The sequence below is a fragment of the Pollachius pollachius genome, assembly GCF_949987615.1.
Source record: "Pollachius pollachius genome assembly, chromosome: 10".
NCBI lineage: Eukaryota > Metazoa > Chordata > Actinopteri > Gadiformes > Gadidae > Pollachius > Pollachius pollachius.
Genome location: NC_136943.1, coordinates 6,949,957 through 7,083,919, shown reverse-complemented (window position 1 = coordinate 7,083,919; position 133,963 = coordinate 6,949,957). Strand labels below are relative to the sequence as shown.

Below are 133,963 nucleotides of genomic sequence, written 5' to 3'. Positions count from 1 at the left end.
GTCTGTCATCCCACTAATTATGGGTCTGCCACTCTTGTACCATGTACCAGCCTGGCATGCTTTGAGACTACAGTGAAGATAAGTCCTGCCCTGGTATATAAAACAGACCCATGATAATATTATGAAAAACACTTGAGTCTGTCCTACGATGACGCCTCTGTAAAAAGGTTATATTAGTTCATCACCTCAGCTGCTTTGAGGAACTTCTGTAAAGTTTACACTTGAAGACGGCCGTTTATGATCACATCTATGTCAATGTCTATTTATGAGATATTTGAGCATTATGGGCATGCTGCCTGAATGCTAGTACTATTCATGATACAATATAGTATAGCACTTGTACACATAGCCTCCTTGATGAAATGTGATCCTTTACAGGCCTACATTGTTATGGCAAAAACACAGACAACCTCAAGAAAAAAGGTTATCATCATTGCCTTTAATATGAATCTTAATCTGAGGCAGGTGCAAATTTATATGTTATATGTATCTATAATTTTATTTTTATTACACAATGAACACAATTATAACCTTAAACTCAAGGCATGGTGAACTAACTATTGTAATGCATCCCCTTAATGCATTAATAGTTTGATGTCATACCATTGAAATAAGGCCAATTGGCTTTGTTTTTATATGCGTCAGTGTGCCATGTGTAAATCAGATCAGATCAATAGTAAAATAAAACAATGAGCAGGGTCTTGGCACATTATCCTCCCCCATGATGTCATACTGCGCATGTTGACTTGTTTTTCTCAACCTCCCGCTGCACTGCTCCGACAGAGACACTAGATGGGTATCTGGTGCAATAGCATCAAGGCAGTTAAAGAGATACTTGCTTAAAAACTATTTTTGTTATCAAATGTGTGAATTCTTACATGTATTTTCACTTATTTGATCACAGTTCATAACTTTTTGTTATGTTTATCCTACCCTTTTTATTTGGGGATGACTCCGGCTCTGTCAACTGTAGAAAAGTGGCTAAAGCTAAAGTTAAACCAGGAAGACCACATTCTCTTTCTATTTCTCATCGATCTATGCCTAGGTTCTTAATTTCCACGCTGCATTGCTGGCCACTCCCTAACATCATCTCAGCCAATCAGGACCTCATGCATTTAGCAGGAGTACAATAGAACGCCAATGCAAAGTGCATATATACATCTCTCATTCATGCTTGGCGTTGTTGTTTCATCTATCTTGTTTCTACGGCGACCAGTCGCACCCTTCCTTCATCCCTTCACCTCCGGGACTAGGCGGGATTTAACCACCACCACCACCACCGTTTAGACACCAGGGGGGGTATCCATCTCCCGACAGAGTTCATGGACCCATCGTCGCCATGAAGTACAATTTGATGATGTCTAATCGATAAATGAGTTTGTACATAAATGTTGCCGTTAACTTTAATCACTAGTCTCTGGGTTTCAGATGGAAGTGAAACAGTAACTGGTCAGATACCTCAGAGGTTTATAAAAGGGGATTGATCCATGGTAAATTAAAGCGTCTCCCTGTTTATGTTTGTTATATAATGCTATATAACATTTAGTTTAATGTCTGGGTAAGTTGTTATGTTAGAGCCTTTAATTAATTAATAAATTATTGATTGTTCCATTATTTAATGTATTGCTACTGTACTGAATACATGAAACCAGATATAAAGTTATGGTTTTTGTCTTATTTTATTTGCATTATTCTGGTAGACATGTGCATAAACTCAAATTCCAAATTCAGAGAAACAAAATACAACAAAATACAAATACATAAATATTCCATTCTTCCTGTCATAGATCTTTCTTGAAGTAAACACATTTACACAAGTAAATAGTTGTGTAACACCGAAATGTGCACTAATTATTAATTGATAGACATTCAGATCCACCATTCACTAACTTAAGCTAATAACACATTGTATAAAAGGGTGGCTCCCATATCAAAAGGACTAAACATAAAATAGTCACATATGCATTCATTATTCCAAAGTTAGGCAGTGCATTATAATATAAGCAGCAAAGAGAATGACAAACAAATAACACTTGCTGTGTGAAAACCTGATTAGATTACAGGCTATGATTAGGCAGCCATCCATTATGCACGGTGTATTTAAATCCCAACAGGCTCCAGGGAGGCGGCCTCTAACCTCTATTTCAGGACCTCTTCCCCCCTGCCCCGGAGTGGGGGCCGGGGGAATGTTTGTGGTAGAAGTCTGGCGGGGGGGGATTGGGACTTGCATTCATACCGGTAGGGACATAATACATGCCCTCTAGATAGCCCTGGTCAAGTGGTTGATGGGTCTGGGGGTCCATCTTGGACCCCTGACCGGGGGTACCTCCGTAGACAACCCCTGCCCCGTTCTGGTGCAGGGCTGTGGCGGCGGAGCTGTCAGGGTAGCGGGGGGGAGGTGGAGGCTGAGTCTGGGGATGGGGTGGCGCTGGCGCCACATAGGGCTGCATATACTGCGGGGCGGGGGCATACATGTTAGGGTTGTGCATGGATGGGTATGGGGCCGCGGTGGGCGGATACATGCCCGAATGCGACATGGACTGCTGCGGGATCAGCACCTCCACATACTGGCCGGTCTCCGGGTCGAACAGCATCTTCCTCAACGGCTGCGCAGGGACCTCGATGTAGAAATACTTCCCCGTCTCCGGGTCCATCAGCATCCTTCGAGGCGTCTGCCCGAAGCTACCTTCAGAGTACATGCTGGAGCCGTCGCCCTCGTACTCGGAGCCATAGGAGGGCCCCATGCCCTGAGGGCCACACATGTACTGAGAATCCAGATGTGCCAGGCCAGGGGAGTGTCCGTGGCCCTGGTCGCCATAGGGAGCCACGCTCATCCCAGGCTGCTGCTGTTGTTGCTGCTGAGAAGAGCGCTGTAATGAGGGCCGTCTGGGCTCCATGTGCTGGTGTGGCTGCAGTGGGCGTTCCGGGGCACAGGGTTGCATGAGAGAGGGGTGGGGAGGGTAGGAAGGAGGCTGGTTGAGGGGGTGGTACATGGTCGGAGGCGGGCCGGGACCCAGGGGACTCGATTTAGGAGAGCCGGGCTGGAAGCACATAGGTGGAGGTTCAGCTCTGCACTGGTGGGGTCGGAGGGGAGGTGGTGCTATGGGGTAAGGGTGAGGGTGGCCTGGGGAGTGAGCGGACGCCGGAGGGGTGTGGTTGTGGGGGCTGTGGTGACGGTGTGGAGGAGTGAGACCAGTGTGGGAGGGACATCCAGAGGTGCAAGAGCATGGGGGAGGGCGGGGGGCGGCAAAGTAGCGGCTTGGCTTCTTTGGGGTCAAACCTTGCAGCATAAGTGGACTGAAGCTCTCCCTTTCGTCGTAGCTCGGCGGGTCATCTGAACAATAGAAACGCAGGTCGTCTGCTCTCTGGGATTGCTCACTAGATAAGGACCTGTGGAAAGGCCTCTGTTCGTGAGCATATTGTGGCACTCGTGTTGTGGATACCACAGTGGGTTGTTTCTCATAGTTAGAGGTCACAGTCCTTGCTTGATCATGAGCTAATGTGCTTCTGGAAAACTGTGGTTGACTATTCAGGTCCACAACAGCTGACTGCCCTGACCCACTGGCAACAGTCGTGGAAGATCCAGAGATTTGGCTTACATTTGGACCGTGAATCAGACCCGGGTCTGAGTTTGTTGCTGGGTTTGTGGCTGATACTGAAGCAGGGGCCAAAGCTGTGGAACTTTGTGCATCACTGGTGCTTTGGGGTGAGGCCTGGGGATGATGAGCTCTGTTGTTGGGCTGATCTTTATCAGATAATGCTGATGAGTTGGACTGACTCAAAACAGTTGTTGTCATTTTGTTCTGCGGCGGTCTGCAGCTAGAGACAGCAGACACAGCTAGTTTTCTTGTATAGTTGGAAGCTGATGTGCTGTCACTGGAGAGTTTTCTATAGATGGTTGGTGAGGAGACTACTATTGTTTGAGATCTCTCAGCTTGAGTTTTAGAATCGTTTGGCAGTGGGCCTGAATCAGGTGGTTTGAATTTGTAGTTAGGCTTTGGTGGCACCGCTGGTTTTGTTTGATTGTTTGATATAGATTTGACCTCTATTGATTGAGATTTTTTGTTTGTGGATGTATTTTGTTCTTTTGACAGAGACTTCACTTCGATTTGCTGAGGTTTATATCTCAGAGCAGGGGATCTTGGTGGAAAAGTCGGATCTTGTCTTTTCAAAGAATCAAAATCTTTGATTGGTGGTGTTACTGTTTGCCTCCCTGTATTTCTCAAAGGAGTTTCAATATTTTGCTGTGCAGAGTCTCTCACACTCTCCTCCACTCCCATTATTGGTGGAGTTTCTGTCGTGGGGGTGGACTTGGCAGAGGAAGTGGAGAAGGTCCTTTCTCTTCGCGACTCTGACACGCCACCTTCTGAAGTTGAGCAGATCTGCAAAGGAATCTCCAGTCGGTTCACATGCTTATGAGGCATCCCCTTACCTCCAACTGTGTTTGGTTCTCCCTCATTCAATACTGCTCCGATCTCGGCTTGGTAGCCCTTCTCCTTGAGCAACATGGACACCGCATGGCCGCTGCTCTCGCTGTTTGAGGCTGTGGCTGGCATGGGTCTCTCATCCTGAACAGTCTTGTGTTTACTGAACCCATCTCTTATCACAACTACAGCGGTGGAAACCTCTCGTTCCTTACTCGGTAATTTAGGGAGACTTCCCAGCAAGGGAGGTTTCTTGTATCTTCTGGCTGTCTCAGGTTTAGCCTCAACCGTTGTTGCGTTATTTCTTGCTTCAAGGCTATCTTCTTTCGGCTCTTTGTTAGCATCAGACTCACATGGCTTTGATGTTGTTGTCTGCTCAGTCATGTGACTCTCTGGGCCTCCATATAAATAACCTTCTGGCTTTGAGGCCTCTGCAACAGACAGCTGTGCAGGGGCCTGCCGTTGCTCTCTACGTTTGCCTTCTTCCATTCTGCTGGGTGTCTTTTTTTCCTTGTCCTCCTTCAAACACACTGCTTTACACTCTATCTGCATTGGCTGTGAGTGGTAGCGAGACCTTCCCTTTTGTTCCGTTGGAGTGGCTGTTGATGTCGGGTGATCTGCATCTCTTCCCTCCACCTTCGGCTTCTCCACCCTGTCCTCTCTCAGCTCCCCTCTCTGTTTTTCTGTCATTACTTTTTTGCTTACTTGTGTTATCTCCTTCCTCCTGTCCTCTTGCCCTGCTTCCAATATACCATTTTTAGTCACCTTTCTTTCCTCAGTTATTTCCTCCCTCCTGTCCTGATGTATCTCCTCGTTTTCTACATTTTCTTCCATTTTAGGTGAAGGTGTCGTAGCACTGCTTGCCTTGAATGACAGGTTATATGTGTTTTTTACCAGCCTTCGCACATCTCTTACTTTGTGCATTGGCACTTTGACTTTGTTGTTTCCATTTACATCTCCCTCCTCTGTCTTCATATCTATTGGGGACTCTCCCTTATCCTCATTCTCCTTGAACGATGGCTTTGGTGATGATTCTGGGGATGGAACTTCACAGTGCAAATCTGGTTTAATATCCAATTCTGGTGTAAGGGAGACATTTAGAGAAGACTTCTTTTTGTCAAGACCATCTTTGATCTCTGTGCTAGGGATTCTGTATTCCTGTTCCTGCCTGGCTTCCATGTGGCTGTTCGATCCAGAAGCAAAATGAACTCCTTTATTCCCGACAGTGGTACTTGCTGACTTGCTTGCTGCTCTTTCTTCCTCTCTTTCAAAGCCATCTGCTTGTCTTCTGAATGGAACCATGAGTTCCGACCTCATTCCAGTCCTCTCAGTTGGACTTGACCTTTTACCGGCAAAGTGTTGATCGGAAGCCATTGTGTTTGATTCTGTTCCTTCAGCAGGATCGGCAGATAAAAGGCTGCATTGTGACTTGAGGCTGGAACTCAGATTCAGTGTATCCTTTTCGGTTGACTTTTCCAGTGTGTCCTCCACTTGAACAGATGATGATGGTTTTTCCTCATGGGAAGAATCAACGCCTTGCATCTTCTTAGACAGCACACTCTTGATAAGGCAAGTGGCCATCTTGGTTTTAGGATGTGTCTCATCAAGTGAAGTTGACTTCTGAAGTTTATATGTTTTGTTGTTGTATTCTTGTATGTCTGTGCTCGGTTCACAGGGGTAGGGCTCATGCATTGTCACTGGTGTGCTGTGCTGTCTCAGCAAAGTCTCTTTGAGGGATCCCCGGAATGAGGGACTGTCAGCCATCCTTGGAACAACAGGGCTGCCATTCTCACTGCTCTCATCTTGCCTTGATTCAAGCGTGTTCTTTCTCTTCAACTGGATCTGTCTTTTGGGAACTCCTCTCCTAGCCTTCTTAGGTTCCTCTCTTTCCACTGCAACATCCACACACTCAAAGCTGCCCATTTCATAGCGCTTAGCTGGGTCTAGGCCATCTGAGTTATACGTAGTAGGTTGGAATGGAAAGTCTTCGTTGTCCAGTCTTTGTCCGGACCCCCTGAAGTCAGCATAGGCTAGCAAAGACGCACTAGCTCCCGCTGGGCTTTCCTGGGTAGATGGTTGGGAAATATTGGTGGAGGATCGGTGACTAGAGTTGTACATATCCAGGTAGTCAATCTCAGGGCTTGACAGACTGTGGAAAGCACCATCGGTAAACCACTTCACCTCACTGTCTGTCTCGTCCTGCTCGCTTCCCATGCTGGAGCTAGAACTCTGGCGGGGCCTGTTTTGAGAAACACGTCCAGTAGCAACGTTCATATTCTGGGGCACAGAAGGCTGTAGCCTCCGGGCGGGACCTCCTCTTCTCTGTTGTTGCTGTGGCTGTCTCGTGGCAGGCAACCTCTCTGAATAGGAGTGGGCTGTTAGCATTCCCTTACTGGTCTGTTTGCATGTGGACGCTGCACTGTGACTCTCAGGCCCTTTTCTATTTCTGGCACTGAATGACAGCTCAACCTGTTGCCCCTTGTAGCTGGCATGTGCCTTCGTCCCCTCCTTCTTTTCCTGCAGTTGCTCCTCCCTCTTCCTCTCACTCTCCATCTCCTTCCTGGTACACTTGTGTTGTTCTCTCCCAGGATCTGTCCCCCCTTTGCGCTCCCCCTCCAAAGGAATTTCCCCCGCCATCCCCATCTGCCTATTCTGCCCAAGCCAATCGTCTTGGTTATTGCTGTTTCTACGCGTTACACCGGGGCTTCCCCATTTTGCCATCTGATTCTTGAAATTGTCAGTTAGTGTCGGTGCTGCAGCTTGTGGGGGGCTCCGACACCTATTCTGCCACAGTCTGTAGGGTTTCTCTGGGGCTATAATGTGAACAGGGGTGAACCGTGTAATCGGGGGTGAGGGAGTTCTCCTTTTGCCCCCACGACGGGCCGTGTCCTCTGCTGGCTCCTCTCTGCTTAGAATTACAACTTTGGTGGTTGGCTGTTTTCTTGGGTAGTCAGGCTTGCGAGATGTTTCAGAATTCTTATTTTCTATATTTTTATCAGATCTTCTGGAGTTAATTGGAAATTTAGGCTTTGGATGTTTCCCTTGATTGACAGGTGAGATACCCGCAGTCTGGTGGGCAAGTAAGATGTCTGGCTGTCCGTCAACAGTAGAGACTGGTAGACTGTGAAAAGGGCTCTGTATTTCAATCAAGGGATTCCAATGGTGGTCTTCCTTCTGATTAAAATAATTGCTTTGTACACTTTGAGGGTATGTTTGCTTTGGTGTGATTTGGCTCGGTTCACAGTGTTGTTCTGGTGTTCTACTAGATTCTCTCTCTCCAGGTGGCTTGACAACACTATTTGTTTCAAGTGGTGCTGATTTGTGATCTACTGCTGTTTGGCTGTAGTTTGATATATCTGAAAGGGAAGATTCTCCCATTTCGGGTGTGTCTTGAGCGAAAAGAGAGAGTTCTGGGGTAGAGAAAGGATCAACGTTGTGTAAGGGGGATCCCGTAGGGGATGGTTGTCCAATTCTGTATTCAGGTGACTTACTCAAAGCATTTGAGTCGGTTATCTGAGGGCTCTGGTGCCTTGAACTAGGTGGATGAGAAATGTGTCTTGGCTGAGGTGAAGGAGTCAGTTGCTCTGCTACAGGGACAGGAGAGGGAAGACTTGACTTGTGTGATGATACGAGATCTCTTGGTGAAGGAGTGTGGTATCTCGTGTCAGGTGAGAGATTCCGATAACTTATATCCGGTAAGGACTGGTTAATTCTTGACTCAGGAGAAACAGTTGGACGTGGTGGATCAGGCGATGTAATATGATGTCTTGATGCAGGGGATATAGATTGATATCTCCGTTCAGGTGAGAGATTGCGAAAGGTTGGTTCAGGTGATGGAACAAGGAGGCTTGACACAGGTGAGGAAGGGTTATGTATAAGGCCAGGCGATTGAGTTTGCCCTTTCTCCTCGGGTGAGAAAACAGTGTGCTTTGGTTCACACATGGGTGAATATTGTCTGTCTAATGGTGATGGAGCAAAAGGTATTGGTTCAGGTGAGGGGGTGTAATGTATGTTCACAGGCGATGGAGTAGGATACCTCGGTTCAGGTGAGGGAGTTAACTGACTTTTCTCAGGGACCAAAGTATTATCCCTCGGTTGAAGTGAGGGATTAAACAGACTTTTCTCAGGTGATTGAGTAGGGTCCCTCGGTTGAGGTGAGGGAGTAAGTTCTCTTTTCTCAGTTGATGAAGTAAGATCCCTTTGTTGAGGTGATGGGGTAAGATGTCTTTTCTCAGGTGATGGAGTGAGGTTCCTTGGTTGAGGTGAGGGAGTTTTTTGTCTTTTCTCAGGTGATGGAGTTAGATCCCTTGGTTTAGGTGATGGAGGAATTTGTATTTTTTCAGGTGAGGGATGGAGGTTCCTTTGATGAGGTGATGAAGTAAGTTGTCTTTTCTCAGGTGATGGAGGAAGGTTCCTTAGTTCAGGTGAGGGAGTTAGTTGTCTTCTCTCAGTTGACAGAATATCACTTGGTTCGGGTGAGTAATTATACAGTTCAACTTTTTGACTCCTTGACTCAGGTGAGGGGGAAGGTTGTGTCTCAAAATGTATTGGTTCAGGTGAGCGAGTGTAATGTATTTTCCCAGGTGAGGGAGCAAGAAACCTCGGTTCAGGTGAGGGAGTATCTTCTCTTTTCTCAGGTACTGGAAAGAGATTCCTTTGTTCAGGTAAGGGACTGTAAGGTCTGGTCTCAGGTGAAGGACCTTGATTCCTTAGCTCAGGTGAGGGTGTGTAACTCTGGGGCTCAGGGGACAAAGACCTTTCCCTTGGTTGAGGTAACTCAGTTGTGTCCGTGTTATCAGCCTCTGGGTCACTGTATTTATAATATTGGTCAGGTGTAACTATTGTAACTGTTGACTCTTCTTGGGCGGTCCTGGGATCTATCTGCCTGACTAGGCTCTTGCACTGGGGTTCAGGTGACTGAGGATTCCTGCAAATGGGCTCTAAAGTTGAAAGGTGAGCTATTTCGGTGTATGTTGCTGTGTCGCCGTCTTCGGGCTGGACGACAGAGTAACAGGGCCCTGTAATGTGAGGGGAGCACGTGGTGGCTCTGGAGCACTGGCTGGGATCTGCAGAGTTCAATGCTAAATCCTCCTCAAGGGACTTCTCTCTCCTCACCTCTGGCGAAGATGCCGTAACTCTTATTTCTGGAGAGGAACTAGTATAGTCTGACTCTTTTGGACAACAGTCACTACTTCGTTTACGTGATGGGAGTGAATATGGTACAGGTGAGTGAGCCTGGGATAGGGAATCAGGGGTGGGAGCAGTGTCTGGTACTCCGAGTGACAGCGCAGGTGAGGGGGTAAACCTGACTGCAGGCGAGACGCTGGGTCCTCTACACTCAGGAGTGCGGGGTATCGAACTGACAGGGCTTGGCGGTGTGTATCTAGGAAGAGGTGTGGACGCAGCTCTCTTGGCCTCAGCAGACAGCTTGCTGCCTCGGTTTTCGGGTGTGTCTCCTCCAGCTAACGAAGTGCACGAAATAAGCTCTGGTGTGCAGGGAGAGTCGTCTATGTCAGGTGTTGATGTGCAGGGAGAGTCGTCTATGTCAGGGGTTGAGCTTCTGCTGAAGAGGTCATGTACAGAGACCCTCCCTCTTAGCTCTGAGAAAGGCGAGGAGTCCTGGGTATCAGGGGAGTAGGAATAATCTCTAGATTCAGGAGTGGTTGATCTTTCGCCTGACTGTCGATGGATGCCCACGCTGCTGCGTGAAGTTGAATTAGAAGAGAAGACGACCCTGGGTTCAAATGTGGGTGGGATCAATCCCCTTAGATGATCGGATGATTGTGGTTGCTGCTCCAATGAGGGACTACTTTTGCGAGATCCACTTGATGAGCTACTACCCTTGTGAGATCCCCTGGATTCAAGCAAAGATGGTGTGAGTTGTGACTCTATAGAAGATGAGCTGGCCCTTACGTCACTAGGCTGTGGGGAGCGACTTGGACTTGATGTCCTATTTAAGGATAATGAAGAGGATGGAGATGAGGCTATCCCTCTATCTCCTGTACTCTCCAGTGTCTCTGAGCTGTTAGGTCGAGGGGATGGGGTCCTAGAAGTGGAAACACTATTTAGGACCTCAAGTGATGCACCCTCTGTACTTAACAGTGGTAGCGGTGGTGAAGCCGCTGATTCTAATTTGGGGATCTCCTCAGAAAGACCTGAATGCTCAGAGGCCTGGTTGTGGCCTTCTGAATCTTGGCCTTCAGAGTTCCCTGTTGGCAACAGTGGGCTGCGCAGTCTCTCTTTAGGGTCCTCAAAGCCCTCCTCTCCTTCACTGGAGCCGTTGGCTGTGTGGTAGGAACCCGAGGAGTCGTCCACCAGGGGGGAGGCGGCTGCTCCCCGGGCCAGCTCCCCGGAAGGGGGAACGAAAGCCCCAGACGCAGGACTGCCCGGGAGGGAGGGGGAGTCACGATCGTCCCCGAAGATGTCACACAGACAGGTCGTCTCGGAGATGGCAGAGCGGGGGCTCGGTATGCCGGTGATGTCGAAGATCTCCACGTGGTTCGGGGTGCCTTCTCGGTTGCGGAGGGAGATGGTGCGAGGCGCGCTGCGCAGGAAGGAGTAGCTGTCCCCCTTAAGAGTCCAGCTGTCCATCGCTAGACCACAGGCACCAGGTCTCCACTGGCACCAGGTCTTCACTGGCAACAGGTCTTCACTGGCACCAGGTCTCCACTGGCACCAGGTCTTCACAGGCACCAGGTCTTCACTGGCACCAGGTCTTCACTGGCACCAGGTCTTCACTGGCACCAGGTCTTCACTGGCACCAGGTCTTCACTGGCACCAGGTCTTCACAGGGGCCAGGCCAGTCTTTTCCCCTGGGGTTCTCAAAACTGTCCCGTACCTGAAATGGGGTAACGACATTGAATTAGTCATAAAGTCAAAAATTCAAGTCATTTGTCAGAGAGGCAAGCTTATATAATGATTACTATTTTTAAAGTGGCTTCATCTATTCCATTTGTAAAAAATAAATAAATAGAACACCATTGTTTGGATGTCACGTTTACTTTTTTGTTTTCCAAGCTATCTCTTCAATAAACTTCAAGAATCAAAACCATATAAATCATCAAGTTAGTAAAAAGAGACAAGAAACAAGCACAAGGAAATTGCATGTTCGTCTTGCACATGTTAAATGACCTGGACATGGTCTGATACAAGACATTTTATTGAAGTGAATTATGCCTCGTACATACCCATCAACTAGCGCTCCAAAAAGGAGAGCATGTGTCTGATTGAAAAAGAAAGAGAGGATGTTTGCTCGCTTACCTTCAGCCCAAAACAGGGTAGTTCAGGCATTGAGTTTCAGTGTTTCAAATGCCACCCTTCATCCAATCAACGGCCTCTTAAATCCACAGCATATAGCGCCACAGCAGCAACAACAGTCCTAACTTCTAACTAGACCTAGTATCTGTAGAACAGAGTAAAACAGTCCAAGGCCATGTTTGTAGGACGCGATCTCCACACATCCAACAGTTTTCACCATGACTTTACAAGAAGCAGAGAGGGGAATCACACTCATGTTCTTGTTTCTGACTATCTCCCCTCTCTCTGTCCCTCCATTCTGCCCCTCCCATTCAAGCAAGCCCCAGGGAAGGGCTTACTGTGTCCAACCTGGTTCCCCTCTCTAGGTTGCGAATAGGTTTTGGCATAGGTTACCCTGTCTGAGCTCGGCCGGGTGAGGTTTATAGTTAGCAGCAGGTGCTGATCCAGCCAGGGTGGATGCAGGGCCCTGGAATCTGACACTAAGACCCAGTTCAGCGGCAGGACCCCCGCTAAATATAGCGCCACACTATCAGGCCCAGATTGTCAGAGGTTTAGCTGCCTGGGAACACATATGTGAAGGCAGAGAGGGGTAGAGATATGGCACAGCACAGCCACTCACACTTGAAGCACCTGATAGATACTTCAGTGGTTACGCTTTATTGTCATGGGTGTACATTAGGGGTGTGTGTGTGTGTGTGTGTGTGTGTGTGTGTGTGTGTGTGTGTGTGTGTGTGTGCGTGTTTATGTGTGTGTGTGTGTGTGTGTGTGTGTGCGTGTGAGTAGAGGAGGATCAACGCTAGACACTCTTTCATATTGGCAGCATTTTGACGGATCAGAGACCCCCAGCTTTGAGAGAGCTCAGAACCCATGCATAACTCAGTATAGTGTCCCAGTATAGGTTCCCCCTGAAAGACAATAATTGTGTGTGTGTTTGTGTGTGTGTGTGTGTGTGTGTGTGTGTGTGTGTGTGTGTGTGTGTGTGTGTGTGTAATAAAGTCTATTTATTTTGAATGTGTCAGGTTGTAATAAATGAGCCCCTATTTATGTGGCTGTGCATTATATGTAAATATAATGCAATACCACTTTGCTATAATGACAAAATGGGTATTGCCATAGTCAGTATAAAACTCCTAACAGTAAAATGTCCTGCAATTTAAATACACAAGAAGCCAGCTATCACAAATAGATTTCAGTCATCGTACTGTGGGTGTGAGAGGGCAGAATATTTTATGTATGACGCTCTTACAGTGTTTGTGTGTGTGTGTGTGTGTGTGTGTGTGTGTGTGTGTGTGTGTGTGTGTGTGTGTGTGTGTGTGTGTGTGTTTGTTGATCATGTGCATGAATTTGAGCCCACATGTGGCACATAGTACTGGAGGAGTCACGGAGAAGGAATGATAAGCACCTCTGTAATGGCGGGCTTTTGTCTGGATTACTGTTAGATGAGTAACATAAGGCCTACTCATTCTGCAATGCAACACACCACATCATCTTTCCATCATAAGCTTTGACGCCATGCAAGTGTGATCAGGCTTTCTGTCTTATTATGGACAGACATGGACATGTTGAGAGAATAAATACTGTGTGCGGTGCAGTATCGTACATCAGTTTTGTCAGTGTAGGCCCTGTGTATGCTTTTTTCAATCAACATCTATTGGTCACACATATTCCCCCGGCACAATTATTAATGAAACTTTCAAGCAATTTTCCACTCCCTTTTAAAAGAGCAGCTATAGGCTGCTGCTCAACTACAAGTTTTCTGCTTTTTCCCTTTTTCTTCCTGCACTGCCTCCTCCACTATTTCCTATAGTGCCTCCTCCACTGTCTTTCTCACTACCTCCTCCACTGCCTCCTCCACTATTTCCTATAGTGCCTCCTCCACTGTCTTTCTCACTACCTCCTCCAATGCCTCCTCCACTATTTCCTATAGTGCCTCCTCCACTGTCTTTCTCACTACCTCCTCCACTGCCTCCTCCACTATTTCTTCCACTGTCTTCTCTACTGCCTCCTCCACTGTTTTCTTGACTTTTTCCTCCACCACCTCCTCCACTGTTTCCTCTGACCTGGCATTGGCAACTCTTTTGGAAGGGGGCTTTCCCTTCACTGCCGAGAATGAAAACTGATTTCTCTGCTTCTCTCGTGACTTGTTTGAAGCAGACAAAATGCAGTGTTTGTATATTAATTGAACCATGAAATTAACAATGAGACTTTATTCAAGAAATTTGGCAAAACGAAAAAAGGTTCAGGATTTTGCGCATGGCTGTACCACGGGTGCCAATTATTTCAAATGTATGTTATTTCAAATGTATAGAGGTTGAGTGCACTTTTGAGATACTTCCCACATAGACACAACTCTTTGTACAGGCTTTGATTTTGCGCCCTTTTTATATTGCTCAGTTGTCTGAAGCGTTGCATATATGATTGGTGTGTTTTACCTCTATGGCTATTTTTAGAGAATGAATGGTGCTGGATTTCTGGATGTTTGGCTCTGTAAAATAGGTAAATACGTGTCGTGATGGCCTAAAAGTGATTCATTCAGATACATTTGAAGCTACTATTAATGTCTGTTGCAGCAGATCATTTAATATAGGTTGGTGATATTATTGATGTCCCCTACAGAAAATAACGTTGAAAGATATTCCATGTTTGTGGTTGTGCTCGTGTATGTTCAGTTACATAAGTTATAATATAAGTTCTAAAAAAATAAATAATGAATTAAATATAAAGCTAAAAAGTTTACATTTGATGTTAACCTGTTTTCTTCAATACAGTATAGGAATATATGAATGTCTAACTAACAGGTAAAAATATGTTTCTAGTCCGGAACTAATGTTCTCTCTAAAGCGTGTTTGCAAGAAATTATGGGCACATTCTTATGGAAAATATAACACATTAATGTATCAGATTTGACAGATATTAGAAGACCATCTGCTGTGACAGAAGATATAATTCCCTCTTCTAGCACATCCTTTTTTCCAAAAGCTCACAAATGTCAGTTTGACAACTCGAGCCATTATAATTAACTCATTGTATACTTATAATTCATCAATGATTGGGATTTATTAGGGATTTCTGCACACATCAGCTCTGGGGTACATGCTGGCAGGACCCAAATACATGTTGGTACATGTTTGGACTAGGCTACAGAGAGGCTTTACAACTAGAATAGTTGTAAAGCTTCTCTGTAGCCTGTCTGCAGTCCTGTCTGGACGACCTACCTAGGTCATCTAGATACTAGATGTATTCAACTTTTAAAATACTCTTCTCTTAACTTCAGATAAAGTATGATGTATAGAAAGTAAGATGTATTCAAGTATACGTTATTTTACATAGAACAGGTTGTCAAACATCAAAACGTACACGCTCAACAACAACTCTTACTCTGAAATCCCGAGGCAGGCGAAGTTCGACACCGGAAGTTCCGCCCCGAGATCGACTGGTGGTAAATTGTTGTCATAACAAGCAAGTGGCTAACGCTAACGCTTGCTAACAAGCTATCAAAATAGGTACGTGTTTGTTTAAATGTATCTGTCCTGAGATTGCGGTAAATATCGATGTATATTCCGACCGTGGGTAAAACCTAAAACGTGACATCCGTGAGGGTTGTCATTGTGCCCTGGATAGATCCAGGCCTTGTCACACAGCAGCCGGGTAACATTCACTGCTCAGCCTGGAGGAGGAGGATGATGTCAAGCTTTGTGGGACCGAGAGCCACTAAAGCCCGTTTGTTTACGTTGGCCGCACGGCCATTTAATTCAAGGATTTTTTTATGTCTTCGTTAAAATGTGGCCCTTTAAACTGAACTGACATACAGGGTAGCTCGGTTGCAGTGCAAAGACGTGTCGTTAGATGTAGTCTGTACGACCGAAGTCGAGCTACTGCAGCTAGCTAGTGAGACATGTTCTAGTAAGGGTAATCTGTCAGTGGTCATTTGGGCTCCTGACTTCGGGATTACTTAAATTCTTTATTGTATATCTTGTGTTGATCGTCTAAAAGGGTTTTATGCGTTCCGCTACGTTGTACTTTGACATCAGAGAATGGGGTAAAGCCCTTTATAGGTAGCCTTGTTGTGAAGTCTGTGGGGTATTTTACCAGGCTAAGGCCTAAGGGGGCGATTAGGATCTACTGCAAACTTTCTGACCCAAGTCAGAAAGTATGTTGTTTCACAGGACAAAAACGGCTCTATAAGAGTAGCATAGCACAGTACAAAATACATGTTATTTTGGGTTTATAATCATAATACTCACAATTAGTGATTATTAATCACTCAATAGTTTGTTAAATATGTGATGTATCCTAAGAACATCCCTCCCACAAACAGGTTTGGGGTGTATGCGTGTCCCAGTCTGAGAGGATGGAGCAGTGTGCCTGTGTGGAGCGTGAGCTGGAGAAGGTTCTCCATCGCTTTGTCATGTACGGTCACCAATCGGAGGAGAGGCTGGACGAGCTCTTGAGGAGCGTCTGTGAGATACGGGGACAGCTCGTTGCGTTCGGTAAGATGAGTACAGTGTATGTTAAAGATGATGAAGTTTGAAGTCTGTTGTGCTTTGTTTTTTGTTGCTTGTATGACAAAAAAACACTTTTTATATTGTCTTTTAGGGGTACAAGATGGAGACCTATCGGTATTGTCCCAAACAATGGCACAGTGTTGTAAGAATATCAAAGAAACAGTCCAAATGCTTGCATCTCGGCATAAGGACATCCATGGCAGCGTTTCAAAAGTAGGGAAGGCAATCGACAGGGTAAGGACTAAAACACAGCTATCCAATATGTTCCTACTGCATGTGGATTACCATTGTCTTGTGCCAATTCAAATTTTGTTTTTGTACTTTACTTTTAGAATTTCGATGCAGAGGTAAGCGCTGTGGTGGCAGAGACGGTTTGGGACTCTCCGGAGAGACAGAAGTACCTAAGCGAGACCATTGTAGAGCACCTATACAGGCAAGGGATGCTCAACGTAGCAGAGGATCTCTGCCAGGTAAGTCACATGACTTGAATCTCTCCACCTTTTGTCAGGAGAAAACTCATCTGTTGGGGTCTTTGTATGTCATTCTCCACTGCTGTGTGTTCTGTGCTGTAGGAGTCTGGAGTAGTCATAGATATGAGCATGAAGCAGCCTTTCTTGGAGCTCAACCGGATCCTGGAGGCCCTGAGAATGCAGGACCTCAGACCAGCACTGGAGTATGCTATTATTTATATTTGAAAAAAAAGAGTAAAATAATGATTGTCCAGTCATCATTTATCAGATATTAATAGGTAGAATTTGATGTCCAGCCAATATTTTTATTGAAGCTATAAAGTAGAATTTATTACACAAATGGAGAAATTTAAAATTGGATTCCATTTATCACACTGTAAAACCACACTTAGACTTTGGCTAAGGAGTGATACCTTAATCCTACTGTCTCACACAGAATGAACAACCTACAGGCAGATCACCCTGTTCCAATGCCTCTCAGCCCATGTCATGCCCCCTTTTTTGTTGGGGACTACAGCTGCTCCTTGTACTGTACAGCTAATCGAAGGGGACTGTCGACGATACTATAAACAAACAAACTAAACTAAACTTCCCTAGGTGGGCCGTGACAAACCGCCAGCGCCTCCTGGACTTGAACAGCAGTCTGGAGTTCAAGCTGCACCGCCTGTACTTCATCAGCCTGCTCAACGGGGGCATCGGCAACCAGCTGGAGGCGCTGCAGTACGCCAGGCACTTCCAGCCCTTCGCCTCCCAGCACCAGAGAGGTGAGCTGAGCCCAAGCCCCAGCCCATCCCAGCCCTCACTGGCTGACCCCGGTAGCACAGGGCTAGGTCAGTCTAACGTCCAGGACAAGGAGATAACAGTCTGTAGTCCAGCACTAGCACATCAAGTTCTCCCCATTCTGCCTCTGTCTCCACTGGATACACCCCTGCGACCTGCGTTCAGGGATGATAACTCGTACCCTCCCGTTTTGTCGGTACACGTCGTCATCTGTTGTAACTGCAGACATCCAGATCCTGATGGGCAGCCTGGTGTACCTGCGCCACGGCATCGAGAACTCCCCCTACCGCACCCTGCTGGAGACCAACCAGTGGGCGGAGATCTGCAACATATTCACCCGGGACGCCTGCGCTCTGCTGGGCCTCTCGGTGGAGTCGCCCCTCAGCGTGAGGTAGGACTCCCAGGGTGCCCAAGGCTCACTACGGCTCTGTTCAAACAGGGAAGTGTGTGTATTGAATCTCAATCTTGACAACATTAGAAAACAATTGATTTAGAAAACGACCGTCGATGAATTTACATTGTATCGAGGCGTTTCTCTTGTGTCAACAGGGCCATGGTGAGCCTAGTTCACCATGGCCCTGTTCAGGCATGAACAACTTCTGGATTCTACAACCGTTTTTGAAATTTATTTACAAGGAAATATGAATCTGTTTGCACCAATGGCACAAGACGCTCAAAACAGGTTGCCTGTTTGCACATAGTGGCAGTTTATGAGTGATCCCCACTTGATATGCGCACGCACAAACAGGTTTGTAACACAATCACGTTTTCACATGTACCGGTTAATGTTGCTTTGGATAATGCAGCAAATCATGTTTAATAATTGAAATGCATGGTTTAGATATTGTAGGAAAAGTAGACGCAGCACGGCAATATACATTAATTAGCTGAGGGATGGTGTCTAGATAACAAACTATCGTGAGTCAATCTAGACGGAATGTATTGTTAAAACGGTTTGACAACGGTTGTCGTACAACCGCTTCTGCCTCTTCGGACATGGATAATGTCTCTCTTTGCATCGCAATCCCACATTTACTTCTTCAGGATTTGAAAAGAGATTCACACAGTCATGGAAACAAGGCATATGTAAGTCATTTCCAAGGATCTTCACGTGTGTGTGTGTTGTAGCTTTGCGTCAGGATGCATGGCCTTGCCAGTGCTGATGAACATCAAGCAGGTGATCGAGCAGAGACAGTGCAGTGGAGTGTGGACACACAAGGATGAGCTGCCTGTAAGTCCCTTGCTTTTAACATTCTCCCTTCCCAGCATTTTTATTAAAATGGCTTTACCCCATTTTTTTCACTTTTTTAATAAATGGACTTTTGCTTAGCAGTAATAAATGGTTAATAATTTATTATCTTGTTGTCGTGTATATTATACATCTAACCTTATTATCTCTGTTGTAATTCATTCAACTTTTTAAGTCATAACTTGTCATGTACGTCTAAACGTATATTTTATTTAAAGAATCATTATTGTACCCTAAAACACTGTACCATAATCACGCAATATTTCAACATCAGGTCCATTCGATACATCTCAAAGACCTAATCTCGCACCTTGCCTCCCCATCTATTTTGGCCTAGATTGAAATCGACCTGGGTAAGAAGTGCTGGTACCACTCTGTGTTCGCGTGCCCCATCCTCCGCCAGCAGACGTCCGAGAGCAACCCGCCCATGAAGCTTATATGTGGGCACGTCATCTCCAGGGATGCCCTCAACAAACTCACCAACGCTGGGAAGTAAGTCTGAGCTTCTGAGGTTGGGCGTGAAAAGGCCAAACAAGTGTATCGCGTGCTTCGGGACTTTCAATTTGTCAAGTCGCATCGCATGTATAGTTTTGACACGGTGAACGGTAAACGACAGAAACCCATGCTGCCGCTCAACCTTCTGCCCGTCCTCCCCTCCTCTCCAGATTGAAGTGCCCCTACTGCCCGATGGAGCAGAACCCGTCAGACGCCAAGCAGATCTACTTTTGATCCCGCTGACTCTTTTGTCACAAGTAAGAACGAAGCTCCTCCCGGAGCCTCCACAGGACCTTCTGCTCACCTCCCAGCCCCCCTGCTCCTGTGGTCCCAGGCAGTCCCTGGATGCCTGTTACTAAACACACCAAGGTTGCGTTCCAGTGCACCAGTCCCCCCCCCCCCCCCCCTTTCCTTGGACAGGTTTGGCTCATGGGCAGCCGCCATGTCCGTGTTATTGGACCCCACCCACATTGGCTTCACAACAACTTGTACAGAGACGGGTTGGGGAGGTCCATGTCTGCAGCCCGTACCGGAGGAGTCTGCCGGCGTTACTAAGTGGGAGCCTCGCAGGAGGGATCCTCAGAGATAGCTAAAAGATCATTCATTGAAAGTCATTTGTAAATGCCTGCAAACCTATTTTTTTTTTTCTTCATTTTTAAAAGTATGTAAGAGTTAAAAAAAATTCCCTCTCTTGGTTTAATAAACTGAGTTGGCTTATGGGTGAATTTTTCCTCTTTGCGTTTCCCTATTTTCTTTTTCTTTTGGAGAATGGACTGCTCACAGGTGTTATGTTGTAGAGAGGGTACTGTATGTATGGTATTGTTTAAAGGAGGTATGATTTCAGCATAGTATTTATCTTCTATTGTAACCAAGAAAGGACACAGAATGCTCTGTGAAAGTATATTAATTTGAGTGAGGAAGGGGCTTGAGCCTAGTGGAGTGGTCGCAGGAGTTCCGGGCGTAGCGGAACACTGATTGTGAAATGTGACCCATGTTTGCTCCGTTCCGTTAAAATAAAAGTCTTGCATAGATTACATTTACTGTTGGCTCATGTGATGCTAATGAAAGTGATGGAAATGATCAGGAGGATCTCGTCAACAGTTGAACTGCTTTTATTTTCCTAACTTTTTTTGTTTCCTGTGACTGCACACCAGCAAAAAATGTCTCATTTACAGAAGCCCTATGTGTTGTACCATAAACGTATGTAACAAAAACCCATTACATGCTACTGAAATGTGCTTTGTTTCCAAAAGGGGTGTGTGTGTGTGTGTGTGTGTGTGTGTGCGCGCGCGTGCGTGTGTGTGTTATAAATTGATCAGCGATGCTTGAAACAGCGATGACGACTTTCTCATATTAAGCTATAGAACTAATGATTCAGGCCAGGACTGGTCTGTAGCCCCTAAGGCTTGCACCATGATTAGTTTTGGACATCTTTCGTGGTGGGTTAGCTGTACTGTTCAACCTGCAACTACTTTACCAGGGCACTTGGCGCAGCTTTATTCATTTATTGTCGAACAGGAGGTCCTCTTGATTAACTGGCTGTTTTTTTAATATACACGTATATTAAATGCATCTGCTGCGTATGTATGGCTTTAATGTCATGTTGAGGTAAGGGTCAGATCATTGGGATGTACACATATTAACCATTTTCCTCAGGGGTCATACTTTTTCCTCTTAATAAAATAAAATTGGTTTAAGATATGTTCATTGAAATGCTACTAAAAAACAATTGAATGTCAGGGCAGCACACTTGGTCAATGGTTGTTGTATTGAAAAGATTCCTCATTTATTTTAGCTATTTGTAATCGATGGGATTGTCTCAGCGTTTATGGAGTGGGGGTCAGTGATACTCCTTGCCGCCACTAGGAGGGTGTAAAGTGGATGATCTATATACCACTGATCGGATCGATATGCTCTTTCACCGGTATGGCACTATGTTCCACACCATCACTGGAGCAGAGAATTAATTGATAAAAAAAACAAAAACATATTTCAGCTTTCCATTTCTGTTAATCATTCTGACCTAGGCGGATGTTTTGACCACATTTAAATAGACTGTTTCCTTTCTTGGTTAACAATCATGCATTGCTTCTTTGGGGATTGTGCGGGCAGATTGATAGCGTTCTGTCATCACCTTTTGTTGTATGTATGCTTTTTTCCTGCTTTTGAGTGTTGCGCTAAGTTTTATTGTAAATATTTATCCTCTAACATGTTTCATATAATTGCATCTGGATATAAAAATAAAAACTTTATACTCCAAGTAACTTTTCAAAATGAATATATAAATCTTGCCTTCGAGAAGTCGTTTCTGGGATTTGAAATTGTATATAAGGCAAAAACATCCTGTTGTACCCATCTTTACCATGTGGTGGCGCCGGGACACTATTATCCCACTCAAATAAGTGTCAATCGCAAATCAAAACACTCAGGGCTTCCATTTGAAAAAGGATAAATTATACAATTATTTTGGTCTTCAATGTATTTTGCCTAGCCTCGCACAACCCTGAGGTAAGCTCGCGAGGTTTAGGCTGGCCTCTCAAGGCCACCTTTTTTATGTTCGGCATAAGAAACTGGGAAGATGCCAATCAGTGTTTATTAAACATCCTGGCACAGTAGCCTTCTATGGACAATGGGCCCTATTCACAGCAGGGAAAACACAGGTGTAGCTCCTAACTCTCATAATAGGGTCGAGTTAGGAATGGCAGTGCACCAGTGTAGACATAACTAGTCAAGTAAATATATGTGGAACTTGCTGGTGCTACGACCACCAAAAATATAACAGACCTTATATTAAAATGACAAGAACAGGAGGTATCTTTACCCTATTATTGACGACCGGGGAAAAATGGTCCATTCCACTGCAGTCTAATGTGTCTTATATCAGAAACCACGTGAGCCCTGGAGTTAAAATAAGCCCAGGTTTAAATAATGTAATAAATGCAAGGGTAACAACCTGGTGAGTCAGCCCCATCTCGTAACTATTCAGGTTTTGACCCGCTGTGGAAAACAAGGCAGCATGGATTCATTTCCTCACTCTCCAGAACGGCATGTGCATAGGCATTTGCATACATTTTGCAAATGATTCACACCAGCAAACGCATACAGTTAAAAGCGTTTCGGATGGCACTTGAATGATTCTGTTCCTGACGTACTCATCTCCCTAGAAACTTCCAAATCTTTCCATTTTTTCTGTGGAACACTTTTTTTTTTCTACGGAAACACAAATTCCTGGAACAAAGACTCCACCTGTTTCATCCAAGCTGATCTTCCACCCTCGGTTATATATACCGAGAAGGTATTTAGGGTTGGCCTTGGAGTTTTGGTGTAGTGATGGGGGTGGAATAGATATAATCCAATGAAAGACGGTTTCTAAACCCCAAAGGCCTCCTCTACAATGTGGGCAATGGGGTTCCAAAGCTCATGCCCCATGGTTTGTATTGGTGAATAAAATAGTTCTGAAAACAGGTGTAGGTCATACGGACTGGAAGGAGGCCTTTAGCCAATCAGGACCCATCTTGAGCAAAACTCTTCGATTTAGTATGCCACTGTTGATATATGTTTATTATTCAGTCCGAGCAAACATTATATACATTTTGTACAGTTATTCCAGTAAAAGAACACAAGTCACAGTATATCATCGCTTTTTTTCTTTGAAAACAGTTGCATTAAACATGGGGCTGATCAAGTAAGGTCTTCTCAGCTAGTCACTGAGCTGGGCCATCTTTTTTGAATATCATTTTTGTAGAACTCTGAAGAAAGTGAAACGATGCACTTATTATACAGTAAGTATACCCTTTTGTATGGTAAAATAAAAATCAGTTGGAGTCATCTACAAACCCTTTGACCTGCTGAGGTGAGCTTGCATCCCAGTGCAGGAGACACAGGTAGAACTCGGAGAAGGACCATAGGGTCTGGCTCCTGGCTAGTCCTAATCCTCCATACTCCACTTCCACTTTTCCAGGCTCCAGGTTGTGCCCTTTATGCACAGACGTTATGTGCAACAGGTGCTTGGCAACAAATCCCTTTGAATCCCTTTGAATTTGGATTAAAGATGGTTCAGTCATTCCAAATATGCATACAAAGATAACCAAACAATGGAACAGGTTACAAAACAAGTCGATTTCATTAACTTAAATACACAGAGGATTCTTCATGAGGAAGTCTGGAGGCTTGCTTGGCCATTCCCAAAGGTTTACTTAAGGACTACTTGGGGGTAGTGTTCAGTGCAGCTAGCGTCAGCAGCAGTGTTTTCTCTGAGGGAGGTGTGGATGGGATCATGGGAGGGGAGCTCAAATCAACAAGGCGAGAGAAGGTTGACGGAGGGACAAATCCTGAAGCTTAGTCATCAAGGAGTTACTACGTTCGTCGACCTGAGTCATCAGATCTCCGACGACTCGATCCTCTCTATCCACGGCAGGCCAGAGGAACGGCTGTCCTCTTCCGCCCTTCCGGCCTCGGACGGAAACCCGTCCCGCTCTAGCGTCCCGCTACCGCTGTTGCCGGCGGCAACGTCACCGCCACCTCTTCCCTCTCCTCCTCCTCCTCCTCCCCCCGCCTTCTCCCAGCCCTCCGGCCCCGCCCTAGCCAGGTGTAGCTCCGCCTCCAGGGCCTCGCTGCGGTGGTACATGTCCAGGTAGCTGGCCTGCAGCTCCTTCTGGTAGCGGATCACCTTGTCCTTCTCCACCTGCCACGTGCGCCTCTCCTCCTCGAAGGCATCGGCCTGCGCCTCGCTCTGCCGGCGCTCCAGGAGCAGCTCTGCCCGCAGGCGGTCCTCCACCGGGGCCACGCCCCCACCTGGAGGAGGAGACAGAGGAGATGTTAAGAGCAGACGGGAGGAGATGTTAGGAGGAGACGGAGGAGATGTTAGGAGGAGACGGGAGGAGATGTGAGGAGGAAAAGACAGGAGAGGGGAGGAGATGATACGAGGAAAGGAGAGGAGGAGACCAGGGGAGATGTTAGGAGGAGACCAGAGGAGATGTTAGGAGGAGACCAGAGGAGATGTGAGGAGGAGACCAGAGGAGATGTTAGGAGGAGACCAGAGGAGAGGTTAGGAGCAGACCAGAGGAGATGTTAGGAGGAGACCAGAGGAGATGTTAGGAGGAGACCAGAGGAGATGTGAGGAGGAGACCAGAGGAGGTGTTAGGAGGAAAAGACAGGAGAGGGGAGGAGATGATATGAGGAAAGGAGAGGAGGAGACCAGAAGAGATGTTAGGAGGAGACGGGAGGAGATGTGAGGAGGAGACCGGAGGAGATGTTAGGAGGAGACAAGAGAAGATTAGAGGAGGAAAAGACAGGAGAGGGGAGGAGATGATAGCAGGAAAGAAGAGGAGGAGACCAGAGGAGATGTTAGGAGGAGACGGGAGGAGATTAGAGGGGGAAAAGACAGGAGAGGGGAGGAGACGAGAGGTGATATTAGGTGGAAATGTGAGGAGATGTACGGGGAGAGATGGCAGGAGACAGTAGGAGGAGACGATAGGAGATGAGAGGAGGAGAAGATAGGAGATGAGAGCATGGAATGACAGGACACGAGAGAGGGCGGGAGGAGAGGAGCGGAAGACACGGGAGGAGACAAGAGGACACGTTAGGAGGAGGAGACGATAGAAAATTTGAGTAGACGTGGGAGGATGTTAGAAGACGACGACAGAGGAAGATGTTAGCAGGAGATGAGAATGTTTCGCATCTCTAATTCTTTTCATTATTTTTTACAATGTTAATGAACTCACAGAATTACCAAACAATTATGTATTGCATAACAATTTGCTTTCAATCAAGCCGATGAACGTCCCAACACTGTATCACTGCGACATGAAAGACAAAGCGAGACCGCTTGTTGTCTACTGACATGAGGCGCGTGAGAGAGAGCGTGACCGTACCCGTGGCTCCGCCCGCAGCGGCGTCCTCCTCGTGCGATTGGCTGAGGCAGGTGTAGCGGCGCTGCAGCGTGTCCAGCTGGCCCCCGCGGCTCCGCAGCCCGCCGCGCGTCTCCCGCAGCTGGGTCTTCAGCTGGAAGATCTCGCTCAGCTTCTGGGTCACCTCCGCCTGGGAGTCGCGCAGCTGCTGCTTCAGCAGGGAGATCTCCCCCGACTTCTGGCACACCTTGGGTGGGGAGGGGAGGGGGGGGGGGAGAGGAGAGCAGGGCGAGAGGGGAGGACATGTAAGCCAAAAACCAAGATGCTTACGTGGAAAAAAAACCAAGCCTTCTCAAGTGCATGTCTTTGGTGTGTTTTGGCTCTTTGAGGCTTTTAAATAAATAAATACATATGTTCCACTTGCTGATGGAAGGGACGACTTTAGCCATTGTTTCTTACACTATAATATTCACAACCCTGATCCCTGGCGGTGTTAGTGCCATGGTCGGGTCAGGTCAGCTGCACAGGCCCACAGCTGAGCTAAACGGTTGAACCATCAACCACCACCTGTGTCTCATTCAGATGAATAAATGTGATGGTACCTCAGAAAGCGCATTCATGTTCACGTCCATGAACGATCACTACCCCACTATATCCTTGTGTCGATCGGGTGGCTTAATCATCTCTGCTAACGGTGTGACCTAGCACTCGTTACCCTTAATGCTCAACAAACACTGTGCTCCACCCCAACCACATACCTGCCAGCGGGTCTCCTCCAGGGTGGGGCTGACTGCGCCCACCTCCTCCTCCTGACCCTTGACCCTGCGGAGGGTGTCCAGCTCCTCCTGGGCGCGGCCCTTCTCCTGCTGGGCCCGGAGCAGCTGCAGCTGGAGGCTGTGCTGGGAGCGCTGGGCGTGCTGGGAGACCTGCCTCAGCTTGGCGGCGTACAGGCCCTTGAGCTCGTCCACCTCCTTCTCCCACAGCCGCTGCTTCCCCTCGAACACCTGGACACACCCGGGGGGGGGGGGGGGGGGGGGGGGGGGGGGGGGGGGGGGGGGGGGGGGGGGGGGTGAATGAATACTTTAGATTTGATCAAATCCAATTTGACTTAAAGTCGTTTTTCAATTTATCGAACAGCTGCAGTGGAAGAGCCTGTGGTATCTGTTACTATAGTAACGGGCATCCTAAAATATTAGTGCAACACATACCTTGCTGTTGGTAGGTGTTAGTGTCTATTCCGGTGGTGGAGCATCATGTCTCCCAGAAAACACATTACGCAATACGCAGACGCTCGCCCTCAACCGAAGTTTGAGAACAGGAAGGGGCGTCCACCCACCTGAGCGATGGCGCCTTCGCTCTCGTCCAGGTTCCTCCTCATCTGCTTCAGCTCGTACTCCTTCTCCACCAGGCGCTCCTCTAGATCCCGGACCTGTGGCCCAGGAACAGAGAGGTAGCCGCTCATACGGTTGCTTTAAAAGGGGTTGCATCACGAAGACGGATTCTGCTCTGTGCTCCACCGCGCACTCACCACGTCCTCCATGGACAGGGAAAGGGGGAGCTCGTAAGGGGGCGGGGCCTCCCCCGGACAGGGCGTCAGATGGCTCAGGGTGGCCATGCTCCGACAGGTCACCGCCACGTCGCCCCCCATCCCGGCCCCGCCCGGGCCCACGCCCCGGGGACCCATGCAGGAGCGGTCCAGGGAGCCGATGGTGTTGATGTGGCCCGTGGACGCGCTGCGGGGAACCCACAGTCGGATTAGAACCGTCTCAATGCGCAGCGCCGATCACCGACCGTACTTTCCGAGTAAGAGCACAGCCATGTCTCCTAGAGCTACTCTGCAACTCTGTGCAGCTGTTCTTTAAACCTGGGTAGTGCAGCACTCAAGAATTTGAATGTTCTCACTGCCTCCCCGACACTGTCACTCGCTTTGTATAAAAGCACTTACGGGATGACTGAACGTGAATGTAAAACACCATCGGTTGCTGAAGTTCTAACATATAAGTCATAGAGCAGCAGTGTCATATGATAAGGAAGCAGTGGTCTACCTGATTTGAGACAGGTGTGGGCGGAAGGGCGGGCGGTACGGAGGCAGGCTGTTCATGGAGTTGTGTCCCGAGTCGGACATGTTGTCATCCTCTTGACTGGCGCCGCGCAAGCAAGCCAAGGCCTGGACAGGAGAGGAAACGTCATGCTTCAGTACCCGTCAGTCATAACAAAAACAACAGTGCGCGTGATTCATTGACTTTGACTCCTCTCGAGATCACAGAGATGAGGTGCGTTTGTTTTGTTTAAAGAGGTGCTTCAGATAATAACGAGACAAGAGTCATGCAGGCTCAAGTATCGGTGATAATAATAATCATTTATACTGTTTATATTGTTTGTCCTGTTTGTCCTTTTTGTCCTTACTTAAGCTTTTACTTTAGCATATATTTTTCTTTTCCTTAGCACTACTTTATACTTTTATTGTGTTGCATTATTTCCTGTGGCTACCACTGCAGCTGTGCTGTAACACAGGAATTAAGCTAATAAAGTTTATCTCTCTCTCTCTCTCTCTCTCTCTCTCTCTCTCTCTCTCTCTATCTATCTATAACTATATCTATATCTATATTTATATCTACATAACATATCATTAATTCTACCTCCGGGTATAAATAAAGTTATCTATCTATGTAACATAGAAGCCATGATGGCTGATGACTCAATGAGGCGAGGGGACACCTTGTGGCCCGCGCTGGACGTTGTTGTTATCGTTGTGGTGTTGCTGGCCCTCCCATGGCGGGAAGGCGAGGAAGAGGAGGAGGAGGAAGAGACGGCCGGGGGCGGGTGGCCGTAAGCCCGGGGCATCCCGCTGTTCCTGTAGTCCAGGTCCTCCACCGGGGACGTGGGGTACAGGTTCTGCATGGAGCTGAAGTTTTTCGGAGCGACTCGCTTGAAGGCAGAAGGCCTGAAATGAGTCTGCAGGGGGGAGGGGGGGAGACAACGGGAGGGTGGAACGGCTTAGAAATACTTCAAATGCTGCTTACGTTATTTCTAGCTATCTTAAGTAACTTTTCTTATACATAAAAACATAATCCCTAATTATTAACTGCAGACTAGACGAAATCCTCCTACACATTTTTTATCAGTCATTAAAATACATGAGTAATACGGTGGCTTTTGAGGTGCGGCAAACTCACAAACTCTGTCTAGTGTGCTAGACTGTGTCTAGCTGTGTCTGTGTTCATAATCCATCGACACGGTTGAGGTCTCTGCTCTTAAACTGCCTTGGTATTCTATTCAATGTAGTGATAGAGATTAGGTTGTCTGAAGAAGTTGATAATGAGGAGGTGGTTAATAACTTTATCTTGGTTTAATTAACGGTTATGAGTCACAATTTACTCATAAACTGCTTTTTTATAACATATAGTCGGCTAAATTAAACTAATTTTTAAACAAATAGAATGTACTAAGACACTTTCTTTCTCTTAATGTTGAAACACTAGCTACAGCACTTTGCTGCTGTACTGCCGGTGTATTGTCTATAAATCTAAAAAGCCATTTATAGTAATACAAACTACTGTTTGAGGTCAAAAATATTGGGGATCTTTTCCAGGTTCAAATTACTCGATTGAATCATTGTTTATTAACGGTATTTACACTTATCTACTTAACACTAAACCATTTAAAGCCATTTCGCTGTTTCACTGTTGAGGCAGATACTGCGGTTTGCCTTTGTAGGGCAGTATATTATACTGAATGATTCATGACTGCAACGGTCAATTGATTTTATCGAGATTGGCAGGTTTTATTTACTTTTTTTACTTTATCTATACATCAATCTCAGCCTGACCAATTTAAACCATCCAATCTGGCCGATGGCCAACAGTCATAAATCATTTAGAAGGCAGACAAAGGCCACTCTAACTGAAGTATGTCACCTGCTTTAGCCACAAAGATTATCCTTTTACTAGGGGTGTGCATCTCTCCTTTATAGGACGATCCCAAACGTATCTAGATACATGCGCTGATTGGTCGAAGAATTTATTTATTTCTAACACTCTGATTGGTTGAAAATTTGAATTTATTTCGAGACACTTTGAAAGGCCTCATACCAACAAGATCATAAAATCTGTGGTTCAGCCAAAAGATAAACACCAACCGGGATTAAAAATTATGATTGGCTTACGTTAAATATTACCCAACTGATACTGCCAGAATGTAAACACATTCGTTATCTTTATATTCCCCTGATAAAAATCGAAATACCTGAACCATTGCTTGCCATTTTAAGTACTTCCCACGCATTGTTTCAAAAAACAGTTTGGGAAGTAGCTGCAAAATGCCGAAATAGCTTTCCCATCTCAACAACACAACAGCAGCAGTTACCTTTCCATATTTCCCTCCGATCGGCAATGAGTTTTTCCCCACGTCTATTTCAGTTCCGTCTTTATTATAGACCTTGGTGTAGAGGCTTTCATCCTCGAGCCCGTTGAGAGAAGTGCAGCCAGAGATAACTTCCGTTTTATTCCTACTTCCTGGATTTGTTCTTGGCTCCTTCCTGTTTTAAAGAAAAATCCCCCATTGAGTGTTAGCTGCCAACGAAATGTGCATGCTGAGTGGACTTAAGCTGGCTTCACTGCAGCGCACCCACCTGCTGATGTTGAGGTAGTTGAGCAGGTCTCTCTGGGTGAAGCCCTTCTTCAGGAGCCCGTTGCTCTGCCGGGGCCTCACCTGGGGCATGGCACGACTGTTCTTGGTCGGGGACACATCTGGCCTCTCCACCAGACTGCCTACACTTCCCATGGTGCAGTTGGAGGAGAGAGGTGGGGCCGAGCGGAAGGTCTTGCTGGAGGAGTTTCGCGTTCGAGGGAGGGTCTGCACCGAGGCAGCCATTGGTTACCAATGAGGCCGGCACTGGGAAAAAAACAAATTGAAAAAATTACCAACACAGTGAGAACTGTAAATGGTACTTGCATGTGTACTTGTGAGTAACCACGGCACAATGACTTCTTAACCACAGTGATTCAGAATACATTTGAAGATGTCTATCATCATAGCTGGTGTCACAATGACAAACAGCTCCTCCTCTTTCACTAAAGATGCCTATCGTGCACTCAGCACACACACGCAAAAACCTGAGATAGCACAGATGTGTCTTGGACTGCGTTTCGCAATCCAGACAGCTGTTTCTGGGAACATAAAGACCAACACGGTTGACCACACGGTGAGTGCAGACTGCAGCATAGTGCTCTAATTTCATAATGACACCCTCCATATCACACAGACATGCAAACTGTATCTATTTTCATTTTCCATATGGGAAATCTTTGCAATGAAGCCTCCCAAAAAACATAGAGACTGTTGCAACAAGGCACAGTGAAAGGGATGTTTGTATGTTGGACTAAATTAATTACAGGAATAATCAACTAAGATTGAACAATGTTAACATTACCATCCTGTTATCGTCATCATAACATTTCAACCGTCGATTCAGTTTCCAACAGTGAGAGAATGGAAGATCTTCTCAAGGATCATAAAACCTCACAAGTCTCTTACATAACTTCATAAACCATGATGCTGCATCCGGACTCATTCCCCTTCAAACCAGAGTCAACACGAGTATTTTGGGAAACACCCATTCCATGGAAAAACTGTAAAAATGAGGGTGCCTAAGTTTGTTGCCGTACTTCATCCATTAACATAATCATGTGCATGCAATTTATAGAGCATATGATGTGCAATTATAGGCATAGCCTCTGTGTGTGTGTCAACAAACCCAAACCCAAACAAAACTGCAATTACTTGTCTGTTTATGATTATATTCCAACGTAGAAAGCAATATAAACTGCATATTTTTATCTTTGAGTCTCTAAGTTAAGACCGCATTGAGGAATTTTTATTGGAGTACAATGGAACCACTAACACAAACAACCCTTATATTAGACTGTGATATACGTTTATATTCCATGCAAACACACAACTTGGCACATCTTTCTGGATCATTCCACGGAAATGTCTACGCCCTCCATGTTTTATGATCCACATGAATCTAAAAGGATTCTGATTGGCCGGTCTGCGTTGGGCTACAGCAGCAGACGAGAGTAAGGTGTATTCCAAGGGCATAGATGGGGATTAAGAAGAGTACCAGAACCACCATCCCAGTTGGCACTACTGTCTCATATCCTTCTTGAGTCCAGCCTCTCATCATTACTGTCACTCCCTCCTCCACCACCCTCGACACCAACCAGCACCACAGCTCTCCTTTTCTTCTTTACCACTCCCTCTGTTCCTTGTGCTCAGACCGCCTCATTAAAGGCCTTTATATTGATCTCACCCCATTGACCTCGCTCTCCTTCCCAGCATAAACATCCCCGCCAGCAGCAAGGAGACATTCTCCAGGCTGTAAAACACACACGAACGCGCCTCGGCCGCCCTTATCCTACCTGGGACTCGCATAGAGATGAGGGGGAGGAGTATACAGACTGCAGATGTTCAATGGTGTCATTCATTACAGACGTAGTCTATTGCCTCTGTTGCCTTAGGGTGGAGCGCTGTTGTGCTGGCGTGTGCTGTGAGTGTAAAGTATGTTCATGATGGTTTTCCTTTCTAGACAATAGTTTTACAATAGGGTTACATCCGCAATGCTGTCCACTCTCCCTGTTTTTAAAGAGTTGGTTTGAATGCAAGTGGAGACGGAGATTTCTATATGGAAACACGTCACAATGCCATAAATGCAATACCATTAAAAGCAAATAGATTTTCTTTCTTTTTTGTTCCACACAGATAATCATAAGGCAAGTGCAAATTGATATAAGAGAAGGGAAATTCCTTTGTGGAAAATGTTAACAGATGGGTAGCCTACAATTTTATTCTAATAACTTCTTATGAATCATGTCAGAACTATTTATTAAAAATAACAGATCAGAGTAGTACTCGGCAGTGGACGATCCTCAAACGTTGAGGGACTGGAAACCAATATATCGTCAGTGACAAAGTCACTGAAATCGCCCAGTATGCATATTTGTAATATTTTCAAGGCCCGGTATAAGCCAACAAAAACTTAGAGGCGATAGTGGCAGGCAGACTTCAGCATGATAGAGAAGTGGGGTTGGGATTGATGTGACGGCATCTCATTTTTGTAGTCTTCATTACTATCTCTGCGGCCCAGTGGCAAATGGCTCACTGGCCGAAACCGGTCCGCGGCCCAGTGGTTGAGAACCCCTGCTCTAGCTCACACAGGCATAGTCAGATTCCCAGAGCCATTATTAAATCCTCTCTAAAAAACAGCATGAATGCACTATTCTTCAAGAGAGGTGGACCCTCACTGCCCCCCTCTCCCCCCCTTCCTGCCGTTGACATCGATTACTCAGATGGTTAAAATAGCATAGCAGCTAGCGGGCGGTAAATGGGAGAGGTATTCATGAGGCTTCCAAACAACAAAACATTCTGTGTACACATCTGGCTTCATGCATGCACTGACGCACGACTAGTTAGTCACGCCTAACCGCTGATGGGATACCGGTAACATAATTTAACATTAACAATGCATTTTGTTAGTGGTGTGGTCAGGAGAAAACCTAATTGTTTATGTGGTTTTACGGGCAGGGATGGTGTGTGACGCGTCAATACAGAAGTCAATATCGTCATCATTTAAGTGAAGGGATGCATCAATATATTGGTTAGAATATAATGTTTTTTGAGCTGTTTCCTTTTTTGTCTGCCAAGAAAGGTCTTATCAGCGAGTAATTTCGATGCTTACTTTTTTAACAAGGCAGCCTGACATTAAAATGTATCTTATACAGAACCCCATGACCTCTTACACAGGGGTTTAGGCCCCCAGTAGGCGGTACAGTATGTACTTCCTGTAGATGAAAAGCAATCAATGTTGGGCACAGAGCCGAAAAGAGAACAATACCGTAGAAATATCGGAAGAGTCACTTTGTTAAAAATCAATACACCAAATTAAGATCCCTATGGCTGGCGAATCGGTGTGAATCGGTGTGGAGAAGTGCTAGAGAAAGAGAGAGTGAGTGAGCAAAACACAGCTTGGGGAAGATGGATATGAGCAGAAAATCCTTTTAGGCAGGGAGCACAAATCCGTCAGGCATTAGGAAATCTTGCGTCCAGTTGTTCTCGGTAATCGCCCAAAGGTTTATGGGCCAGGAGTACAGGAGTACAGGGAGGCCCTGCAAGGTTTACAACTCAGCCCCCAAACATAAGGGACCGGCACTTCACACTTTGTGTGAATGCGCACGTGTGTGTGTGTGCGCGTGTGGGCGCTCATGTGTGTGTGTGTGTGTGTGTGTGTGACTTGGTAAAGGGTGGAGGCCCGGAGCCTTTGATAGTATGTGGATTGCTTTGCTTTTGATTTATGCTGCGGCGCTACAAAAAAGCTCTCATGTGCTTTTGTTCAAAAGGAGTTTTTTCTTGAAGGAAAACTTAAAAAGAAGGCCAACATCAACTACTGGTGGTGTTAAGTGACAGCAGGTGGAGCATACCAGCTTCATAAGACTCTCACATCCTGACTTGCATCTGCTGGACTGCCAGCCGCAGGGTTTTATTCTCTGCTAGAAACCCCAAATCTTTGGATAGTGAATAATATGAACTATGATTTGATATTTGACATGAAGTACAATTCACTCTAGCTCAATATATTAGATGATCAAACAAGCCTTTGTTTCACAGAGGTCGGATTACTTCTGACAGCCACTTAATACTGAATCAGCTGAAATTATATTGTTCACCAAACTCATCTTATCCCACTTGCTATAAATAAAATACAATAGAAAAACAATGGCGGCAATAGATTGGATCATCACAAATAATGTGTCTTCATTCAATGCCTTGACTCTATCATATGTTTTGTTCTGAACCTTTAGGCGTAGTGTTCTAGCTAGAACGTACTATGCAAGTCAGTTCAGTTGGATGCAAAATGTTGAGTCACCCAAAACAGTGTGACGTGTATTTGACTCCCAGCTGGACAGTTCTGGGTTCGCAACTCAATGTCCTCGGTCTAGGCGTCCTTCAGCGACGCGCCTGACCCCTACCTGCTCATTAACGTATCTGACTTCCCCGTGCGTCGCCGTGGGAAAAAAAGGTGTTAAACAGTAAGTTAAACGGCTTCCGGAGGGGCACTCTCTGAGCCAGTGCACCAGTCAGGGGGCCAACGGAAAAACACAAAGTAACTCATGGAAATAAACCCAGAGCGTGCCGTGGGGACACTCGGGCTGGGGGCCGGTCACCTCCGCGTGGAGAATCACACAGAGAGCCACAGAAAAGACACATTCCAAAGACGCTTGTGTACTTCACAACACAAGCTCAGGCTCGTCCGCGGCTTTTGATGTGCCATCGGCGCACTCTCCCTCAAACGCACACACACACTTCAATGTGTGTGTGCTTCACCTCGCTCAATAGATCACTGGCTGACGCACCGAAAGGTGTGAGCAGCTATCTGCCAAACGCTACAAAAAAAAGACGTTGGTACTCCGCCCCTGTGCCAACCTTTCTCTCATCAGTCTCTCTCACGCACCCTGCTTCTCTCTCCTGTCCCATGATCAAAGTTTGTTGACGCGAGTGTTGGATACAGTATGGGTCCTGTTCAGACTCCCACACCAGCACACTTGCAGATGACACATTCCGTCCTCACTGTAGAAGGAGCTGTGCTCACAAGCCTACGAGCTGCTTGGCTAAACACAGCCTGATACTTATATGGCCGTATTATGCAGCGGCGTATCTCGGTAGCCTGGGCTATTTGAAGAGCATTTTGAAATAATCCTGGGAATATATATAACGATATATTTATTATTTAATTGTTGAATGAAAATGTTAAACTAAAATGTGTTAATAGGCTAATTCATAATAAAAGGCAACTATAATATTTCCAGACCCAAAGAATTTCAGGGTGATCGTCAATTGTAAAAACTGCTGATGACAATATAATAATTGCGTAAAAATAATGTTTGCGGACTGTCAAATGGGGTTGTAACTCTGCTCCCCTTCCACTGCTCGGTAATGGATGACTGCTGTGTTGTGTTTTACTGCAGAGGTTTGACTCAGCAGGACGGGGCTGGCGGTCTCAGGAAGCTTCTGCCAGCGGAGCTTTCTATGGGCCAGACTGACTGTATACTGCAGTGACGGGCAATTAACACATTAGTGAGGTTGCCAGCGCTACGAGAGGGAGGGCACAAAGAGGATTCATCTGGGCACACGGGGAGAGCGTTGCATCTGAACTGAGCGTAACCTCCAGGGGGATTTGAACCGTTCGGTGGGCCGCTGTTGTCTTACAATAGGAAGAATGCTTACATTAGTAGCATGGGTGGCCACAGTGGGCAGCTAACCCCTAACCCTGGGGCTGTAACAGTCAGTTGTGCCATGCTCGACCAGTTGAGCAAGGCATGCGTGACCCCTGTCAAAGAAATTGCTCATGCATTAAAACAGCATAAAACATTAAAAAGCCTTAACAGTGCTAAAAAGTGAGTATTTTCTCTTTAGTGTTGTGACATGTGGAGTGATTGAACATCTGGGGGCCCAAGGTGCTCAGGGCCAGGCAGAGGGCTGGGAGGAGGGCAGTGGGGCTGCACATATTGGCCCTTAACAGGCCAGACTGTAATGAGTTAGCTCCGGGGCCCATGGGCATCGCAAAGCAGCAGCACTCTATAATTATCAGGAGTTTATTCATTATGGGATGGGGAGAAAAAGACAGGCAGACAGGCAGACAGAAGAAGACAGGCAGACCGACAGACTAACAGAAAGACAGAGGCTATTTCATGGAGCCTTGAAGTCAAGTCAGGAGAAACACATTGCTTCTCTGGCAGAGATCTATGCAGCGCTAGGTGCTGGGTTGAGTATACAGACATGTACACACATGTTAAAAATAAGCATTTGGTGGTGAACTGACCCAAGGCCCACATGAAAACTGTGTGTTCAGCCCTTCTCACCACATGCTATGAGATATGAAGAAGTGGTGGCCCGCTACTTCTTCATGTAAAAAGATGCGCAAGAACTTTTTGCACAACAAGACAGGGTATACCAACCAATAAACTCACAGTAGACAGAAACCCAGTGCACCTGGTAAAAATACAAATACTATACAAATTTTAAAAATGTAGTTAAATATAAAGATGGATAGAGATTCAGGTCAATTACAGTAAAAATTTACTAAGAAAGAAAAAAACATGTCAAGATATTTATACCTTATGATGATTAACAGTTTGCTAGACAGATAACTATGTGACTTCCCCAGACACTACTGTGTCTGGGGAAACATAAGATATTTTCCACTGGTGGTCAGTGACATGATTGCCGTGCTATTTTGACTCACACGCCTTCCATTGATGGCAACTGCTTGAGACTTGTCAGGGGCCAAAAGGTCAACGTTTGACGTAAAAGACCCCATTGAGACCAAACTGATCTAGCCAGACAATGTCGGCCATGGAAAAAAGTACTGGACACTACTGGCTTTATCCTACAAGCTTCGACGCGTCAATCAGGGATAAAGCTGGAGGCCACGATCCAACCCAAATATGGTTTGCGTGATCAAAATACTAATCCCAGATTTCCCATTTAAATCTGGCGCTTGCCTGATACTTTCTTTTGGAACATGTTCATCTCTTTGAACATGTTCCTCTTCGATAACCGATAAAACCTTTGTATTGCACTGATGACCTTTGTGTTACGTATTGAACCTGCTCTAGCTAGGCTAATTCCTCTGACCAATTCAGCCCATCACCATCAATTACCATCATCCTGGCCGATAAGCTTCGGCCCCCTTACTGTCAAATCGGACTGCAATGAATTGTATTTGTGGAGCAATTTAAATCAAACAACCTGCTACACGGCCTCAGTATGGCTGTTGGACTTATCAGGGACGCCTGTCTGGGGTCCATTGGCCTTTTGTCAGACCCCATTGATCCGGGCCTTACCAGTGCTATGATGGATGGCTGTACGGACACGAGAGCTGCGAGGACAGCAGTACACTGGGGAGCACCATGGGAAGAGGTCGATGTAGTCTGATGTTGATCTAGAGTCCCAGGACTGTACAGTCGATACTGTACTCTGCTCATGTCAGCATTGAAGAATATCTAGTTCACATCCTGATTTTATACAGGGCACAACCTGAAAAGGATATGTGTACTATATTTATGGTAAAATATAGACTGTAGTATCGTGGAGTTGTATCAAGTAATTGTTTCGACAGTGTCTATTTGCGGCACCTGGCACCGTTCATGGGCTAGGTACTGTGTACAAGAAAAGGACTTTATGCACTTGTAATGACATAACGCCCGTGTGGTTCTATATAACAGAGGGGAGAACAAGACCGATATCAAAGGCACTACAAGGTAAAGTGCTACGTAGGCAGCAGCACTGTGTGAATCACAAAGAGCAAACAACATACACACACACAACGATTTCGTTTTTTTTGTTGCTGATCCTGATCCAGTCCAACTTCTCTGTTTGGCCTCCTCTCACCGGGTGAGGTCAGACAGAGTTGTTTGCTGAAAGATATTGACGAAAGTGTGTTAAGCGCAGAGCAGCGGGCCTTGTTTGCAGTGGATGATGGGGAAGCGTTGGAAGGGAACCGAGGGACATTCCGTACATTTCTAACTAGCTAATTATTAATGGGTCTCCCTCTGGTAAATGGTGCATAAGCACTGATGGTAAGGCTGTGGGGCTGTGGCCATTAGCACAGGGCTAATGGATTTCTGTCCCAGGCAGACAGAGGCGGCTATTCCTGGGTTTACAATTCAGGAGACTGAGAGTTAAAGGTGCACTGTAGTGGAACGGACGAGGCAGAAATGGAATATCATTGTCGTTATTTCATCCCTTTTATTTGTGTATAATCCCATGAAAATAAGAAAGATGGTTGTTTTTTTTTGTTATCTTAAAACAAGCCCTTTATATCTACATAGGGAGTGGGTCCTCCTCCACAGAGCCCACCATGATGCACCACAATGTTTCCACAGTAGCCCAGAACAGACATAAAGCTTTTAATCCTAATCACTATCTTACTCATAAACTATGACCTACAGTTTGACAGACTGTAGGTCTACTTAATAATATATCAACAAACCTCATCACTTGGTGGTGGGTGTGGTAATCAGTTGGTTGCAATCTGCAACCTCACACTAGATGCCACTAAATCCTACAGCACCTTTAAAAAATTCACAATTTCCTGTCACTCCTAGGAAACATTAAACCCCACTCCCCAATAACAGGCCCACCGTTGAATAGAAAGAGGAGAGGTAGCCAGGAGTAATAGCTCTAAATTAAGCTTATAAAAGGCAAACGTATGTGAACGTGAACCTTCCACAAAAGGTCCTCTATCTGCCGCTACAAAACAGAAAAGGCTCCATTGTTTGCCCCTGTTAAGGGTTCATGTAGGAGCCACCGCACTGTGATTACAGCGATGCATTTAGAGTGACTCCCACCCAGTACATCAACTCACACCTGAACCACTTTCACTAAACAGCAGGTGTGTGAGAGAGAGCGCACCAGCCCACACAAACACAGTTTAGAAGAATGACCTCAAACATTACTTGTGTATACTATGATGTCCATTGTAATTATCCTCAGCAGTGAGACACCCATTGTGCTATAACTGTCCTGAGTCCCACTCTCTCAGTCTTCTTATTATGTGACTGTGACATCGACTGAATCGCAATGGAGAGAAAGAAATATCTGAAACTGTTGTATGCCTCGCTCCTCTGTTTTGTGTTCAGCCGGCCACAAGTAGACAGAAAATGAACCGGGTGAGATAAGTGCAGCGTGGGTAAACACTGATGCTGATGCCACATTTTTTCGGCATTACCCAAAGTTTCTGTGTAAATAAGGTTAGCGTTTGGTGTTAGCGAGTGCTGAGTAGAAGAAAATAATCTGTGGGAAACACCGGTTTTAAAATCCCTCCATCGTGGCCACTATTAACACGATGGGCCGGTTGGCAAGAGCAGACTACACTACAAAGACCCAACAATAAACTCAAAGGCTACGCTATAACACAATTAAAAGTAAGTTAAATATAGTGATGTATGCCATTCGCTTGTGAGGCCTTTCAAGTCGCAAGGCCACGATAATTAAGATACCACAATAAAAAGAAACGATCAAATTTTGAAAACAAAGCTAAGACTTCCTGAAACATTGTTCTTGTATGTACAGGGTGCAATCATTTTGAGTGCCTGTCTTTGGGGATTTCCGAGGAAAGGATTAGTGGATCAGACCAGTGGATTCAAATATCACCTCCTTGGAAGGTGGAAAATGTGGGTGGTTCTACATCACAAACATCAGAACTTCCTCACTAACCGTAGAAGGATCGCAGCCTACACCTCTCCCATCTCTGCTTCAAATAAATATGGATATGTTCATATTGACTCATATGGATGTGAAAAATATATATTCATAACTGGTGGGTCTTCTGCTTTTCCTGGAATATTGTGGGTGTTTATACTGTGTAAAGCATGTTCCCATGCAGTAACTTTACAGTCCATAGCATTTTTTCAACAGAAATGATTACAATGTGTAGACTTGCACTGACAGGTTATACAAGGTTCACTTTTGTTCCTGATTTACAATAATAACTGATGATTACAATAGCCAGCTGTGTGAGGAACTGCTAGCATAGAAAATGATTATACAAAAGTTTACTAAACTTAACAAAATCCACATTGACAAAAGCTATTTAAACAGATGTGTAGCAGTGATGTAAAGAATGGAGGTTTAAAATCAAAAAAAGGTTCATGTAACAGATAACCTACCTGCTACTTCAGTTCAGCTCTGTGATCCTAATCCCATGCTGTGTCAAACGCTCTCTCTCTGTCTCGCTCTATATCATGCCCCAGCCAGTGTCACTCAACACAACTTTGTGTGTTGCCATAGAAGTTAAACTGCGAGGGGAGGTGGAGATGGGAGGAGGCTGAACTCTAATGCAGTCTCACTGTCTTAACCTCCTCCCTTTTTCTGCAGAGCCATAAAGGAGAATGTCCCACCTCACCTCAGGGTTTTAGGTTAGTTTTTTCTGAGCTGTGTCAAAAGAGAACCCTTGTCCCAAAGTATAAAATCACAGTGGTGATCCATCATGGTTTATTATATGGTACTATGGTACTATAGTATATGGTAAATACTATGGTATGTTCAGGTACAACAGCATCCTATAACTCTATAACACTCTCACACTAAATCGGAACTCTTCGAGATCAGCCAACATCCGAGTCTCCTGTGAAGGAAAACCCAAACATACCGCCCCCCCCCCCCCCCCCCCCCCCCCCCCCCCCCCCCCCCCCCCCCCCCCATCCACACATACCCCCCCACATCACCCTCATTCTCTCTCTTTTTGTGTGGATAATTCACACAGAGATTCCTCTTTTTGGACCCAGTGCGGTCAAACCTGTTCTCCCGGTTCACAGACAAAGGACCAGGATGTGAGATGGTTCACGCCAAGCGGTCCGGCCAGCCCTGCTGTTGACACGGGGCAGACACGGCCCAACCGGACGACTACTCAGGCTGCATATAATGCACGGGTATGTTTGTGGAAAGTTAAACGCACAATAGAGTTGGGGGGGGGGGGAGATGGAGGGGGTCAGACTGGTCTACAGAGAATGACAGAACAGGAAGATGGAGGGGGGATGATCGGAGGAGGTGAGTAAACGACGGCAGGGAGAGAATGAGTCCAGGATGTAAGGACGATGAGGAGAAGGAAGTGGATAGGTACGTCTTTGTGTGGACTGGCGAGATAATGAGTTACCCCCCCCCCCCAACCCCATTCCTTCCTAGGAGGCTTGGTCACAGCGTAGGTTCCGATGCCCTATCGTTTTACACAGAGAGAGAGGGAGAGAGAGGGAGAGAGAGAGAGAGAGAGAGAGACAGAGAGAGAGAGAGAGAGAGAGAGAGAGAGAGAGAGAGACAGAGAGAGAGAGAGAGAGAGAGAGAGAGCACATTGTTTGCCTCCTCCCTGAGAGAAGAGCTCTCTCTGGTCTCTCTCTGGTCTCCCTCGGGACGAGGTGGGCCCCGGGGCTGGGGGGGGCTGATTTGACAAGATGTTTGGGAAGCGCCAGGGAAGTGAGTGAACCGATGGATTGTACAGACCCGATGAGAAGTCTTGGTGGAGGTCCAAATAATAAAGTGCCCTGCCCCGCAGATATGCAGAACACCCTGGCAGACAATCAAAGCCATTCCCATAAAAGTGAACATGGAATGCTTTTTTTTTTTTATCCGGTGCCTCGAAAGCCGCTGACTAGACCACATGAAGTATAAATTATGAATACAGACATGATGAATGAAAGGGCAATAGCCCCCAAATGAAGCAGTGCTCGGTAACTCTTTATTATCCTTAACGAGCGCACCGTCCTTGTCATTACTGGTGAGCCTTGCAGCCATGCTTCAGACCAGATTCCACAGATGATAGCGTTGTTGATGTGAGATTATTAACTGTCTCTCTTCATTCTCACACAGCGGAGGTAGCTGAGGGACGCACCTGCAGGTTTTGCTTGAGTGTTTGGCAGGCTGAAGGGAAGTGCAGCAGTAAAAGAACAAAGGAAACAGTACAGAAAACGAGCAGGCAGGAAATGTGAAGAAGGATAAACAGACACATAGATGTGATTGGTACTGGAGATAGGCACAAAGGCAACTCATAAAAAGGGCAGGTATTAAGGGTCTGCTAACAACCTCATCTACCTGTCTGACTGTAAGGTATGAGGAGACCTTTTTGGACCAGACTCATTTCCTCCTAGGATCCTGCAGTGATCCTCCATAACAAGACGGAAACCAGCTTTGGGAACTATGCAGGCTAAGGGAAACCTGCCAAGTCTGTCAACCTCTGCATACATAGCATCAGCAGTGATTAATATAGCTGCTTTGTGACTCACGACCAAAATGATTTTTCTCAATTTTTTTCCTTTATTTTGCTATACAATACTTTGTTAAGGGAAATGCCAATATATATACAGGCTTTTGTAACCAGTATTGAGTTGGTCCAGTGGATCAGGCTTTGTTCCAAATCACTGTCAGGTTGGATCCCTAGTGGTATAGACAAAAGCTAGGCTAAGGATTCGATCAAATAGCGTAAAACAGCAAGAATGTCAAGAAAGACACAAGGATTTGGACTGTAACTGCCAAACAATTGCCATAAAAAGGCATAGTACTATACCGGGCTTTACTAACAAAGTACACGTCAGTATCTATCAATGGTGGTGGAGGGTGTGGTGATACATCGGGGGAGATAAGCCTACGCAATGAAAACATTAAGAAATAATCTGAACAAGCTTATGACGAAACTCACACCAGACCTTGTCCGAGCAGCCGGATGCCGGCAGGCTAAGATGTGAAGGGGGGCTATTTATAACCACCATCGGAGCGAGGAACATTCAGAGACAAAGACCCCGGCTAGGGGTCTTTTTTTAACCCTCCCATGCGTTGACCTTTCTTCCGCTGAAGGTCATTGAGGTCCCGGCATTCCTGGCAACTACACAATAGATTTAGAGGAACCATTGGATTCACGTGAATGTTTAGTATTAGTATTGCATAACATCCGTTTGCTTCTACCAGCATTTTCTTTTTTAAGTTATGCAAGCAAGTTGTTACTATTATTCTGGTTTAGAAAGCAAGGATTTATGGATCTGTGATTGCATCTGAAGTGCTGAGGCCCCTTGGGCTGGGCTGACACCATGTACAAACACTTCAGCCACACTCAAACCTTACAGGTGGAGAGTGTTGCTACACTCTAAACTATACAATGGCATTTAGACATTTGACCTCCTGCCAGGTATCCAATCTCTTACGATGTTGACAAAGACCAAATACCTCTGTGCCAAACTGCTTTTTACTTCTATTTACATGTGTAACCAGGAATTGGCTTCCACTGATGACGCGAGAAACAAGAAAGTATTCCAAACTCCCTTGTATTGGCTCGCCAAACAAACCTAAGCTCAGTATGGTATGCATGTTCAAATATAAGGACTGAAAGAGAAACAAACACAAGCCAAACTATTCCTGTTATGATTTACCACCTACACACACACAGGCGCTGCAAAGAATCTTCCAAACTCAAACCATCCAAACGGCGTAATATTAGCTGATATCAAGCAACATTAAACATTATAGCACTTTATCGACTGATAAAGTTCTGCTTGAACTGATACAACTGAAGCTAATCAAATTGGTGCAATGCGAGACTCTCACAGCACAACCAAGCCTCTACTTTGTAATAGAAAGTATTTGAGTCGCTCCACATCTGTCACAGTCAAGTAGCTTAGAAAGGAATTAACATAGCCTTACATTGAAGGAAAAAGCAGGCGCTAGCCATTCCAATCACAGCAACATGGTGGGTCATAGATTATGTGCGTGTGAATAGCTAGATTTACGACGGCAAAGCCTAGTGCTGTGGATGGAGTGCAGCTCCGTCTGGTCTAGAGGGCTAAAGGGCTTCACGTCTTAGGGAGGAACAGTTCCAACAGTTCCAAACAGTCTTTCAGCCGGTCGGTCAGACCGAGCAAACCTGGTCCAAGGCCCCAAAGTGATTGCCTTCGGCGCGGCCATGCTTTAATCACTTCGACAGACGGTCCCTCAAGAGAGAGAGGATGAGTACACAGCGACTGCCAGGGCGTGAGAGCACTGTGTTTAATCCCAGCTGGGCACAACACTTTCCCCTCAGAGCATTCCAGCACGCCCCATACTGACCGTCAATAAGCAGTCTATCGGATGAGGAGGGAAGAAGCGTAGAGTTAACAGGATGAAGGATTGACAGCAGCTGGTCAGAAAAGGTAGGAAGGGAGGAACTAATGAGGGAGGGAAGACCCGGTGGAAGTGTAAAAGGAGGGGAAAAGGTGATTATCGGATGATTAGCTGGTTGGCTGGCCTGAGGGTCGGAAAGGTCTGTCCACTAAAACAGAAGCAGTGTTGTGTGTCGGCTGGCCTGGGGTATATTGCCTGGCAACTTTGCACCAACTGACATTCTTTGCACGGGTCAACAAGACCAGTCAAGCCACAACAACGCTAGTTACTCATAAACACTAGACACGCAAGCAATGACATTATTTGGGAGGTTAAAAAACAACTTTATTTGTTGTCTATGCAGAGCCTTGGATAAGCAAGCACTGAGGAATCTTGTCTGACGGGAGGGTTGTTGATGTTGAAAAGCACTCCTCATCAACGTTATTACAAAAAAGGAGGCAGAGAATATTTCACTCTGCATCTCTTCTTTCATTTCTTTTGCTCTGCCGGGCTAAGCAGCCGGCCGGCAGACATCCAACGGTCAGCAGAATCCCTGTTACATCAGCTGCCAGCGCTTTTAAGAACTCTCTCTCTCTCTCTCTCTCTCTCTCTCTCTCTCTCACACACACACACTATAAACAAATGCGTTCACACACCCACAGTTCAGCTGTTTCACCCAAGAAAGAAAAGAGATGCCCCCCCGCTCGAGTTACAGGGTCTCTCCTTAAGTTACGGGGCCGGTTGGCCCCGCAGGACCTGTGATAAGGACTGATCTTAACAGCTCACCTTGTATCTAGTCTACAATCTGTCTTATTTTTCTTTAACTGACAGAGATAACAATTAATATCCTGTTCTTTAGGGATCGAGGACCCAGGCTTAAAGACACATCTTTGTGGGTCGAGGATAACCACAACGCAACGTTTAATCGTCGGCAATTATGATGTTAGCCGTAGACATTCTCATTGAGACCGTTTCTGAATGTCCACTGACTCTGTAATGTAAGAGAATTTCCCCCAGCTTTTGGCTTTTAGTTTTTTTCAGGATGTGTCTACAGTTCAAAGCCATTCCAGATACACAACTGTACCATTAATCATGTCAGCACACTATCAGTCTGCTTTTATTTTTGTTTGAAGAAAGTTTAGAGCACTTGTTAAACTTCAGCCCGTTTCTTCCCAGGACTAAAGAAGCACGCAACCAGAGCTTGACCATCCTCTGGTGAATGAACTATGATTGGGCAGAGGTCAGAGGTCACCTGTGGCCTCTGGTCTCCACGACAACAGCCTTGCAATCTTTAAGACTGACCGACTCCCTCCCCCGCCACTCAAACACTCTTTCATACGGCCTCTCTCACAGCGACACACACACACACACACACACACACACACACACACACACACACACACACACACACACACACACACACACACACACACACACACACACACACACACACACACACACACACACACACACACACACACACACACACACACACACACACACCCTTTTGTCCCCAAACTTCAGGGCATCAAAGAGACGTAGGAGTTCGTTCTTCCACCCAAACATTTACAGGCCAAACACATTACTATCCACGGCAGTCCCCTTATTTTACCCCTCGCCAAGGGACCACAAGATGACAAGATAGATTGTGCTTCTCCTCTCAATCTCTGTCACCTCCACGGACACTTTGAAAACGGCAAATAAGTAACATGAGATGAACAAGACTATTGCAATTCAGTTGAACAAGTTGAAGAAACATGGAGAAAGATCGAGCAACCATCATGAGCAATGCAGCAACAACGTTGTCAATTTAACCTGCAGATAGAACATGCATTAAGCTATAACAGTAGTATAAGCATGTTAATGAGCCCTTGGTTAATGCGACAACTCTTATCCCAAAATGATTGCAAAATCGGTGCTCACCATATTTCGGACCGACGTATTTCATACGTCGGACATTCCTTGAATCTAGTTAAAACGATCCCAGTGCGGAGTTTGACTCGTTATAAGTGTATAGGCCTATGAGTTTGAATTATGGCGTGTATATATGGATCCGAAGATGGGTTGATCCACGTCTATGAGCAGGACGTTCCGCTGGGTCGGCTGTGTAGAGAGAAGCAGACAAAGTGCTGGGACGTTTCCCTCCGCCAGATTTGAATAGCAGAGGGGCAAGCAGGGAGAAGAGTGTTGGTGAACATGTGCTGCTCGTCCCCCCTGTGGAAGTACAGGCAAACCTGAGCCTTCACTGAGTTACAGCGCCCTCTAGTGTCCCTATCAAAAAGTGGGGATTTTGAGGCCAAATCGGAGTTACCATATGCAAAATAAGAAACAGCCAGCAGAAGAAAACACAAGAAGCATTTTTCAAGAAAAGAGTTTAACACAAAAAACAGGCATGTGCTATATAAAATGGTTTTCATTCAATGGACCACTTTGCTTTTTGCAAGCTAAATATGTATCAGAGCATACTTGTTGCTATATAATAAAGGTATCTCTTTAGGTGAATATAGCCAGTGCAGTTTACTATAAAATGATCGTCGCTCTCATTCCCTCCTATATAAACATCTCACTCTCCTCCCCTCCCTCTCTGTTTCTCTTCATTCCTATCGGCCGTCCTTAGCCTCCAGGGTACATCACTGAGGTTTCTTCTTGAGTTTAGCTTTGGCCGCCACCTGAACCGTGGTGGAGGTGGACTTGGCCCCCTGTAGGTTCTCCGCCGTGCAGGTGTACGTCCCGTGGTCCACCTCCCTCACCTCGTCCACCAGAAGCACGGACTGGATCCTCTGCCTGCCCCCTGGACCCCCTGCCACAGGGGTCCTGATCTCCTGGGTGTACAACGGCCTGCCGATCTGCCGAAACACCACAAGGAACCCAGGTCAGGAGATACAGGGACGGATCATGGATCCAGCTCCTGAGACAAAGACCGCTTGTGATGTTCTTAAAGGGGACATATTGTAACACCAGGTGTGAGTGTGATTAGCCATTACAAGCCGTTTTCAAAATGTGCAACATTGTGACATCACAGGTGGGCGTGTCCACCTAGATGTGTGACGGATAGATGAGCAGTGTTTGCTAGTCTACTGGCTAGTCTACTGCACATTTTCAAACCTGCTTGTAATGGCTAATCACACTCACACCTGGTGGTATGATATGTCCCGTTTAAAGGTGACATATTGTACCACCAGGTGTGAGTGTGATTAGCCGCTCCAAGCCATTTGAAAAGACGTCTCTTCTGACATCACTAGTGGGCGTGTCCGTCTAGATGTGTGCTAGATAGATCAGTCTACCCGCCTACCCAGGGGACTGTAGCAAACTGTAGCGGCTTGTAACGGCTAATCACACTCCTATATTATACCACACCTGGTGGTATAATATGTAACCTTTAAGTTGTGCTGTACTGCCCACCATGACTCATTCAAAACTCTTGCTGTTTTATGTTTGTGTTTGCTCTAGTAGAGTAGTAAACATCTTCATGTGGAGATTAATTCGCTTTTGAATTCGTTCAACAGTAGGCCGTAGAATGTTACATATGTCCCCGGAAAGTGGTAGGGATTTCAGTTCCTATGTCTGACCTGTTGTCCGGGGTACTCCCAGGTGAAGTCAATGGCCACCTCGGTCTCTCCCTCCACGGTGCAGCTGACCCTCAGGTTGTCCCCCGCCGTCAGGGAGCTGCTCGAGGCCTCGATCGTAGGGGACGGCACCGCCATGGGGTCTAAGGAGGGGAGAGATACAGGGTTTGGGTTTACGCAGGCCCGCCGCTCCCTATACGCAGAGTACGCAGAGTGCGTAGGGCACCAAGTACCTGGGGGGGGGGGGGGGGGCACCAAAAATGATGGTTTGTAAAAAAAATAAAAAAATAAAAATAATTGTTACATTATTGAATTAAAAAAATATATAAATTAGTTATGAAGAGGCCCACCGTTTGTTAGGGTTTGGTTTTAGGGTGAGGGTTTTGGTGTTGTCTTTCTGGGTTAGGACCGACTGATTTATTATTACAATACAATTATTATATTATATTATATTATTAATACAATATCGGAGCAGCTTAGCGCTATCACCTCCCAGGACGGGGCCCACAGTCCCAGGATGGGGTCCAGAATCCCAGGATGTGTTTGTGTGTGTGTCAGTGCTTATGGGTTCTAAGGCTCCAGCCAAATAGGTTTTTGGTTAGGGTTAGGACAATTGTCTGAGGTCTGCCTCTTTATATGCTCAAGTGCAATGCCTTGGTCTATCCTCAATAATGACAAGAATGTCTGTGCATTTGTATTTATGTATTAATATTAATGTTATTTATTTCTTATCATAGAAATTATATAAATAGAACATTGTTTAAAACAATAACATGACAATGATATACAAACGTTAATAGTGACTTTAGGTTGCTGTGCATCAATTAGTTAAAAAAGATAATTAAATAGATAGCCTACATAAAATAATACATATGTTATGCGTCACAATACGTCAATAGTTCTATAACTAAAATTTCTGACGTTCACGGCGATGTGGTGGGCGGAGGAACTCACAGTTGACGTAGATCAGCATGTACCTGGTGGAGCCCTGCCTGAGGTTCCCCAAGCTGGCCACGCAGTACAGAGAGCCGGCGTGATGGGGCCGCGGCCGGTGGATGGTGAAGCCCCCCCTGGTGCTGAAAGTGATCTCTGCCCCGTCCACCGGCACCTCGCCCGGGGGGAACTCCCGGTGCAGGGACACCGCGGCCCCGGGTGACGTCACCTGGCAGGGCAGCCGCGTGGGCCAGTTGGTGCGGAGCTGGATCACCTCGTAGTAGTTGGACGACGGCACAAACAACTCCTGTGGATCTGCGGAAGAAAAAATAAAAAATAAGAAAATAGAATATTTTTATTGAAATAGTAGTTTTTAAAATAAAATACAAAATGGTAGGGAAGAGGCACGATAATTATTTATATCACGGACAGCTCGATATATATAACAAGAAACTAAATATAGATAAATATAAATAAAGGAAATAAAATTTAGTAGAGATTTAATGAAATGAATATCCCCCCCTTGCCCCGACCCCACCTTCTCTCATTGGTGTCCTCGTTAGTTAATTACACTCCACCTGTGTTCATTACTGATTAGGTTCACCTTTGCACTCCTCAATTTAAGGTATGCCCATTTCTGCTTGTTTGTTCCAGTTCTATATTTTGTGTCTTTATGTTCTCCTCAAACCCTGTTATTCGATTAACATTGGACAATGAAGTGAATTTATTCGCTGAAATGGAATCATCGGTACAATTGAACCATGGTGTGATGTTAGCCCCAAACAATGGCCACAGAGTATCCGTTTTGTCATATACCAGCGAAGAAGACAAAGACTTTGACGGCCTTGTCGTACTCCTTCCTACAGTCAGTCTCCTCGCAGTACATGGGGTAGCAGGTGTACTCCCCTGTATCGGCCCCCGTGCTGTTGACCAGAGACAGCGTCCCGTATCTCTGGTGTTGGACCGTTCTGTTGAACCACAACAAAACACAGCCATCAGGCCCCACCTGCTGAATCTTCCAGGAGACTATGGCAGCTGAGTCATCCCTCGTTTGAGATTCAGGTACATCTTATCTTATCTTTAAAGACCCATCATCTTTAAATCTTATCCAGATTTAAAGTTTATCACTGGTTACACAAAGATAAAGGCTAGATGGGTTTACTTAAGATTATCAGAAACATTGATACTCATTTAAACTATTCAGTGCAGATGTATAGATATTAAAGGCAGGAGGGTAGTGTATATTGGATACAGGCTATGGAGTGTCCACAGCCTTACAGCTACTGTAGGCATCCTTGAGCAAGATGCCTAGCCCATATCTGCTCCATAATGACATGAATCTGGAACTCAGTGGCTTTTGATAAAAGCCAAATGGCTGGTCATAGTAAAGGGGTACCTTAGCCGCCCCTCATTATCCTCCTCCAGGTAAGGGGGTACGCTCCACTGGACAGGAGTGCCTTTACACCTGAGCTCCAGAGCATCTCCGGCCCGCACAGTGATGGTATCCCCCACCCGCTGGAACCGGCCCTTCTTCAGCACCTGACCAGGGTCGTGACACCCCCCCCAGGTAAGAGTCAACATAAGCCGGAACCCTAGTGTGTGGGTTGAGGTGGGACACGTGTCGCTTCTATGGAAATATTTTAAGGATAATAATGACCTCAATAAAACATTGTTCGTGGACTTTAACATTTGTTATAAGCTCCCATAAATGATTTGATAAGATAACACCTTTTTCAATTCCAGAAGGGTAATTGAGGTGTCACAGTAGCGAAGGAACAGTCCAATTCAAACAAGAGAAGATCTAATTAAAATGAAGCAGGAAATCTGCAGTAAAACAAAAAATGTAATAGTTAACAATTATTCGCCGAGGGCGAAGTGAATAGTGGGGAATAGCCTAATTGTGGGGGCTATTCCCCACTATTCACAGAGCCTGAGGTGAATAATTGTTTTAGTATATACTACCCGTGAACACTCCAAAAATAACAATAATAAAAAATAATTCTTGTCTGGATTTATTTGTTTTTATTAGCGGTTTATTTGGTTTTATTAGCATGGCAAGACGACCGCCACCATTAGGAAACAATATCCGAGTTTGAGATCTCAATCATGGGATATTGCCCGATATCCCGAGATAGCGAACCAATCGAATTGCGCCTTCTTAGGAGGTTCACGTGTAGCATATACTAAAGGGTAATATCTGAGATATGATGTACAAAATAAATTGAATGTAATAAAAACGGTGGAATATACAATGATATTGTGTTAACAATGCATTGCGTATAAAGCTAACACCTCTAGCCTAGAGGTGAACTTCATACCTGTGTCAGTAGGGTCTGTGCTGGGGCCATAGCTTTGACCTTAGCTTTAGCCACGGCGGCCCTCGGGCCTTTCTTTGTCTCCTTCCCTAGCTTAGCTTTAGGAGCCTTGGGCTTCTTCCCAGAGGTCATCTTTGGTTCTTCGGCATCTCCTTGACAGTGTCCTGTACGGTAATGTATGTAAACCATCATTATCAATAATGCATCTAGGCCAAATGCGAACAGAGGAAGATTGGTTTACTCCTAAAAATCATCCTCAATTTGTCTTTCGTTTCACTTCATAATTCACCAAAATAAATTCAAAGTGGGATGGAATTGAGGGATTGGAACCTGGACACCTTCCAAAATAACATTAACATTATCATAGAAAAATTGAAATATAATATACTGTAATTGCACTTTGCTTATCTACATTACACACAAATAAACAAGTAAAACCTACAATCTAAGTTCCATGCCAGTATAGAATTTAATCCTGAGTTTAACATCTCCTGCTGTTATAATCGCAGGAATGCATGTTGCCTGCATCATGCTGGTAGGTAACAAGTGTACTTACCAAACTCCAGGATCAGAGCACAAATCCAGAGAGAGCACAACACCGACCTCCATATGGGCACAAGCATGATCGATGGATTATTATAATTATTAAAAACAATGCAGCCTACGGATTATCAGGTTCACTCGGTTCAACCCAGTTTATCAGAAGGACACAGAGCAGGAGTCAAGAGACGAGGGAAGGAGAGAGGTTGAGAATGCGGGGATCAAGGGAGAGAGCAGGAGCGCGAGAAAAATGAGTGGTCAGCTGTTTATCTGAATTACACAAATTCCTCCTCCTGAGAGTGGCGTTAGAACCCCAAATTCCTCCAGATGGGCTCAATGGAGCCTTTCAAGCAGCTTTGGACCAATGAGGGCCTCGGGATCAGAGGGTCCTCTGTCTGGAATGGCGGGACCTGTTTACTTAGCTGTTACACTGGACGTGAAGTGGCAGTGTGGCTCTCTCTAGAGGTCTCCGTTAACAGTTTACACCTGACAAATAAATGCTTTTCAAGTAGCCTTCAAGTATTTGTGTTCTTTCGGTAAATAACTCTATCGACACATTTGCTTGGAACCGGGGCTAGGGCTTTCGATGCAGCGTAAAGTGTATTTTCTACGTAAGCGGGCCTTCTGTTAATTATTTTACATTGCCTTTGTATTGATGAGCCTTACAGTATAACCTATAGTCCGGGTTGTGGAATTTAACCCATGTTATGTACCTTCCACTGTGGTTAAAATGAAAATCATTAACATACTACCTCAAAGTCCCCATACCCCCCTTTCCTGTTGACAATAAAAAATATTTCACAACGTAGGATCCTATGTCAAACTATGACCATAAAGCAGCTCATAAAACTATTAAAATGTTTTCAAAAAAGTAAATTTGTGCACGTGTGGATGGGTGGATAGATAACTAACATAAACTGATAACATCATCACTTCTTTTCAGATCAACATAATAATGAACAATGCTAATTAGATAGGCCCAGTGAACGTTGCTGGTCAACATTTTGGGCCTATTTCTTCCTGATTGAAGCTAAGATTATGACTACAACCTTGAAAGCTTGTGTGAATGGGTCTATTGTTCTCGTTGAGCAGTATCGTGTCTTTGCCATTGATTGTAAACAGAGCTCTTACAAAGACGTTACCAGCAGAGAAACATGTTTTAATGAAGGAAAAGGCATTTTAGAACATGTCCTTCCGAATTTTGTATAAGATGCACAATGCGTGATTAAGAAATAATGTACATGTACATATTTACAGATATATATATGCATGTATTAATATGGAATAATTAAAATAATGTTTTGATTCCTCAAAAGCTATGCCATATTTAAAGTAGGGGTATTTGTATCTTTGCAAACATAAATAAAATATTACACATCTTCTGAAGTTGTGCTCTAAATTACATCTTGAAAAGTAAAAAAATGTAAACATTTATTGTTATTATTTAAGTTGGCCTTTATAAAAATACTCAAGCCATATTTTATATTGTACAGTTTTATGTTTTCTCGTGCAAAAAAATCCCATTCTCTGTACACAACTTCACATGAAATTTCTTCACTTTACATCTTATTTTACACAGTTCAAATGTTTTAGTCGGATGGCTTTCTATTGCCTATACCACAGGAAGGCCACGTCAAAATATATACAGTATATACAGGCACAAACTATATTACCATGTAATACAGCCACACAATTAAACGGATGGGACCCTAAGTCAGTGGGCATAGAATACAGTACAATTCTACTGACCGCAGTCTCAACAGGAGACACATGCGGTAACAACTATCATACCCTACAGCCTGGCTCAGAACTTAGCTTCCCTGAGGATATCTTTGTCTATGTCTCTGCTTACGGTGGGAATGTTGTTTGTGTGGGACTGGAGACGCCTCTTCTGAACACTGTGTCGGACTCCATAGCCAAAATAGATGATGAACCCTGGTGGGGGGGGGGGGGGGGGGGAGAGAGAGATAGAGAGAGAGAGAGAGAGAGAGAGAGAGAGAGAGATCATGACAAAAAGAAAAGAAAGAGTCAGAACTCACTCATCCCAAACGTGTCCTCCAACTATCCCTCCGAACATAGTGTGATAAACTAGTCTTACCCACTAACATCCAGACACCATATCGGAGCCAGGTGTCTGGTCCAAGCTGCACCATCAGGTAAACGTTGATGAACAGACTCAAAACAGGCAGGACCGGAATAAACGGCACCTAATCGACAAGGGTGGCAGAGGGGAACAAGTTTTAAACCTGAGTTCACCTTTTAACCTCGCCCTAGTTTCCTCCAGCCTCAACGCTGGTAACGTTGCCTCACCATGAAAGAGGCCCTTTTAGGGTTCTGTGGATGTGTCCAGATGACCACCACTGTGACCACCAGCGCAGCGACCAGTATGGAGACACACACCAGACTCCACGCCTGTTGCTCCTGCAGGGCGTACATGGCTTGGGCAAGGATCACACAGAGCCCAATCACACACACAACTGGAGAGAGAGAGAGAGAGAGAGGGAGGGAGAGCATCCACAACGGATTAAAACAAGAATGCACCCCTGGGTGAGAAGAAGCCAGAGAGACGTGTAGTGTGAGTCTGGACGACTTACTGGAAAACACTGTTAACATGGTAACTCTGTTTGAGGTTTTGTGGTTGGGATAGGAGGGAGTCTTTATGCATCCACATTTGGTCGATGTTTCGGACATTATTTCTTCGGAGGCATCCGACTCGCCTTCCTGGTATCTTCGTCGTTTGAAATGGCAAGAAGAAAGGAGTGTTGAAAAGCAGCATTGAAAAGCAGCGAAGCAGCGTCTCAGTAGCGAAAAAGCCGTACTATACTGAGACGGTTGGAGCAGAGCCATGCATACCTGAGTATTAGAATGCATATAGCCACGAGGGTGTACGCAAAAAGGGTTCCAATGGACATCATATCCACCAGGGCCTTCAGGTCAAACAGCAGCGCCATGAAGGCTGAACGGAAGACGAAAGCAACATCAAAAGTTACAACAGAAGAACCGGACACTCAGCTTCGAGCCACAATCTTTGAGGGCCACTGGAGGTGGTACCTGCCACGACTCCAGAAGACAGCGTGGCCACAACGGGACTCCCCCTGCTGTTGACCTTGCTCAGGGATTTGAAGAGCAGGCCATCTCGGGCCATTGCAAAGAGCACCCGGGGCATTGGGAACATGGATCCCAGCAGACTGGGGAGAGGCAAACACAGAGATCCTGGTTAGAACAAATGCCATCTTATCCTAATTGGGGAAAGGGACATGGAAACTATGTTTAAGAATCTCACTACAAGCATGTCCACCGTGTTCAGCTCTCGTAGCTTAGCGACATAACAAGACGAAACCGGTCCTTAAAAACCTTTTTATGAAAATATAATAATCATGACCTCATCTGTTATCAATAATTCAAAATCACATGATAATTTTTCTTTGAACATGTTTCCATTGCCAATGCTTCACGTGCAACAAATAAATATATGATGACATGAACCCACAAAGAGGTGTAACCGCCATTTTCTCCTGGGGTCTTCTCACCTGGTAGACAGGGCGCAGAGTGAACCCACCGCCACTACGTATTTGGCAGGAGCCCAGCCAATGTGCTCGAAAGCCACCGGTAGCGGGCTTTGGAGATCGAGCCGGTAGTAGGGCATCATGAGCGTGAGCGAAGCCGACACGGCAAAGTAAGCCAGGAAGCAGATCAGCAGTGAAGCCACAATGCCGATGGGGATGGACTTCTGAGGGTTTTTCACCTCCTCACCTTAGAGGAAACAAAGATACACAGATGTAATTTCATGAGAGAGTTGTGAGACGTTTTCTAGTTCACAAACGATGAATCAACGTCGGCTAATAAGACACTAAGACCCCAACATGGTAGCAGTTTTTCCCAGAGATGGTTTCAACACTCTCTACTAAAAGCAGGACACTAAACTGCTGCTGCTTTAATTGTAATATCTATCCAAATCTAAGTTGAAACAGTTACAGGTTGTTCTTTTATCTAACTATCCCTGACGGTTATGTTGTTTTACCCTGGTAAGGAAAGTCTATCATTTGCTAGTTAAGTTAATAATTTACTACAAAATAGTCATTGGACACATCATTAGTTGCACCATCATCAAGAGCTGCCTAAACACATAATGAACTTCATCCCAACCAAGTAAATAGAATTTGCTTGGCTACTCTAAAGTCAAAGATATTCTCATACTTGTGGTTGCGATACAATCAAATCCAACGAAAGCGTAGAAACAAGTGGCAGCTCCGGCCAGTGTTCCTTCAAAACCATAAGGGAAGAAACCCCCAGTTCCGAATTCACTTGTTGTAAGGTTGGCTGTGGGGGTAAGGTTTCTGTAAAAGAGTGAAGAGAGCATTAGATAACACGTTATCAACAATAGCCAGGTCATTTAAGGCAGAAAACATACAGAGATCAGTAGGACCTCCCCAATAGTATGACTGTGATTATTATTAATATTTTATCAAAAACGTAGACATTACGAGGATATGTCCGATCTGTTCAGTAGGGTATCGATGGTGATGTGCCAGTTGGCGATATCTCCCTTAATGCAGCCGGCGACCACCACGAACAGCAGCACCACAATGTTGACGGCTGTGAAGACCTTGTTAATCGTTGTTGACTCCTTCACCCCAAACGCCAGAAGGCCTTCACAGGGATAACACAAGGGAAGGGGCCATATATATTAGGGTCTCCGTCTTAATTAATGTAACTTGTGTAAATTGTCACGATATTGGATGGAAGGATCCCTCTGCTGTGTTCCCTCTCAACATTTCTTCCCTTTGGGTTTAGGGATTTTTCACTTCAAGCCTAGGGTAAAGGGCTGTCATTGGATGTCGTCGCGTGAAGCCCCTTTGAGACTGTTACAAGGGTTACATAAATAGAATAGGCTTGAGTGTGCCAATGTGTCAGTACCTGCCAATAGCAAAATAAGACAAGCGGCAAAGAAGTCTGGGTAAGGGGCCAGGCCAGGTGCGTTAATGGAGGTGTGTTTTCCAAAAAAGTCTGCCATGACGCCTCCTAAGAGTTCATCAAAGGTGCCACTCCATGCCCGAGCAACGCTTGAGGTCCCTGGAGAGATAGGAAGAAAAGGATGCAATAAAGCCATCAGCCTGACTCACCATTCTGAGTACAGCCATAAACAGCCAAACAGATTGCTGTTAATTCGTCCCTGAGACTATTAAGACTTTATGGCTTTTGTAATACCAAAGCATTTTACGGTGCTTCAAATGCAATACCGGGTCGCATTTGAAGCATGGTGAAGTATATAGAGTTTAACGAATGGTGGCACAGGACTTTTGGTCTCTTGGTTTTCCGTTGAAAGCATTTTTTCTTCCGACATCGGCATCTTCAGCGGGTGAAAGGTTACAGGATGTAGTAGTCTGGTGTTGATCATTAAGAGAGTGAAAGAGTTTGCTCTCTAAAATAGATACCATACGATGACCATAGTGGTAGCTGGAAGATCTCATAGAGTGTATAAACCATACTACTTTTCTATTCTCAGAGACGAAGCCATGCACAAAACCATCTCCCACAAGGTAAACATTGAAACTATAGGCAAACGAAATAATTATCACCACAGATAATAACAGTAACAATAGCAGATAAAGAATCAATACTCAAGTTGATCCTGCTTTGCCATAGTTCCCTCCCTTTGAGACCAAACTCCCTTCGGATCATTCTTGCCTATAACGTAGGAGAGCAGCAGATTCCATCCGGTGATGAAGGCCAGGAGCTCCCCGACGGTGACATAGCTGTACAGGTAGGCTGAGCCTGTTTTGGGAACCCTGGATCCGAACTCGGCGTAGCACAGCCCGGCGAAGACAGACGCCACGGCGGCGATGAAGAAGGAGATGATTATACTGGGTCCGGCCGTGGCTCTGGCCACCTCACCGGAGAGGACGTAGACGCCGGCTCCCAGGGTGCTGCCCACCCCAAGGGCCACCAGGTCCAGCGTGGTCAGGCATCGGACAAACGTGGACTCCTCTCCCTCGGGCTCCAGGGGCTTCCGCCGGGACAGGCTGCCTATAAAGGACTTGATCCCACTGCACGACATGCTTCCTCTGGGGTCCAGGTGTCAGGAGCCTGCGTTCCAATGGTCCAGTTGAAAACGGAGCTGGAGGTGGGAGGGCCGCGTTGGTCTGAGTGAGAGAGGGGGAAGGAGAAGGAGGAAGATTCGAGGAGCAAGAGTGAATAATTATTCATTTTTTTCGTTTAAATCAGTTTTCTTACTTCAGTGAAAATAAAATCGGTAGCCTTACATGGATTCATTTTTAACTTCTTCATGTATTCATTGAGAATAACCCAACCAAAAAAACAACAATAACAACAACAACTACAAAAGGATTTTTTTTGTTTTACATAACATAAGCGACAACAAAGATTAGACCACACACAGACCCACAGGCTGTCTTTATGGTCCCTTATATCAGTGTTTTGCCCTGCTTGTCTAATACTTCTAACAAAAACGGATAACCTTAGACGCTTTACATGATCCCAACCCTAAGTCCACCGTGGGTTTGAAACACAATCAGAAACAAAGATTAGAGAGGGACACAAAAATTCCGATATGAACATCAAGCTGTCTTACCTTTTCTGGTTCACCTGCTGCCACGAAGGTGCACTTGGGAGAGACAATTGATAGTGTAAGTTATTCAGCTAATTCACATTATACTTTTATACAAGCCCTATTTATCACCCTTCTGATACGGTACTGCTGATGCGTGTCGTTTTCGACCATGAGGACGCCCATGATCTGGCAGAAACGCCCTGCTCTGTGAATGCCCCCATCCCTTATAGTCCAACATGGCTAATTATTGCCTCTTTGAAAAAGCACCTTTTTTCAGCTTTCAGAATACATCAGTCTCACATTCATTAAAGATGGTGGGCCAACCTCACATGGGCCGAGGCCCGTGGCTCTCGGTTCTAAGGAGGTTGATCTCTGGTGATGAGCATGAGCATGTCAAATGAATCCCCATTCATTCGACATGCTGAACATTCACAATGTTCACGTTCCACAAAAATGAGATTTGTCATCATGACGAATTGCTTTAATAAGGAGTAGGCAGAGGCTCTGGTTATCCTTCTATGATTGTGCTTTCAGAGATTAATTGAAGGAAAAACATGTACAACTCTAAGCCTCTCAAAAGGATTCGAAAAAGGCGAGGAATTAAAAGCTTTTTCTTCATAATTATTAATACGAATGATGTGGAGTCATGGTAATAAGGATGTGCTGTTTCTATTCTCCCCAAACAACTGTTGCTCAAAGCAGTAATTACAGCTGTGGAGACCTTCTATGTTATGGCTTCCCTGTGCAGATGTACACAGACCCTCTTCCCTTTCCTTACCGGAGGACTGCCCCCCAACAAGGCCCCTACGAGTTAATGAATCCAGGAGGACAAAGCTGCCTTCATGGCGTGCACATGCACACAATCACATGCATGCATACTTTTAGTGAGGTCGTCCCACCCCCCCCCCCCTTCCCCCCTCGCCCCCTGCCTCTCAGCTTCCCGTCAGGTGATCTGAGCTGACCTAATCCCTCCTGGCATTCCACTCAGCGGGGCCCAGCCCGTACGGAGGTAACCTGCTTAGAGAATACGGACGGAGCACCTTTGACCAGAGTTATGTCTTTAACGCTAACTTATCACTCTGGTGGATGTTCCGGAGATACAGCCCATGTGGGTATAAAGTGAGTGAGTCATGAAGACCTGAATATACTGCACGTGCACCGCGGGTTTATTACCTTTAGAGTGGAGAATAATACATGCACAGGATGATTAGCTCCGCAATAAAGCTCAGGTAATAAGGCTGAAGCCAGGAACCTGGCTGTGCACATCCACCTCTCCCACCACCAACACACGCACGCACACACACCCACACGCACACGCACACACACACACACACACACACACACACAGAAACACACACACACATGTACACACACACACACACACACACACACACACACACACACACACTCAATTATTATTAGTCGAATATTAGCGAGCCTATATAATGAGTTGGCCCTTTCTGATGTTCTACAATGAAGTATGACAGGGATCCATCTCAGACATCAACCGCTATGCTTTCTCCACAGCTGGAGTATTTGATGAGGAGTGCAACAAGCCGTGGTATAATTCATCATTGGTGGTTTAGTTTAGTTAACTATTGGCTACATGAGTCGCCATCAGCAATGTGGAATATAAAAGTTTCTTCTTTCGGCATTCCAGTCATATGCAGGGTGAGTAATTAATCTTGTCAGGGTAAGGTGTCAGTTTCGAATAAAAAAGAATATTACTACTCATAAATATTTCAAAAATAACAATAATCGTAATCAGCAAACAAACCACAGCAACAAACAACAACAACCATAAGCCAGAGTATACCCAAGGAATAGGGTTAAACCAGAGGTACATTTTCAAACCAAGTAATTTCATACACTGCAATGTAAATATGATTCACCCTACCAGGCAGTGTTGTCAGAGGAAAGTGAGAGTTGAAAAATATCCGCTCTGTATATTGTGATGGGGAGAAACATGAATTTTACAGCGATATATACAAGGCTGGCCTCTGCGACACACCCCCTCAAATTAGTTACAAAGTCGCCTTTCTTGGCCTGGTCTTGTTGGGATCATAATGTGGTCATTATGGCCGGGGCACAGGGTGTGAGAATAGTGCATAGGAAATCTTGTTTACAATGTAAAAAATGCTTCTGTAGTCCAAGTGCTTGTTTGACCCTGATTGCATATTTTGCTTTTGTAATTCATTAATATCTTAAGTCTGGGGGTGTTATAATGCATATTGTTGACAGTGTTGGTTAATGTTTTGCTGGGCTGTAATTGTTACATTAATAATTGTAATTATATTTAAATAAATGTAATTCTTACTAAAATTATTATTTTCAAGATTATATTTATATTCTATGGTTACTTAGAAAATAAAATATCATAGAAAACTAAATTAAAGAGCAAGTGAACCAAAAAAATGTGATGGCAGACTCAAGACTTTCTAAGGTTTTAAGACTCAAGACAAATAATATTTGATATTTACCTCACCGTCATTGCCACTATTATGTATTGTCACTGATGTGTAAATTTCTGTCTCTGCCACATTGTGGCCATCATGTATTGTATTATATGTCCTGCTTTTGTGTCCTCTGCTATGCCTGTTAGCTTTCAGGAATTGCTCCTCGGGATAATTACTTTGTTGTTGATTTTTATATGAGGTGGACTGCATTTCCATTTCCGTCCACAAGAGGTCAACATAGTACAGTACAACATCACTCCCCTACTTAAATCTAATACACACCATTAAAGTCGCACCGACGCACAACGTCGTGTCGCTGTGATGAGAAAGCTGGGGTCGAGGAGGTGAGAGTCTCGACCTCCATATGTGGTGCTTTGCTTCTGCTGGAGGGTTGGCCAACATGCAAGCCATACTTCTGCAAAGTGTAGCAGGCTGGTGTGATCTCTCAAGACGTCAAGCTTGAGTATTCACTTCACGGGAACAGTTATCTATGCCATAGCATTAGCGTATAGCAGGGGTATTTCCTTGCGTTTAGACCTCTCTGTTGGTTTTCCCCTCCAACCCCCACCGCTTTTAGGGTGGTCTTGAAGTCCGCACGCTCTTACTGGAACACGCGTCTAGGCCGGGACAGAAATAGACTCTGGCCCACAAGTATGTTACACCCCTGGTATCCCACTTCCACTCTCTCTTTCATGTGAACATGTTATAGACCACCTATGACACGTGTTGTCATGTGTTACCTATATAATATAAAAGGTGAATAAAGTCAAATAACAAATAAGATTTCTGTTTCAATTATATATAATAAAAATTATATATTATTTTATACTGTGTCAAATATGAATAAAAAACATTCAATTAATGGCTGTTAGGATATTATCCGGCTTATAATCGATCAAAAAGAGGGACAAACAGTTTCGAATTGCATCATGTTGCTGACATTGTGGTCATTGCTCCCCAGGCAATTGTTTTAAAGTTCATCAGAAGTTTGCTCCCGGAATCAAAACCCTGAAACTAAATGCATAAAACAATACCACCCGTAAACCTACATTCACTACTACCCTTTTTAAATCTCTGATGGGATGATTATTGAACAATAATAATAATAAAAAAAATCAAAGTAATTATTATTTGCCCTCATCCTTGCTTTTGGAAGCTAGAAGGCATTGACTGCTGTGAGAGGTCCGCAGCGGTCTGGTTGCGTCACAGCCTACTGCAGGGTTGCTGTGCAGGGGGAGCTGTCTAGAGGCACTGCTGTGGGTGACTGGAGACGGAGACAGCACCGTTACTGCAGACGACGGCACAATTTGCGTGTTTCATGAACAAGGTAAGATGTCTTGCTCATTGCAGTGGTTATTGTTTGTCAATGAGTTCAGTGAATTAATTGTATATTTTTTTTACTAAAGCCAGCACCGTTAGCAGTTGCCGACGTGTCATGAGCTAATGTCCTAATCAACACTTTAGCAAAAAGTTATTTGGCCTATATTTAGAGATATGACTCATGGATCTTTTTTTAAAAAAAACTATTAAGTAAGGTTAATGCTGAATTCGGTAGCATTAACAGTTGATATCTGGAGATTCCAAAAGTAGCCTGCGTTAAAATTTCACTCTAGCCTAAGCTATAGCCATGTACTATAGCCTATGCTTTATCGTACTTAGATAATATTATTTTCCAAAATATAATAGTATCTTAAGTATCAAAAATACAAAGGCATTGCAAAATCGGGCCAAAGTTAGAGAGTGGCAGCTGAATGGGTGTGGCCCCATTCATACACCCCTTGTGCACAGGACAGATCCTTAAATATATCATTTTATCACACATTCAAACTGCTATATACCTACAACACTTATTTTCTTTTAATATTTTCCTAAAAGATGTGAGCAGATAGGATTTTCTTCAAGTCATTGTAGTTTTATTTTACAGAAAATTAGCAATAGGCCTGCAGTTAAAGTTATTCAGTAGAAATAGGAAGTTATATGTTTGTGATTGTGCATTGCAACTGCCTCAATATCTAAAGCAAGGTTAAAGGCCCACAGATAGAAAATAATGTTGTGAAATGGTGCATTCTAAAGCTAAAAGCCTTTTCTGTGATGTTGGCTTGGTCAAGGAGAGGTCAAAGGGTTATAGCTTTGGTCTCCATATCTCTCCCTAGGTTACTGTTGGGTAAAGGCCCATGATAAACGTCTAAGAAGTAACAGTAGGCCCACGCCTTGTTTGACCTGGGGAGTGGTATTCAAGTATACATGATAAGCAGAGACTGTAATATCAAACTGCTGTTGTATCATATGGATAATCAATAGTGTACACTGTAGTGTCCTGTACTGTCCCTCTTTCAAGAACATATAATTTAGGCTCACACTTTGTTTTACATGAATCCTTATCTTGTATCCATGTTCCTTTAGGTGTTTTGACGTTGACGTTTATTCCAGCTAAACTGCTAGTACCGACAACCAAATATAGCGATGGTAAGTTTACATACTTTTTCTCTGAAAATATTATGTGTTTGTGATAATTGCCAAAAAAGGAGCAACATCTATATGACAGCATACAATCAACATCATTCTTTGTTCAGTGTGGAGGTAGTGAGTATCCTGGGAAAGCCTGACGTGCATTTCCTTTGGGTTGAACTAGTCTGAGTTTATATAGCATTCAGGCTGTCTGTGTTACCTGGGATTGCTGTAGTTGGGGCTAATGGACACTGACTAAGCTATACAGCCGACAGTCTTTAGAAGGTAGTTTTGAGTCAGAGCAGACCATGTATGGCCTCAACCATTTTGTTTGGTGATTCGGCCTGTACATGCCGTTTCACATTTAGTAACCTTGATAATAATATCACTTCCTTATTTGACCATATACAGGAAAGTTTGTTTTATTTCAATAGAAGAAGAACTCTCCCCAACTGTGAATGTAGAAGTTGAAACTAATGTTGATAGCCCGATGATTACTGGATTGTAAACAGATGTCTGACGGGCATTAGGGTACAACTTATGGTATGGTTCATGCATGTTGCTAGGCTCCTGTATTTGTTGTCCTGGTTGCCACCAGGTTAAAGCTTCCCCAGCTGTCATGAAGAGTGATGGTTGCCCTGGTAATGGGGAAGGCCAGGATATGGGTGTGCGCCGAGTGGGAATAGAGAGGACATGTTGGCAGCGTGCCGCCATGCAGCAGAAATCCTTAAGCAGCTGTTGCAGTTTAGGGTCTAATGGAGGCTGGGTCCTGTCTCTTTCCCCCAACAATGAGTGTTTTCAAAGTTCCTTAGTGTCAAAGTCAAAGGGGTTGTGGAGCAGTGATCATAAAGCGCTATTCTGATATCTTTTTTTTGTTTTGAGAGCTAGCTCTATTTTACAGGTCATTTGACAGAGTCGTTAACCTCCAACAAAGAGAGCAAAGGGACATTTACCGTAACCTGACTCCCCGATGTCCATCCACGCAGTACACACACACACAAACCCCACATAAACACACACACACACACACACACACACACAGAGACAACGCATGCACGCACGCGCACACACACACACACACACACACACACACACACACACACACACACACACACACACGATATATAGAATGGCACAGGTGCCAGTTACAGTTAGGCAGTGTTGACTTGGGTCTTGGGCCCCTGTCTCTTCAGAACAGCGGGGGCTTTAATGATGTCATTCGCCCCCTTTCACCTCTCCTCTTTAAACACACCGAATACCCCTCATCTAAATAACACTAAGCTAGGGAAATATGACAAATGTTATCATCATATCATTGTGTATATACAATATATATAATATGTAATACATGATTTCAAAATCCCAATGGTCAAACTGAGGGCCTTCAAGTGGATGGTGAGGCTTACCATTGGGATTAAACAAAATCTACTTATTAATTTGATAGATCTACATTTATATAAATGTATATATATTAAAGCTTATATTTTTATTCCAGTAGCAGTGTTTGTTTTCAGCTTATTTCTAAACTGTTCGTATAGACTCTGCGCTGTGTATTTTTCGTTGTAGTAGTAATGACAGGTTGGATCAGAGGGTCGAATAGATGGCTTATTCCAGGATGTAATACAGCGAGATATAGACTTAGGTTGAATAATCTATAGTGTAGGCAGGTGAGGAGCAGTTTCAAGATGTGCTCCTTGGCTGTCGATCCCTCTTCTCGCAGAACCAAAGGGTTGGGGCGAGTATTATAATAAAGAGTACGTGAATAACAACAGAACAGAAGCACTCTCTTGATAAGGTATATGGCCCTGGCTATGTCCCAGATGTTGGTTCGTCCTTGTTGAGACTTAAAAAATGGCAGAATGTTGTAAATAACACCTCGTGTCAATGTTAGAGGCACTGGCCTGTTCCTAGACTAAGAAATGTGAACACAGAGAGACACAAAAATACACCAACATTTTACACCGGTTAGGAGGAGGCTTCATAGGAATACTGAGTTGATGTCCTCTTGTATTATATATATGATACTATATATAGATGCATATATTTTCATTCCAGTAGCAGTCAGGATGAGGCTTCATATGAATACTGAGTCAACGTCCTCTTACAGGTATTCCGAGGCTCAATAACCGAGGCTGCAGACTTCGATGCGACAGCCGATGCAGAAGCGCTGTACAATGCCATGAAAGGCTTCGGTGAGTTGCCCCTTGATTCATGCTTTGTCTAACAAGGGTCAAAACAAACTGTCTTCCTTCGTCCTCTCCATTCTTGTCTCCTAAAGGATCACCAACAGCGCCTTTAGACCAGTAGCTAACATTGGAATACATAGTGAGGTCTAATATGGAGATACGTCTTGCTAATAGAAGCTCCTGTGCTCTCTTTAGGCAGCGATAAAGAAGCTATCCTGGAACTGGTCACTTCTAGAAGCAACGCCCAAAGGCAGGAGGTCATCGCAGCATACAAATCCAGCTATGGACAGGTACGTAACTGTCAAAATACGCCATCTTTCTTTCTCATAGTCAACTATTTAGCCTTATATTTTCACAAAGTAAACACATAAGCAAAATAAACCTGTGTGTAAAATCACACAGTAGAGCTGAGGGCCACACCTCTCACCATTAAACCTTTACTCCCCAGGACCTAATAGGTGATCTGAAGTACGAACTGACCGGCAATTTTGAGCGGCTCATCGTGAGTCTGATGAGAACCCCACCACAACACGATGCCAAAGAAATCCACGATGCTATGAAAGTAAGAAACTCACTCAGTACGCTCTCATAGATCCCCGTGCCATTGCCCGTCTGTTCGATATCTGTAGTTTTATCTGTGATTGACTACTGCGATTGAAGGGCGCTGGAACCAATGAGAGATGCCTGATTGAAGTGCTGGCCTCGAGGAACAACCAGCAGATACGTGACATGGTCGAGGCGTACAAGGAGGGTGAGACCACCCTTATTTGACATGACTTAAAAAAGCCAATCATCTTTCATCATCACAAAACGCTCTACATTGAATAACATACATGTTATATGTATACAATGATAATAATTCAATTATTTCAATGTGGTAACTATGGAGTTTAATGGATTGATTGATTGATTTATGTGACCATTTTTTGGGGTATTTTGTAATTGCCTTCAATGTCCTATTTCTTTATTCGAGGTGTGCTGTTTGTGGCGTTAATACAAACGATTAACAATTGAATGATGCTATCTTCTCATCTCCAGCTTACGGCAGTGACATGGAAGAGGACGTTGTTCGGGAAACCTCGGGGCACTTTAAGAAGATGCTTGTGGTTTTACTTCAGGTCTGCTCCCCTCTGATAAGCCCTACGCTCTAGAGTCTGGAGCTGTAGGCCGTCCATGGCTGTGGCTCTGATAAGCCCTACGCTCTAGAGTCTGGAGCTGTAGGTCGTCCATGGCTGTGGCTCTGATAAGCCCTACGCTCTAGAGTCTGGAGCTTTAGGTCGTCCATGGCTGTGGCTCTGTTTCGGTTGCTGACAGAGGGTCTGTGATTACAGGGGACCAGGGATGAGTCGGGGGTGGTGGACTCAGACCTGGTGGAGCAGGACGCCCAGGTGAGTCAAGAGGACCCATCTGAAAGGGCTGAACCTCCGGTTTACATACTTTCAATTTGTGCAGAAGACATGGACTATACTGCTAACATTCAATATCAGAACATGCATCCATACATTGGAAACATAGTGGCAATCGACTAGACCAGCGGTCGGCAACCCTAGGCACGCGTGCCACCACTGGCACGGGGAAGAATAATAATTGGCACACTTGAAAAAAAAATATATATATATTATTAAAAAAAAGATTCACAGCACAATGCGGCAGCATAATCATTGCTACCATTTTTTTTGCACTTTATTCTGTTTTGGGCATTTCCTCCCAGTGCAAATATGTTTAAATCAGTTACAGAAAGCAGTGTTCTGAAATGGGATCAATTAATAGTTTTTAAACCGATGTTGGGAGTAATAGAGAAGGAAATCTTGAAAATATTGTTGCAATTGGCCGGTATGCATCGCCTTCACATGGTTTTGCAAAGCTGTACATGTCTTAAAGATATTGCTGTGGATAGTTCCAACATTCTCATATATTCTCGTTTTTTACATTTCTCACAGTGCAAATATGTCTTTGAATGTTTCCAATATGTAATTATAATTTGTAAGCCCATGTTGCAAATACAACAACCCATAAAACATTTAAAATGTTGATGCATGATTGTGGACTATATGGAAATAGTACAATTCCAGGTCTTCTGGAAATGTTTTTGGTCGCTGTGTCATAATTCAGCTTAATTTTTAATATATTGTTGCTTAAGGCACACTCATTAACGAGAAAATGTCAAACTGGCACAGCATGTTGAAAAGGTTGCTGACCCCTGGACTAGACAATCTGTGTGCTTGGGGTTCCCAACACACGCACAAAAAAATCTCTTTAAAGAAATACGTTACGCATGTAGTGCGTATAGTTAAACACTGATCTCCATTATTTTGGAGTAAAACCATTTAAGTCCAACTGTAAATGCTCAAAAATCAACATCCGTGTTTGCTGTGCCTTGTGTGGTTAGGATCTGTTTGCCGCTGGCGAGGAGCAGTGGGGGACGGATGAGGCCAAATTCATCATGATTCTGGGAAACCGCAGTGTGACCCATCTGAAAATGGGTGAGCTCAGCTGTGGGGCAACAGAGGGGGGAGGGGGCAGGGGGGGGGGGATACCAGCAGGGTCCTCCTGGCCTCCTGACATGGACCATCGACCCTTTGCGTGCCTAAGCAGTTACGTGTCAGAGGAATTTGAAAGTCATGTGACTGGGACTGGGTTTGCTCGACTTGTCGCCATCGCAACAATCCCAGCTGTTGTTTAAAGAATACAGAATACCAGCCACTCCTCTGCCACTTGTTACTTATGGATGTAATCAATGCTTTCTGCAACGTTGCTGTTTTTTATTTTTATGGATGATTTCTCAAAAGCTCTTCTGATCGTATCTTTATTTCCTGTGTCTGTGTGCTTTATTATTATTCCTACAGTTTTTGATCAGTACGAGAAGATTGCTGAGAAGAGCATAGAGGACAGCATCAAGAGTGAGCTGTCGGGGGACTTTGAGAGGCTGATGCTGGCCGTGGGTGAGAGTTCACTCTGGTTCAGGTTTTCCTCCCCATCTAACAAGTAGTGGTATTTGGAGTAGTTGGGCTAGTAGCAGTAGCAGTAGCGGTAGTGGGGGTAGGGGTAGTGGAAGTGGTAGTAGTAGTAGGGTGCAGAAGTGAAAGTAGCAGTTTTAATAACTGGAGCAGCACTGGTAGTTGCAGGAGAAGGAGTATCAGCAGTAGTCAGTCCCTCCAGAAAAATGCGGCGTTTTTTTGTGATTGTTGCGGCCAAAAATCCTTGATGATGCGGCACGTTTTCTTAAAAAATGCAATGAAATATGCGGCATATTTATGCAATTTTATGCGATGAAATTGCGGGAACTTGCAAAAATTGTGGGAACTTGCGAAAAAATGCGGGAACTAGCGAAAAATGCAGTTTTCCGATGACGTTCACGTCGCGTAATTACGTCACTTCATAACGTTCCTATGGCAACAGGGGGAAATGGCTGCTCTTGTGTGAAGTAAACGCAACATTTTTCAACTTTCTGCTAAGATATATATGACTTTTTTTTAACGAAAATGCGGGGATTATGAAATCATGCAAGCCCCGCATATTTTGCACGGAGATCGGCGATTTATGCGGTGAAAGTGCGGCATATTTGAAAAAATGCGGCCCCGCATGATTATGCGGACTTTGGCTGATTATGCGTTGAATTATGCGATCGCATAATCACGTTTTTCTGGAGAGACTGAGTAGTAGGAGGCTCAGTAGTGTTAGTAGGAGCAGTGGTAGTGATAGTAGGAGGAGGAGGAGGAGGAGGAGCAGTAGCAGTTGATGTGATAGGGATCCCCTTTTATTTATTCACTCTGGCCTTCTGTGCTTGGTCTCCAACAGTCCATGGCGTCCGAAGTGTGTCCATGTTCTTTGCCAGGCGTCTTTACAAGTCCATGAAGGTAAACACCCAGACAATGCCACATCATGGTTCATTGCCGGTGAACGCTTTAGCAACACGACCAACACTAAACCGTGTTGTTTATGAGCTAAAATGAATATGTTTCTATGGAGGTGTTGTTTGGGATTTATTATTGCATTGCTACATGGATTGCAATTATAGAGCGCTTTTCAGACCAGTGGTCACTCAAAGTGCATTACAATTATTTCCTAACATTCACCCATGCATACACACATTCACGTAGCGACAGGGTTGTTAACCGTGCAATGCAACAGCCAGCGCGCCTGGAGCAGCTAGGGTTAAGTGTCTTGCTCAGGGACACCTCAACACTGAGCCAGGGGGAGCCGGGGACCGAACTAACAACCTTCCGGTTGCCAGTCAGCCCGCTCTACCACCTGAGCCACAGCCGGCCCTTTATTTAATACATTTTAGCAAGGGCAGCTGGAATATGTCGCATGCAGTGATGAGGTTAAAGCCAACACATATATTGTTGACTATGAAGTATCAACTCAGAAATTGAATATATTTTTTTTAGTATGTAAAGGTTGTTCTGGACTTTCTCTCTCTGTTCCAGGACCCCTCTGAATATAAATGTGTAATCTGATACGTACAAATGGGGAATTTAATAATTAAACATTGCAGACCATCACCGTTTTGTCTCCCTGCAGGGTCTTGGTACAGCCGACAACACCCTGATCCGGATCATGATCGCTCGCTCCGAAATAGACATGTTGGACATCCGGGAATGTTTCCGTCTCCGATACGAAAAGTCTCTCTATAACATGATTAAGGTTTGGGAAAATAGTGACTGATCAAAACTACATTTTGCATGTCAAATATGTTTCAATTGAATAGTACTGATTGTGTCATGTGATTTGTATTATCATCTCAGGAGGACACTTCAGGGGACTACAAGAGGACGCTTCTCCAACTTTGTGGCGGAGATGATGAGTAAGTTATTGTCATGTACTCTAGTGGCCACAGCGTGGCACTAAAACCCCACTTATCACTCTAGCACGTTGTAGCACGTCGGACAAGTCACTTTAATGTAGACAGCCTCTCTTCCAAAAGTGGGAGGAATACTTTTTGGACTTGATAGCTGGACTGTAAAACATAGCATAGCTTGTTGTACCAATTCAATGCCATGCTAATTAAATGTGGAAAGATGTTTAACTCCATTCACTCCTTTTGGGTGTGCTGGCTGTGTTGAGTGTGGGAATTTGACGTTTGCTATCACATTGGTCTCTGCAGCTTAGCTGGAGAGTTCTTCCCAGAAGCGGCTCAGATAGCTTACAAGATGTGGGAACAAAGTGCTATGACCAAAGTCAAGGTGTGCCCTGTCTCCCTCCCTCTTTAGACGTGTCATTGAGCTTGGCTTGGCAACAGCAGGCATGTTGTTTTTTGCTGTTACTGCCAAAGTGATCTGCAGCGCAGGCTACCTACGCGTGCAGTGGCCCAAAATGTTTGATAGCAGCAGCATTGTTGTCTGAGCACAAAAAACATCTTTGTCTCAGTGTTGGAAGGCCTCAGAACGCTGTTCACCTCACAGAGTGAAACCAGCATATTTGACTCTCGCCATCTTCTCGTAACAAACCCACACAGCAAATGTCACTCAGATGAGATCGCAGCATTTTGATTAACAAACAGCTTTCTCTACTAACTGCTTCTAATAAACACCGATGCTCATTGTTGTGCTGACGGAGTCCTGGCCTTGAAAACCCCACAAGTAGCACTTTGTCAAGAGTGGAGAAGACGAAAAATGTTTGAGGTTTTTCTGCTGTTGCGAAACATGAAACCCTCGCTAATACTTATGACGGTTTTCATTTTTTTCGTTGTGGTAATGCTTTCAAGGCCATGAGCTTATGCATGTATTTTTGGAGATCTTTGCATGTGCAATTCTCTCTACACTTCTAACTAACTATTAAGTAACTAACGATTAGGGATGTCATGGGAAATCAGCTTTGCTCTGCTTTAAGGCTGCACATGTTGTCTGTCTCTGCCATTTTGAATTCTGATCATTTTTCTTCTCCTCCTCAAGCTAAGGCCCACCCTCTTGCCCGCAGTACATTTTGATCCCGCGGTTGATGCACAGGCCCTGAGGAAAGCCATGAAAGGATTTGGTATGCAACAGCAGCAGAACATAACTCTTTGTATAATATTATATATTATTTTTCCAACACGTGTTAATCAATTTGATACCTTCTGTGTGAATAGGAACGGACGAAGACGTCATCATTGATATTATTGCACGTAGAAGCAATGCCCAAAGACAAGAGATCCGACAGACCTTCAAATCTCTACTGGGGAGGGTGAGGAATAAGTGTGATCAGTCCAGACCAGGGTTCATAGGATCAGGTTGTTATCGTTCATTGTTATGTGCGCTCCTATTGTTACTGTAGTCCTTCTCTCTCTATAGGACTTGATGAAGGACCTTAAGTCTGAGCTGTCCAAGAACCTTGAGAGGCTGGTCATCGGACTCATGCTGACGCCCGCAGAGTTTGACGCCAAAATGATGAGGAAGGCCATCGAGGTACTGAGACAACAAAGTGCCGGAAGCAGCAACAGTAGACATTTATTTGATCTGGTTTTTCCGTTTTGTGGAAATGGGTCAATTGTCATGTCAGCTACCCACAGGGCTGGCAGTCTGATGTGGTGTGCAGTCTGGTTAGATGCGTAAGGTTTGAGCGCCAGAGTTGGAGATCTTTGGGGGTTTTACAGATCCGCCCTTTATTTTTTAGCCACGCTGTTCAATTAAGCGTTTGTAAGGCTTCCTGATAATTTAACATTTCTAAATGCCCTCGAATAATGGATTTACGGTAATACGTTGTTTTAATGTGAGGGATCATTGATGCTTTTTTTACTATGTAAAATTGGCATGCAATGCAACCATTTATTATTTCCAAAATAATGCAATTATTTCTGTTTATGTGTAGGCCTATACATAAATAAATAACATAATTAGTTTGATGTTATTCTTATGCAAAACATATCCCAAACGTATCTCCTCATCCTTTTCCCCAGGGCGTTGGAACAGACGAGCATGCCCTTATTGAGATCCTGGTCACCAGGACTAACGAGGAGATCCAGGCCATGAACGCTGCCTACAGTAGTGGTGAGCTCCCAGGGCTTCCTCACAGACACACACACACACATGAGATCATCCCTACATCCCATAATCCCTGTAGCTGATCATGGGGGTGGTGTATTGCAGCCTATAAGAAGAGTTTGGAGGGAGACATCCAGTCGGACACCAGTGGCCATTTCTGCCGCATCCTTACTTCTTTGGTGCAGGTAAAGAATCATTTTTTTGTCCGAAAACTGCCCTCATTTCATTTCTTCAATTGCATGTTACATTTGAAATCTTCAAAATAGTCAAAATGATGTTGTTGTGTCCAGGGAGCAAGAGAGGAGGGCGAGGCGGACCTCGAGAGAGCGGATGCAGATGCTCAGGTCAGCTGGATGACTATTGGTTCAATGCCCTTTCAGTACAGTTGTTCATGTCAAATGAATTATGATAGAATTATGAATTATGATATTTTTCGGTGGTACTGTTGTACTGTTGTGGAAATATTTCCCACTGGGTTCAATAAGATACTCTGCATCTTACCAGTTACCTCCTTAGTTTTTTAAAGGTAGAGGATTAATACTCCTATTCGTCTCTTTGCTTTAACGCGACAGGAACTTGCAGACGCGTGTAATGCAGAGTCTGATGACATGGAAATAAAGTTCCAGACCATTCTGTGCACCAGGAGTTTCCCTCATCTCAGGAGAGGTGAAGAGCAGCAACCTCACTACCTCCCACCTGGTCCTTATTCCTCAACCTAAAACCTCACCCGTAAAAACACACAACATATCGGTATAGACTAACCAGGGACTCGGAGGCCCTCTCCCGACGGCTGGTGGCTCCAGAATCAGTGTCCTCATCTTCTCCACTTCTCCCTTGTTATCCTATTTAATTTTTATTTTCCTTTGAAAATAAAGTACCATAAAAAGGACTTATAAAATAATGAAACGTAAAAGAGAGAGAACAGTTAGCCAGCGCCCCAAGGGTCACAGACTCTCACAAAGATTACACAATAACCTAACCCGTCACAAAAGCCAAGTCAAATAAGCAATCGATAACACCGTTCACTATGTGCAGTGTTCCAGGAGTTTGTCCGATTCACCAATAAGGACATCGAACAGATCATCAAGAAGGAAATGTCTGGCGATGTGAAGAATGCCTTTTATGCCATAGGTAAGGAATGATTAAAGAAAGGCTGGCCGTATATGATTCTCTTAATATTGTATTGCGTGGTGCAAAGCTACACAATGCTAACTCTCAGCTCTTACTGTCACAACCTGTTTCCTCCGCAGTGTGTAGTGTCAAAAACCAGCCGTCCTACTTTGCTGATCGTTTGTACAAGGCCATGAAGGTGAATTATTTTATACAGCTTTTTTTGACCACCGTGCTCTACAGAAAGTAATACACACAAAGAAAAATTCACAGCGTTGCACATGCATACAACCCTTTATCTAAATATATTTTTTCTAAATCCTTGCCATCGGTTCCTTAGCCCTCGCCTATGTTTCATTCACTTGTAATGAATGTCCTTGAATTGAATGACTGACTTGAAGTGTCTTTAAAATCGTTAATCTCATAGCATAATTGCCCAAGTCATATTTTTCTAATACCTATTCCTAAATTAAAAAGATGACTTGTGATTAAGCAGATTGTGATTATGGTATGTAGCAAGCACCATGATTGGCTTAGGATATAGCCAATGAGGCACAGTGAATCAGCAGCGTTAGGAGAGTAGAGTTAGGTTAGATATCACAATTTGGCAAAATAAGACTTTGAGGCAATTATGCTATGAGGCTAACGAAATGTGATTCCGGCCTAGAGCTCTCTGAATAGCCTTTTGTGTTGAAAGGTGCGACATGAGTCAAGAGCCTGGCGGAGACTTGGTGATACAGCATCATTGATACTTTTGGGTTTCATCCTCAGGGCCTTGGCACAGACGACCGAGCCCTGATCCGCATCCTAGTGTCTCGTAGTGAGGTGGACCTCTTTAACATTCGCAAAGAGTTCAAGGAAACTCAGGATGAGTCCCTGCATGATTTCATCCAGGTAGAAACCATGGTTGTAAGTTCCACATTTTGTCCATTAACCCCCTCTGTGTGGTTTGCAGTGTTTCCGTCTGCATGTGTATGATATCTCGGTAAGGGAGCTTCTTGCTCTGTGCGTGTTGGTTTTTCATTTGTTAAGCAGTTGTTTTCCTACCAGGGGTCATGGTTACAGATTAGGCCCAGATAGGTGTCCGGAAGGCTTCATCAATGCCCTTTTCCGATGGTATTATAGAACAATGCATTTTATTATAAGAACAATGCACTTTAATTATAATTATAGGCCTTTATAGCCTTAACGGTAAAATAATTATTTATTTACGTATTCAAACCCGAGCCATTTTCATTATCCCTAGCAATTGCTGAATCCTACGTCATAGATAATGAGGAACCCGTGGCGGTAGAGACAGAGTTCCTGTTATGATGATAACCAAATGTCTATTTGATTTTTGGTTAATCATAGCAGGCTATGCGGCAATATGAATATGTTTGAGAACTTCTGTTGTAAACGGTATACGCTGTATATCACGCACCTCACCACACGGTTAGTGTGCGGGCAGTAAACATCTGTTTAGGAATTTCCCTTCTGTGCTCGACTTCCTCTATCCGGTAGTCATTGGTTACCTCCCATCGAGACAGGAAGTGCCCAATAGCAGCACAGTATTAACTTGCAGTTGAAAGCACCCTGAACACTGTGTGCTGTTATATATTTTGTGTAATTTATCAACCTCAAGTCACGTATTATAGATAATAAATAGCTAGCATCATAGACGATGTCTTACAGTAGAAAACAAAAATTGCAAATAAGTTGCTCTGCAAACATTTGTATATATTGCCCTTATCCCAGCCAATTTAGTATGAGTAATTTACTATTAGTTGAAGTAATTTTATGTTGATTTAAGGATGGAAGGGATTAAAGAGCTGTCACTATATCTGTCACTAACCCTGTGTTTTTCTGAATGTTTGTCAGTGTAATGTTGCATTGGTTATGTTCATAATATGTGAATAGTACAGCCAAACTAATCCAGAAAATTTACAAAGAATAATTATATATATACCGAAGGTAAATTCATAGTATATCTTTCCATTTATTTACCATTTCATGGTTAGCCAGGACAATACATCCCATCTATTTGACCCATGTTAAAGAGTATCAAATCCAAAACATCCTCACAGGGCCCTAAAAATGTCTCCAAAAAAATCATAAAATGTCCCTGTGATTCAATGTCTCTTTTGTTATTTCCTCCTCTTCCTCTTCCTGTTGTCAGGGGGATACGTCAGGCGACTACCGTAAGACCCTGCTGTTGCTCTGTGGAGGAGAGGACTGAGGCCATGGGAGTCCCCTCAGAGGCCCCAGGAAGAGCCTCCTGTTGTTATTTGCCTTAGACCCTTGCTGCCTCACTTCTGCCACCCTTCTGCCAATCTCCCTGGTGAAGGACGTATTCCAGGGTGTTCTGCTAGCCTATCAACTGTCAATGTACCCTTAGGACACGCCTTTTTTTCATTCATTTCAAATTTTTATTTGTAATAAAATCCCCCAAAATATGGAACTGTTGAAGATATGCTTGGCTAAATGTGATTTAGAAATCTATTGGACGTAAGGAAACGTGAGTGAGCGTAGCACATGCGTACTGTACCGATTCATTTTAATGTGGACCTGGATTAAAAGCATGATGAAAGTAAAGAATCATTGTGTTCCCCTTTTTACTAATGTTATCGACTATCTTTGACTGTCTCTTTATGTTATGATCTGATGAGGTCTTTATTATTTTATGATTACAGGGCCAATACATGGATGTTTTATGTTTCCATGTGCAACATGGAGCGGTATCTTCGATCTGTATGGAAGTAATTAGCCTGGGGTTTTGGCATTTAGATGACGTGTATAACTTTACAGATAACCAGTGTGATCCCATTCAAACCTGATTGAAGTCATGTCGAGACATCCTGTGCCAAGCCGACCGGGTGCTGATTACCATCTGTCAGTTTTATTCCATACATTGTTGCTCTGCGTGGGTGGATGGTTGCTTTTGACATTTAAAGTGTGTTTACACTGCAACGGTAAGCATCTTAGAAGATGCGAACGATCTCATTACATCTCAGGTCTTTGGATTTTTCCGCAACAGAATGGATTATCCACCATATGATGCCCAGTCGCTAGTCAGGTTAAATTATATTAACTGAATGGCATAGCAATATAATTAGTTATGTACAAAAACTAGTCTCTAGTTTTCCCTCCATAACCATGCTGTGTATATAGGTTCTGACTCAGGAGGGGACCAGGTCAAATCCAAACGGACCCTGGATGAGATTCTTGCTTCACCGAAGCTGGCTGTGTCCCATGAGTACCGCCTCTATTTGGATGGGGTAACGCTGTTGCTATTGAAATTCAGGCAGAATAGAGATGGGAAAACACAAGACCAGGAAACTCCCTGATTTTCTTTTTTGTCCTTCCCATAAAACATTTAAATTTATGATTTTTTTATAGAAGTTTTCCATTGTCCCTCATAGAGCTACGAAGTTATGAATTATCTTATATTGAGGTTTGAAGTCAATAAATGCTTTTTCATTTGATATTTACAAACAAACGTCGTTTAAGGACGAACAGACTCAAGACGTTATTTTGTTGTGTTAAGAATAACACATTAGCAAACTATATGTCACTGGTCCAACAAATCCTAAGTAGCAGAAACCCAACCCATGTGTTTTTCATTAAGTGTATCTTGGTAAACTAGGCAATAGACGGTTCTGTCCGGTTCTGTTCTGTTCCGTCCTCCTTTGTTCTGAGTCTCGGCTCACTGCATGTTTCTGAGCACAGCTGTTGTCAGGCCATCTTTGAGTTAAAAGAGGAAAGAAGAAAAAAGAAAAAACGATCTTTGCGGTAGAGGAAAACCCCCGCAGTAGGTTAGAATTCAAGGCACAAAAAAGCAAGTGTGTAGCAGTCAGGCTTGCGTGAATGGCATGGTTAACTCAATGAATTCACTCAATGTGAAACAGTGAAGAAGTTATATATTACAATCATTGAATAACCGGCCATGCATTCCATTTTATTGAAGGCAAATGCAAAGGCGTTTTAATAAGCCACTTCCTTCATTGGAAGTTATACAAACACGAGGATGGACGAGTGTCGTATAACATAGGCCTCCTACATGTCAAACATCTCGCACTGTCGGAGTAGTTTGGGATCTTGAATTTTCTGCAGCTTCGTTCCACTTGTAGGCTTTGTTAAATCTTAAAATTAAAGAAATTGAACACGACATGAAAACAACTCAGTGTAGACATATAATCCTAATACGGGGTTGGTGCATTGTGGTCTTGTGTTACCATTAGGCTACTTTTGGCCTATTGCATAAAAATGTGCTGCTTAGAAGTCAAATGTTGCATGCGTGTAAACAAAAACGAAGTGAGTGCAGTCCTTTTTTTGTGTGAGCTTGCCGATTTGAACCAGGCCGTGCAGTTGGACGCATACCAGGTTCTATGGGGTGATGTGGGAATTCCCCACCTAAGTATCAGAGTAAATGCTTCTCCCCTGCTCACTAGTTTCCTTAAAAAGTGTCTCTGTGTAACCAGCGGAATGTGTGGGTGAGTGTTGAGGTTTTTTTTTTTTTATCATGAAACATAAAGATACTGATATATAGACACCGTTATGTTGGATTCTCTGCTTCAAATGGTCAAGATTTGGTTTGTTGTCATGTGTGAGGGGATTAGCTGAGGCTTTACTCCGTTTTGTTGTGTTGTGTTAAAGACTCGATCGATTCCGGACAGGAAAATAGATTACTTATTGCTATTTAATGTGGTATTCTAAAAAAAACAAACGTTTTTTGGCATTGTTGTTGTTTCTTATTGTTTTGCACGAAGGCCTAAACTTGGGAAAGGATTCCCTCTAAATGGTCCGCCCAAGAATGTGGGATAGAATACTTGAATGAACTTGTAAATATATAATCATTTTGTGACACAATCGACATGATTAATGATGTAAATCCAGAAACATTACTGACATTACTCAGTGCATTACTATGGATATGATAAATGTGTAATGCTATACCATTTAGTAGTTAAAATGTGGATGAAAACGTATTAATAAGTAGGCCTAACATGAAAAACATGAATAAATATGAATAATAAAAATATTTAGTTTTTGTCCCAGAATAGATGCAGGGTAAAGGCAGTAAGAGTTCATTATTTGGACAGAATGTATCTAGAATCCATATTATTTTATTTTATATTATTACATTCTATTCAACGACATCATAATGATGATTATGAATTAAGGAGCAAATGATCAATGTGACTGTAAAAAAAGTCTTGTATTTTTTGGAAAGTATGTTTTAAAGGATTGCTTTTGGATCAATATTCTTCAATCATGGTCTGACCCGACGTCATATTCGGAGGCCATACATTCGTATGTATTCTGTATCTGGTGTATAGCAGTAATATAATAATGTTTGTATTACAGAGATAGTCCTATTGGATTGGTACAGGGCAAAGTAAAACACTACTGTTTATTTATGTTTTATTTACTTTTATTGTACCTGTAGTACAGTTTAGAAAATAAAAAGGAAACATGTAGGCCTCTTTTATCGACCATAGTCTTTAGGGCAGGGGACATTTCGTAAAACGGCTTTGTTTGCTTTGATACGCACTAGGCCTTCTAGGTTTGGCTTTTCCTATACACTTAAGATCTCGTTGGTCTCTGGTGAAGTAGGAAGTGTTATATTTGATGTAACAGAGTAAGAATATTGAATAAGCTTTAAACCGAAAAACCATACAATTTGGAAACAAAAGTTGGTCACGTTGGTCTGTTTAATTGACTGATTAAACTGTATTTTATGCATGTAGCATTATATCCCACAAGATGGCACTCTTTGCAGGAAAACTACTCCAGTTGTAGAATGAATCTGGTAAATGGACACTTAGGCCGATAGGTTTTATATGATCGATTATTTATCAGTTTGTACAGTCAGTAATTTAGTCAGTTGTAAGTTGTATAAAAAGAACATAAAATGTGCACTGTTTACTATGAGTGTTTTAATTTTATGTTCTGTATGTCTTGTCTCAGTCAATGACGAGGAGAAAAGCTGACCAGTTTCTGGTCTAAAATGACAACTTTATTAAAACATAGACCAACCTAATAAAGTTACATTAAAAAACAAATCTCCCTCACCATGTTGATATACTTGGCGCGGTCGGATGCCGCCAGGCTGAATTATGGCGGTATCCCGGTCTACCGCAGCGGCAATTTCCGGCCTCCTACTTCCTTTTAGCTGTGTACCCAAAAGCGAGAATAATAGGAACACGACATGAATAAAAACCACAACGACAAGGAGCAGAAATATGCAGTGTTTGTTTTTTTAGAAAATATTGACAAAGAAACATCCTAGCATGTAACGAAGACGGATAACCATCTACCGGCAGTCCCGCCTCTTGTCAATAAACCATGAAACTAAATGTCCCACCTCTCTTTCGCTAATAACGCTCATTTGGAGCATCCCGTTCCGTAGTGAGACGAGAACACCTGGGAACAAGGTTACGTTGTGTCGCCGCTGGTGACATGCTGTGCACCCATTGGCCCACTGGGTTACCGTTCAGTGCTGTCCATTGGCTCACAGAGCTGTCACTCAATGCCGTCCATTGGCCCACCGAGCTGTCATTCAGTGCTGTTTACATTGAGCGTTTAGCGAGGTGGAATTTCCCAGGTTACAGCGCAGACCACTTCCGCAATAGATGTCTGGGTAGGAGAAGACAGGCCACTCCACTGAAAGGTAACTCACAAAAGACATCTCTTTGTTCTTTTGTTTGTCGTCTAACTTCGATGCCAAATCGAGGAGTTTGGATCCGAATAAGAGCAATCGCGGGATGATGAAGGAGCGACTCGCTGCAATTTCTCGAATGGCCATTTCATGTTAGCCAGCCGCTAGCCAGCTTCTAGCTATTTGCATGACAACAGCGAAACCTGATATTAGCCATTATTACACATTCACATCGCTAATATTAGCTGGCTTTATACGAGAAACAGATCGTAAACTTTTTTTTTCTTGAATGCATCTCACACGCCGTAGTTTTACCTCCTATTTGCTGCTGTGCTCTCGTGTATATAAGCGGTCATAGCAGATGTAGCCGACATAAACGTGAGCGTTGCCTTGTATTGAAAGCTCGGATGCTGCTATGAACGTAACTCGCTGAAAGAGGATGTGCTGCTGTTGTTTGTCTTGTTATCAGTGTCGGTCATTGCTATCGGCACATCTAATCTTGTCGATTGGTACATGTCCTCTTTTGTTGTTTTTGGACTGAATATTTTAGACTCTCCGTTCTATGAATTATGAACGAAGAGAGGAAAAGAGGTCGAAAAGACAACAAGGGGGTAGAGTAACACTTTACTTTGAGGGGTGCCTGAGTGCATGCAGTTTCTGCCATCCTACATGCCGGGGACATCAGTGGTTGCATTCCTTTGTGGTTATAATTTTGGCACAACTGTACTACTCAGTGAAATGCTTGCGTATTGTAACCTTGACGAAAATTGTTGTCACTGCAGTTCTGTGGCTTCAATGTTTAACATCATGCCATTAAAATGCCATCCTTTTTTGCACTATAAATATAATCGGGCGTGTGACCCCAATAAAGATTTATGTAATTAAAGTAATTGTAATTTTAATGTAAAGCGCCTCTCCGCTTGCATTGTTTACATTTTTTTGCTCCCTGCTAAATGCAAATGGATGGTTTCGCATGTCGTTTTTGTTTTTTTCGCTCCGCTCCTCCCACCAGAGTCCATCCTCCAAGCATCTCATTCACCACCACACTAGTACCCTCTTCCACATTTCCTCACCAGCTCTCTCTTCCCTTTTCAGTTCCGAGCACCATGCTTAGTAAGTGAAGCGGTGGCGATGGACGGGAAAGGACCCTACCGGATCTATGACCCTGGCGGGAGTGAGGCCAAGGCCAGAGAGGACTTCAGCTACCGCCAGCTCCTGGAGGAGAACGGCATACTGAGGGAGAGGATGAAGGGGCTGAAAAGCTTAGGTGGGTGCTTTTTTCTTTTGGGGTGACTTCCTGGCCATCGTGGCAATATATAGAGAGAGGGAGAGAGAGGGTGCCAGCGGCTCTTAGTCACCTTTTGCGGCAGGTGTCCGGTTCCATGATGTTACATGACCGACGAGTGTAGTTGTGGTTGTCGCCTGTGGATAATTGAGAACAAAACAACTGCCCTGGTTTATGAAGTTATTTATTTATTCTGTTTTGCACTTCATACGGGTATTACAAAATAAGACGTTTTGCCTAATCTATACATGTAGTTGCGAAGTGTGTTTGCGTGGCACAAAGGTAAAGCGGAATGCGGTGAAACCGGGTTCTTTTCATTGGTAGGCGACGTGCGGCCATGCTTGCACGTGAGTCTATCTCAGGTGAACGTGTCCCCAGGGAGTACGTGACCCTTTCGTTCCATGAGTAACAGCATGCCTGGGTCCTCCCCGCCACAATGCCATGACACTCCTGCTGTGCGTTTTATCTTAGGATGCTAGTTTGGTCCTGTCGGTCGCTTCGGTATGTAATCTTATTCCATCAGATGTCCCTGACGTGTTCTTGTTGTTGTTGTTTTTGTCAAGAATTTGTTTTGAAGATTTCTTAGAAAAATAAAGAAGTAGATTAGCATTTTCTTCCAGTCGAGCAGGAAGTTGTTAGTGGAAGCTCTGCATGTACGGCACGCCCTAACTGAGTTATCTGTCTTGACGGATGGCTCTAATAACTGATTGATTGTAATCGCAGGAATGCCTTTCAGCATACCATCCGTTCCCACAAACACAATGTGAAAATTATATTCTGGGTCCCGTGATGGGGAAAAAGTGGATAGAAACCCCTGATCTACCCCAATCTAAGCCTTGAGGCATGCAGGGTCACTGAGCAGCCAGTGTGTTCTGCAGGCGACCTGCTGGAGGAGTCCCAGACCGAGGCCTCGCGACTGCGTCAGAGGGTGGAGGAGCTGGTCCGGGACAACGAGGCCCTCAAGTCCTCCATCTTCACCACCAGCCTCTGCACGGGAGGAGAGAGAGACCGGGGAGGAGAGAGGGACCGAGCTGGAGAGAGAGACCGGGTTGGGGAGAGGGACCGGGGTGGAGAGAGAGACCGGGGAGGAGAGAGAGACCGGGGTGGGCCGAGTGAAGCCCAGCTCACGCCTCACAGGCTTTCAGGTAGTGGTGAGCGTGTCGGGGAGGGGCCACGTATGCTCTCAGATGCCTGAGATACAAAATGCAAAAATGATTGTAGAATGTGTATTAATGTGTTTTTTTTTTTTTTCTTCCCTCTCAAGCAAAAGCCCACGCGCTCATCAGCCAGGAACTGAAGGAAGACCCGGCGTGTTCCTCGGGCAAGGCCCTGCAGCCCGAGAAGCCTCTGGTGAGTCATTGATTCAGAAGCAGCCCTGGACGGGGCAGCTGATGGCTGTCTGTTCCATAACGGAGAGTGTGGAAGAGAAAAAGAAATCCCGGCTTTAGAATTTAGACTTCTAAATTTGTGTGTATGCTTGTGTATGTGTGCCTCGCAGCCATCTGGTTCTTTCCAGTTTGGAAGGGTTCTTCTTTCATTTCAAAAAGGCTCACAGATCTCTTCTGTTTTACAGGAGGGCCTCACAGAAGATGAACTGGTACATTTAGAACACAAGGCGTTGGAAGGTCACAGTGTGAGTACTCAATCATTGTCATTGTTTCCTTGCATGACTCTGCCACTTCTACTACACCCTTTTAACAAAGGCATGATAAATAAATATAAAGTACACCCAGTAATTCATGTAATCCTGTGCTGAACAATCAATTAACCATGACGTTTGTTGGTACACATTTACCACAGTTTAAGCCAAAGGGTTTCGTTTCATACTAATTTCCTGATAAATTTAGCCTCTCCATGCTGTTGATGATTGGAACTCGTCCCCCTTTTGGTGACTCAACTGAAATACAACTCAACACTGGTACTCCCGTTCTGAGTCAGGCTGAGGGGAAAGTACAGGATTATCACAGGCAAGAACTATGTCGCCGCATCCACATAGTCTGTGAATCAGACGCAGTGTGTTTATAGAGCTGCTTGATTGTGCTGTGAGAACGTTCTTCCATGGGACATGGGGTCTTGTGATCTGCCTCCCGACTGAATCAGCTCCCGATTGAATCACTTCCTGACTGTTCAAAGTCGACTCTTTGGGCTTGGTTGTCCACACCACGGGACTAACGAGAAGACGTTCCGATTACCTTTCAATGACTCTCAACGGCGTCATTTAGCATTTACCGAACAGCGAGCGGATCGCTTTCTGCATCGCTGAAGCTCTGGATAAAGGCAAGGAGGTCGACGGTAAAGCGATCCCTCTCATTAACCCGTCAGCGGCGGTCTGAATGGAGTCGTCCGTGGCTCCACCAACAGCAGAGACATGGCCTGAGGCTCACGCTCCCCCCTCTGTTGACCCCCAGACGGCGGCGGCGGCGGCGGCTGCAGCGGCGGTGGCCCTGGGGGTGGTACCGCATCAGACCCAGGACAACATGGAGCTGGCCAGCCAGCTGCAGCGGCTAGAGAGCTCCTTCAGCGTGTTCGCCGAGGAGTCCAACCCCAACCAGCTGCTGGCCCACCTGGGCCGTATGGCCGTGGAGTTCCACCACCTGTCCTCCAAGGTGCAGAAGAACGAGCAGCGCACCTCGCTCCTGCAGGTGGGTCCGCTGATCGCAGTAGGGTCACAGATGGGGTCAGACAGGAAAGAACCCCTTGGGGTGGGATCAAGAGCTGGGCGGTATTTGGGAAAACCCCCTATTGCAGTTATTTAATTATGGCATTATGTTTTATTGATCTATTGCAGTTATTTAATTATGGCATTATATTTTATTGACATAATTATTATTTGTTGTTGTTGTTGTTATTATTATTATTATTATTATTATTATTATTATTATATAGCATTTATTTTGTGCCTTCATCGCCCTTTCATTTATAAATAGTAAATTGACAAAAATATTTTTGTTCCTTCTATTAAGTGTAGAGAATATAGTTTATGCTATACTGACTTTGGAATTGCCTATAAAGTAAAAATATATTTTAATTGATAGTCTGAATGTCGCAATGTGTAACTTTTCAACCTGCTTGTAACTTAAAATAACCTGGATATATCGGTGGTCAATGCTGATCAATAGGGATTTGAATAATGTTATCTGAAAAATCTAACCTTTATCCCTGCTAACTGGGCCAAGTTGGCTAAATCTAAGTGTTTGAAGTGTCATCAGGAAAGTGACCTTCTTGAGAAAAAAAAACAGCAGCTGATACATTTGAACGTTTAAACGCTTTGTATGACCTGTATCATAAAATGGAAATCCACTACACACTTCAGTTTCACTATGAGCTTTCTATGTTGGGGTTGGCTGTTCTTTTTGGTTTCCATCTGTCGTCCAATAAAAGTAATACTTACTTTTTGATTCAGACACTTTGTGAGCAGCTCAGACAGGAGAACAATGAGCTTCGAAAGAAAATGGAAGAGGATCATCAGTTCAGGAATCGAGACTTGGAACAACTGAGGTGATTTTGTTTTCTTTCAAACTGATCAGCATAACCCTAGTGTAAACGGTCAGCTCGGCCCATACTGTCTTGAGATACATAATTCATCTTAACGTTTGGACTTTGTTTAGCTCACATTGTAAAGAGCATCACTTTCACTTTGACCAGAATTACGTGCTACTGTATGCGTGGGGTCTTGGGGTGTTCCCAGTGTTTGCACAAGGCCTCTGTTTTACACATTTCTCTTTCTCTTTCTCTCTGTGTGTGTGTGTGTGTGTGTGTGTGTGTGTGTGTGTGTGTGTGTGTGTGTGTGTGTGTGTGTGTGTGTGTGTGTGTGTGTGTGTGTGTGTGTGTGTGTGTGTGTGTGTGTGTGTCTGTCACAGGCTTGAGAACCAGAAGCTGAAGGAGCTGGTGACCGGCGGGGCGGACCCAGCGGTTCAGACAGACAGTGAGCCAGAAGACGCCAAGGAGGAGCCAGTGAAGGAGGAATCCCCCAGCGTCAGATCCAAGATGGAGATGACCACTCCTTCCAAGGTCGGCAAAAGAGTTCCACCTTCCAAGGGGATTCAAACCCCATGACAAGCCTTCCTCCATTTTATTCACATGGATTCATTACCAGCGATGGGATAACCGCCCATTGCCCAGTCAAACACCAGTGCCCCCCTCGCACGGCCCCCAGACAAGGGTTCAAAGAAGTAGGCCAATAAATGGGGATCGGAATTATAGTTGCCCATATCGGATCGTGATTTAATGCTGCCACTCAGAATCGCTCCGTGCTTGTTCTATGTGAATGGTGTCTTTAAGAGCCTCTTCCTATTCACGCCACTCGCATTGAGTTCACATGCAGGTCATTCAGTTTTCTATCCCGCTCAAGAAGGCCTACAAGTAGATCGTGCACCTTGCGGCTGGGAGTCGACCACCTTGTCCACTACTACTACTAGTACTACTCTCCTGCCACCCCATAGCACCTGATTATATATTCCTATTAGAGTCTTATTATTAACATGTATTATATTTCTGAACTCCTCCAGAGTGCGAAAGCTGCCGAGAAAACCCCCGTGAAGTCATGTGACCCGGAGGTGTACGAAAAGAAGATCAAGCTTTTGGAGAAACAGAGAAAGGATGTAAGTCTCACTCGCCCTCGCTCTCACTCTCAACCTCTCTCTCTCTCTCTCTCTCTCTCTCTCCATTCATCCCTGTGGCTATGATCAGGGAAAGTCCGGCCTGGACATGTGGTCCACACATGTGGGTTTTATTGTTTCAGTCGGTTTCACTCTGGCTGCGTTTGTCTCTTGTGTTTCCCAGGTGCTGGAGGTGAACAAGCAGTGGGACGTCCAGTGGAACAACATGAAGACCCAGTTTGAACAGAAGGTAGGCCGTTTTGTGTGGGGCTTTGGTTTTACAGACACGCTGGAAGGAATTTCTCATCATATAATAATCATCTGAGTTTGTGTAGCGTTTCACTGATGGGTTCAATATTTGTATAATGTATGTACAAAATGGGTATATAAAGTACGATTTAAGCCCCTAGCTATTTCATAATAGTCTGCCAATCTGAATCCGGGACGGAAATATTTGTTAAACAGCGAATAAAAACAACACATGGAAAGAAATACAAATATGGGGAGAAATAACAGTTGTACATGTTACACCAAACCAGTGGCCACTAACCGGGTCGGCTCTGTAGAGCCCCCTTCCCCGGGCTGTTTTGCGAAGGTCAAGGCAACAAACCGGCCTCTCTTTATGTTTCTGTACGCCTCACGCCCCGTCCTTCCCCTCCCAGATCACAGACCTCCGGCAGCGGCTGGCTGACTCCCAGAAAGCGGTGGTGGAGCTGGAGGCGGAGCGGGAACAGCGGCAGCGGGACTACGACAAGAAGCTGCTGCTGGCCAAGTCCAAGATCGAGAACGTCCAGGTGGGAAGAACACCACACACAAGCTGATCACAGCGAAAAGCACAGGGCTGGACTGACCCAGACAATACAGAGAGCTGTACTGACTGTTTTAGTAGTTAGAGGGATGGTAACCAGACAATACAGAGAGCTGTACTGACTGTTTTAGTAGTTAGAGGGATGGTAACCAGACAATACAGAGAGCTGTACTGACTGTTTTAGTAGTAAGAGGGATGGTAACCAGACAATACAGAGAGCTGTACTGACTGTTTTAGTAGTTAGAGGGATGAAACCCGGACAATACAGAGAGCTGTACTGACTGTTTTAGTAGTTAGAGGGATGGTAACCAGACAATACAGAGAGCTGTACTGACTGTTTTAGTAGTTAGAGGGATGAAACCCGTACAATATAGAGAGCTGTACTGACTATATTAGTAGTTAGAGGGATGAAACCCGGACAATACAGAGAGCTTTACTCACTGTTTTAGTAGCGAGGGGGATGGAACCCGGACAATACAGAGAGCTGTGCTGACTGTTATGTAGTTAGATGGATGCAACCCAGACAATACAGAGAGCTGTACTGACTGTTATGTAGTTAGATGGATGCAACCCAGACAATACAGAGAGCTGTACTGACTGTTTTAGTAGTTAGAGGGATGGTAACCAGACAATACAGAGAGCTGTGCTGTCTGTTTTAGTAGTTAGATGGATGCAACCCAGACAATACAGAGAGCTGTACTGACTGTTTTGGTAGTTAGAGGGATGGTAACCAGACAATACAGAGAGCTGTACTGACTGTTTTAGTAGTTAGAGGGATGGTAACCAGACAATACAGAGAGCTGTGCTGACTGTTATGTAGTTAGATGGATGCAGCCCAGACAATGCAGAGAGCTGTACTGACTGTTTTAGTAGTTAGAGGGATGGTAACCAGACAATACAGAGAGCTGTACTGACTGTTTTAGTAGTTAGAGGGATGGTAACCAGACAATACAGAGAGCTGTACTGACTGTTATGCAGTTTGAGGGATGGAACCCAGATAATACAGAGAGCTGTACTGACTGTTTTAGTAGTTAGAGGGATGGTAACCAGACAATACAGAGAGCTGTACTGACTGTTTTAGTAGTAAGAGGGATGGTAACCAGACAATACAGAGAGCTGTACTGAATGTCACAGTCAAGAAAAGGAACCCAAATAAGCAAAAAGCAAGACATTTTGCAGGCAATATTCAAGGTCCTTGAGTACAGAATACACAGGGTTGTCTATTGTCAAGCTGCGAGTGCAGGTCACACGCACAGCAGACGTGTCCTAGTGGTCTAGTATAGCCCGGCAGCCCCCCCTTGTGGACGAGCCGGGGGGCGGGCGGTGGGGTTCTGGGGTCTGATCTGTGTGCCCGTCCGATGTCCAGGGCGAGAAGGAGTGTCTGAACTCGGAGACGACGGAGCTGAAGCAGAAGGTGCGCTACCTGCAGGACCAGCTGCTGCCGCTCAGCAAGCAGAGGGAGTACCAGGAGAAGGAGATCCAGCGGCTCAACAGGGTGTGTGTCTGTGGCACTGTGTCTGTGTGTGTGTGTGTGTGTGTGTGTGTATGTATGGCACTCTGTGTGTGTGTGTGTGTGTGTCAGTGTGAGGCTGTGTGTGTGTCTGTGTGTGTGTGTGTGTGTGTATGTATGGCACTCTGTGTGTGTGTGTGTGTGTGTGTGTGTGTGTCAGTGTGAGGCTGTGTGTGTTAGAGGAAGTGTGTGTGTGTGTGTGTGTGTGTGTTTTTCGTATCCATCACTCGATGCCGTCTCTCACCACCAGGCGTTGGAGGAGGCTCTGAATCTGCATGCCCCCACCGTCACCCAGCCCCCTCCGGGCCAGGGTAACCACGGCGACGCCGCCAGCAACCTGAAGAAGCAGGAACTGCTCACTCAGGTGGCGGTGCTCAAGGAACAGGTCAGAGGAGGAATCACGCTGTCCCGACGCCTCCGCCCCGTCTGACGCCGTACCCTTGTTAAACCCGGGGGTCTTTCCTCTGCACTCCAGGTGAAGATCTTTGAAGAGGACTTCAGGAAAGAGAGGAGCGACCGGGAGCGCATGAACGAGGAGAAGGAGGATTTGAGGAGACAAGTGGAGCGGCTGCAGGGTCAAATGACGAATTTAACCAATCAAGTAAGCCCGGATTAAGTTGGAGCATGCGAACGCTTTGAAACGGTGGGTGCAAACGAGCGTTTTTTGACACAGACGCAAGCCTGCGCAGCAGCATGTAGTGGCATGTCGGGCACAGATGGTTGTTTAAAAAAGGTTACAAATGCAAACAGTGAAATTCTGAGAATACTTGTATATGTATATCATATACAGTGTATATCATTATAATTTTACCATGCTTCTGTAGTTGTAAATGCCCATTTGTCTCAAATTGTATTGTTGTCCTACGAATCTTAATACCTTGTTGTTGTGCAACCAGCGGAGATCAGTCCTTTATCCGCAGATTAAATGGGTGGTAAAAACATGTTGTTTTCATTTTTAACAAAGAACGCGTCATAAATATATGTGCCCAAATCGGTTGTCATGTTAGGTAATCTTGTGTGTGTGTGTGTGTGTGTGTGTGTGTGTGTGTGTGTGTGTGTGTGTGTGTGCGCGCGCGCCAGCTCCACCAGGCACAGAATGAGTGCCAGAGAGAACGGACGGAAAGGTGTAAGCTGGAGAGACTGCAGATGCAGCACCACAAGCAGGTACGCCCCCTCCCCTCGTAGCCTGCACTGCTCATCACTAGCGTTAGCTGGGGGTTTGTTCCACTGCTCTTTGCCGTTCATTGTTACATCTACTCAAGCTTACTATGGATTCCTTTTTTATGGCAAACTTTGCTTTGGCCCTCTGGTAAGCACCATGGCCCTCTAGTGGCCCAAGAGAGCATATTTGCGCGCTGCAGAAGTTTGGCCACTGTGTGGTGCTGTTGCACTCTGTGTGAACATTGTGTTTACATTGGTGTGTTTACACAAGGGTTTACATTGGTCCACGGCTGGTTGAGTGGGCGGTTTGAACAGTCTAAAGTCCAGAGGGAGGTCGACTGGGTGGGAGGCTGGTTGGGGGTGGGGTGCAAGGCCAAGAGAGTAGTGTCCCCATGTAGCCCCATGCAGTTGATGTTTACTCGTGACCCACCCACCCCCCAACTGGCAGAAGCAACCAGAAGGCAGCGTGTGCAAAAACGTGTGCGAACAGCGTGTGCGAACAGCGTGTGCGAACAGCGTGTGCGAACAGCGTGTGCGAACGTCGTGCCCACGTCGAGGGGACGGGAGGCGGGGGGGGGGGGGTCTCGGTGGGCAGCCGGCTGAGCTACTGTGGTCCCTCTGTGCAGGTGGGCGCTGGGCAGGGCCTGGAGGGCTGGCCTGTACACTTCCCCCCCCGGATGCCCAACGCAGCGGGCGCTACGGCCGCCGCCGCCGCCGCCGCCGCCGCCGCGGCCAACGCGGCAGCACCGCCCCCCGGACGCGACCCGGTAAGGGCTTGATCTCCTGAAGAGACCGAAACCGAGCCCCTCCACCCCCTCCAAACTAGAGTATCATAATCAGATGACATTATTTATCTTCATCGGAAGAGGGTTCATTCTCGCCCCACTGCCTAGGAGCTTTTGAGGGCCAGAAGTAGCTCCACCCTGCACGTGGATTGGGGTTCTGATAGGGCAAGGGTCAGGTGTAGGGCAGGAAGCTGCAGGTCTGGTGGGTTTGGTCCCCGGTGCTTCAAGGGTAGATGATGACTGAGTCGCTCACTCCATCTGTTTCTTTTTTTATCTCCATTACTTTATTTTTATCTCTTTCAATTTTTCTCTTTCTTTCTTTTTTTTCTTTCTTTCCCTCTGCAGGGTTTTCCTTGGCAGTCGTCCTTCCCACAGCCCAGAGGGTCCAGAGTCACCGGGGAGGGTTCGAGACCCCCACCTGAGACCACAGGTACGGTCAGAGGCTAACCCCTTCCCTCCCCTCCTGTCTTGGAGCTCTTATCTTCAGGCTGAAGTTGTTCAGGTTGCCAGGTACCTCCAGGGGCACAAGTACAGAGTGTACCGAAGGCGATGTCTGTTTACCTTTCTGTGTGCTCACCAACCCTGGACCGGTACCTGAACCCATCTGCTGTTTGTTGTTGATCATCTAACCTGGTTCATGAGTCATGTTTTGGTGAGGCACCTTGTGTTCATTTATCAGCCCATAGTGTGCTTGAAGGACCATAGTGGTCTGGGTGATCAAACAATCATTACTCAAACGTTATAAAGCATTTCATAAATAATTCCTTATACTTATTTAGCCAAAGACTATTTAGCGTGGGCGTGCCTGTTTGGAATGTAAACAATTGCGAAACTGCATTTCAGTGTAGTACTGCAATACAAACAAATGTGTAACTGTTCATCACTGTGTGTCGATCAGAGTTCGTTTGGGCGAGGGCTGGGCGATATATCGATATTTGAAACATATCGATATTCTTTCAAATGAGATATGGAACGAGACGCTATCGTCAACATCGATATAGTTTAATTTGCGTTGAAAGTACAGCATATTTTATCCAAATAACAGCAGTTTCGAACCGCGACTGCCGCCTGCTATTTCGTTACTCTGCTTATCTCTCTCCCGCTCTGCCTCCGGCTCACACACACACGGCCCGGCCCCCCTTCCACTCACGTCACTTTTTTAAATCCCCTACGACGCGAAACATGGAGTCCGCCAGCAAACGCGGCGCAGAGGAGCTTGTGTGTAAGCAGAAGACAAATGGCTCCATAGTTTGGAATTTTTTTCGGTACAAGCTGTCTGACGAATGACAGAATCAGTTTTTTTGTAGAGAGTGCTTCAAACCTGTCGCAACTAAAGGGTAGAGTATGACCAACCTCTTCCATCATTTGCAGCAGCACAACATGCTCAAAATCCGTGCAGCGACCCAAAATCTTAAGCTGTCTCGACATTAATTATTTTTTATTCAGATAAAGGCAGACATCAATTGTCCCAGAATTTTTCCGGCTCCCGGACTCCCGCCCGAGTGTCCGGCGGGTGTCCGCTCCGGCGGAGCTCAGCTCTGGCGGATGTCGCTCCATGTCGCGATTCAATTCTGTGCTTCAGTTGGATGAGGACGTGGAAGAACCAGAGACGTCAGAGAACCCAACTGTCGGGTTCTCCGTCGTCGGGAGATATATTAATAATAGTTATTATTAGCCTAATATATAATAACATTAATAATATTCCGGAGGCGCACACAGCTTTTGGCCGTGATATTATATATTATATTGTAATGTTCTCAAATACGAGGCGGAGGCAGTGTCTAGTCCACAGTTTATTCAACCATCAAACTGTATTCAATTCCAAACGGTAGGAAGAGTAAAGGTTAATCCAAATGGTAGCTAGGTAGGCTATCGTAATAACGGTAACCCAACGGTAACTCCCCCCTCCTCCCCATCAGCAAGGCAGGTTAACGAGCACAGCGACGCAGGAAGGCGCGGAATGAGAGCACAGCGGCGCCACCGAGGTAGAATGATGAGTTGGAGCGCGGCAACGGCAACTATGTTATTGCGTAAACAAATATCGATATCTATCTTACGGCGATATTCTGCTTGAAGATATCGAGATATGACTTTTGGTCCATATCGCCCAGCCCTAGGTTAAACCCATTTATTGCAGTTGAGTTTGGAGGATCAATTATTGACAGAGCAGGTGTTACATGCTGCCATGTACGAAATCTCCTGACTGTGTGTTTGTGTTTGTATACGTCTTATGATCGCTTGTTTAACCTGTTGGCAGCCTACCCCAGAGTCAAACCAATCTGACTCGGGCCAGGTGACTTTGCTTAAACAAGCCATCAACCACACACTCGACATGGTACAACGAAGCAATTTTTGCAAATGATATTGGTAACCAATGTATAAGTGAATCCAGGAGAGACAGTTACGATGGTTTGGTCAGCGTAACCGGTATTGTCTTGTTTTGAGGCTAAACACCACACCTTTTTTTCGTATTTCTGGTGTGAGGTTAATAGTGCCGCTCAGCTAGGGATCGCTGAGCTTACAATGGTTGTCTGTCTTGTTTCTTCAGATCAGTCAACGGCGGCAGGATTCGGAAAAAGGGAAAGACAGAACCTTGACCCTGGAAAGCACTAGAAGCATCACTGGTCCAACCAAATGAAGCTTGGGTAGTAGCATGATTCAGTTTGTTTTGATTTGACAAGGTGTAATTTGAACTATAATTTTCCTACTGAACTGTAGATATCGGAATGTTGTTTATACTTGCGTTTTATAAGCCTATTTGTGAAACACTGTTTTCGCTATTCTGAATATATATACATGATATATTGTTTAGATTTTTTTAAACTTATTATTTTTGAGACTCAATCTGCTTCATATGATTCTATGCAGGAACCGAAGTCATTTGTTAAATAGGTTGGAAACTATCAACATACTTTTTTTCTTTCTGACAATATACCTACGTGATTGTCTCTGCAGAAATGTAACAACTTCACATACCTAGGTTGTTACTCGTAGAGTTAAACGGAAGCCATTCCCGATTTAAGAACAAGACCACATATATTCATTCCAACAAAGAATGATTATGTAGGTACATTGAATCATATACATTGTAATGTGAATGTTATTTCATTTATGATGATTTCTTCAGTACCATTGATGTTCTAGACCTGTCCCATATGTGTAACTGTTCAAAAGTGATTGTTGAAATACTAAAATTTTGGGAAATTAATTTTGATGGTATCATGGCAAAAAATACATGATTGTGATTATTGATAATTTATTTATAATCTAATGTTTTGATAGTTGCATTGACTCAGTGTAAATCATTGTCTTTAGTAATGCTGTTCTTTCTATGTTGTTACTGTAATCCCAATATATTGTAGCTATTGGCATTGTATGTTTGTATCAGACACACAATACTCGACAAAACAGCACATACACATACAAACGCGTTTTTTCACTCTAATGGACCTAATATCATAAAAACCAACACTTTAATTTACCGCACCCGATTTAATGATTTGGTCACTTGTTCTTACCTTTTCTTTATCCTTCAGCATCCTATAACGTTGTCCATAACAAATTCCCATCCTTTGTAGAGATTAGCCAATTGAACCTCTTCCCCACTTCTCTCCCCCAACTCTGTGAACAATTGATCTGCTTCCTCTCATTCCTCTGAACAAGGTCACTTGCGGTGAGTCAAATAACGATTTAAAGATCAGGAAGATGACCCCCCCCATCGTATGGTTGTCTTATCACAGTGACGAGGAAGATTTTCAGTTGTCTTTTAGAACACATGACCTTGTGTTGCAGCAGTATCACCAAACGTGTGTGTGTGTGTGCATGTGCGCGTGCGTGTCATGTCAATGACCAGCAACAGAGTCCGCAGTGACCTGCTGCAACACTCGGCCCAGTACTGAAAACAAGCCCAGCTTCAGACACACGGCCATTTGAAACGGTTTACTCGCTATGTTAACTCCTTTCACTTTTTGTTTTGGTTTGATTCACAATTTAGCTCAGTATTCATACAGTTTCCCCTAGTATGTATTGCAGAAGACGGGATGGCGGGCTTCAAATTGTCTGTAGATTATTTGGGACAACTTTTTTTAATCCAACAATTTATTGGGAACAAATCCTCACTGGTGGGAGCTGAATTGAGACATTAGCTGAATTGCACTTTGAAAGGTACGCTGTAATTATTGGCAGTTGTATTTTCTTGGTTTGTAGCCTAGTTATGTTTTTCTTGTTCCTTTTTGCTGTAGGCAAAAGCACATCTTATGTGAGACTTTTTGTATTTGACCAGCTTAATAAATATTCTAAATGTCTGTCCTCTGTCAACTCTGAACGTCCTATTTGATATGCTAAATCCAGGGGTTTGCAATCACACACACACACACATTCAGTAAGTCTGCATAACTTCGCATATTTCTTGAGGCAGGAATTTGAGTCAGCAACTGTGTTTCCCCCAAGCTTTATTGAAGGTACCCAGCAAACCCAGGTCCCCTGCAGGCGGTTGTGCAGCAGGTTCTGCCGCTGTACGAGATGACATGACGCTGGGATCACGGAGCAGCCCCGATGCACTCCAGGGCTGGCACCGGACCTACAGACTCAGAAGAGGCTCCACAGAGATCCTGCTTTCAAGCCCCATCTTCATGTTATCATGCCAAACTCTGCGCTTCACAGAACCTGTTGCAGACCGCCAGAGGATCGTCACCTGTGCCTCATCTCCGTGAAAGCAAGTGAGTCGCCAGTTGAAAGTCTTAACATTTGCTTAAGATTTCAAAAGGAGGTTGATCAGATCCCTTTGGGCTGGTAAACGCCGGAGGTAGTCTATGATGAATCTTCTGACGACGGAGACATCGACCTCGGCAAACCACCTCCTGATTGGCTTCCCATTCGGCCCCACCAGGAACTTCTCGAAGTTCCACTTGATGTCGCTCAGCTTGAGCGGCTCCCAGAACAGTCTCTCGGACGGCGGTGCCAGGCTGTCGCCGACCGGCGGGCAGTTGCTCTGCAAAGCAAAACGCAAACGCATTACATTGACAGACCCCCCTGAACTACTCTGCTATACATACTAATGATTATATGTACTATATCATGTAATATTCCATGAGGGGGGAGGGTACTCGCCTTGAGGAAGGTGTACACCGGTTGTTCCTGATCTCCATTGACATCACCGAGCTCGAACAGCGGGAACGTGGGGACAAATCCCTTTCCTGGTCTTACGTGTCTGAAACGCAGGAAACGATCGTCTTGTCAGGGGAAAAGGACCACCGGTGAGACGATCAGGGCTTGGGCCCCCACTGCCTCATGGGACCAAACCACTCCTTAAGTAGTACTTAGGTAATGCTACATTCTCTTATTGCAGCCTATGGATTGTAGAACCACTAGCCTGGCCGCTTCACTCCATTGAGGAATGCATGGAGAGGTGGAGGGACTTAAGGGATAAGGGTTGGTTCCCAAATTGAAAATGTGGCAGATTGACAGATGATTGAGAGATATCTACATTCATAGATCTAACTTACATCCCTTCATTGGAGCCAGGCGTAAAGGGTATGCTGCAACTTTAAACACCCTGGTTCAGTTTCATTGGTTGCATTCCTTATGTGTATTGGGCTAGCCATGCAGAGAGAAGAGGATTACTTACTTTATACCTGGTAGGATCTCATCATTGTTCCCTGGTTCTTGTTTTCCAAAAATATTACAGGGAAACCCGAGAACGGTGAATCCATATGGCTTCAACTCCTCGTGTAGTGCATCCAACTCTGATGGTATCAAACAGAAGAAAGTACAGATGATGTAGCCTCGGAGGTGGAGCAAAGGGGTGATTGTTAAGGGTGGACTTAATGAGGAAAGTGTCATTTAATGCTCACCCACATACTGGTGGGTAAAGGTTCAGTATGTAGCTGTGTTGACAAAGAGGACTGTCTGCCCGACGTACTCGCTGAAGGAGATGGTTCGATTCCCATTCAGTGTTTTTGCCTGGTACCCATAAATGGTACCGTTTACATCTGTTTCACATGGCTGAGGGAGGAAAACACACCTGGTTACGAATAATTGTCTTCCTCTTATCTGATTTGGTTGAATCACCAAACATCTTATTTCAACAGGTCAAAAACATCTATCCCTATCTAATTTCATTCAGTGCTTGGGTTTCCTACATTGTCTTATTAAAGGCAAACTATATTGATAACAAACAGAAGTACTTTTTTTATATCTTTATTTCCAATGATCTATTATTTTATATTGTTGTCAATGTCTATTTCAAGAATTAAAAAACACTGCTCCAGTCGAGGTCCTGAGGCATATTCCTTAATTGTTTCTGATCGTGATAACATTGTTATGACTATTTATGTCCGGCTTTGACATTTACTTAATAATTAATATGAATGACCAGCAACTCATTATTTCACGTTACATGAGCACTTAACAAGGTAGGCTACTGTACTCGATTGATTGGCCTATGCTAAATATGTGTTTGATTTTACCTTCAAGATGAAAACATAAGTCAGGACTACCCCATACTCTTTACTAAATGGATATTCTTAAATCTATCATAGGTCATGCTTGACCGCAGTATATGTAGTCTAAACCAATTTTTATGAACTGAAAAAAAGTGATCCATGACCAATAGCAAAAATACGATATTTTTACGCGGGAGTGTGTTCCCGCAGATATAGGTCACCTACCTGGGTCCATGGAAAACCTGTGCCCATGCTGGGTCGGAGAAGACCCAGCAGAACCAAAGGTAAAATCTGCATCCTCTCCATCCCCGGCGTCTCGAACGTCTGAGCCCTCTGTAGGCTTACCTAAATGACCGACTCGCCAAGTCTGTTATATTTGTAATTTCGCAGGTTGGGGTTGTTATACACCTACATGCTGCACTGAACAAACTGACGCTCTGAACCAATAGGGATTCAGTGATCGTGGGCTCATCTTGGAGTCTCCCTTGCAGTAGCGAACCTTGACTCTTGGCCCTTTGACCTCCCTTCCCCCGTGTCATCGCATCATCACACAAGCTATATGTGTGCATTTCAGTAGAATATAGACAGGCCTGGGGTGCAAACAATTCCAACAGTAAACAGACACAAATCAGGGTTTCTGCATGTTTCAACAGGTTTATTTAAATACTTTTTAAGAACGTTATGAATGCAATTTAAGAACTATTTTACGTCCATATTGGCAAAAAAAAGGACGAAGGGTATGAAGCAAGGAATCACAAACACACGCACACACACACACACGTTGATGAGAAATGTCCTTGCTATTTGTGATAAAACTATTGCCACAATAATTTATACCTTTAATGGAATTCACACTTTATATCATCATCATCAACTTTTATTGTTAGACTCAAGGTCCAATTTAAAACATACATATGATTCACAGCCGTTTACAATTTCCTCATATTATGTGACGTAGCGGGTGTGGGTCATGATCCCACTCCCAACACTTCCACCGGAGGTCAGAATTTTAAGGGTCGCTTCCACTGGTGGTCACTGTAGCGCCACGCAGCCGGCGCTACGGCCGCCGCCGCCGCCGCAGCCAACGCGGCACCACCGCCCCCCGGACGCGACCCAGTAAGGGCTTGATCTCTGGAAGAGACCGAAACCGAGCCCCTCCACCCCCTCCTGCCAAACTAGAGCATCATAATCAGATGACATCATTTAGATTCATCATCTTCATCGGAAGAGTCTTCATTCTCGCCCCACTGCCTAGGAGCTTTTGAGGGCCAGAAGTAGCTCCATTCTGCACCCCTTCCCTCCCCTCCTGTCTTGGAGCTCTTATCTTCAGGCTGAAGTTGTTCAGGTTGCCAGGTACCTCCAGGGCCACAAGTACAGAGTGTACCGAAGGCGACGTCTGTTTACCTTTCTGTGTGCTCGCCAACCCTGGACCGGTACATGAACCCATCTGCTGTTTGTTGTTGATGATCTAACTTGGTTGTGTTCATTTATCGGCCCACAGTGTGCTTGAAGGACCATAGTGGTCTGGGTGATCAAACAATCGTAACCGGATCCCCTGGCTTTACTCAAACGTTATAAAGCATTTCATGAATAATTCCTTATACTTATTTAGCCAAAGAGTATTTAGCGTGGGCGTGCCTGTTTGGAATGTAAACTGATGTAAAAGAAACTGCATTTGAGTGTAGTACTGCAATACAAACATATGTGTAACTGTTCATCACTGTGTGTCGATCAGAGTTCGTCGACTTAAATAACTGAATCGTGAGTAATTTACCAAATGTTTAATCACAAAAAGCAAAGCGCTTTACTGTGTATATTTGTGGCAGGGGCGTTCACTCTAAATGCTCTTAGGCAGAGGAGATGGAGTAATTGTTCCTGGCTACACGCCATCTAGGTGGCTTTACTTAGCTCCTCCAAAACCAGGACAGTGTGACGATGGTTGAACCCATTTATTGCAGTTGAGTTTGGAGGATCAATTATTGACAGAGCAGGTGTTACATACTGCCATGTACAAGATATCCTGACTGTGTATTTGTGTGCGTGTTTATGCCTCTTATGATCGCTTGTTTAACCTGTGGGCAGCCTCCCCCAGAGTCAAACAGATCTGACTCGAGCCAGGTGACTCTGCTTAAAGGGGACATATTATACCACCAGGTGTGAGTGTGATTAGCCCTTACAAGCCGTTTCGAAAATCTGCCCCTCATGACATCACAAGTTGGCGTGTCCACCCAGATGTGTGCTGGATAGATCAGTCTACCAGCCTACCCAGTGGACTGAAGTAAATGTTGCTCATCTATCCAGCACAGATCTAGGTGGACACGCCCACTAGTGATGTCAGAAGGGGCAGATTTTCGAAACGGCTTGTGAGGGCTAATCGTACTCACACCTGGTGGCATAATATGTCCTCTTTGAACAAGCCATCAACCACACACTCGATATGGTACAACAAAGCAATTTTTGCAAATGATATTGGTAACCAATGTATAAGTGAATCCAGGAGAGACAGTTACGATGGTTTGGTCAGCGTAACCGGTATTGTCTTGTTTTGAGGCTAAACACCACACCTTTTTTACGTATTTCTGGTGTGAGGTTAATAGTGCCGCTCAGCTAGGGATCGCTGAGCTTACAATGGTTGTCTGTCTTGTTTCTTCAGATCAGTCAACGGCGGCAGGATTCGGAAAAAGGGAAAGACAGAACCTTGACCCTGGAAAGCACTAGAAGCATCACTGGTCCAACCAAATGAAGCTTGGGTAGTAGCATGATTCAGTTTGTTTTGATTTGACAAGGTGTAATTTGAACTATAATTTTCCTACTGAACTGTAGATATCGGAATGTTGTTTATACTTGCGTTTTATAAGCCTATTTGTGAAACACTGTTTTCGCTATTCTGAATATATATACATGATATATTGTTTAGATTTTTTTAAACTTATTATTTTTGAGACTCAATCTGCTTCATATGATTCTATGCAGGAACCGAAGTCATTTGTTAAATAGGTTGGAAACTATCAACATACTTTATTTCTTTCTGACAATATACCTACGTGATTGTCTCTGCAGAAATGTAACAACTTCACATACCTAGGTTGTTACTCGTAGAGTTAAACGGAAGCCATTCCCGATTTAAGAACAAGACCACATATATTCATTCCAACAAAGAATGATTATGTAGGTACATTGAATCATATACATTGTAATGTGAATGTTATTTCATTTATGATGATTTCTTCAGTACCATTGATGTTCTAGACCTGTCCCATATGTGTAACTGTTCAAAAGTGATTGTTGAAATACTAAAATTTTGGGAAATTAATTTTGATGGTATCATGGCAAAAAATACATGATTGTGATTATTGATAATTTATTTATAATCTAATGTTTTGATAGTTGCATTGACTCAGTGTAAATCATTGTCTTTAGTAATGCTGTTCTTTCTATGTTGTTACTGTAATCCCAATATATTGTAGCTATTGGCATTGTATGTTTGTATCAGACACACAATACTCGACAAAACAGCACATACACATACAAACGCGTTTTTTCACTCTAATGGACCTAATATCATAAAAACCAACACTTTAATGTACCGCACCCGATTTAATGATTTGGTCACTTGTTCTTACCTTTTCTTTATCCTTCAGCATCCTATAACGTTGTCCATAACAAATTCCCATCCTTTGTAGAGATTAGCCAATTGAACCTCTTCCCCACTTCTCTCCCCCAACTCTGTGAACAATTGATCTGCTTCCTCTCATTCCTCTGAACAAGGTCACTTGCGGTGAGTCAAATAACGATTTAAAGATCAGGAAGATGACCCCCCCCATCGTATGGTTGTCTTATCACAGTGACGAGGAAGATTTTCAGTTGTCTTTTAGAACACATGACCTTGTGTTGCAGCAGTATCACCAAACGTGTGTGTGTGTGTGCATGTGCGCGTGCGTGTCATGTCAATGACCAGCAACAGAGTCCGCAGTGACCTGCTGCAACACTCGGCCCAGTACTGAAAACAAGCCCAGCTTCAGACACACGGCCATTTGAAACGGTTTACTCGCTATGTTAACTCCTTTCATTTTTTGTTTTGGTTTGATTCACAATTTAGCTCAGTATTCATACAGTTTCCCCTAGTATGTATTGCAGAAGACGGGATGGCGGGCTTCAAATTGTCTGTAGATTATTTGGGACAACTTTTTTTAATCCAACAATTTATTGGGAACAAATCCTCACTGGTGGGAGCTGAATTGAGACATTAGCTGAATTGCACTTTGAAAGGTACGCTGTAATTATTGGCAGTTGTATTTTCTTGGTTTGTAGCCTAGTTATGTTTTTCTTGTTCCTTTTTGCTGTAGGCAAAAGCACATCTTATGTGAGACTTTTTGTATTTGACCAGCTTAATAAATATTCTAAATGTCTGTCCTCTGTCAACTCTGAACGTCCTATTTGATATGCTAAATCCAGGGTTTTGCAATCACACACACACACACATTCAGTAAGTCTGCATAACTTCGCATATTTCTTGAGGCAGGAATTTGAGTCAGCAACTGTGTTTCCCCCAAGCTTTATTGAAGGTACCCAGCAAACCCAGGTCCCCTGCAGGCGGTTGTGCAGCAGGTTCTGCCGCTGTACGAGATGACATGACGCTGGGATCACGGAGCAGCCCCGATGCACTCCAGGGCTGGCACCGGACCTACAGACTCAGAAGAGGCTCCACAGAGATCCTGCTTTCAAGCCCCATCTTCATGTTATCATGCCAAACTCTGCGCTTCACAGAACCTGTTGCAGACCGCCAGAGGATCGTCACCTGTGCCTCATCTCCGTGAAAGCAAGTGAGTCGCCAGTTGAAAGTCTTAACATTTGCTTAAGATTCCAAAATGGGGTTGATCAGATCCCTTTGGGCTGGTAAACGCCGGAGGTAGTCTATGATGAATCTTCTGACGACGGAGACATCGACCTCGGCAAACCACCTCCTGATTGGCTTCCCATTCGGCCCCACCAGGAACTTCTCGAAGTTCCACTTGATGTCGCTCAGCTTGAGCGGCTCCCAGAACAGTCTCTCGGGGGGTCCCAGGCTGTCGCCGACCGGCGGGCAGTTGCTCTGCAAAGCAAAACGCAAACGCATTACATTGACAGACCCCCCCGAACTACTCTGCTATACATACTAATGATTATATGTACTATATCACATGTAATATTCCATGAGGGGGGAGGGGACTCGCCTTGAGGAAGGTGTACACCGGTTGTTCCTGATCTCCATTGACATCACCGAGCTCAAACAGCGGGAACGTGGGGACAAATCCCTTTCCTGGTCTTACGTGTCTGAAACGCAGGAAACGATCGTCTTGTCAGGGGAAAAGGACCACCGGTGAGACGTCAGGGCTTGGGCCCCCACTGCCTCATGGGACCAAACCACTCCTTAAGTAGTAATTAGGTAATGCTACATTCTCTTATTGCAGCCTATGGATTGTAGAACCACTAGCCTGGCCGCTTCACTCCATTGAGGAATGCATGGAGAGGTGGAGGGACTTAAGGGATAAGGGTTGGTTCCCAAATTGAAAATGTGGCAGATTGACAGATGATTGAGAGATATCTACATTCATAGATCTAGCTTACATCCCTTCATTGGAGCCAGGCGTAAAGGGTATGCTGCAACTTTAAACACCCTGGTTCAGTTTCATTGGTTGCATTCCTTATGTGTATTCGGCTAGCAATGCAGAGAGAAGAGGATTACTTACTTTATACCTAGTAGGATCTCATCATTGTTCCCTGGTTCTTGTTTTCCAAAAATATTACAGGGAAACCCGAGAACGGTGAATCCATAGGGCTTCAACTCCTCGTGTAGTGCATTCAACTCTAATGGTATCAAACAGAAGAAAGTACAGATGATGTAGCCTCGGAGGTGGAGCAAAGGGGTGATTGTTTAGGGTGGACTTAATGAGGAAAGTGTTATTTAATGCTCACCCACATACTGGTGGGTAAAGGTTCAGTATGTAGCTGTGTTGACAAAGAGGACTGTCTGCCCGACGTACTCGCTGAAGGAGATGGTTCGATTCCCATTCAGTGTTTTTGCCTGGTACCCATAAATGGTACCGTTTACATCTGTTTCACACAGCTGAGGGAGGGAAACACACATGCTGGTAACAAATAATTGTCTTCCTCTCTTCAGGTCAACGGCAACAAAGTTGTGTGTTATCTGGTTTGGTTGAATCACCAAACATCTTATTTCATCAGGTCAAAAACATCTATCCCTATCTAATTTCATTCATTGTTTGGTTTTCCTACATTGTCTTATGAAAGGCAAAATGTATTGATAACAAACAGAAGTAAAAAAGTAAATTGGCTTGACATGTAGGACACTAAAGTTAGTACATTTAGAATTTATGCTTAGTCTTAACGGTCAGAAACACCTAATTGTGTCCGCATCTAGAGAAGTGATGCTCTCGTGTTTTACAACCTTTGTCTGTAGGTATTACACCTAATTGTCAACAAGACCTTTCGCCGACCACCTCATTTAACACAGTGTGGCTGAGCAAAGAGTGCCAGCCCCTTTTACAAGACCGTGGCCTGAACAGTGAAAAGAGAACCCTCAGTAACCCTGTTGTGTTTATATAGCCTACACAAATAATGACGAAACATCCAAAGAAAACATTACAATGTAATGTTTTTTATTTTTGGAAATAAATTGTAGGCTATTTAGTGAACAATTGACTATCTACCTACCTTTTTTATATATTTATTTTCAATGATCTTTTATTTCATATTGTTGTCAATGTCTATTTCAAGAATAAAAAACACTGTTCTAGTCGATTTCCTGAGGTAAGGTCCATAAACGTGTATGATAGGCTAGTGATTACATTGTTGAGGCTTAATGTCCTGCTTTGACATTAACTTAACAATTAATATGAATGACCAACAAGGCATTATTTGACGTTACATGAGCACTTAACAAGGTAGGCTGCTATACTTAATTGATTGTTCTATGCTCAATAGGCCTACCCCATACTCTTTAATAAACGGATATTCTTAAATCCATTATAGGTCATGCTTGACCGCAGTATATGTAACCAATTTTTATGATCTGAAAAAAGTGTTCCATGACCAATAACAAAATAACTATTTTTACGCGGGAGTGTGTTCCTGCGGATGTAGGCCACCTACCTGGGTCCATGGAAACACTGTGCCCATGCTGGGTCGGAGAAGACCCAGCAGAACCAAAGATAAAATCCGCATCCTCTCCATCACCGGCGTCTCAATGGTCTGAGCCCTCTGTAAGCTTACCTAAATGACCGACTCACTGCCTGCGGTCAAGTCAGTTCATTTCGCAGGTTGGGGTTAATTTTATACCTACATGCTGCACTGAACAAACTGACGCGCACCCGTCTGAACCAATAGGGATTCAGTGATCGTGGGCTCATCTTGGAGTCTCCCTTGCAGTAGCGAACCTTGAATATTGGCCCTCTGACCTCCCTTCCCCCGTGTCATCGCATCATCACACAAGCTATATGTGTGCATTTCAGTAGAATATATAGACATATATAGACAACGGCCCGGGGTGCAAAGCCAATCAGAGCAGACAAATCAAACAACCCTAACAGTAAACAGACACTTATTAGGGTTTCTGCATGTTTCCATAAGTTTAATTATAGACTTTTTAAGACCATTGTGAATGGAAATTTAAGAACTATTTCATGTCCATACCGGCAAAAAAAAAGGATAATGAAGGAAAATTTAAGTCGTAGCATTAGTTGCAAAGTAAATTAATGTATTCACATTCAACAGACAATTACTAAAGGAACTGTGTGTATGTAAGAGTTGCAATAGTATATTATGTGATGCTTCGTTCAACAAAAACGTAGATCCTACTAAAGACATTGTAGACGACATAACATGACATTACCAAAATTCTGCACTAAGTGATTAATATAACCAGGGGCGTAGGAATGAGTTTAACATTGGGGGGGACACATATCGGAAACCTGACAGATCCGTTAATGGTTTGAAATACAGAAATATGTCTGAAAAAATTCAAAAATATATTTTATTCTACTAAAAAGATACATTTGTAAATGTAAAGGAAAACACATTTTGAATGGCAGTAATGAACAGATAAATATCAAATCAATTATTTAATTGCACGCTCAATCATCCAGTTTTTTAGAATAAGAAGCGGTGACAAGACGCTGTGTTGCGCTTTCAAAATAAAATAAAATATTTTTCTCCCCCGGTATAATTGTTAGGTGGGACAACTGCGCTTGTCTCCAATATTGGAGGGGACACGTCACCTCCGTCCCCCCGGTTTCCACGCCCTTGAATCTAACTCTTATAGTCGGCCACTGTAAGTTCTAGACTGTGAGAGAAAGTCTAAAACGTTTGGAAAACAGGTAACCAGATGTCCTAAACCAGCCAGCTAAAAGGTTGCCCACAATAGTAATGTGGGTAATTAGCTTATTGTCTTTACTCGACCCAGGTGTATTAAAGTGTCCGCGGCGGTGTAAGATCTGTTTTCTTTGATTATACGTGGCTATTTTACTCAAGACTGAAGTAAACTACCTCACGCCAGCGATGGTTGGCAGACGATTTAATCTCCTAAGCACATCTGGTTTATTGTCTGTTTTATACATATGTGTATAATTAAAAAGTTGACGAGTGCATCACAATCACAGAGTACCTCACTGCTTTATATCTGATGTAACTGTAGACAAACATGCATTCCCATAAGCACGCACACACACACACACACACACGCACACACACGCACACACACACACACACACACACACACACACACACACGTAGGAGAAATGTATGCTATATGTGAACTATTGCCACAATAATTAATACGTTTTATTGAATTCACACTTTAAATGCTTCACTGCCATTTACATTTCTTCATAATATTTACATTTACATTTCCTCATAATACGTTACGTAGCGGGGGAGGGTCATGACTCCACTCCCAACCAGGGGCGATTCTAGGGTCAGAGCTTTAGAGGTGCTGAGCACTCAATGAGCCCCACTGCCACACCACCCACCCTTTTTTCACACAAAAACAAAAAATATTTCTATTGAAAAATAACTTCATAATTTTAACATTGGTTCAACTAACTCAAAAGATTTTATGTTTTGGACATTATTTAACAATTTCAAAGACGAACAAATATAATTTTTAGAATAACATTTCTTACTCCCAAGTTTTAGGGGTGCTGAGCCCCTTTTTAGGGGTGCTTCAGCACCCCTAAAAATGGGCTAGCTGAGCCCCTGCTCCCAACACTTCCACCGGAGGTCAGAATGTTAAGGCTCACTTCCACTGGTGGCCACCAGAGGCCAGCATTGTAATGGTTACTTCCACTGGTGTCCACCAGAGGTCAGCATTCTGCGAGTAAAGATTTCAGAAAGTGCTACTACGACAGCGATAACGTCAAGACTATAGAGGGGATAAGTGCTAGCGGTTCGTAGCTAGGCTTCTGACAGGCAGACCAGTTGCAATTGTATAGAGATGGCGTCTCTCCTGCAGCCCGATAGAGTGATCTATCTGGTCCGCGGGGAGAAGAAGACCAGGTCTCCCCTGTCCCAGCTGTATTTCTGTCGCTATTGCAGCGAGCTCCGGTCCCTGGAATGCGTGTCTCATGAGGTTTGTTTCCACGTCTTCTGTCAGTGGTCATTTGTGAGCTAGCGCTAGCATCGGTAGCTAGGCTAGCTACACTGTTGTGGACCGCTGTTAGCCTGATCCCCTTGATTTGACAGGCTGTTATGGGTCAAATGGCCGAGCACTTTTTCACCAGAGACCCCTTTCCTTCCTTTTATTCAGTCGACACTTACTCTACATGTCCTTCATTCGGTTGGTTAATGTTTAAAACGATATGCTGTGCTCCTCCCACCTAGCTAGATGTCTAGTATGAATAGGCCACATATATCCGCCGGTGCGTTGCTGTGTGGAAGCTGCTAGGATAGGCAAAGTTAGCGAAGTTGTTTATTATTTCTGTGTTTTTATATATCGTATTAGGCTATGGCCTAAAAGGCAGGTGACTTGTGTTATAGCTGCTTTATGCTTCAATTGGTTTGGATGGGTTCATACTCACTGTACAGACACCACACCCATACAAGAGCAACCCAAACACGACCTCTCTAGGTTTGTCTGCTATGGCATGACATAGTCACTGGAATTCAAACATCACAACCATTATAAATATTGATATATAAAAAAATGGGTCGTTATATTCATTCTGTTCACATAGTCATCATTTTGACTTTGAGCCCATTGTTTGCACTTTAATTTGAGTCCTACTACTGGATGGTGTTTAGGTGGACTCTCATTACTGCCCCAGCTGCTTGGAGAACATGCCTTCAGCCGAGGCTAAACTGAAGAAGAACAGGTGAGCAACATGTGCATTCACACATCAGCGATTCCTTAAAGAACGAACCACGAGTGTCTTCACATTTTTTGATGCGTAAACATTCGAGGGAAAAACGACACATGACACTCCTCCTGTATCCCCTCGTCGCTGCAGATGCGCCAACTGTTTCGACTGCCCGTGTTGCATGCACACCTTGTCCACCCGGGCCACCAACATCCCAGCCCCCATGCCCGATGACCCCACCAAAACCACCATGAAGAAGGCCTACTACCTTGCGTGTGGCTTTTGCCGCTGGACTTCCAGAGACGTGGGCATGGCAGACAAATCCGTTGGTGAGTCACGCACCGGAATGGCACGCGGTGGCTGACTGCTTCGTATATCGTAGGTATTTCGCTTCATACAGTGCCACCTACTGTGACAGGTAGATACAGACCGCTGAGGAGCAATTACAATTAGGGCATTTAGCAGACGATCCAAAGCTACTTACATCGGTTAATATACACATTGACACACCGACGGCAGAGTCAACCGTGCAAGGAGAGCCAGCTCGTCAGGAGCAGTTAGGGTTAAGTGTCTTGCTCAGGGACACATCAACAATCAGCTAGGAGGAGCTGGGGATCGAACTAGCGACCTTTCGGTTACAAGGCAACTGCTCTACCTCCTGAGCTAAGCGGGACCCGGTACAGGTATAGGAGCAGGTACAGGTGTGTGCAAGGAAGGCCACGGGGATGGACCCAGAACCTTTCACCAAGCCAGACACTTTCTTGGGATTCCGGCCCATGCTTGAGACTTCACTTCAACCACGATATCCATAATAAACGGGACGGACGTTCCGGAACAATTTTTTCCACAGTGCGGTTGCAACACTTAAAATATGTTTGGCAAATCCCGGTTTGAGAACTCATTTAAGCCTTGCTAGCTGTTGTGACAGTGGACCGGAATTGTGTTTTTTGTTCGTTACAGCCAGTGGTGGATGGCAAGAACCAGAGAACCCTCACACACTGCGGGTGAGTGGAACTCAGTCTTTCCGCATGAGCCTCGGTCACAAGATCTCTGGTCCACATGCAAATAGACACACAATTACCCCATTATTCTCATACTTCCTTATCGTTGGAATTAAGACGCATGTGATTGATTGCTAAACTGTCGATCCCTGTTCGCTCAACTTGCAGATCAACAAACTGATAGAGTACTACCAGCAGTTGGCCCAACGAGAGAGACAGGAGCGAGACCGGAAGAAGATGGCCAGGAGGAGACAGTGCATGCCGATGGCATTCTCGGTACACTACAGCAGGCTTTCAGTTCACTTGGGCGTATGATCTGGAGTAGCACAGCCTTTTACTCTGTGAAAACGGCGCCCTTCTTTCTGATTGGGTGGTCCCTGTGTTGGATCATATCAAGTTATAAGAAATGAGCTCAGACTAACTCTGTTGTGAACTTAATAAGCATGCATTATGTTTGCTAAAATGTTGACATTGTACTGACAAAGAGACTTTAATATATCCTTTTATTGAAATATATGGATATATTTCAAATGTAAAATATTTGTCGTAGTTGGTTAGTTTATTTATTTTTTAAGTGAAGGAAAATGGGAGTGGATTCCTTTAAGCGGCCAAGGAGAATTCTAATTTATTTCAAAGTCACATTGAACTTTATAAATATGTCTGCCATGCAATCAGCTATTAAATATTTGATCATTAATTATCAGGGAAGTTGACCTCAATTATCCATGTTATTTAGGTCAATGTCATTTTTCAAGATTTTTCTTTTATCGAGAGTTGTTTCAAATGTTGGGGGTAGATATAAAAATAATGTATTTAATATTGTCTATGAGGTTCGGCGGCTTTCAAAGATGGATTTTGTTTGCCTTTGCATGTCCCCAGTTACCACTCATGCTTAACTGCTATGCTTCCTCCTGTCTTTTTTAACCTGTTTTTCCCTTTTAACCCTTTTGCTTGTGTGCAATGATTCTTGTTTTTGATTTCTTTACCCTCCCAGCAACACACTATTCATGTGGTGGTGAGTTGTATTTTTCACAACTTTGGGTAGTCTGTACTGTGTACAGTAGCAATGTCTTCTTCTCTTCCCTCTCTCTCCTAACTCCCGACTTCCCAGATCACATGAATGTCTCCCTCCTAGCTAAATGTTGTTGATCCACACAATAGGGGCCTTTTGAATTGGTAAACGAGTAGCAAACACATTGTAACCAAGTGTAGTTGCAGCACGAGTTTAAAACATATAGGTCAACACTGATTTGACCATATGTCTTACCAAACCACTTCCACCCCTCTATCCTGACCCTTTTAGAAACCCTATTTGATCCCATCACCGAGGTGAAATTTCTGTTTGCATCTTTTGCAAATGTAGTTTTAATGGCCTTTCTTTATGGCGACATTTGTCTTTTAATATTCTGTTGTATGTTGACATCCTGAGTACTAATATCGTAGATCCCGCACCGTAGTGCATTGAGCCTGACATGCCTTGCTCTCTCCTGTAGGAGAAGTACGGCCTGGGCACCAGGCTGCAGAGGCAGCGGGCCGGAGCTCCCCTATCCAGCCTGGCTGGCCTAACGTGAGTCTCCGATCATAACCCATTGCTGCATTCAATTAGAATCTATACAACCGAAAATTAATCGTACGTTTTTGGATTTTTAAACGACTTCCCATTTTTGATATCGGCACGAGTGCCGCATACCTGACGTTCTGTGTACCTGCTTGCCTGGACATCGGTTGGGCCTCATGTTGGCCTAAAGTGAAATCCCTTTGTTCCACCAGCCTCAAAGAAGGCGAGGACCAGAAGGAGATCAACATAGAGCCAGCCCAGGCACTGGATGAGGTCGAGCCCTTACCTGAGGACTGCTACACACGACCCGTTAACCTACCAGAGGGTAGGTGCCCCCTCCCCAACGGAGCACCGTTGGCAGGGTTGTAGTACCACTGGGTCGGCCCGGCATCGATGTGTCCATATGTCGGCTGTTCTGTGGTCAACTTTCCTCTTTTTGGTGGCGTTTCCTCCAGTGACGACCCTGCGGCAGCGCCTGCTGCAGCCGGACTTCCAGCCGTCGGGAGCGTCCCAACTCCACCCCAAACATAAGCATCTCCTGATGAAGAGGTCGCTGCGCTGCAGGGTACGTCTCGGTTTGTTAGTGTTGTGGATGGTGTTGTGCTGCGCTGCAGGGTACGTCTGTTAGTTTGTGTTTTGAATGGTGCTGTTCCCGTGTGTCCTCCGCGCTAGAGACTCGCGCTGACATTCGCCTTTCCTTTCCTAGAAATGCGAGCATAATTTGAGCAAACCGGAATTCAACCCGACTTCGATTAAGTTCAAAATTCAGCTGGTGGCTGTGTGAGTATTAGTTTGGTTTTATCAACTTTTTATCTTGGGTTATCGTTCAAAGATTTGAATACAATGTATACTTCTGAAAACAAATACATTTGTATCCAATATTCATCATCAGGTCGCTAGGAAAAGGTTGTTTCCCAGTGATCAATGTTTTAGAAAATGTCAGAACTTTTCTTTAGAAAAAATTTTGAATGATGAATTGGTGAATGAATGATTGTTTTTCATTCTGTTCATAAAAGTTGGCCACATATCTAAAGTGAAACACGGGTATATAGGTTGTAAATTATCTGTGATAATATGGGTTCTTGGTGTTGTTGTTATTGGCATGTTGTTTGTGGAAGCTAATTGGTTTCCATTTTGATCACAGGAGTTACATCCCAGAAGTGAGAATTATGTCTATTCCAAATCTCCGGTACATGAAGGTCAGTGTCTCATGTGCTCCTGGATATTAATACAAATATATACATTAATACACTGTATAAATGCATCGTGTTGAAGTATACATATTTCCTATTCCCAAGGCCTTCACTAGCCCATCTTAAAAATCTATGTACACACAGACAAAAGGGCATTACTGGCCTGGGTGCTCAAACCATAGTTACCATCAAATGTTTCAGTTGAACCAGTTGAGACCGCTACAATAGTTTGATCACCCAGCCCCGTATTGACCTTTTAAGATGCTGCTGCCAACCTCATGTGAAGAAGTAAATTAGCTTCTTACTCAACATTAAAAGCTTTGAAAGGCCTTGGCTATTAACAAACATATGCATCCTACCCTTGCCCTATATTTGGTTAGGAGAGCCAAGTTCTGCTGACCCTAACCAACCCAGTGGAGAACCTGACCCACGTTACCCTGGTGGCCTGCGAAGAGGACGACCCAGAAGACGTGAACAGCACTGCCAAGGTATGACACGGAACACGCTGTTTCAATTATATCTCTCCTGCACTGATGCTAATTGATTTGTGTTATCTAGTCATGGTGATAACTGGGTTATCATAGGGTCCCGATGTCACACTTGATTATAAAATTTCCATACGGCCCAAGCCTGTCCCCTACCTGGAAAGTGTGAGAAATTGTCTCTTGCGCGTAAAATATTTTTAAAGGATTGTTGTTGTTGTAGGTGATGGTTCCAACCAAGGAACTTGTCCTGGCAGGGAAGGATGCTGCCGCTGATTACGATGAACTAGCCGAACCTCAGGATTTTCAAGATGACCCAGAGTGAGAGAGACACACACGCGCCCACACTCACACGCTTACACACACACACACACCCCTCTGCCGAGGTCACTGCTCATTCCTCACCTCTTGCCCCTTCCCCCTGTCCTGTCTGCAGTGTGGTCGCCTTCAGGAAATCCAACAAGATCGGCTTCTTCATCAAAGTGGTGCCCCAGAAGGAGGGTGACACGGATGTCTGGGTGTCGTTCAAGATCCGCCACGACTTCCGCAACTTGGCTGCTCCCATCAGGCCCAACGAGGAGGCGGGTGACGCCACTACGGAGGCCATCTGGCTCACACACCACGTGGAGCTCAGTCTGGGGCCGCTGGCTCCCTGAGAACGCCCACATGAAGACCCGCCACCTGCCTGCCGCCGCCCCCCCCTCCCCCCGACTTGGTTCCACAGCCAATCGGAATTGAGGGCGGGGGTTGTGGGCGAGTTGATCTAAGGGCAAATCTGTCCGAATCGCTTCTGCTTTACTCGTAGCCGAGACCGCTACTGCAAATCACACACTACATGCTTTTCTTTGTAGCGTAGTTTACCTGTAATATTGTCGGACTCTGTTTGATGAAATCTTTGCAGCAGAGGATGATGATGGAGATGATGGTGCAGCCGTCTGCCTTTGTCGTGCATCTTTTGACGGAACAAGACAGTAGCACTCAACGTGGTCCAATGTGAAACGATGTATCAGTATCTCTTGCTACAGTCGCTACTACATGCACATCATATTCTCATTAAAAAGCTTCCGCGTGCAATGCCTCTAAACTTGGTTAAGTGTATTACTGCAGTAGCGTTATATTTTAGGGTCACTTTATTATTTCGTTTTTTTTAATTTCAGTGTTTCTTGTTGACCACAACATGTCTAACTTAATACAACTTAGTTCACTTTAAGAGGAGTTCCATTTTGTGACTGAAATGATCATCAGAATCTTAATGGATAATCATAATAGATCATAAGCGGCTTAATCTTGGGCCACATCTGTGATTCCCAACCATGCACTGCCCATCGCTGACACATGCTCAGACATCATACATCCTATTAGTATTCACCACGTTAGTCGTGGTTTTAATGTCTTATCCATATAAATGTCGCATTTGACATAAAATTATGAATTTAGATCAAAATTTGACATTTTGTTCAAGGAATAATTCTTCTCATTCCACGTTTTTGACAAGAGTCTGATGTGACTGATCGGTTTAATGTGTTGATCTGTCAAGAGTGACATTGGTTATAAACTGTGTGGGTGTCTTCAGCTGCTTTATTGTGTTAACTGTATTCTATATGCTTTGTAGTCCAGCAGACCCACAGCAACGATAACCTGTAGGACTTCTGGCTAATAAAATATAATACCGTTAACCTTGTTTTCACTATAATTTACAGCAGCTCATTAATTTCACCAACCATATACTTATTTTTAAGTATTTCTATTTTAATTTGATCTACATTATGATTTTTACTAAAGTGATTTTTATTATGGATTATACATTTTTATCAGAGTCACTTTCAATCCCGTTATCTGTACTTAAATTAAGTTTGACTTTCAAGCTGGCATGCATTGCCACCCTTCTCACCACCAGATGGGGCTGTCGGCTAAAGATGATTGCTTTGCTTCAATCGTCAAGCGAGCAAGGCTACACAGGATGCTAGGAACATCCACAACGATAGAATGCTAGAACCTTGCAAGAACACTGGTTATTAGTTGCCCTTTACGAATTAGAAAAATGCCTAATTTTAGAAAGTCATGATTGAGTTACACAAATCATGGGAAGGGGCAGAGCGTGTGGCGAATCGACAGCAAAGTAAACTATCTCTTTAAAAAGTTTATTTTCAAACGCTAGTGGGCGACAGTACACACAAGATCTATGCAAACAGGTAACAGTGAAGTAAGCTTTTCATATATTTGTGTGTATTATATTATGTGTCATCATGTAGGTACACTTTCTATATTTCATTTTCTACATTTGCAACTAAGTTTGTTTTATCGGCTACCATGACAGGGTAACTTATTTTGGGCAATAACACAAGCCGACAACACAATGCATTCTAACAAATGGTATAATTTACTTGCATTTTAATGCCTATACCCTCCTTGCGTACCTTCCTCTGCAAATATATGTCCATACCAGCATGAAACCCAGATACTCGGAGAATTGGCGCTGGCTGTGTGAACAGATCCACACAACCTGAGTAATAATGCAGGGCTTTTCTTTTATCTTGGGCAGATGCTAACGGCTCAGCAGAGAGGGGGGCCCGCGATGGAGTCATAAATTGCCCGCTGAAGATGAGGTAATAAGGAACACATGCGTGGAACCCATGCCAAAGAGCGCGCCCCCCCCCTTTACTTTGTTAGCAGAATACATGAACACTTGACCTTCTCAAAGGACAATTGGTGGTGCTCAGCCTCCTTTCACTATTCTGTTATATATATATAAAAAATGCATCAATATATTTAAAATATATACGTGTTGTCCTACAAATGCCATTGTCATGTATAGAAAAAGGGCTGAGTAGCTATCCTGGAAGTCCAGAAGGAATTAGCTAAGCCAAGGTAGGTGTAATGTAAACACCTGCACCGTTTGCATTAAGTATAGAACGGTTTTCTATCTTTAGAACGCAAGCTAATTGCTAGGGGCACTGTAGACTAATTTGTTTTCATGAGATGTCATATGCTTAAAAAGGTCAGTAAAAGATCTTTCTTGCAAGATAAGCCTTACTTCCGTTCTCATTAATGAAATCTGCCTTGAACTCAGCAGAAAGTATAACTTTTTAAATTGTCGGCCTGACAGCGTAACATGTAGTGTATGGTAGCATACTTCCATGTGCTCACTCCCTAAACAAGCCTGGTGACAAATACATGATTTATACTGTTAAGTCTATTACAAATGTCCAAAGCAAACAAAGACAAACACAAATGTAGATGTGTTTGTGTCAAGAGGTTAACACGATGGGTTATGGGTAAACGTACTTCAAGCTTTATATGTTTCCCCTTTAGATGATACGGTTGTTAACCTAGCAGGTCAAGCACATGTAGTTTGACCTGTGCTTCATTATTGATATTACCAATATACGAGTCCCGATTGGTAGCAGTGTTTAGTAAACAACATGGCTTCTGCCGCTGGTAATGACTTTCCCTTCCTCTCTCTCCTCCGCTCTCCTGCTCCTCTCCCCTCCTCTCATGTGATGACTAACATCTTTATTTTTAAAGACAGCCCAGCCAGCCTTGACCAGATGAAAAATTCCTCACTGACTTACAAGTTTGACTGCACCCGGGACCTTTCCACGATTACGTCATTCCCCCAAACCGCTAGTAACTCATGCTTAGACAGAGGATGCATAAAGCAGAAATGAGTGAATAAAGCCAGAATACACCTCTGCTTTGAGGCTTCAGCCCACCTAAAACAAGTTGCTAAAAAGTCCATCTCTCGCTCTGCGTTTTCCTTCCCTCTCTCCCCAATGGCTCTACGGTATGGATATGCCACAGGGATATGGGTGTGTTGTCCATTAAAGTCACTCATCGGGGTCTAGTCAAGTGGATCAGTGGATATTGGCAATTTCATCCCCAGAGGGATATATACTCTCTGGACCGTGTTGTTTCAAATGTGCAAATAGCAAATCTACTGCTTGGAAAGGATGGAAATGCCAAGTACACACTCCATGGTACTTGGTGCGTGGTCGGTACCCCGAACATTTTTCTTCTTATCCCCCTCAGGTCGAGCTGGGAGGCTCAAGGTGCTCTTACTGATTAATCGCCTACTAGGTTTTCTGCTCGGTGGACCATCATTCGGTTAATTTGCGGTAATTGATGATGTCAGACGAATGACTGGGGGCACATGTGAACCTCTGAAGTAGGAAATGCTAAACCCGTGAAACCTTAGATTTTAGAGGAAAAACTACCACCGTCCCACGTCTTTTCCTGCAAGGTTTCTTTTTCTCTGCTCATTCTTCAACTTTCTTGCTGCTTTTTCTCTCTCCCACTGGGCCCTGATGCCTGTAGGTTGGTTAGATTGTTGACTTAGGAGGCCCGGGTGAAAAGGAACGCTTTGGGTAAGCACTGGACCCTATCTCTTCCCGTCCCCTCCTCTCTCCCAAGCCCGTTTCTGCACTGACACAGACGCAAGCTCTACTGAATGCAGGTTTATTTTGATGGATTGATAGCTGAGTTCAGTGTGCAAATGTGCAACCGTGTCAGAAGGCGAAGAAGAAGAAAGGTATATGTTTTAAAAAGTCTGCAAAGAGTCAATAAAGTGTTACTTTCACCGATACTGTTGGCTGACTTAGTCCAGATGTATGGATCTAGATGCATAAAGTATATACAGAGTGCATAGCCTTCGCTTTCCCAGGGGCAAGAACATGGTTCCGCATCTCTGCTTTAGTTTCAATAACCTATTTAATGAGAAGATCTAACAACTCTCGACCCTGAGAACAGTTTTACCATCGATGTCCAACCCAAGTGAATTCCCTGCCCGCTTGATTTCAGTCTATGTATTATCGACCAGAACTACATGCCCAACAGAAAAGAAAGACTGGCTCCAGCATTAAATGTCTGTTCGATAAATAGAGGATTTCAATTAAGGGCAGCCATTGTTACAGAAACCATGTTGTTTCCCTGCCGTTAACGTTTTCCATAGTCTTCCATAGTCAAGGCAAAGACCCATTTATGCCCTGCTAAATGGAGGCTGGCTGCTGAGAGCGTGCAGAGAGAGAGAGGGTTTGCTGTAGGCAGAGAGGGATCCTGCTACTGCCTTTTCAAGGCTGCAAGCCAAACACACCACAGCCCAGTCCAGCATGGTCAACCACCCTGCCACGCCACAATGGCCATTATCTCCCGATCCAAGTGCACATGCACAAGTTTCCTTCCCTTGAACAGCATTACAGTGACTTTAGAGTTCAGCGCATATCCACGTCCATAGACATTATATATTTAAAGATTAAATCCTGTCATGCAAAACCAAGGTCAAAACAACTTGTATTGTAGACACAGGAACAAATAGGAGAGGAGACGATCAGGAGACAGTGCTTTTCAACAGAGGATTCAAGAAAAATGTCACTTTTCACTTTGATATGCAATGTATGCCTGGAAGCTAAACACGAAGCAGCAGAAATGGTGAAAGCTCTGCCAATGCAGTGTTGAAGTGAAAGAATCTCACTTCTGATTTGTGAGCCTGGATAAACAGAAGGGCTACACAAGTACATAACAACTGTAAATACGGTATTACTTTAATCCTCACCAGATTTTCAAAAGCGCTACATGGAAGTCTTGAAGTTGTTATTCAGTCTTGTAAACCTGACTGGGGTTGAAGAAGCCCTATCATACCTATGGGTCTAGGTTTTCCATTCAACAGTGATTGCCTTTCTACAACTTAAGTGCCCCTGATTGCCGGTTCCACACTGTGTACTGTAAAGCCATGCCCATGGGCTTAGGGAAAACAAGCTAATTTTGTAGCTGCCAGTGAAATAAGCTTAAAGATACTTATGAGAGCAAAGCGTAGCTTGCAATTAGCTGTGGAAGAGGAGTGAGAGGCAGGATCCCACAGGGCTTGCGGTTGGCTGAGAAAAGAGGGAAATACGCGGGAAATTTCACGCTCATGCTCATAGAATTTCGCCAGGATGATAATTTTCATCTTCATTTTGTAAGGCAGGATGTCGTAAAGGCCCTACTCAATAATAAAACGTGACAACAAGGACCTTGAAAGAGGGAGTCTAGGAGGGAACCACAGCCAAGGAAAAGCACATCCTTTGGTTAATGTTTGTTCCCAACCGAATAAGCCACACTAACATGTAACAGCTCCTCAGCAACTTATTCAAACGTGTTTCTTTGTTCTACGGGGGGAATACTGTGTGGGTGATCTTCACAGAGATTTTCATAACAGAATATTTAAAAAACAATTTTCATTTTCGTTATTTACAGAAGCAGAGCTTTTTTTTAAAGTGTCCTGATGGTGGTTTATATTTGACACTGGTCTGGCGTACATGATGTCAGACCCGTGTGAGAACGTTGCCAGGCCTTGTTCCTGGCCTGAGGTTATGGGGGGAATCTGACTAGATGTGACTGTGGGCTGTTGCCTAAACCATGTCTTTCATTTCCTGTTGGGCCGGCTCACGTGTTTGATTTCCTCTGAATATGTATCTTTACATCTACTTATCTATATATCTGTCTATCCATCTTTCTTTCTATATATCTACTTATCTGCCTGCCTGCCTGCCTGCCTGTCTGTGTTTTTAGGTTTGTGGCTGACCAGACAGGAGAGGGCCTTTACCAGTGGACTTGGGGGCAATGCTCCTTGGTACCTCTTGCCTTTAACAGAGGATGGACGAGCTTGACCCCGGGTGCTTGACCTCGGTCCTTCTGAAGCATGACAGCTAGAGGTTCCCCAGTGAAGCACGTTGCTTTCATGGGCCCGCTGGGGTGCATTAGCCTCGTGGACCACTTGTTTCAATTCCTGAGATGCTTCCAATTTGTCCATCGTTCAACAGACGGACGGCCTTAGGAAGTGTCTTTTTACAAGGAGGCGAGTCACAGGGACACTGCCTGGTTGCGGCTGATATGGAGATTATGCTTGACAGAAAAGGAAATGCAGAAAAGAAAGAATTTAATGTGGAACAAAGATGGTGAACCGACGCTCGGAATAACTTTGTGATTTGGTGAGGCTTGTGCATTGCAAACAGGAACCGATGCCAGGGAAGATCCAAAAAGCTCTGTTATTAGGGCCTTCTTCGTCTCTGCTCTGCTGGGCTCATAAATGTTTTCATGCTGAGGGTTATCATAACATGACCTTATGAAAAGCAAAACAGAAGTATTCTGTCTCCTTGTACATTCAGCACAGATCTCATACCATCTCACACTTTGCCTTCTTACAAACTCAAAAACTCTGGTCAGTTTTCCTTTTTAATCGTCCAGATGTTCTTTTTTTTTATTTACCTCCCACACATCCTTCCATATTCTTTTCACAGAGCTAAAATAGGCAGGGAGTTCTGGTGGGACTCAGCATGGGTTGGCTGCTAGAGCCTTCTCAGGCTGCTCTGCCAAAGCATGGCCTTCAACTGGGTCATGGAAACTGAACCCCAGGGGCGGGACTGTTACTCTCCAAAAAACAACCGGCTCTCTGGGGTCTGAGGGCTTAAGGCCCTGACCCAGAACCCAACTGCGAGGTCAGCGAGCACCCCTGAAAAAATCCAGACACTTGGAGGACTGCTGCTTGGGATCCATTAGCTGGCAGGTTGGACGCAGACGTCGATGTGGTTCGCTCAAGTTAGCCTCAACAAGAACCATGCTATCTGTTCTCCAAATGTTTTGGTATTCAGTACCGTAACTAGATAGGGCAAGGCGTCAGCCAAGGATTCAATGGGGAGGGCTTTTTGGGTGGGATTGCCTGTTATCTATAGACAATCCTTTTGTGTGACAATGCAATATCTTTGCTATCTTTGCGAATATAAGCATTGCTTATAAACATGACAAAACTGTTAGCTTTTACTCTACATTGTTTATATTTTTTTACACAAACATTTTCCTCATTTCCACAGGCATTGACATCACAGAATGAGTAGAAATGCAAACAATTATAACCTATAGCCTTTTACATTGGCAGGGAATATGACATGTAGCACTCTTGATATTTTCATTTGATATTTTGACTGAACAGGATGTTTTCCAAACCATTATCTTCCAGGCATGTTTAGCGAATTTGTCATCCACTGTTCTATTCCATGCTGATGTTGATAGACTTTGTGGTCTCACCGTACACTGTTAACAGTTTACGAGGGGAAATATCGGAGAGCCCAAATTGTGAGTTCAGCCCTGGCTGTAGTCAGTAATTAAACGTGCAGTTGGAAAGCATGCAAAATGGTTAGTGACTCAGTTTAAAGAGTTTGGATTAACTGCCAAACAAAATGTCCTGCTGTTTTCAATAAGTTGTGTTGCATTGCGAACTTCAAGCTTTTCCTCGAGCTATTGATTTTACTATGCTGTATTGTATTGTTAGCCATACTCCTAGGACTCTATTGAAATACTGCCTCTGTGTGTTTTATACTGCGCTAGAAAATCCCCCAAAAATCGTCTAAAAACTAGAAGTCCAGTAGTGTATTCTTTCCTGGCGTGACACAATGACCTTCTGGTTTTCCACTGCAGAAGTCTCAAACCCTGATGGCTTGGGCGGCATTCATCCCTGAAAAAATGCATGAATCATTTGGTTGATAGGAGTGCAGCCTAGACCTTATTAAGTAGTATGTCCAGTATTTTCTCAGGGAGCGTTTGGCAGAATGACGGGTGTTGGTCAGTGTTTCTGCACTAATGGAACCCGACCCAGGCCAATGTCTACCGCCCTTTGCCAAAGTGAGAAGGTGGGGTGGGAATGTCTGGGGTGAGGGGGGTCCTTCAAACACAGGACAGCACCAGTGCAGGGCTTTTTAATGTTAAAAAAACATGTCTGGGAGACAGAGAAATAGTTTCCATAGGAGGGGGCCCGAGACGCATTGCGTCTAACGTGGCCTACCCGAACCTACATGTAAGCCTACTCCTTTCTCCGCTGCACCTCTCTACAAATATTACACTTCCCTATTGTGTTTCGTTCAGCGCGTCGGTCCGCCTGTGATCCGCCACAACCTCTCACCTCCATTTATTATTGAACCGCTCTGGCCCGGTTTTACATGTCCTCAGAAACCACGAATGCTATTCCCTGAATGATTATCCATTGAAGGCTCTATCTACACACAGGCGAAGCCTACATCAGCCCAACTCAAGTGTGAGTTATTTATGTTGCAAAAAGTCATACTGTAAAAAAAAAAAGTCCTAAGTTACTAAGTAATCCTTTTTCCTGGAAGAGACTCACATTCAGCCCACGAAGTCTTAGTCAAACTGGATTTTCTCCCGCTCCGTTGAGACGTTGGAGCCAGAGAAAAGATGAAAAGTTAGTAGCTGTAGTAGATAGTAGCTGTGGCCACGTAAAGCTGACTTCACTTCGGGTTCTGGGGGAAAAAACCCTGATCCAACCCATGCTTCTCGGTTTTCCTAACTTGAAAGCGTTCCCATGGCAATACATAGTTCCCCCACATCTGTCTTTGCTGTGTGATGCTGAATCAATCCTTTTGTATAGATCCCAGATGGCGAAGTCTAAAAATTGCTCTCGCCGTCGTCGACGTTAACATTATCCGCTTTGAAAGGCTCACAGATCATTCCATCCTAATGGCAGCTTTCTTTTCGCTGTGTAATGGCTGTGGATCGGTTTTATTATCTAAAAATGTATCTTGAGATTGACTTAATTTGACCAAATCTACCAGTGGTTTCTTTGATGTTGAAAGCATCCATCCAAGCGACCCAAAAGACCTAGGTTAAATTGAATCACATCTTTTGTCAGATCATATACTTCGTGAAGACGGCCAACACAGAACTTTATCCGAGTCGACAACAACAGCAACAACTCTGATCAAACACTTGGCTGGGCCTCTCTGTATATGCATCGCACAGATATGATACAGAATCTCACATCAGGATCCTGTTATCTGCCAGTGTTGGTTATACGCTTCAGAAGGCGTGTAGGGGTGTGTAAAGCTGGTCCTGATTTAGTCAAATTAAATAGCCAACGCAGCGTTGACACTAAGCCTTCTTGACTCTCTTAATAGCTTTACGGATCATTCTGTCGAGAGAGAGAGGGTGAGCGAGAGGACGAGGGAGGCAGACACACAGCAGTGAAGGACTTATCCCGCTATTGTTGAGACGCAGCTCTGGCACCCCGGATCAAATGATCAGGGCCGTCCTGTTTTCGACCGGGCTCATCCCCAATGCCCACCTTCTCCCCACATCTGTGAGATCCTAGGTGCTCTGTACTCTGGACCAGAGGCACAGGGCTGGGCTGCTCTGCCAACACTCTGCCAGGATAAGAGAGGGAGACTGATGCGGCAGAGACACCACATTCACAAACACATAAACACACGCACGTACAAACACACGTACGCACGCACCCACGCATGCATGCACGCACGCATGCACGCACGCACACACATTCACAAACACACAGAAACACTCGCACGCACGCACGCACACACACACACACACACACACACACACACACACACACACACAGTGCCCCCAGCACCTCCACCAGAAGCGGCCCCAGGTCAGCAGGGCTGCTGTCTGGAAATTACCAGCCGACTGTTCTTCATCACGCTGAAAGCCTTTTCTCCACGACTGCTGGAGTATGGCGGCGAGCACGCATTCAACAAGAGCACAACGGTTATTCAAGCAAAGAGTAAGGACAGCAGGGAGGGATCGGGGCGGGGTGTGCAGTGTGTGCACACGGTGGACACACTGCACAGTTGTGTCTCTCCATTTATAGTGACTTGTTTAAGCATAATGGCTGTCTGGCGTCTTTTTTATCCTTTCTGCACCCTCTCTCTCTCTCTCTCTCTCTCTCTCGCTCTCGCTCTCTCTCTCTCTCTCTTTATTCCTTGTCTCCGTCGAGCGGCCGCCATATCACGGTATATGTTTTCATTGGGTAGGAGAGGAAGTCGGGGTATTGTCTGGACAGGATCATGGCAGAGATCGCCTGCTCAGATTGCTCGGCGGTTCAGGGCATTGCTGCCGGAGCTAGTGACATTAGCTTTGTTTTAGTTGGACCTCAGGAACGCTTTGCAAAATCTCTCCAAAGAAAAAGGGGGGGAAAAGAGAAAAAGAGGGATGCAGGAGATTGGAATGGAAAAACAAGCAATCAGTTCAGCACCATTGTTTTAACACAATCGATGCACACAACCGGTACAAATAGTATGAATTATTTCAGCTTTTGGAAATACTGACATATATTCGAAAATAAACAATGTATGTAGCACCATAGGTCGCCTTGTTCTGTTGAACTGCTTCCCCCTTTCCTAATGTGCCAATAAGAATAATGTTTGTGAACACTACCTCCCTTGTGGCTTTTCTGGGGTTCATATGTTCAAGTTTAAGACTTCACCTTTGGCTCTGAGTGTCTGTTCTCTGAGCATCCCAAATTGTAGATTTCACGGTCAGTTTTGGCCCACCATGGACTTTAAAGATATTTCTTTATTGGTGCGTAGGACTATTGGTCTCTATGTCCAAACAGCCCATAAGGCATGCGTTGGGGTCTCTACATCTCGCTCTCTGAAAAGATACAAGCAAAACCAAGAACATTGTTTCTTGCCTGTGCTGAAGTAACAACGTATCTTTGCTTGTTGAGGCAGGGTGGCTTGAACTGAAATACATGGTCCGTCAGTACCGTGAATTCACTGGTGTACTGCAGGATTGTTGGCCTGTTTGGCCTTGGGTAACACAAACCATATGCTGTTCAACCCGGAGTGAATTTGAAATGCGACTAGACATCAGATCAGATTTCCCTGCCTAACTAATATATTATGCAGGCTATAGGATACACTGACTCAGGGTCAAATATGCAGGATATGGCGCATGTGCATGTAAGTGAGCTGCATATAGATGCATAAAAAATACCCAATCTTTGATACAAACTTTGATGTGGACATCAAAGATGTCAACTGATGAAAACCTCCATCTTCAGTTTGTTGTCACACTCAATCTTTCAATGGCAGACTGAAAAAGATTGCTTGTAGCAAAGACACGATCATAAGCAATCAGGATCTCTGCCACGTCTGTAAAATGTAAGATTTCCTTTTTTCTTGAAAGTAGCCGCAGCTGCACAGCTGATGCGTATTCTAAGCCCGGCTGCAGCATGTCATTTCCTTTATGTAAACCATGAATTTGTTGTCTCACTTCCTTTTGTACTCCCAACCAGTAGCCCAATTGGCACAGCTCTCTCCCTTGCTCAGTTTATGACTTTGTTTTTGTTCCAATGACATGTCCACTGCAGTCAAAATGATGTTCTCTTTTTCCTACTATTTTTCTGCTCATTCTTCATTCTCTTTTTAACTAGTGGAAAGAATTGTGATAGTCAGAAAAAGGATGGTGCCACTATAATTACATTTCCAGGCTTTTATTGGGGCATTGAATATCAACGTCTTGGCCAAAGATCGCCTGGTCTAGTGTTCTCCAAGTGCTCCGGATGCAGTTCAAAGTATCTGTGCTAACTGATTTTTGCTAAGGCTTATATGTGAGAAAATGTAACTTATAAATGCCCCATGTGTCAACCTTGCCCACATGCCAGCATGTTAATGAGAAAACAGTTTCCTTTGAGTAGCATTATTCCAGAGCCCTCTTGACTTCCCTCATAGAGAGATACAGCACTATCTCCCGCTCTGTAATAAAATAACAAATGGCCTCGAGATGGAACAAAAAAAGAGTGAAACTCCAAACTTTTCCATCCAGCTCCAGGGTAGCCTCTGGATGAGTGTGTGGAAGTTTTAGTAGGAATCAGATGGGCTGCTAATCAAATAAATACGACTGGAAACTTTGCAGAGTCCAAGTGAGGCAAACGGGACTGCGTGAACTGCATGATAAGGCTTCAGTGGCAGAAGCAAAGGAAAAATGTTCTAGTGACAACAAACAAATTCAGAAGAAGTTCATACTCTGTGTTTCTGTGGCGGTAGGCTCTACTGAGAGATTTGCATAAGAAGTCTGGGATTGTGTGCACAATGTTTTGTTGGAAAGGTTAGTTGCCAGCACAAGATTGTGGAAACACTTTACAGGATGGCAACTGGTAATGGTAATTTCAAGTTTACGACTCTAATCTATTTGGCCGAAGAAACAACCTAAAAATGTGTTTACAATCGCGGCAAGTTTGTTTATGTAGATCTTTAACAGTTGTGGCTTCAAACGAAGCACACTCAGGAGGGATAGCCTATGCAGTGCATCCTCTAAAACCGTTTTTATGTATTTTGTTAGGATCATGTTCAATTCGAGATGGAGACCGGCTCCAATGATGATTGGATGCAGCATTCCTCATCATCATTTCTGTTGTGTATTGATCCGCCTCAGAGCGAGGGCACCGTGGCTTGTGCTCAGCAGATATTTTGTCCTGCTGTTGCTTGTGTAGCTCAATCTCTGGTAACAGAACAAAGCCGCTTCCTCTACTGTCAGACAATGACATACCGATGACCAAACTCCCCCCCCAACACAACCCGTGTAAACTCTGGTCTAGTCTCTCTCATGATTTAGACAAATCCTCAAGCAAATAGTTGTAACGGCTTCGCATAGTTCAGTGCAAAGTTGACGGACCAGTAAATAAAAAAAAGAATAGGTTTGTGTTCTGGTCGAGTGTTATTTCCTAGGAGTAGATGTGGAACAAAAATAGGGAGAAAGAGAGAGAGAACTCAAAGAACGACCCAATATCCTTTGGATTTAATAGTGCAGGGCTAAGCGGGGGGACACCAGCCAACGACATGCTACGATCTCATGTGGAGCAATGACAGATTTATCAGAGAGGAGCGCATACGGCCTTCCGCCTCTGCCAAACAGAAACAAATGTCCAAACCGCAGGTCTCTTTCTTGTGCTCGTAGACTAAACATGCTGCTGGGACGCGAACATACGCGTATACGGGCTCCCGCCCCGTCGGACACGACCACAAACAACACACACAATCACCATCAAAGATCAGTGTCACATGGCTCTCCCCGGTGCCCAATGGGAACGGCGTCGCGTACGAAATGTGTTTGTTCATCTGCCAGCCAGCCCAGTGGCGGCTGAAACTCAAATCATCCAGTGAGGTCTTTAAGGGATGTGTTCTCTGGACTGAGCTGGGACCGGTCCAAAGAGAGTGTCTCTGTGGTCTTAGAAAGCTCCAATAAAGCGGTGGGGTTGGGTCACCCCCCCACACTCTCCTCCCCACACACATTGTTGTGAGGATTGTTTTGGGGACAGAGCTTTCAGGATGGCTGCCCTCACCCTCTGAAACTCACTGGTCTGGGAGTCCCACTAGGGTGGGTCCATTAACTTAATTAAAAAGTCTCCAAAGACTATTCCCTTTTCAGCCTGGCCTTTGGACATCCAGATCTTTTGGATCTCCCTGTAGTCTCTTAAATGCACTTAGAGTTTATCTTTTTTTTTTCTTCTTCTTTCTTTTTTTATGCATTCATGTATCAAAAACATTACGATGATCATTTTTATTGTGAAGCTCGATAAAAGTAAAAGGATTCAAGGTCATTTAATGTGCTTTACTTCAAGAAGAAGTGCTTTCAGTACTTCTGTTCAAGCCTGTCGTTCAAGCACAGTCATTCAAGCCAGGGTTTTCCAGGGCCTGCACTTCACTGAAAGAGACATCATCTGGGTCAGGGCAGGCTGTATGGTAGCCAATCACAAAGAGCAGGGCTGTGTGATTATTCAACACCATTTCCAATCCACTGCCAATCTAGCCAGCAGTCCAGCATCCTTCAACCCACTCTCTTGCCACAACAACTTTCCGATCCGGGGGCTTTCAATAGAAGTAATGCCTTTCCGCCCACACTCGAATGGCATCTCTGGCCTCATACGGGCTGTTTGGCTGGTAGCAGCTGTGGGTGGGAACATTTCTTGAGGGTTGAATAGCTTTTCCGTTACAAATTGTATCAGGTGAAAAAACATTGCAAATCGCTTCGAGCCATACCGTCGCAAGCCCATATGGTGGGCAGATGGGGACGTTAAACCCACCCGCCCTTAAAAGTCAATTATGACATTCAACAGCATGGATGGCCTAGCTGATAAACCTCACTTTAGGAAAGCAAATTATTTCCCATTAAATACAGGAGTGACTCAGTTGACGGTATGATGGAAGTGTGTATCAGGGCTTGGGGAACGCACGGCACACAGAGTGAGGTTTGGTTGATGAGATGTGTGGCAGAGTCTTCCTCCCCCAGACATCCAGGGTTAGGGGCAGGACTACAGCCTCACGGGGTACTGTGACTGTCTCTGGGGGACTGAGAGAATACAACCACACTGGATGGAACACGTTTAATCATGCACTTTCCACGCTTCGTTATCGTTGATCTTGCGTGATCACATTCTAATCGGATCGCAATGACCACTTGATAAAAAAAAGGGTAAACGCATTCCAGAAGCATTGAGAGAGCGTTTCTCGGAGATGCCCCGATCATTTCAAAGACATGCACAGGCAAATACACACACACACACATACATACACACACACACACACACACACACACACGTACACAGGCTTGCACACACACACACACACACCCTGGAGCTCCAGGTTCAAAGACGGCATTCACAGACGTGCTCATCTTCATCTCAGACAGACATTTGGTGTGGTGGGACAGACAGACAGCTGGACACAGAATCAGATAGGCAGACTGATGACGCGCTGTCTGATAATGCTGTGAGCTCCGAGCTCACCCATTTGAATCACCCAACCACAGTTTAACTCTGATGACAGGCCAATGCATGAGAAATGGGGGACCAATTCGTGGAGGTAAATATTATGGTCGGTACACAGTTTCCCGTTGCCGTGTTCTTCTCCATGTGGTTTGCGTTGCCGACGGTATGCACTTGGTCCAGGGAGCATTGTTATGGGTTATGTTTTGTTAACAGACAGGTAAATGAAGGGGAACCACAGAGAGGCCAGTGAGTCAGGTTTTATAAGGGCTGTGGCTGTGGAACATTCAGCTATGTTGGTATTCAGACTTATTTAAGATGGACTTGGAACCCGAATTAAATCTGTGTACGAAAGCGCTGCCATTGATTTGGGTCTGGATTTCAATCCATTTTAAAATGAATTAATTTCCTGAATTAATTAATGATTTACCATGATTATAACTGACGGCTCTGTCAGGCATTTTCAACCAATTGTCTTCTATGTTTATGGTGTTATAATTAAGAAAGTCATTTACATCCTACTACAAATGGCATATGTCTAGCATTTCTCAGACTTATTATTGAAACTATGGGCATTGTGTAATGAGTAGAACGACATTAATGTTCACATGAATCTGAAAACAGTGTAATAGTTGGGACTTTGCCACCGGGGACTGTCCACGCTACATTACATATTTACCGTGATCAAAGATAAACTGAAAACGGAAATCGGTGGAATGATTCACTACTGCTCAGTGACTTTAACAGGCGATTAGCGGGCCGGTCATTGGAGGCCAGGCATCAGTGTGTGCTAATTGACATGCCCAGAACTCATAGAACAGAACGCTATGGGCCTTGCAGAGAATGTCAGCTTCCCTCGCACCTAAACTTCCCAAAGGGTTCTACTTAGCCTGCAGTATCAAGCCACCCAGATAACAAGGCTGAATAAAACGATTCAACGGATAATCTCATGTTCGGATGACATATGAGCATGAGCCAACAGACACAAACAGAAATAATCACATTCAACTATGGTTCCCTCCTGGTGGGGATTTAGAGGTCAGTTGAGCATGGTTTTGTAGACCGACCCAAACACATGCCTGGTTGGGCCTGAATATACTAAAGGTCTGTAATCTATGTAAATAGGCTACACAAATGGACATTTTTCATTCATATATTCAGTGGTCTCGTAAATGTTTGGGGTCAGGACATATCTTTTGCGTAGGAGAGTTCTGCATGCGTATATACCTCAACCAATCCCTTACTCCCAACCTCTGCTACCCACTAACAGACAGACCGTTTAAATGATCCGCCAGGGCACGGTTGCAATACCCAGGAAACACGCATAGCTACACGCACAACTACTCGCAGGATAATCCTGCAAGACATTGTATTTCTCCCCTCCCATACCTCTCTCTCTTCACTCCCTCTCTCTCTCTCTACCCCCCCTTCTCCCTCTCTCCCTCTTTCTCCCGCTCTCACACGCATATGTCTGTTATATAGCGTGATTTTTCAACACCGATTAACTCGCATGTATCCTTATAAGAATGCGCCGTAACTTTCACGTTCTCCTGTCAAGTTGCTCATAAAACATTCAACAAGGACATGTTTTCGAGGCTTTGCGAGGGTGATGTAGATGGCGTTGTTGAATAAGTCATGGTGGTTCTTTGGATGAATAGCTGAGGCCCATAAAATAAAAGAGAAGATGCACCAAGCCCCAGTGCCTGCTGGCAACTTCCATGGGATCGAGTTCTTGAGATGATCAATGGTGTAGGATGTTCTTTTGAGACCTTTTCCATATATTATACATTTTATTTAGTCTAGTCGCGGTTCCTAAATCCATATAAATATCATATCCTGTCACATCCTAAACCATCTTCACCGTCTATCTATCCGTGTGTGCGTGACCATGCGGTGGGAAATCGGGGAGAGAGAGAGAGAGAGATCCGGCAGGTCACCGCGGGTTCTGCTCTTTTCCAGGCTATCGGACAGAAGATCTAAAGGCTGCGGCTGCTTTCACCTGCCAGACAGCTGGTGTACAGTTCAGACAGGCTCCGCTTCCCCCCGGTGGAGGAAGGACACGACCATATCCCACCTTTTTCAGACAATCGCCTTCAGCCGAGTGTACTCTCTATAAGCCCCCGTGGGATCCGGGCTCTCTAGGTTTCCTTCCCTTCCTTAATGAAGACCTCGTGGCTCCGTGGCCGGCTTCCCCCTCGACTAGAGGAGCCCGGTGAGGCACACGGTAGCTTAGTGAGGGACCATTACATCAAGGGGTAGGCTGGATGGTGAGGAGCAGAGTGTGCACTTCAAAGGAACTCAGACCTGAGCAGGGGCCTGGCGGCTGAGCACGCCCCCCTCGTACGGCAAACCTTCAGGCATGACCTAACAAGTGGAATGACACAGGTGGAGCTCGCCGTTCTTTGATCACCGCAGTCTCCCGCTAATATGACGTGAGCCGGCCACACCGACTATTTCTGGCGACGTGAATTAAATCAAATCCCTGTGTTTTACGGCTCCGCCGTCTCGCCTTGTTTTATGTGAATATTTTCGCAGCTGGGTCATTTGTATATGAACTCAGCGAATCCTGTTCATTTATTCCCTGGCAAGGGGTTTGAAACCACACCAAATGGTGGGGGTGGCAGGTTATACCTAAGCGTAATAGAATTCCAACAAAGCGTTCAATGTCCCGAGAACGGGAATACCGGGAGTGGGAAATGGAAATAAAGGCTTGGAGCTGGTCCCTTAATTCAGGGTTAAACTGGTAGACGGCCGGAGACCAGATGACAGGAGGTATGAGATTAATTGTTTCCAGGCGGTGTGTGTGTGTGTGTGTGTGTGTGTGTGTGTGTGTGTGTGTGTGTGTGTGTGTGGGGGGGGGGGGGTGGCGGGAGGTAGGGGGCCAGGGGTGGGGGGGGTACTGTACCGACCACCTCTTATGGAGCGGAATATTGTTACAGGACCCTGGGTCTGAAAGGCAGGAAATTCGCTTGAGAGAAGGCTATAAATCCATTCTCCAGTCGATTTTAAACGCTTTGTATTTTTTGGTGGGTGCAGCGTATTTTATGTACGACTGTTATTAGTACTATTAGTCTTATTGTTGTCGAGAGAAAATCAAGAGAACACGGATGAACAGAATGATCCTCTGCTGCGATGGTGGGATGTGTTCCTGATATGATGACTTGATATATTCTATTGATCACTGTCAACTCCATGCCAGTAAATACTGCGTTGCAGTCAGCCACACTCTCCCCTGTGTACATTAAGTGAGTCAGGTGTTAGGCTGTTGCTGTATTTCCCGGCTAGATTGCGTCGTTGTGTGCTGAAGATAGCGTACTCAAACAATAGGAGGATCGACGTTTAGAGATCAGACAGGTGAACCCACACAGACACACGCGCACACACACACACACACACACACACACACACACACACACACACACACACACACACACACACACACAGACACACACACACACACACACACACACAGACACGTGCACACGCACGCTAATAGACTCTCAAGAGACCCATATGCACACATATGCATGCACACACATAGTGCACACAGGCACACAGACACACATGTGCAGTCTCAGTGGGGCCACCGCACTGATTGCTGCTGATATCCCAGGCTGAGGCGCTAATGTTGTTTGCGGGGGGAGAATAAATATTTAGTTAAGTGCCTGCGCTGGGAGACACAGATTCAATCCCTTGCTCCGGTGGCACTGAACCAGGTCGCTGTTTGGTATTTTGTGTTTGTCTCCGGGTACAATCCTGATTATGCCTTGGAGAGCGTTGGCCCAAACAAAGACAGAGGCTCTTGTGGAGGGAATAATTCCTGCCTTGTTCCCCTCCATCTGCGGGGCGGCCCAGCCACCAGGCAGGAAGGCATTTATATGGAACTGGGTCGATGACACCAGAACCGGGCGGGGAAGGGAGGGCACGGCTCTTGATCCACAGCTGGGACGGCCTGATGGCTGAGGGATACGCTCTGTGATGTAAGTTCCCCAAAATAACGGTGAAAACAAATGTTTTTTTCAAAAGGAGTTGGGCATAGAAATGTGTTTTCCGTCAGCGATTTTAAAATCACACCCATTTCCCTTTTTATTCTTCCAAACCCAACTCTGCGATTCAGAGAAAGGCGAACACGTGTCACTTGATAGTCCGTTGAGAGTAATATCCTTATATATCCGGATATTGCGAAATAATGTCCCCGCCCTCCCCGTCCCCGTCCCCAGCGATCTCACAACATCTATCCAAAGTGACGCCTGGTCCACTGACCGATGGCCCATGTTCACGGGGCTTGTAAGCAAAATGGAGACATACGAGCACATTTGTAAGTGAGTTGCGCCCGTGAGAGGAAACGAGGTGCAATGAAGGTCCCTTTTGTTTCTCCTTCCTAATAAAATGAGACTAACGACCTCAATTATTCAGTAATGTATTTGTAACATCCGTAGTTTGTTGGCGTTGGCGGCCCGCCCGAACCAGTGCTGCTGGCAGTCATTACCCCGGACACGAACACAACAACAACCAACCGGTCCCAAGGAGAGAGCCAATAGGAGCGCAGAGACAGCCAGAACCTGACCAATGGCAGCGCCGGAGAACCATGGAAACAGCAGGCAGTATGAGAGGAGGGGTAGCTGGGTCCAGGGCTGGGGTCATGAGATGTATTACCGTTTCTTAATGACGAGTCATGCGTGAATAGTGTTGCTCTCATGTAATCTATGAAGGTGGATGGCCTGCTGGAAGGAGGAGGAGGTGGGGGAGAATGTCCGACGTGTTTTATATCAGTATCGATTGGCTCCTGCAGTGTTTGAGGTTTAACAGACAGACAGACGGACAGACCCGGCCAGCCGTCCAGACCAAAGCAGTCTGTTGATTAGTAGAAGAGGTATCGCATTGCATATGTTCCTCGCTCTGTGGGGGTCAAAGCTAGTAACAAACACACGTTCACACGCATAAGCATGCACGCACACATACACACGTACACGAGCACACTTACTCATGAGCACGCACACACACACACACACACACACACACGCAAACACGTTTGTGTGCATATGTATGAGTATGCACGCTCAGACAAACAAATACAAACACATGCACAAGCACTCACCAAAACACACATACACACACACACAAACAATCCATATGGTAGTTTGTGGTTGTCGTTCCTAAAGAACAACGTAGTCCCAACAAGCAACCTCCATTTGCCGGTATCCAGTATGTGAAAGCAATTCAGACCACAAAGCTATGCTTTCATGAAACATTTGCCTTCTCGGGGTAAAATTGGATTTGGAAAAGTTTGTTCAATGCCAGCATCCATGACGACTGCCAACTTTGGCAGTTGGACGCCAGTGTTGTTAATCAAGTTCTGCTCAGTAACACCAGTTTTGTCCTGCAGGCGCACTCGCGTTAGAAGTTCTGCTGGGACTGTCAGCCTCACTCCTAAGCCCCTTTTTTGGACGAAGGCGTCAGCTAGTTAGAAGAATAAATGTGATGAGAACAGCAGGATACCAAGGTCTTGGTGCGACTACAAACGTGTTTCATCTCAACTCTTCACAGCCTTCGCGAGACGTCATCCGACCACGAACCAGACACACCCAGGCTCTATACAGTCCAGTCATCTCTGCTTTCAGACCACATCAGCCTTGGAAGCAGTTTGTGAGAAATACAGCAGCCCGGTCAACTGAAAATAAACAGAGGCAGCTCTAAACTGGGAGCGAGGCGTAATAACGTTAGACTCTGGGCTTCACACTGTTTCCCCATAGACAGGTAATCAGGCTACTCCGTCTTGGGTTACAATGTCAGACACACCAGCAGACATGAGCTGCTCCCCATATGGAAGCACCGCCAGTACAAATATCCTCAACACGCATGCACAGTTACTTCAGCCTGCGTTCCTAAGCAACTTTCCTACTCTTTCTTTGTCAATTTTTTTCTACTTTTTCATTCTTTCGGTTTGTCTTTCCTGCCGTCCGTCAGTATTCCTTGTCTTTCTTTCTGTCCTTCGTTTTGAGTCTCTCCGTCTGTCTTCGTTTTTTTTCTGTCTCCTTCTGCTTCCCGCCTCTGTTTATATTAAACGCGGGCCCTTTGAACGGTCCCACGGCCGGCTCCTATTATGTGCAGGGGGGCAGGTTCTTGGCGGCCGCGTTGCGAGGCCGCAAGCGGAGCCACTGAAAGGGGGGCCCGTACGTGATTGTAATCAGCTAAGGGCCGCGGCCACTGCAACCCACCCTTAATCGACTTTCCCCCCCGAGTCGAGTGTAGATGGATATGACTTGAGAGGGAATGCGAAGCAGATCACTTAGGAAATTCCACGCTGCTCTCGCCAGCAAGAGCCCCACTTCTGAAGGAATGCACACTCGCGTCGCCCCCCCATAGGATCCCTCTGGCTCCCACACACAGCTGCCGTGGTCGGCGTCACGGCCGCCAGGGAGGAGAGCAAGAAGAAGAGAAAGGGGGAATAGATGGATGGACGGCTCCACCGGTTGCACGGGGCACTGCACTTACAGGCAAGAGGGGAGGGGCCGGATCATAGGAAATAGGTGGGAGTCAGACATGATGCACAAGGAAAAGAATGAAGCCGAAGGAGAGGAACTCACAGGAGAGGAGAAGGTTGGAGGTAAAGGGAGACAGGTTGATGGATGGCTGAAAGCAAAGACAGATATGGAGGTGTTAAAATGTGAGCGAGTGGGTGAGATGGAAAATGGATGTGGGCCAAAGTGATGAAAGAGTAAAAGACAGGTGAGGGAAGATGAGAGGGTTGAAGTAGGGAGGCGTTGGATCCCTGAGATAGCCCAGGACCATCCGTCTTGTCAAATATATTGGTGAATCATGAAGATCATGAAGCCAGAAACACACAAAAAACCCACCTATGTTATTATTGTGTCATTCTGAGTGAAGGTTCTTTTTTTTCTCCCGCTCTTTCATTGTGAGTGTGCCGGGGAAGGGTGTTTGTCCTTTGGATCAACTCTGTGTGGTTCACAGATCCTTGTTTAAAAAACAGTGGTATACCACAAGCAGAGGACATGCAACATTCGCTAAAAGGGAGCTTATCCCCGCCTGCAGGGTAATTGGGAAACTGGTGTGAAAGCCTAAGTAATCGTCATTCTTACCCCCCACCCCCTGGCACACAATAGATCCAAACAGTCAGCTGCAACATTGGAAATCCATGACAGGAGGGGACAAGTGTCATGTTTATATGTTTATCATCAGTCCCCGTCGCCTTAATGGCCTTCCAGATGCACTGAGTAATGCGCTCTGCGATGATGCCTTGTTTGGTGCAGGGGGGATTTTCACAGTTTGTTTGTTCTGTTCCAACATCTGGAGTACAGTGACGACACTGAATATCCATCAATCTGGAGATCTGAGGATTCCTTGGTTTTAGTTACGATGCAGTTGGCCAGATGTTACCGACTTATGTCTGTAACAACACCTATGGGGGCGGGAGGAGGGACTTCTCAGAGAACCATGAGCAGGGGTTTTAACATCTCAGTGGTTTTGCTGTATCTGCAGATATATTAGTGTTCATGAGCTACTGTCCTCGCTGTGTCCACTACACCTCTTCATAGGCCCCAGAGCGTCTTCGTAGCCCCACCTCTTATTCACTTTATCTTAATCCCTAGGTGAAAGATATAGTTTCTCCTATACATTGTGGGAGTTTTACTGTAAGGTAGCAGGCCTGTGACTCTGCAGGTAAGAAGCTCCCAGGTCTCTAGCCTGGCCACAGAGCACATTTTCCTCTGCAAATATTTCCCTCATTGTTTGGATCTCTCCGTCCGGCCTGCAAGGCGGGGAAAAAGGGTCGAGGGCTGGAGGAGAAAAAAA

The 133,963-nt window shown here is 44.8% G+C and overlaps 10 protein-coding genes across 13 annotated transcripts; 4 read left to right on the top strand and 6 right to left on the bottom strand.

Annotated features, from left to right (window-relative positions):
- Positions 1–2,144: 2,144 nt before the first annotated feature.
- LOC307081634 (uncharacterized protein) lies at positions 2,145–11,015 on the bottom strand (the record flags this gene model as incomplete). Its single annotated transcript, XM_079744885.1, has 3 exons — positions 2,145–3,404; positions 3,786–7,329; positions 8,881–11,015. The coding sequence occupies 3 exons, from the start codon at positions 11,013–11,015 to the stop codon at positions 2,145–2,147; spliced, it is 6,939 nt and encodes a 2,312-aa protein (XP_079601011.1).
- A 4,085-nt stretch (positions 11,016–15,100) lies between these two features.
- On the top strand, positions 15,101–21,400 carry rmnd5b (required for meiotic nuclear division 5 homolog B). The gene is made up of 10 exons (XM_079745353.1): positions 15,101–15,184; positions 16,000–16,171; positions 16,278–16,420; positions 16,519–16,656; positions 16,759–16,859; positions 17,254–17,420; positions 17,662–17,827; positions 18,565–18,667; positions 19,023–19,177; positions 19,351–21,400. The coding sequence occupies exons 2-10, from the start codon at positions 16,033–16,035 to the stop codon at positions 19,412–19,414; spliced, it is 1,176 nt and encodes a 391-aa protein (XP_079601479.1). The 5' UTR covers positions 15,101–15,184; positions 16,000–16,032; the 3' UTR covers positions 19,415–21,400.
- Positions 21,401–22,755: 1,355 nt separating this feature from the next.
- Positions 22,756–45,794, bottom strand: n4bp3 (NEDD4 binding protein 3). 2 transcript variants are annotated; one of them, XM_079745243.1, is made up of 10 exons: positions 45,628–45,794; positions 29,660–29,922; positions 29,395–29,566; positions 27,748–27,984; positions 27,075–27,196; positions 26,558–26,762; positions 26,366–26,458; positions 25,788–26,033; positions 25,054–25,276; positions 22,756–23,974 (listed from the first exon to the last, which is right to left on the bottom strand). In XM_079745243.1, exons 2-10 carry the CDS (start codon positions 29,899–29,901, stop codon positions 23,559–23,561), a joined length of 1,956 nt encoding a protein of 651 aa, XP_079601369.1. In that variant the 5' UTR covers positions 29,902–29,922; positions 45,628–45,794; the 3' UTR covers positions 22,756–23,558. The 2 variants fall into 2 exon arrangements, with proteins under 2 accessions (XP_079601369.1, XP_079601368.1); XM_079745242.1 differs by lacking the exon at positions 45,628–45,794 and adding an exon at positions 39,756–39,863.
- A 540-nt stretch (positions 45,795–46,334) lies between these two features.
- Positions 46,335–51,141, bottom strand: LOC307081373 (platelet-derived growth factor receptor-like protein; the record flags this gene model as incomplete). Its single annotated transcript, XM_079744526.1, has 7 exons — positions 46,335–46,550; positions 47,274–47,413; positions 48,225–48,518; positions 49,020–49,171; positions 49,600–49,742; positions 50,522–50,682; positions 51,075–51,141. The coding sequence occupies 7 exons, from the start codon at positions 51,139–51,141 to the stop codon at positions 46,335–46,337; spliced, it is 1,173 nt and encodes a 390-aa protein (XP_079600652.1).
- Positions 51,142–52,862: 1,721 nt separating this feature from the next.
- LOC307081633 (cationic amino acid transporter 2) lies at positions 52,863–57,116 on the bottom strand (the record flags this gene model as incomplete). Its single annotated transcript, XM_079744884.1, has 11 exons — positions 52,863–52,993; positions 53,157–53,265; positions 53,369–53,535; positions 53,653–53,786; positions 53,912–54,014; positions 54,110–54,246; positions 54,589–54,811; positions 55,256–55,395; positions 55,543–55,708; positions 55,976–56,131; positions 56,747–57,116. The coding sequence occupies 11 exons, from the start codon at positions 57,114–57,116 to the stop codon at positions 52,863–52,865; spliced, it is 1,836 nt and encodes a 611-aa protein (XP_079601010.1).
- A 4,195-nt stretch (positions 57,117–61,311) lies between these two features.
- On the top strand, positions 61,312–75,314 carry anxa6 (annexin A6). Of its 2 annotated transcripts, none has more exons than XM_079745182.1 (25): positions 61,312–61,412; positions 62,489–62,551; positions 64,641–64,725; positions 64,915–65,009; positions 65,168–65,281; positions 65,380–65,470; positions 65,758–65,837; positions 66,051–66,107; positions 67,109–67,202; positions 67,566–67,661; positions 68,518–68,576; positions 69,244–69,366; positions 69,468–69,526; positions 69,827–69,905; positions 70,614–70,695; positions 70,790–70,884; positions 70,992–71,105; positions 71,597–71,687; positions 71,787–71,866; positions 71,972–72,025; positions 72,254–72,347; positions 72,717–72,812; positions 72,932–72,990; positions 73,563–73,685; positions 74,950–75,314. In XM_079745182.1, exons 2-25 carry the CDS (start codon positions 62,549–62,551, stop codon positions 75,007–75,009), a joined length of 1,983 nt encoding a protein of 660 aa, XP_079601308.1. In that variant the 5' UTR covers positions 61,312–61,412; positions 62,489–62,548; the 3' UTR covers positions 75,010–75,314. The 2 variants fall into 2 exon arrangements, with proteins under 2 accessions (XP_079601308.1, XP_079601307.1); XM_079745181.1 differs by having other exon boundaries at positions 73,563–73,700.
- A 4,016-nt stretch (positions 75,315–79,330) lies between these two features.
- On the top strand, positions 79,331–93,882 carry tnip1 (TNFAIP3 interacting protein 1). 2 transcript variants are annotated; one of them, XM_079745259.1, is made up of 18 exons: positions 79,331–79,443; positions 80,527–80,698; positions 81,595–81,861; positions 81,981–82,066; positions 82,290–82,349; positions 83,125–83,358; positions 84,120–84,214; positions 84,577–84,727; positions 85,225–85,317; positions 85,499–85,564; positions 85,977–86,108; positions 87,489–87,617; positions 87,883–88,017; positions 88,108–88,233; positions 88,713–88,796; positions 89,420–89,560; positions 89,924–90,008; positions 92,127–93,882. In XM_079745259.1, the coding sequence occupies exons 2-18, from the start codon at positions 80,563–80,565 to the stop codon at positions 92,189–92,191; spliced, it is 2,085 nt and encodes a 694-aa protein (XP_079601385.1). In that variant the 5' UTR covers positions 79,331–79,443; positions 80,527–80,562; the 3' UTR covers positions 92,192–93,882. The 2 variants fall into 2 exon arrangements, with proteins under 2 accessions (XP_079601385.1, XP_079601386.1); XM_079745260.1 differs by lacking the exon at positions 89,420–89,560.
- LOC307081890 (glutathione peroxidase 3-like) lies at positions 92,824–96,327 on the bottom strand (the record flags this gene model as incomplete). The annotated part of the gene is made up of 5 exons (XM_079745261.1): positions 92,824–94,568; positions 94,688–94,787; positions 95,205–95,322; positions 95,431–95,581; positions 96,247–96,327. The coding sequence occupies 5 exons, from the start codon at positions 96,325–96,327 to the stop codon at positions 94,329–94,331; spliced, it is 690 nt and encodes a 229-aa protein (XP_079601387.1). The 3' UTR covers positions 92,824–94,328.
- Positions 96,328–100,876: 4,549 nt separating this feature from the next.
- LOC307081632 (glutathione peroxidase 3-like) lies at positions 100,877–103,254 on the bottom strand (the record flags this gene model as incomplete). The annotated part of the gene is made up of 5 exons (XM_079744883.1): positions 100,877–101,113; positions 101,235–101,334; positions 101,751–101,868; positions 101,977–102,127; positions 103,174–103,254. 5 exons carry the CDS (start codon positions 103,252–103,254, stop codon positions 100,877–100,879), a joined length of 687 nt encoding a protein of 228 aa, XP_079601009.1.
- Positions 103,255–105,482: 2,228 nt separating this feature from the next.
- Positions 105,483–112,254, top strand: dctn4 (dynactin 4). Its single transcript, XM_079744504.1, has 13 exons — positions 105,483–105,646; positions 106,318–106,388; positions 106,524–106,702; positions 107,334–107,377; positions 107,543–107,650; positions 108,868–108,941; positions 109,145–109,257; positions 109,388–109,497; positions 109,639–109,712; positions 110,077–110,131; positions 110,506–110,613; positions 110,831–110,928; positions 111,044–112,254. The coding sequence occupies exons 1-13, from the start codon at positions 105,512–105,514 to the stop codon at positions 111,261–111,263; spliced, it is 1,389 nt and encodes a 462-aa protein (XP_079600630.1). The 5' UTR covers positions 105,483–105,511; the 3' UTR covers positions 111,264–112,254.
- The last annotated feature ends 21,709 nt before the right edge of the window (positions 112,255–133,963 follow it).

What these genes read in the sequence shown, in the direction of transcription:
- rmnd5b (XM_079745353.1), top strand. Translation starts at nt 16,033, where the DNA reads ATGGAGCAGTGTGCCTGTGTGGAGCGTGAGCTGGAGAAGGTTCTCCAT. An exon ending in GGGACAGCTCGTTGCGTTCG is followed by an intron (nt 16,172 to 16,277) that starts GTAAGATGAGTA and finishes ATTGTCTTTTAG; the next exon opens with GGGTACAAGATGGAGACCTA. An exon ending in CGCCTCCCAGCACCAGAGAG is followed by an intron (nt 17,421 to 17,661) that starts GTGAGCTGAGCC and finishes TTGTAACTGCAG; the next exon opens with ACATCCAGATCCTGATGGGC.
- n4bp3 (XM_079745243.1), bottom strand. Translation starts at nt 29,901, where the DNA reads ATGGCTGCCTCGGTGCAGACCCTCCCTCGAACGCGAAACTCCTCCAGC. An exon ending in AACTACCTCAACATCAGCAG is followed by an intron (nt 29,567 to 29,659) that starts GTGGGTGCGCTG and finishes TCTTTAAAACAG; the next exon opens with GAAGGAGCCAAGAACAAATC. An exon ending in CGTCCAGCGCGGGCCACAAG is followed by an intron (nt 27,197 to 27,747) that starts GTGTCCCCTCGC and finishes TCTCCTGTCCAG; the next exon opens with GCCTTGGCTTGCTTGCGCGG.
- dctn4 (XM_079744504.1), top strand. Translation starts at nt 105,512, where the DNA reads ATGGCGTCTCTCCTGCAGCCCGATAGAGTGATCTATCTGGTCCGCGGG. An exon ending in ACCCGTTAACCTACCAGAGG is followed by an intron (nt 109,258 to 109,387) that starts GTAGGTGCCCCC and finishes CGTTTCCTCCAG; the next exon opens with TGACGACCCTGCGGCAGCGC. An exon ending in AGAGGTCGCTGCGCTGCAGG is followed by an intron (nt 109,498 to 109,638) that starts GTACGTCTCGGT and finishes TTCCTTTCCTAG; the next exon opens with AAATGCGAGCATAATTTGAG.
- anxa6 (XM_079745181.1), top strand. An exon ending in GAAAGCCATGAAAGGATTTG is followed by an intron (nt 70,696 to 70,789) that starts GTATGCAACAGC and finishes CTGTGTGAATAG; the next exon opens with GAACGGACGAAGACGTCATC. An exon ending in TCCAGGTAGAAACCATGGTT is followed by an intron (nt 73,701 to 74,949) that starts GTAAGTTCCACA and finishes TCCTGTTGTCAG; the next exon opens with GGGGATACGTCAGGCGACTA.
- tnip1 (XM_079745259.1), top strand. Translation starts at nt 80,563, where the DNA reads ATGGACGGGAAAGGACCCTACCGGATCTATGACCCTGGCGGGAGTGAG. An exon ending in TGGCGGTGCTCAAGGAACAG is followed by an intron (nt 88,018 to 88,107) that starts GTCAGAGGAGGA and finishes TCTGCACTCCAG; the next exon opens with GTGAAGATCTTTGAAGAGGA. An exon ending in TGACGAATTTAACCAATCAA is followed by an intron (nt 88,234 to 88,712) that starts GTAAGCCCGGAT and finishes CGCGCGCGCCAG; the next exon opens with CTCCACCAGGCACAGAATGA.